Here is a 144179-nt window from a genome sequence, read left to right on the forward strand (position 1 = left end):
ATGCAGTAGATATAGGTTTGGATCTGGCCTAATCCTGTTCCCATGCTCTCTCTTTTTCTCTATGCAATAATCTCCATTTGAGCAGTCTCTTCTGTCTCAATCAATAGAAAGAGACAAAATGAAGAAAATAACTTTACAATAATATTGCCCCAAGTCTTGTTTTACCAGATGCATTTCTTCATAAATCACTGTCACTATGAGACAAAATTATGTAAATGCTTCAGGCATTAAAACTGCATGTTCAGCTATTACAAGCTGAAATGACAGTCAAATACAACCCGATCTCATGAAATGCCGGACATAATTTACAAGTATGGTATCACATGATGTTGTTCGCATAAACTCGTACGACTTCATCACGTACATATTCCGGGATGTCTAATGCGCAAGTAAGTGCAAGTTTTTCTCAAGACTTTCGCTCAGTATTAATAAGGACATACTTATTAACATTATGCCGTAATCCGAACCCTTTATCTAAACTTAACCAATCGGTAGAGTGTTTAAACATGATAGGAAGCTGTTGTGTGACAGAAGCAAGTAATTGTCACGTATTAGATGGAAATGATGTCTGGAAACATTGGCAGTAGTGTAAGCAGTAGGAATTCAAACGAGTGCAGTCACATGATATCTAAATTTGGCTAATTCATATGATAAGTCGTACGAATTCTGACAATTTCGCCATGAGATTAAGTTGGTCAGCACATGGAATTTCAAGCACATGAAATCCCACCATTGTATCCAGGCAAAGGTTTCCCTGGGTTTCTCGGAAATAGTTTATTTGTCAACACCTATTAAGTATTCAGAAAATATATGATACATCAGAGATTATCACTAGAATGTTCTTGAATGCACAAAATTACCATTTTATTTAGTTCTCTTATTTTAAACTTTATTTTCAAATGTTATACTACATTAGCCTCCCGCCTCCCAAACCACATGTCCCCAGACCATAAATCAATATTAAACGTAAAACAGGAAAATCAATGTTTATCATTTAAACAAATATCACAATAAATTTAGCTTAAAATCAGGCAAAATCAAAGTCTTCATTAGAAGTTCCTACTTCCATATTTTAGAAATTGTTTGGGATTTTTAGACAAGTTCCCTCATTTTAAGTAGATCCTGTTAGCTGCTAGCAACACACACACACACACACACACACACACACGGTTAGTGTCTTTACATTTGTGATATGTAGGGCTGGATAAAAATATTGACTCACATGCCTCCGTTTCTGAGATCGTCAATCCCCACACATCTTATCGTGTGGCTTGTTGAGCGCGTTCTCCGCGGCATCCACACAAAACTCACCACGCACCCACCGAGAGCAAGAACCACATTATAGCGACCACGAGGAGGTTGCCCTATGTGACTACCCTGCCTAGCAACCGGGCCAATTTGGTTGCTTAGGAGACCTGGCTGGATTCACTCAGCATGCCCTGGATTCGAGCTTGCGACTCCAGGGGTGGTAGTCAGTGTCTTACTTGCTGAGCTACCCAGGCCCTCAACGATATCCATTCTTAAAACTTCAAGATCAATCTTTCACTTGTACTCTGAACTTTACCACAGTTTGGTAGTGTTGATTATTTTATCTGTGAAATAAATATCAGTGGAACTACATTATTTGGGTCCTGTTGTTTATTTATCAAATTAATACAGCCTCAATTCCGAAAAAGTTGGGCCAGTATAAAAAGTACTAAAAACAAGTAATACTGTATACTGTATGCGGAGCCTCCAAAAACAGCCTACTCCTTCAAGAGCAAGGATCGTTCAAGACTTGTCAGTTTGCCAACAGATGCTTTTATTGGAAATTGGAAGGATTTGGGGCATTTCACCCTCTACAGTGCATAATATAGTTAAAAGATTCAAGGAATCTGGTCAAATCTCTGTGCATAAAGGGCAAGACGAAAACCACATCCGTATATGTGTGATCTCTGATCCCTCAGACATCACTGCCTTAATAAACCTCTCATCAACATGGGCTTGGGATTACTTTAGTAAACCTTTGTTAGTCAACACCATTCACCGACCACAGATGCAAGTTGAGACTTTAATATACAAAGGAGAAGCCCAACATCAACACTGACCAGCAGCGCTGCCAAATTCTCTGGGCTCGCTCTCATCTTAGATAGAAAGTAGAACAGTGGAACTGTGTTTTTTGGTCCTCATTTCAAAAAGTTTTTGAAAAACAGCCATCGTGTTATCTGGGCCAAAGAGAAAAAGGGCCATTCAAGTTGTTATTAGTGTCAGGTCCAAAAGCCAGTGTCTGTATGGGCCAGGGGTGTGTCAGTGCCCATGACATGGGTAACTCGCACGTACAACTTTTGGTGCAACATGTACTGCCATCCAGCACCTTCTTTTCCAGGGACCTCCCTGCATTTTCCAGCAGGACAACTTTAGACCATGCACCATTAGACCATGATTTATGTTTAGCTCAACTAGACTAAATTATCTTAAAAGAGAATATGTCAGAACTGTAGTCTACTGGTTAGTGCATATGCTTGAGACCACATTCAAACCACATACTGCCTGGATTACAAGTGCATGGCTGTGTAAGCAGAGAGTAAACTTGCTAGATTGGCCTGCCAGCAATCCTGACCTGTCTCCAATTGAGAATGTGTGGGGTATTGTGAAACACACCAACTGGCAACGAAGACCCCGTACAATTGTGCAGCTAAAGACCTTCATAATGGATGAATGGGGGAAAATTTCACTTTCGAAAGTTAATAAACTTAGGTCTTCAGTGCCAAATGCTTAATAGGTGTTATTAGAAGAAATGGTGATGTTTTACAGTGGTAAACACTCAACTGTCCCAACCTTTTAGGAGTGTGTTGTTAGCATCTGATTTGAAATGACTGTAAATTAAAAACAACAATAATGAAAGCATCATATAATGTTTAGTTGTGAATGCTTTCAATATAGCAAAGGGGGATTATAATTTCCAAATCACTACTTTTTTCTTTTTATTAGAACTTTTCATACTTTTCATTTGGAATTGGGGTTGTATTTTGAAATGTCCCAGTTAAGAAATTTCCCTGTATTATTGGTACTAGACGAGAGAACATTTATGTAAATTAATATTGATGTTAAGGATATCGAACATATCAATGGTTTGACACATTATATCAGGGCTAGTCAACTGGCGGCCCGTGGGCCAAATCAAGCCCGTCAATCATCTTTGTCTGGCCCTCCGACTGATGTTTGATTAAAAATAAATTGCCTCGCCATCTGAAATACCAGAACGCTCTCCAGTGTTGTGCACAGACCTCAGCAAGGACAGGGGCGAAAGGATAAAAAAGGCCACTGATTTTTTTATTTTATTATTATTTTTGTATTTTATTTAAAGAGTAGCACTTATACAGTACATACTTAACTTATTCTCTTTTTTTTTAGTATTTAAGCATTTTGTTTTCCATTATTTCATTTTTGACAAATATAACCTATACTGTTAGATTCCTAACAAAAAGCACCATATTTTACACTTTTATTTTTCCAGACATGGTCTGTGATAATCCCATGTTTTTGACATGTGTCATAGTAAAAACATTGTATTTTTTAAAGTATCTTGGAGTACTGTGACAGTATCATGAAATTTGAACATAATCATTCAGTACCATGGTATTACCGTGGTAACGTGGTTTTTTTTTTCTTGTCTCATCACTCTTTTCACTTCTCTCATCACTGCACGCTCACTTTATAATTTTATTTCTGCTGTTTCCATTCTGACCTCGTCACCATGATTTTGAATGGGTAGCTCACGTTTAAAAATGGTAATACCATGGCATTTTTCGGAAAGTGATTAGTGTTCTAGCAACTGGCTTTGCCTAAATCAGACATGCCCCTGACATGCTTCTTTTTGTAGACTTTGATATAGGCCTTAGTGGTCCCTAGTACTGTATCTGAAATCTGGGAAAAAACTGTTTTTTTGTGCCTAACGTTAGATGTTCTAGTACGCAGAGATCTGAAATGTCTGTAATTTTGTAAACATATCACCTACAGGAGAACGGATATCCAAATAACAAAGAAGTGTACAACACTTGCGTTACAGTGTGTGTATTCACACATATACCTGATGGTATCTACATTTACATTAGCGACAGTAACTCGGCTGTTAGCTGCATAGCTAATGTTACAGCCACATTCTACGTGTAACAAGCTAGGTAACCATAAATAGTAAAGCAACACAATTATATATAATTAGTTGACTGACTTGTCCGAGGTTTGTAGGTGAGCCAAAGAGAGTTGGTACTGATCCAAACTTCAGTTTCAGACGTTCAGCATGCCCAGCTCTGAACTGACCCATGTTGTGAAAACAGTCGTCTGTTTGGCGCAGACATACAAAAATTTGGTGTGTCGTGTCGGTGCATTCCCAGAGTAAATGAAATTTATCCATTGATCCTTCTGGGGATTGGATGAAGGAAGTAAAAAAAGACTTCTGTGATCATTTGTGCATTCAATTATTGAGCAACTTTTGTGCTTCGATCGGTCACACGCCATGATATCTCTCGAGGATAAACTAAAATTGCGCGCGTTCGTACTTCCTAGCTCGAATTCTCTGGGTGGGCAAAGCAGAGAATGGGGAGGTAACCTTTCCCCCGTATGACGTCATACAGGGGAGATTCAAGATCAGCCCGTCTGAGATCTCACTTTCTCACAGGCAGAGAAAGATAGCCAAAACTCGGTTTACACCGACTGAAATTTCTAGACACGAGGGGACCAAATACAGGCTAGGGGAACTAATATTAATGTTAAAAAACCTCAGAAAGTGAAAATTTCATGTCAGGGGACCTTTAATGGCAGTATTCTATAAGAGACATATTACATTTCTATCACTGAAAACAATACTACTGCATAAATCAATTTTCTTTAATGCCCCTGCGATTTACAAAGAAACCTCATAATAACACATTATTACTGTTATTGTGAGATTATTACATGATTTTAATTTTGTGTTATTTAACTAATTAAATTGTATTATTATAATTCCTAGACAACCAGAATGGCACCTTTTAGATTTGTGAATAAAAGGGGCAGGGACTTACACTCCTGCTGCCCGTTCTGTGCACGCTACAGGCGCGCTCTGTGCAAAACTCTGTGCATCAGCAATCGGGTGAGTTTAGCAACACTCAATGGCGCATTCAACAGCATTCAGCCGTCATCAGTTGTCCAGAACGGAGTGCACATTTAAGCTTTTCTGAATAAAGTTTAGATACACTGCTTTGCTAAATATGGCTAACACTGTTTAGGTGAGCATTTGAGCACGTCTTTTTCAATCAAATTTATTTATATAAATTGCTTAGTTGTGTGGAGTGGAGTCAAATCTACACATATACAAATATCACTGCAGTTTTGACAGCAATGTTGTCAGCACATATGCACATTAGGCAAAAAAAGCAATCGATTATGAAAACTTGAACGTTCTTCGAAAATGCGCTGAAAAGTTTGCTTGTATTAACTATTCTTGAAGTGTCAATCAGGCGTGTCTCATCTGTTCAGTGTTTGTAGGGCTTGGAAAAAATTATAATGTAAAACTGAACATGCAGATATCCTGATCTTTGATTCTGTACAGCTGTGAGTCATCCCTCTCAATCACAAACAGCGTCAACTCAGTTTGTTCTTCTTTCGCCAATGATTCTCTGCACAAAACTCCTGACTCCTGCATTGGCTACTGTGCAAATTCACAATAGCTGCAGGACAATTTTTTTCCCTCACTGACTAGAATGATGCTTTATAGAGAAAATGGAAGAATATACATTTTATCTCTTTTTTTTCAAAAAGAACATGTAATTTAAATGCTTTCAGAAGTAAACATTTCTTTATGACCATTGTTTTCATATGTGGGCTGATATTGTGAGAGGGCTTTTGTAGATCTACATGTTTCATCTGGATAATCTGATCCCCGCAAGAAAGTAGATGAAGAGCCCTGAATTAAATGAATATGCCCCTTCACTGCACGAGCAAGGATAAGGATCTGTTCACCAACTGAAGGAGAGGAGGAGGTATGTCATTCTTTTCTTCTGTAATCCCATTCAAAAAGGAGAGAGAGTGGCTGGATTAATTATGAGTAAAAGTGACTTTACAATGACACCAGGACGTAATTGAATCGCTTATCATTTTTAGGCTAATATTGTCTTAATTCATGCACAGCAATTCACAAAATGATAGCTATGCTTTGTTGTCATTTTGGGGGAAAATATTTATGATGCATAAAACCCTGCTGAATTGTTTTAGTAGATTTATAGATATGCAAAATGTAAATAAAAGTATAATTAGACTTGTTTTGGTTGTGAATGACTCGGTGCTTTATCAATGGTTTAATGACTCACTCACATAAACATAAAAAACTTTAATTTGTTGACAGCTACTCGATGCTACTGGTTAACGTTTGATCAAATCTGAATTACAGACAGAGTAACATAATATAGAGTTAATTCACTCCACTAAATAAATGTGACATTTACTGTAGAAATAGGTTTTTGTGCTGTTTGATTTAACTAAGTAAAATGATTAATGTTCTATAATTTTTGTTAATAAATGGAGAACAGAAAGGAATGATTAGGACAGATGAAATGTGCTGACAATAAATGGATAGTTACAATAATATCTGGTTTGTCTGTATTCTTCAATACATTTAGGTTATTTTTTATAACTTTATACATTTTTATTATAGAAAACTACAATATTCTGAAGGAATATTAGCTGGCTAGTTAAATTATGTAAAAGCACAGTTTAAAAAAAAAAAAAACGACATCTATGCATTACAGTGGAAAACATAAAAAATGCACATCTTATATTGTCATTGTGGGCTGAATTATAGGATAGGCAAAATCACGTATTTCGTAAAAAAAACGGAAGCAGCCGGAACAGGTGAGTACCTCTGAACATGTCGAACAGATTCATATATAATGATTTCTTGATACATAAACTTTAATTTGTAACCTGTTACAGGTAATTTACATAGAAAATTGTAAAGGTACAGCATTGAAAACCACCCGTTTAATTCCAAGGGTCAGATAGAGTGTAGAAAATTAAGCAAAAATATTTCGCAATCATTCGAAGTGAGCATGACCCAGAGCAAAGTGTTCACAGACAACAGACTGATTCCTCCTGCATCTCAAAGCCAGATGCTAGACATCAGCAGGAAAGAGAGCAAGTGAAGGAGAGAAATGTTGGCATCACAGCGTGTGGCACCATGAGTCTGTCTGGCACTGCTGCCATATGTGAGCAATGCAGAAATCCTTGAACACTTTTCACAGGTCACACACAGCATGTAGACACACACAGAGAGCAGGAGAGAGTGTCTAAATATTCTCATAATGTGTTTTATTGAAATTAACAGACCTTGATCACAGTATGCTTTCATTTACTCGAAAAGAGCAGCATAAACATTCTTCAAAATATCTTGTCTTTGGATTTGGGAAGACATGAAGGCAAGTAAATGATGGCTATTTTCATTTTCGGGTGTCTTATTCCTTTTAGAGGCTAAGTAAATGAAGAGGAACAAGCAGATGTGCATGAAAACCTAATTGACAATTAACCTTGAAGGTCTTAAGAGAAAAATCACAAATTTGTTCCATTTGAAGTTCATGGTATGCCACCACTAGTTTTTGAATGTTACTGCCAACCATCTGCCATCATACAGTACAAAGTTGAGTGATTAAAGTAAAGTTCACCAAAGACAAAAAACTGTGACAGTCTGTGCTAGAGCCACAAAGGGCTACACACACACACACACACACACACACACACACACACACACACACACACAGCTCAAAGATAGGTGCCAACACTCAGGGCCAGTGTTAAGGTCGATTGTGCAGCCAGTGCAGTAACTGCCACATCCTAAATGAAAACATACCAGTTGCCCGGCAACAGCAGTGACATCAGCAGCCCTCATCACAAAGCCCCCCACCTCTTCACGGCAGGATTTGCTTCTCAAAATAGAACACAGATTATTATCAGGTCTCAAAAGCATCAGCCTTTTATTTTCTGTGCGTTCTGAATGTGCTGCCTCAGAGTATAATGAATAACTGACGCATTTACATGCACCTGTGCATATGTGTTTGAGATATAAATATAGTCACTGAATATAGTCTTGGCTAAAGGGTGGTGTTAGGCATGATGGTCAGCGTTATTTTAAGAAAACAGATACTACATAGATATTATGTTTAAATTAGAGCTGTCGGAATTAACACATTAATCGCATGCGATTAATTAAAAAAGTTGAATACGTAAATTTTTCTTAATCGCAGCATAAACCAGCATAAAAAGTTATTGGGAGGGCAGAACCTTTATAATGTGTCTGCCTGAAGTCATTACACTGATGCACACAACAACAGCAGGCTTCGCTGACAGTGATAAAATGATGGTGCTCTTTGCAATATTTGATGTACAAAACAAGCCCAGAAGGGAATCAAGTATTTTCAGCCTATGTAAGGTGCATTTTAATTACCACTGAAGCACAGCATGTCTTAACTATAACTCCACTTTTCTTGTGGAGTTTATATCAGCCCTGTATGCTGGCATTGACACTCTGATGCAAATCATGAATGCAGCTTCACGATTGCTGAAGGAAAGCAGATAATCACAGTCTCCCGGCAGATTAATATTGTGGAGGATGAGAGTTTAAGAAATGTAATGAACATTGCATTGAATACAAAACCTATGGGGACTAAAGCCATCTTTATCCAGCAAAGGTGGCACAGAAGCTGCATCTCAAGTGGCAATTAGGTTTATTTTCACAGAGCAGGAATAAATGCATTTACACAGCAATTGCAAATCCATAAATAATGTTATGAGATTTATATTTTAAGTGTAAAATTAAATGAATGAAATTAAGAATGAATACACAACCTATTGGAGGACTAGTTATTTCAAAAAGTCAACCTCCCTATTAGACTTTGGAAAACGTTTAATGTTACTTGAATTGGTGATATTTTAGTGCATTTCAATCTTTATACTCTGGAAGGCTTTATTAGGAAAATGTTAATAAAGCATTATATTGTTACATATTGTTTTGTTTTCTTTCCTAAGATGGAAATAAATATATTTTGGCAGGAAAATAAATATATGTGGTGTCAAATTCCAGAATTTTTCTAAATCTGCGATTAATCGCAATTAACATAAATAAATATGCAATTAATCGCGATTAAAATGTTGATTGATGGACAGCACTAGTTTAAATGCCACCAATGGCATAAAGAGTGTTCCTGAATTTTTTTATTTTGAAAACAGTCATTATTTCTGCAATTTTGTTTGGTTATGCTAGTTGCATGGAAATTACCCGTTTCAACTCTGCTGAATATTGAAGTATATGGAGTAAAGCGTCAGTGTTGGGATGTCATGATTATGACATTTGGCTGATGATTAATAGTTTAATAACAAACTATGACTGTTTTAGGGCTTTCATGATTATGCAGATTGTTATTACAGTCATTCTTTTTTAGGTGTATGTGTGCTTCATACACCTTAACGTAATTTATTCATTTCAACTTGGAATCATATAGTAAAATAGGGATTTATGATTTCCATTAAACCCTTTAAGCTTGGATGGGCCCATGAGAAAAAACTATTATCAAAATATTAGTAACTGCAGTCGTGACCAACACAAAATAGGTATCAATTTAAATCTTAAAAGCTCTACTTTTCAATGAATGTGAGCATTATGACCAAAACTGAACAAGTGTTTTAAAATTGGCAAATCAAATAAAAAGTGTTCTGTTTTGATAAAAACATCAAATTGATCAAATAGCCATGTGTCCTATAACATTGGAAAGCTCTCAATTATTATAATACAACCAGCCTATTTTATTCCTCACAAACACAAATATACCCAAGTAATAGCTAAGTATATGTTTATGACATACATGTTCCATGTAAACAGGTGTTGCTTATATGCTGTGTGTTCGCTTATAACTTCAGGGGGAAAAAAATGGAACATAAATATATCACAGACCATTACTTCGAGGAGGTGATATCTTTAAAATGAGTCCAAACACACAATGTAATAGGATGCATAGATCATTGTTAATCTTTAATCCAGATCACAGGTAATCCACACGAAGCACTTTGTGCACAGTGCACATAATGTGCTATATGGCTAAAAACACGTTTTCCTGGATCAGATGACTTCATCAGAAATTATGTAGTACGTTGTCCAGCATCATGGAACGCTAAAACAATTGTATTAGGATTCAGATCGCTGCAACCAGAGGTGGAAGAGAGGATCTGAATCCAGAGAGGATCATTCACTGTATTTACATATGGACACCAAAAGATGGTGCCAAGTACATGACACAGACTCAATGATGGCTCAAATGACACAGATTGGAAATGAATAAGAACTTGTTAATCATACCTACATGCTTTGTTAGAGAGAGAGAGAGAGTATACATTTAGTATACCTTTGTTGTATTTGCATTTGTAATTATTTCTTATGTACAATTATTGTTTTATTTGTTTGAAAATGTTTTTGGACACAAGGATTTTTGTAATGTTATAACTTTCGATTACTTTGTCGTATCAACACACAATTGATACTCACGTACAGGTGACATGATTCGGAACAAAACAAAAGCTGTTTTTCAGAGCTACCTTATTTACACATTGGGATATGTAGTAAAATCAGAAAAATAAGAAAAAAAAAGTTGAAAGGAACGTTTTGTGATTTTTAACCAGTTTCTTAGACTGAGAGCCACATCATTTATCATAATCAATAATTAAAATTATACCAAGCTATCTTTTTTATCGAGATACCTTTAATTTTTGGTATGCCACTGAATCTTTAAATCTTCAAAAACATATTCAGAGCTTAAAGGATTAAGGCTTTAAAAACGTATGAATGATATGAAAAATAATATTTTAAATATTCCAAATACTTAAAAAATTTATCTTTTCCATTTTAAATTGACACAGTTATTTTTTGTGTCACGATTAATCTCAAATTTTGAAAGTGTTGAAATTTTACTCTAAATATACAGTACTTTCCCAAGGAAACTATTTTTTTAGGAAAGAAAACAAAACAATATGTAACAATGAAATGCTTTATTAACATTTTCCAAACAAAGCATTCCACAGTATAAAGATAGAAATGCACTAAAATATCACCAATTCAAGTAACATTAAACATTTCCAAAAATGTAAGCTCCTTTCCCCATCAGCTGATTGCTGACACTTTAAACTTTAATCAATAGCTTGTGTAAACACGTTCATTTTGAATATATTATATTGCATTATATTATATGCAATAGTAAAATATTTTCTGTCCTAAATTATTCCCCATCACATTTTATTTTAAGGCTTTCCAATTAAACCGTCAAGCCCTTATTTCGCATGAAGGAAGACCTTTGAGTCTGAAGAAGTTGTACTCGGAACCGTCATATCCTGCCGGAGATAGGAGGCAGGGGCTAAGTGCCTACCCCCGTGCAGGATGGAACTCAACCGGTGGTGGTGGGGTGGTGGAGGTTGCGTGTTAGCACACTGAAAGAGCAATGTGATAGATTGTAAGCAGACTTATAAAGCAATGGCTGACATGTGATTGGCTAGGATTAACCCAGATAATGGTGTGATGATGTACAGCTGCTAGTCTTCCCACTATAATTATGCTGCGCTAACGTTTCCATCATAGTTTTTGCACATTTAGATTTATCCAACTCAATCGAGCGTACACGTTTGTTTATGCGCATTTTGGAGATTTTATTTGCATCTTAGTGTTTCCATACAACAGTTTTTACGCAACATCCCAAAATGCTAGTTACACAGGTGTTTTGCAAAATAGCTGTTACTATATCATGAGTTTTAGCATGGCTTGAATCTTGTTTTGACCAATCAGCCCCCAGGACCAGAACCATTCATTTTATAATAATCATTATCTTCATCCACAAGCTGATGCATGTAAACAAAGGCATGCCACTGTTAAAGGGAAAATGTTTGTGTGTGTGTGTGTGTGTGTGTGTGTGTGTGTGTTTGTGCGTGCATGTGTGTGCAACTGCCATTACACTACAGCTCATCAACTCTTTTAATTAAATCCCACTCTGTGCCACTAATCAATTCAATCACATAACGTTTGTACGCTTGCGTGCAGACACTGGCTCTAGTGGAAATGTATCTGTCATTACAAGCTGTATAACAACTCTACGTGTCTTAGTGCCAATACATAAACATGTTTTTAATCATAATTTAAGGGCCGAAGTGAAATTATAAATGGTAGGACACACACACAGGACAGAATCATTTGTCACATAAAATACTTTCCCTCTCTGACCCTGTGCTTTGCGCGCACACACACACACAAACAGAGACAGAGAGAGAGAGCGCATCAGTTGTTGCTATTTCATCAGTACAAATCTGATTCTGGTTTTAGATTTGTATTGTCGAATGACACAAATGTATAACAGGAAAATTTATATCTTGTTTATTTCTTAGAGTTATGAATATTATTTGCTCTGTATAGAATGAAGTAACCCTGTTTATTATACATGTGATGGTTTATGCATGCACAACAAACTGCATTTTTTGGCCTTTTGACACCTATTTTTGAGGCGAGAAGTAAAAGACTGGAAATTATGAGGTAAGGAAGGGACTTGGAAAAGTTACAAGCCGGATTCGGACTTGCATCAGCTACATTAGCACAATAATGCAACCTCAATTCGTCAGAGCACATCCGCCAACTGCAACTCTGACAACATGCACATTAGTGATGGATCAATAGAAGAGGTCGGAAAATATACATTGATTTTACTGATTATTCGGTGCCGATAGTAGCTTTTTGGAACTATCAGTTATCTGCACAAATGAATGCCGATATATATATATATATATATATATATATATATACATATATATATATATATATATATATATATATAATTTATTTTTTAATTTTTTTCATTTTTTTATTCTTCCATGACAATTAAGACAAGTGATCACTGGTGATTTATTATTGATGAATGATGATCTACTAAGGATGAATTGCTGCTCATACAGCTTATTGGTTGCACAATAAACTGCAACTGGGATTTTAATAATTTTGGACTAGTAGCCTCTATGTATTTGCCCTTCACAATAAGGAGTGACGGAAATTGTTTTAGCATTCCTTGAATCCATTTAAAAAACGATCTGCCGATGAATCAGTTATCTGACTTTTCCACTAGCATATTTCTTGGTATTAGAAAATCCAATATTAGTTGACCTCCTTTTAATATATCTCCCAACATTTGTCCATTTTGAGATCATATTCATATAATGTGTCATAATATATTGCCGATAATCAACGCCTTATTGGTCGATTAACAATAGTGGTAGTTCCTATTTTATTTTATTTGTTTAAAAATCTACTAATAGCCTTGACAAATAATGAGCAATTTCAAGATTCTGTCGTGAATTTAAGGTAATAGCAAAAACTGTGTAAAGTAAGTCTTAATTTAATTTCAGCAATTTTAGTGTATCTCATCTGCTATTATTAAACTGTATAATATACACTCACCTAAAGGATTATTAGGAACACCTGTTCAATTTCTCATTAATGCAATTATCTAATCACCCAATCACATGGCAGTTGCTTCAATGCATTTAGGGGTGTGGTCCTGGTCAAGACAATCTCCTGAACTCCAAACTGAATGTCAGAATGGGCAATTTTGAGCGTGGCATGGTTGTTGGTGCCAGACGGGCCGGTCTGAGTATTTCACAATCTGCTCAGTTACTGGGATTTTCACGCACAACCATTTCTAGGGTTTACAAAGAATGGTGTGAAAAGGGAAAAACATCCAGTATGCGGCAGTCCTGTGGGCGAAAATGCCTTGTTGATGCTAGAGGTCAGAGGAGAATGGGCCGACTGATTCAAGCTGATAGAAGAACAACTTTGTCTGAAATAACCACTCGTTACAACCGAGGTATGCAGCAAAGCATTTGTGAAGCCACAACACGCACAACCTTGAGGCGGATGGGCTACAACAGCAGAAGACCCCACCGGGTACCACTCATCTCCACAACAAATAGGAAAAAGAGGCTACAATTTGCAAGAGCTCACCAAAATTGGACAGTTGAAGACTGGAAAAATGTTGCCTGGTCTGATGAGTCTCGATTTCTGTTGAGACATTCAGATGGTAGAGTCAGAATTTGGCGTAAACAGAATGAGAACATGGATCCATCCTGCCTTGTTACCACTGTGCAGGCTGGTGGTGGTGGTGTAATGGTGTGGGGGATGTTTTCTTGGCACACTTTAGGCCCCTTAGTGCCAATTGGGCATCGTTTAAATGCCACGGCCTACCTGAGCATTGTTTCTGACCATGTCCATCCCTTTATGGCCCCCATGTACCCATCCTCTGATGGCTACTTCCAGCAGGATAATGCACCATGTCACAAAGCTCGAATCATTTCAAATTGGTTTCTTGAACATGACAATGAGTTCACTGTACTAAAATGGCCCCCACCAGATCTCAACCCAATAGACCATCTTTGGGATGTGGTGGAACGGGAGCTTCGTGCCCTGGATGTGCATCCCACAAATCTCCATCAACTGCAAGATCCTATCCTATCAATTTGGGCCAGCATTTCTAAAGAATGCTTTCAGCACCTTGTTGAATCAATGCCACGTAGAATTAAGGCAGTTCTGAAGGCGAAAGGGGGTCAAACACAGTATTAGTATGGTGTTCCTAATAACCCTTTAGGTGACTGTATAACAGTAATGTATAACACTGAAAACCCCATATCGGTTGACAACTACCTCACAATATATCGCTACTACCATCATTTATATACCGCAACACTCAAATTTCAACTAAAGTATATGTTCGGACCAAATCTTTACTTGATTAATTTTCAGCTGAGATGGTCCATTGTGGCAATACCTGGTATATCAATACAGCTAATAAACAGGATCACCACTGTATTAGGGCCACCTTTGTTCAGAGAGGCAGTAAAAATCTGTTTGTTTGTTTGTTTGTTTGTTTGTTTGTTTGTTTGTTTGTTTTCTGGCATGTTTGACTCAAATCTGTTTAGGTGTTGTTAATCTATACACCAAAATAAACATACATTCAATGAGCACTTTATTAGGATCACTGTTCTAATACTGGGTAGGACCTCACTTTGCTCCAAAACATCCTCAGTTCTTCATGACATGGATTCCACAAGATTTTGGAAACATTCCTTTGAGATTCTGGTCCATTTTGACATGACTGGATCATGCAATTTCTGCACATTTGTCAGCTGCACATTCATGCTGTGGATCTCCCGTTCTACCTCATCCCAAATGTGTAATATTGGATTCAGAACCGGTGACTGGGAAGGCCACTGAAGAACAGCGAACTCCTTATTGTGTTCATAAAACCAGTTTGAGACACTTTTGCTTTATGACATGGTCCATTATCATGCTGGAAGTAGCCATTAGAAGATACATTCTAATTCTAAATTCTAATAAATTGTGGCCATGATGGGATGCACATAATCAGCAGCAATGCTCATATTGTCTGTGGCATTCAAGTGATGATTGATTGGCATTAATGGGCCAACATTGTGCCAAGAAAACTTTCCCCACACATTACACCACCATCATCAGTCTGGACTGTTGACACAAGTCAGGTTGACCCATGTATTCATGCTGTTGGCCCCAAATTCTGACCCTACCATCTGTGTGCCTCCGCAGAAATCGAGATTAATAAGCCCAGGCTATGATTTTCCAGTCTTCAAAAGTCCAGTTTTGGTGAGCCTGTGCCCACTGCTTCAGCTTTCTGATCTTGGCTGACAGAAGAGGAACCTGACGAAGTCTTCTGCTGTTGTAGCCCATCCACCTCTAAGTTCAAAGTGTTGTGCAATCTGAGAAGGATTTCTGCTCACTACAATTGTACAGAGTGGTTATCTGAGTTACCGTAGCCTTTCTGTCAGCTCAAACCATTCTCTGTTGACCTCTCTCATCAACAAGGCATTTCCGTCCACAGAACTGCAATGACTGGATGTTTTTTTTTTTTTTGCACCATTCTGAGTAAGAACTAGAGACTGTTGTGCTTGAAAATCCCAGGAGATCAGCAGTTACAGAAATACTCAAACCAGCCCATTTGGCACCAACAATCATGCCACGGTTGAAATCATAAATCATGAGATCACATTTTTCCCCCATTCTGATGGTTGAAGTGAACATTAACTGAAGCTCCTGATCCATATCTGCATGATTTATGGACTGCACTGCTGCCACACGATTGGCTGATTAGATAATCTCATGAATAAGTAGGTGTACAAGTGTTCCTAATAAAGTGCTCAGTTTGTGTAAATCTGATTTTGGGCTAAACTTCTAGTTGTTCAAACCCCTCTTTGCAGCTACCCTCAGTTTTTGTAGAAGCCGACGTGCCATACTAAGAAGCTAAACAATGACTACACTATCTGAAAAAATAAACAACAGATCTAATTTCATCAATTGCAAAAATGACTGTGGACATTCAGACGGAAACAGTGTGAAGAAAGCTTTAGAGACAAAAGGCATTATGATAATGACAGTGAATGGATCTGAGATGTTCACTCACCCGTCTGCCACCAGTGATCCAGCACTGGCACACCAAAACTCCTCTTAGCCCATTCAAGAGTCTCTATATCACAGCGTTCTCCTGCGACAAACAAACTCCTCAACCTATAGAAGAAAAACAATTCTTAGACCAGGTCTCTATAGACCAGACCTACAGTATAGCAGATTGCACAAGAAACAAACATGTGAAAATAAAGAATGCAGGTGTGAATTATATATTTACTGAACTATTTCTTGTAGTAAAGGATCTCTAAAAGAAGAGATGGTTTGATGAAACGAAATGGGAATAAAGGTGAGGACTCGTATTTCGCAAACAATGAACGTTGAAGTGCTCAGTAGCCGGTTCCATCATAATATCCTATCATCTGCTCAAGTCTACAGTGTCAACATACTGTGTTCTTGCTGGAAACTATATCTGTAAAACAGAAAGCAGGCTCACAGAGCTTCAAAGGACGGTCAAAACATATTTTCATCATTGAGGCATGTTTGAAATGCTAATATGAATACCATGAATAGTGAGTGATTCTAGCCCTGACAGGCAGAAGCACAGATCCTACAAGTACCTTTGCATTTGCATCAAATGGAATGCAAATAAATGTAAATACATGTTAATATGAATAATGTACTATCATTTATAATATGTTAAAGTATTATGATAATTACAATATTACAAAGCTTTAAACGTCATTTTTATTAATAGCAATGTTACTTTGTTGTTTGAACACATCAGGATATGAAAAAAAGAAATCATAATGCCATTTTTTATTTGTAACATCAGATTTTTTTTACATGTTTATACTAAGCCTATTTTATTTGTATTTTTTAATTTTTTTAAGTTTTATCAGTTGACTAGTTTGAAGTATTTTAAGTATTTCAGATGCTGTTGTCCTATCCCCCACCCATAAAATCCATAATTTTACATTTTAAAAACATTGATTGAATGCCAATTTAAGTGAAAGATGTAAAACAGCTCCCTGAGAGAACAGAAGCTCTTTTAATAGTCTTTTCACATTAGGTACAAACTCCAAGTCTTTTAGCATTGAAAAATAATAGGAAAGGATGTGACTTTTTAATGAATCTATAAGGTCCTTTCGCCACTGATTTATCCTGACTCTGAGCCAGTATCTATGATTAAGGACATTATTAAAGCAGAACTCTGTTCACTGAATTACTCCAGGGTCAAACAACGCACAAACCATTCATTTATTTGGAGTCAAGGTTAGTTGTGTGTGGGATCTGCATTAGAACAAGCTCAAGTGTGATGGGAATAAAATGCACAATACATAAACACACACACTTTCATGCCCCTCTTTCAAAGGCAAAATCAGGTGCTATTTAAATCTCTATAACTTTAGAATATCTATGTTTTTCATAAATGATAAATGATCATAAATGAGACACAGTGCAGCTTCCTGTGGAAACAGGCAATGTCAACACGGAAATGAGGCATTGATTCGTATAGAGAGAGCATCATATACAATGTTGTCTGAATATATGAGTGTTACAATGAGAGCTTTTGCATATTGATATGCATACAGTAAATTCACAGTCAGGTGCACTTAATCTAGTCTTGCAACCTTCTGCGTGTGTGGGTTAATATCAGCTTTATGATCTTAGCGAGAGGGCAGATCCTGATTTGATGTGGATTCTTTGAGCTGGAAAATTCTACTGAGTGAAGCCGTTCCCTCTGGCATACATTTAAACCCAGACTGAGAGCTGCAGGTAATAGCACTGACACACAAGACACACACCACAACTAAGTGCCTGTGCTTTTGTGTGGCAGTCATGCATTTCACGACACCTTTGGGTTGAGGTGAATTCTCCTATTTTATCCCTGGGACTACATTTTGTGCTTAAGTCCTTGATTGTGCCATAAACCAGGTTTAACTAAAGGAAGTGGCTTATATATTCAGGTCATTTTAATATATATATATATATATATATATATATATATATATATATATATATATATATATAGTACAATGTTCAGTGGGAGAGCATACTTTAAAATGCAGCACATTTTAAAGGAAATAATGGCTATATGTAAAATGTTCAAGTGGAAAAACCTGTTTATTGCTACCAAGATTAGTTATTTCAATGCAGCATTGATATAGATGGTATGTAAAATGTAAAAGAGTGCAAGTAAGTAAATGAAAATACCTATTATGCTCTAATTAGACCGTAATGATTTACATGATTGTTATTATTTAGCAGAGTCCAATATGCTGGTAAGATTGTATTGTGTTTTATTTTCAATTCCAAAAATGTATTAATATATTTATAAATAAAATAATTTCATTTAATTATTTTATTTTATTTAAAATTAAAACGGAATTAACTGGCCACTGTTTTTTAGAATTAAAAAAAAAAAAAAAAAAAAAATTCATTTAGATAGATACTGTCAATATAAAATATGAAAAATATTTTTGTACATATATGACAAAACCTTTGTGGTAGCCTGTATAACACTGAAAGTAGCAATAATTACATTTAAAGCTTGCATGTTTCTGAAATTCAATAAAGGTTACTAGCCAGGTTACTTCATTTGACTTGCATTTCATAAAACCTTTTATTACACGAGTCACTGGAATTCTAAATTTTTGATTGGTCATTGGCGCCATCTAGTGGTCTGATATTTCTGAGTAACAACCGCACATCTGGGGATTAAGACATATCAGACCAGTCATCCGGGTATTGCGAGCCATCTTTCCTACCTCTCAGATCACTGAGAGATCTCTACAAGCAAGCTAATAAAATAATTTCAACTCAAATCAACGTTTCACGTCCATGAATTCATTTATTTAGCAAGTACTCTGACGCAAAACCGGAGATGGAATTCAGCTGTTTGGTGATTTCTACTCACATAATTTAAATGCAAATCAATGTTTCATGTCCATTTATTTATTTAGTTGGCAAGCAGTCGGATGGTAATTATTTACAAAATAAACACCAAAAGAACTCGATTTCTTTCTTCTCAGATAACATAATTTCAATGCAAACCAATATGTTATGTCCACTTATATATTTATTATGTAGTAGCCATGTAATGAGCTGTGATGGGGAGTAACTAACTACAAGTAGCGATACAACTAAATTAAATACATTTTTCAGTAGCTTGACAGTATCGCAGCTGCTTTTGATGTATGCGACCAGAAGCTACATCATGTTCTGGTCAGATTATAACTAATAGCCTAAATTCTTTATAGCATAGAAGCCAAACTTCTACCGGCAAAATGTCTGACGAACTTGCAGCATATTCTGGCTGATGCTCAGAATCAGGCAGCATCTTTCTTCTACTTTGTAATGGCAGATCACAAACTAATATAGTGCGTTACCGTACCAATTGGAATTTCAGGTGTTTGAGTGGAACTGAAGTGGGAGTTAAGTAAATGTTGGTTGTTGCAGCGGGTTTCCTGCAAATTTTATGATTCATCTGCCTTTCTGAGCTTTAAACTTATACTTAAATATACCTCATCTGAAACAAGAGATTCAAGTCTGGTTTTCATGCAAGTGTTGCGTGAGCCATCCAAAAATCCACTCGTGTGATGCGTTCTGCTCTATCCAAGTATCTGGTGTGCGCACATTGTCTGGGTTTCCCTCGATATTGCAGTGCTTACCACAAAACTATTGCAACCCATTCAAATTCTACTCAGAACTGTCTAGTTTAAAACACTACGGAGGAAATCAAACATCTCAAATGGCTAAACAGTAGAGGTAAAGACTAGCTACACTAACCATAGTAATAAGAAGCCATCCATGGTCTTACCTGCTTATGTTATTGCACTGCAAATATAAGGGCAAGTAAATAAAGGGCTTTAAAGTCTGGACCTTCTAGATGTATGGAAAATGTATGGACAACATTTTCCTCCAGTGTAATGTTCTGTATGAATGATGTTTAATAAATAAACTGGCTTTGTTAAACTTCAAATATTCATAAAAATGAATTATACCCATGAGTATAGTCAGAAAATGATTCTAGTCACAAAACTAATCTCATAGAAATAAGGTGTTAATTACAATTTTTTGATTTCACATAGCACTAAAAAAGTATAAAAGGTGAGTAATTCTAGTCGTCATTTTACATTCATTAACTAGCCTGCTATATTTCACACAATATCAAATGTCTATTAATATTTTAATTATAACAATGTTTAATTTAACTATTATTTGTTTGATTGTAACATTGAGCCTCATTAAGTAGCTTCTACTAGCTACTTTTAGATAGTAACTTGTAGTGTAGCTAACTACTTTTTCAAAAGGGTAGCTTGACTGTAGCTTAACTACTTTAAATTATGAGTAGCTTGTAGCTTGTCAAACTACAGTTTCAAAGTAGCTTCCCCAACATTGGTAATAAGTGGCATAATGTACAGTCAGCTGGTTGTTATCACAAAATAAACCTGTTCAGGTTGAGACAAGACCCCTCCAGTTTGCAGATCCTGATACTCTGTTGGGGTTTATTTTGCGATAACAACCGGCTGACAGTATATTATCCCATACATAGCAGCTTCGCTGAGGATTCAAAGTTATGCAAACCTGTGGTTCTCCTTCCCAGGGGTAAAAGCTTTCATAACCATCTATTATCTGGATGTTGATGTAAAAGATTAATGGCCATGCAGCGGTAATGCATAAAATGGGCACTAAATTGTTATGATTTGCAGAATATTATTTGAGTGCAAGGAACAGAAGGAATTGCTGCTATTTAATGCAACAGTGATTTAGTTTAATCAAATCAATAATAGAAGCTTTATACTGCTTAATTGAATCACATTCATTACTATCACCATGGTAACTACACAATTGACTCTTGACAACTGACAATTTTTCCTTAATGCACTGTCAAACCAAACAGCAACAGGCTTTGTATTGAGGCACAGATCAGTGGCTCTGAATTGGGTTTGCTTCAAGACTCAGATTTAACACTATCATGTGTTGACCCAACACTGTGGCAAAGCCGTATACTGTTTAAAGTACCGAAAATCTCCTGAAAATCAACATGAAATGTATTAATATTACCATGAATGGCAAAAGCCCAATATTATACAAAATTCTTAACATGAAATAGGGTGAATAGGAAAACAGAGAAATTGACACTATAAAAGGCACTTTTTGGTGTGTCTTTGAACAGATCCACCAAATAACGGCACTACACCACTGCACATTTAACATTTAACATTAACTATATAAAAATAATTCTATAATTGTGACCCACCAAATGAGAGTTTTCCACTGGCCTGGAGTACTTATGCTATATTTTGCTACTGATATAAAAATTATAATATAAGTGGCAATAAGCTTAAAACACACTTTTTAAATATGCTTTACTGCACAAACGAGATGATGTCACCTGTTGTGGGCTTTAATGTGACTTGTTGCTTAATGGGTAATGGTTTGTGTACAGGTACAGATGTTTGTTTACCAGTAGAGTGGGTACCTTTTCACGTGTTCTAAACATGGAAGCCGTGCTCCGACATCACACGTAAAAATGCCCCGGGGTCCGGAGTTCCCACCGGTTTACCCTGCAGAGACAACAACTGCTTACAGCTCTCTGAATGCATAAAGAAATTCAGAACCATTGCATTAAAAAAATTCCTCTTCAATGTTCATTGTAAACGCAGAATCTCTATACCAGTTGTAACATTCCTATTATCGAACAATTCAGAAGTGTGCACAAGCTTCTCTTATTGTTGAACTGGATCAGCGTGGGCATTTACACTGGTTGAGGAGTGAATATTCAATGAAGGATGTGTTTGAAATGGAGAGTGGTTTTGGGTGGCAGCTGGGCCAAGAGTGTGGCTATGGAACAGAATAATACTTTTGCAAAAAAGATTGCACACAAGTAGCATTGCACTAAGCTGAGCTGTTGAAATATTCATGTTTCTGCCAGGCTGCTCAAAGACAATGCTCCGAAAACGAAACAAAGACTTCATATTAGCTGGGAAAAATCAAATTGATCACCCAGGAATCTCCAATCTAATTTCTAGAAGAGTGTCTTTGTGTATTCTGAAAATAATGGTTAATCAATATTAAAGTTATGAGAAATTATTAGATATTTCTTAGACAAGCTTTGATTGAAAAATGATTCAATTATTTTGACACTTGGTTGTTGTTATACTATAGTAATAGAATAGAAAGACAAAATATTGTTGACTGATCCCAATAAAAGAATGAGGGGAAAATAAAAATGTCTACTAAGGAATAATTGCGTTAATAACTATGCAGTCAAAAGAGTCTACCGCCAAGCCTGGTCTCTATTTATGGCTTTGGTCCCTTCTTCAATGTAAGTCTATGTGATTGTTCTGCCTATTTTATCATCCACTAGGCAAATTATGAGCAATATTAAATGGTTATAGCAAGCACCAGTAATTAATAGGGATGTCCCAATAATGATACTGCGCTCACATACTTGTGCTTGTGCTTGTAAAAAGGCTCTGATACCAAAAATCGATACCATTTGAGGTAGGAATGTCATTCCTTAAACATTCAGCACAGAAATTAAAATCACATTATGTCCTAGTGTGATTATTGAACCGCAAAGGCTGCAATTTAATGAGAAAAATGTATAGTCTGCATGTGCTGTGCCCTTCAAAGTGTATAGATCTTGTTTTGAGAATGTTTGAATGTAAATGTGAAGCCGGATGCTCATCCAATAGAGCTCTAAAACACCATCATGAGCACTGCACGCTGTTCGTAGCAGGTGACAGCGAGCAGAGCGCTAATTCACTATGTAGTGTGCAGCACATACAGACTACATATTTAATTAAATAACAGCCTTTTGCTGTTTAATAATCACACTGGGTCATGTAGCAACCTGCTTATCCTGAGGTGAGAAACTACCTTAAAAAACACAAAAACTTCCCGTGTGTGTGGAGCTCTAAAATAAAAGTTCCACCAAAATAAAAGCTCAATTTAAAATGGAAAAAGTACAACAGAAATATATTACAACTGTTTATACTGTAGTTGTAATATACACTTTAATACTACTTCTACTAATAATAATAGTAATAATAATAATAAAGCAATAATAATCTTTTTTTAAGCAATTTCTCACATCTGTGATTTTCTGTTGTGCAGCACTTTATTTGACAAAATAAAAATTAAAATTAATTTTGTATTGTGATATGAGGTTCTGTATAAAAGCTCTTCATTTGATACAAATAATACAGTACGTTGAAAATTAAATGTTCTATTTTCATTTGATTACAGTTTTTAGATGAAATAAATAGTGAATTCAGAAAAAAAACAAGTATCATATCGGCAAGTATCGTAAAGGAAGTATTGTACTCATTCTCCAACAAAACATCATTAGGGACATCCTTAATAATTAGTAATAAACTGATTTTGAATATTTCATCAGATTAGTTAAAATAAATAGTTATTCATAAGTTATTATAATAAGTAATTCATTACCAATGAGTAAATAATGCATTCTAATAATTCTGTATTAAATTGTATGTGAGAGCCCTATTGAGAGATTTTCAAACTTCCATCATAGCAGATTAATAAATTCAGTCAGCATCTATCTTCAATTTTCTCTCGTGGAGAGAGACAACACATCTAATCAGTAGAGGAAAATGGCAAATTCAACTTGATGGCTCAGGCTTCCCGGCCTGAGAGAATGAGGGAGGAATGTGGTAGGGTGGAGGGCGGGCCGGGTCATGATTCCACATACCCAGGCCCTAATCAGACTAATCAAGCCTCAGAGAGGGATAAAGACAGACTGGAGACTGCAGTGGGACAGAGAGAGAGATTTACGGACAGCTGTCCAACACCTGTGTGTGTGTTTGTCTTTTTGGTTGAGTTTTATATTAAATTATTATTTATATTGTCAAGCCGGTTCTCACATCCTCCTTTCCATTAATCCCTTTACACTAGTTTAAAACTTAGAGAGCTGCTCTTTAACCAGTACAAAAGCTTATGAAAAGCAACAGCAAATCGAACGCAAGACTAAAGTCAGAAAATCAGACAGAATTGATCAAATAAAGGTCCAATTGCACATTGCATCTTTTTTCCATACGATGACTGTGAATGGTGTCTGAGACTGAACATTCTGCCTAAAGCCTCCTATTGTGTTACAAAGTATTATTATTGTTACTGTGAAGAAAGTAAGTCATATGGGTTTGGTGAATAAATAACTGAATGTTCTTTTTTGGGTGAACTATCCCTTTAACGCTGCTAGAGTCTGTAAAATTCCACAATATGGACTTGGCAGACCTCAGTTCAGTCGATGCATCAGGATCCAGTAAACCAGCAGCAGATAATTAAGTGTTAGCAGGTCTGTTCCACAGGTCAACTGCTGTAACCCATTCACACTCACAGTTTTCACACACACAAACACGTGGCCAGTACCTCGTAGAGCATGGTGGTGTTGCCGTTTAGAAGAGGAGTGTAACAGATGGCCCACCACCCAGCCAAGGTCAGACACAGCCCATCAAAACTGACCATGAGAGAGAGACACATGGAGGTCAGACGGTGCCAGATATAATGAACAGGAACTTCCATTTTAGTTCATACTTGGAAGTGGACATCTCATATCTTTTGTAAGCATTTCTTTTCCCCCGTAAGTTCCACTTATAATGTGAGTCAAGATTTTTGCACCAAAAAGATATTTTAGTTTTTCGTGACCATTTTCAAAACCCTTTCTCTGAATTAAACAGGCCAGTTTGCTGCGGTGCTGAGCAGGTGGCGAGTTTAATTTCTGTGCTACTAGTTTGACCAGATGAAATTACAAAATTACTACATTTTAACCATAATGCAACCTTGATCGAGTGATTTGTAAAGCTCTTCATGGGCAGAAACTCGCAATAGAGATGCTCTACTGACACACAAATACAGGGTAACAATTATAATTTTTTTAATTACGCTGAACAATTTTTATCTATATTTCCTGTATTGAATAAAATATAAAGTTTATTTTTAATCATAATGTTCTGAAGGAAATGTGAATGGTGTTCGCCAATGCAAAACTCATCATCACCATGTTGGAATTTGCCATGAGTCATATCTATACTATTCTGGTCCCTAGCTAGGGCACTCATTTAAGTTTTGAAACATACAGTAAGTTTTCAAAGTACATTGAAGTCTTTTATTGGAAAATCCTTGCAAAAATCCTGAATCATGACCTAACTCACCAGGAACCAGCCTGTAAACATTAGACATGGTCCATTTTAACATCACTGCATATCCGCCTGAATCTCTAACTAAACCCTGAGAGGAAAGAACAGGTACATGTCACAGGAAATCACACGGTCAATTAAAATCCTCACCTGTCAATTCTTCAGACAAAGAGACAATTTGTGCAACTGTGTTATTAGTAAGACAAATGCTTTGAAACGGCATGATCGTGAGTTAATGATGACAAAATTCTCATTTTAGGGTGAACGATTCCTTAAATTTTTTGAAGGGTTTCCTGAGATTTAGCAACTAGGCATGTGCAGATCACCACGATTAAGACTGAGAGTTGACTTTTGGAGGTCTATTTTGATTTGGATGGTGGTAATTAAATCCTGCTTGTGTCAAACACACATATATACCTACATTTGACAGGCAAGTGCCTCACTAAGCAAGTGAGGCAGGACCATTAGCAACTGTTTTATACACAGTGCAGCATTGCCTTGGGCTAGTTATTTCACAGCGGGTCGGGGTCAACGGAGAGCTGTGTTTTGCTCACTCTGCCTTAAGGCATTGATACTTCCCCCTGTTTTCTGTATTCTTTACTTAAGCCTCATTTTTTTTCAGTCAGTGTGTATCTAAGTGAGTTGGATGGAACAGCACCCGAGGCATGGTAATGAAAATTTCAAAGTGCTGTTCACCTCATGGACAATGTCATATGGGCAAAATAAAAAGTTATTTAGAGGTTGACTTTGAATGAGAGGTGAGCAGAATGGCAATTAGCATTGAAAAAGGATTCTGAAAATGGGCTGGGCTTAAAAGCCAGAATGTCTCTAATTTGTCTTGTTGGAATTCCCGTATTTTTGATTTGCCTACTTGTACAAACCATTCACGACTTTGACAAACTTGCGATTATGAGTAAAGGTCAGCCGATATATCGGTTTTACCGATTACTTGGTGTCGTTGGTTGCTTTTTGGAACTATCTATCAAATTAAATGTACTCTAGAGAGGTATTATTATAATTTATTCCTCCGAATTCTACAGTTAAAAAACATATTAGATAATCAAGAGTTCTAAATTGAAGAAAAATGCGAATATATAGAAACATACCACATCAGCGCATACATCGAATCTTCAACTTCTTATCTTATTTAAACCTCATCTGGTGAAATGTATATACAAAACTTTTTATCTGGGGAATATAAAGGCTATAAAAACCTTAATTTGGTTAACTCTTAATATTAAGCATTGTAACGAGGCAAAGCCTCCGTCATTTATAAATAAGACTCCCCGTTGTGTTTCGGGTTTGTTTATAGTTAAAAGTTTTGCACTAAATCTTTAAAACCAATCTGGTTATTATTGGGCTTTTGTTTGCACAATAAACTGCATCTGGGGTTTTATTCATTTTGGACTCTTGTAGCCTCCATGCAGTGCTGGGTAGTAATAGATTATGTGTAATCTGGATTATGTAATCAGATTATGAAAATAAACTACTTGCAATTGGATTAAATTACATATTAAAATACTCGTAATTGGATTACAGTTACTTTGTTATGATTACATTTTATTAGGCTATGGAAGTAAATTGTTCATAATTTATTGAGCTCCACAATATTTCTCTTTTTTAAATCTTATAAATTGTTCACTCCAACTCAGTCTAACTATGATTTATGTTCAGTAACTCTTCAAGTGTTTTCGGAAGAGAGGGAGAGGAGGAGGGTTTTGAAACTGCACACAGTCCTGATACTCGTCATTAGCCAGGTGAAGATGGAGCGGTCTAAATCAGCATTTCACTTTAACGGGCGATGCAGGCCAAAAACATCATTGTGCCTTGAAAAGGTTAATATCCTGCCAAATGTACAGGATTTAATGTCAAATTTAAAGAAGTATTTGAAGAAATACTTCAAAATGCCCAAATACATGTCATTTCATATTAACAATGTAATCCAGTTGCATTATTTTTAATCATGTACATTTATTCAGGTTATGTTATAATTTATGAACATTCGTGTAGAGATACCAACTTATGTTACCAACACTAAATTAATAGTGAATACCATATACAAGAAGCCGGACCAAAGCCAACAATTGTACATCTACATGCTATAGCCTTGAAACTAAATGTGAGCTTGAATGCAGACAAGAGTTTCTAGAGTTTAATGGTTCATGGTGTCCAAACAGAATATGCAATAGACAAATACCCGGACAATATGGATCTATTCCACAGCACACACACCCATTTAATCCCTCAGCTTTGTTTTATCACCACGTATTGTCATAAAACAGCTTTTACCTTAGGAGTGCCAGTGGTGCCAGAGGTGTAGAGGATATACAGAGTTTGATGAGCATGGGCGGGCATACAGTCATGAGGGAGAGCAGTGGTCATTTCCTCCACCCAGTCCAGACTCCAGTTAAGATGCATTGAAAACTTTTCCTGGTGAAAGATGATGAAGTTTAGCTACAAAACAATGAGGCCTTCAGGATAATGAGAAGCCAATCAGAAAGGTGACTCAAAAAATAGATCAGCCATAAATGAGTCTCTTTATTTATCATTTACAATTGCCATTAAATAGTTCCAAATATATATAAAACGTCATGAATAACAAAATGTGCACTTTGTGTTCATACTTCTGGGGCTTGTAAATGTGAAAGCTGATTTTAACACGAATATTTTCACATTTCTGACATTTGGTTATTTTCATCTGCACAAACCATATGGGATTCCTTCTTTACCCCAATCCATTGGAAAATCAAAAAGCTATTTCCATGAGAGTTTCCATGACAACACAGAATGAAGAAAATTAAGTAATTCCCTGTGTTGAAAAACCTTCTAGAAGTAGCAACACGAATCTAGACTTCAAAGAGGTAAAATAATGTGTAATTACTTTGGCTAGAAATTCTTAAAATGCAACAGGCTGAAAGGTTGGGAAATGGAGTGGTACATTATTCCAGCTATAGGATTGCAGACAAAACTGAATTACTTTAACATAGTTGCAACATTAGCTAAGGGGGAGTGAGGTTTACACACTGCACAGATACCTACCAGCTGGCTACCGTTACACTCACCCCCCTAAACCTCACTCCCATCCGGGTCACGGCACCACTGTAACCGGTCCTGCTTGACCTGCTCCGAGCGGGATTCGAACCGGTGGCTCCAGCATGGGAGAAGTCATGCTAACGAGGAGGCTAAAGGCTACAGTGTGCATCTTGAGGCCAGGGGAGTGAGGTTTACACACTGCACAACTACCTACCAGCTGCTACCTTTACATATACATACACCGATCAGCCACAACATTAAAACCACCTGCCTAATATTGTGTAGGTCCCCCTCGTGCCGCCAAAACAGCACCAACCCACATCTCAGGATAGCATTCTGAGTCTGTCCATTCACTGTTGACCTCTCTCATCAATAAGGCATTTCCATCCTTAGACCTGCCGCTCACTGGATGTTTTTTGTTTTTGGCATCATTCGAAGTAAATTCTAGAGCCGCTGTGGATCGGACTTGTTGGCACATCCCACAGATGCTCAGCACATCCCACAGATGCTCAATCCGATTGAGACTGAGATCTTCCCATAACCATCATGAACATTTTCTGTGATTTGAGCCACAGTAGACCTTCTGTCAGTTCGGACCAGACGTGATATCCTTCATTGCCCTTGTGTACCGATGAGCCTTGGGAGACCAACACTCTGTCACCGGTTTGTGGTTTGTCCCTCCTCGGACCACTTTCAGTAGGTACTCACCACTGGTGACCGGGAGCACCCCACAAGCCTTCCCGTTTCAGAGATGCTCTGACCCAGTCGTCTGGCCACAACAATTTGGCCCTTGTCAAAGTCTCTCAGGTCTTTACCCCTGCCCATTTCTCCTGCATTCAAGATGTTGACTATGAGAACTGATTGTGTGCTTACCATCTAATGTACTCGGACCTTGACATGTGGCCTTGTTAGGAGATGATCAAAGTTATTTGCTTCACCTGTGAGTGGTCATAAAGTTTTGGCTCATCGGTGTATATATTTACAGTATATACACATTTTATTTATATAGCTAATCATATAATTTCCAGCTATTATACGAAAACAAAATGCATAAAAATATAATCAAATATATAGCTGTGCAAACTGCATAATTTCCAGCTATTATATTTGGAAAAATATATATACAATTGTAATAAAATATATACAGCTGTATAAACGTATTACTATATATTTATTTATACATATATACAAAGCAAAAAGAAGCATTTTTTTGTGGTGGTACCAGTGTAAATGTTTTCAGGGCAAGTACAAATCTGAACAACTGACCCAATCAGGGAATACTGCTGAGTCCAGCTACAGAAAGGGAACACATTTGCATTTTGGTCTCTTGCTACATTATCTAGCAGCATCTTCTCTTTTAACAGCTATTAGGCAGTCAGCCAGCTTCATAATGAGGCTGGTGTCTTGGTGCTTTGGTTTTGTGGGAGCTCACCATGCAGGGATGGCTGTAGATGAGGACTTTGTTTGGTTTGTGGCTGCTAAGTTCCAGAGCTTTGTCCACCAGGGGAATGTCCTCCACTGCCCGGCTCGATGCTAAATGATGCTGTCACCAGCAGCTTTGGCTGCAGGGAAAATTATGATTTAAGGGAGGAAGTTGTTTTCACTAACCTCAGCAGAGAGATACATCATGGAAATGCATTTAGATTCAAATAAATGTATCAATTTACTCTGCAGTCATAAAGAATTCTTATGGCACAAACATAAGATTATTAATAAACTACATTTGCATTTCAAGAAGGAAATATCAGTGGTTGCAAGGCACCAAAAGAACAGTGTTAAAGTCTGAATTGTCAGCACAGCTCAATAATGAATAAAGCAGCACGAGGGCAGGGCAGGTGCAGTTAATCGCGGACAGGTCTCAATAGCACACACTATTTTAAATGCGCGTGTGAAGCAGTATGATGCATGGCGGGGATTGCGAATCCTATTTACAGAATTGTCTGTTGCAAAACTCTTATGTCTTGGTGATGAAACTAGTTGAAAACAAACACCCTTCACATTCTAAATGCCACTGACAAAGAAGTTTTTCAATTCTCAGATCACAATACTTACAAAATGTTACCATGGATTTACTGCAATAACACTAACTGTACTGTATTACCTATGGTAGATGTAGAAGTAAAACCTACTAAATGTATTTATACTGCTGTTTTTTCATGGTATGGTGGTGAGGAGACATGTATGGTTTTACCTATGGTTCCCATGAACTATTACAAATAAAAACATTGTTAAAATGATGAATACTATGGAAGAACTATGGTGCATTTTACTAATGATGGACCAAGCTATCATGTAATCTGTACTCATGTAATGCTCTCTGATTGTAGGAAAATGTTTTGTTTGTTTGCAGAAATTCCAACAAACAAATAATATCATAATTTTCATCTGCATCCCATCCTCAAAATCAATGCTGTACTGTCAAATGTGTATTTCAATGTACATAACATGTAATATTATTTGCATGGTTGCTACCAAAGCAGGTGCTGGTGCCACATTTTCAAAAGGCCTGTGACGAGGAGGAGGGCATGACCGGGCCGTGACGATCAGCTGATCAGTGGGAAAGCAAGATAAAGGGGAGCCGGAGGAGCCAGTTTGAGAGAGAGAGAGAGAGAGAGAGAGAGAGAGAGAGAGGGAGAGAGAGAGAGGGAGAGAGAGAGAGAGACGCACGCGGCCATGTTGCATGTGTGTCTGTGTTTTATGTTGAGTTTGTTATTAAATTTGGTTTACTGTTCAGCTGGTTCCCGCCTACTCCTTGCCAGTTCTTTATCTGTTACAGTGGTGCCGAAACCTGGGAGGAAGAAGGGATGCGCTGTCGTGGAGTCCTCGCCACTGCCATCCGCCAGGGGAGCAGCTGCGGCCATCTGCCTGGGGACGGAGAGGTCACTGCTGGCCGCCAAGAGCCGGAGGAACCACTGCCTTCTACCAAAGGACTCGCTGCCATCTGCTGGGGGAGGAGCGAGCTGGCATCTGCCAAAGGGCAGAGGAGCAGTTGAAGACTGGGCAAAAGCACGTCTGGGAGCCGGCGAGCAAGTTCTTCTCTCTCTTTCCTCCCTCTCTCTCTCTCTCTCTCTCTCTGTGTGTCTCCGCTCACCCTTTCCCTCTCCCCATGCCTCCCCTCGTCTCTTCCCCAGGTTTACAGGAGGCGGCGCGGACCACCAGCAGACAGAACAGCCAGAAGGGCAGCATCTTCCCTCCAGAGATGGGGGGAAGTTCCAGACAAATGGCGCCCCAGCCTGTATTTGTCGGGGGAAAAGTGTGACAAGGAGAAGGGTGTGGCCAGGCCGTGACTATGCACATCTGATCAGCAGGAGAGATAAAGGGGAGCCGGAAGCGCCAGTTTTAGAGACGCACGCGACCACCTCCTTGTCCATCCTTTATCTGTCAAATAAACCCTAAATAAAATACATTCTCAGTCTGTACAAATATGACTGTTTAAGGAATATTCCGGGTTCAACACAAGTTAAGCTCAATCGACAGCATTTGTGGTAAAATGTTGATTGCAACAGAAAAGTATTTCAACTCAATCTTCCTTTTCTTAAAAAAAGCAAAAATCGAGGTTACAGTGAGGTACTTACAATGGAAGTGAATATGAGGGTTTAAAAGCAGAAATGTAAAGCTTGAAAAATCCTTAATGGGATAGTTCACCTAAAAATTAAAATTCTCTCTTCATTTACTCACCCTCATGCAATCCCAGATGTGTGTGCCTTTCCAACTCTATCGCATGAAAATTCGTACAAATTTGACAAGTTGGCTATTTCGTATGATTTCCTACGATTACGTCACGTGACAATTCCTGGATGTGTAATGCGGAAGTAAGCCCGAGTTCCGTGTGAGGTGTCAAGGACATGTTATTAATATTACGCCCTTACCCAAACCCCTAATCTAAACCTAACCGATCAGTAGAGTAAACATCATTGGAAGCTGTTGTGTCTCACAGAAGCAAGTAATTGTCACGTATTATATGGAAACGATGTCCAGCAACGACATTGGCTGTAGTAAAACTCATACAAGTGCAATTGTACGATATCATACGAATTAGAAACATTTAGATAAGTCGTACAAATCATGACAAATTTGCTGTGAGAGTGTGCTGGACTTACTTACTTCTGCTGAACACAAACGAAGACTTTTTGAAGAATATCTCAGCTTTGTTAGTCCATACAATGCAAGTGAATGGTGGCTCGAATTTTGTAGCTCCAAAAATCACTCCAGTGGCTAAATCTATATTTTCAGAAGCAATATGATATGTGTGAGTGAGATACCAATATTTAAGTCCTTTTGTACTATAAATTCTCCTCCCTGCCCAGTAGGTGGCAATATGCATGAAAATGTGAATTGCCAAAAGCAAAAGAAGAATGTGAAAGTGGAGATTTATAGTAAAAAAAAAAAAGTACTTAAATATTGATCTGTTTCTCACCCACACCTATCATAACGCTTTTGAAAATATGGGTTTCACCACTGAAGATTACTTTAATGCTGCCTTTATGTGCTTTTTAGAGCTTAAAAGTTCTGGCCACCATTCACTTGCACTCGATGGACCAACATAACTGAGATATTCTTCTAAAAACCTTAATTTGTGTTCAGCAGAAGAAAGTACACATCTGGGATGGCATGAGGGTGAATAAATGATGAGAGAATTTTAATTTTTGGGTGAACTTTCACTTTAAAAAAGGAAAAGGGTGTCTGAAGAGGCTTTAAACACATACAAGATAGGCTTAGATTAGTACAAATGAATTCTATTAAATGCAAGATGACAGTGACAAAAAATCCCCACATTTTATATATCTGGGGCAATTTGCCTTCAGCCCTGGTTAATTTCTGACCCTGGTATTGATGCCAATGTCAAAGAACAAATTAAATCAGACTGGCTGGAGGCAAGGTTCGAAATAATGCAATAAGGTTTCATTGAAAAAACTAAAACATTTAAAGCACAATAAAAATAGTTCATATGACTTATGTACTTTATTCTAGGTCTTCTGAAGCCACATACAATGGCTTTGTGTGAAGAACAGACCAAAACGTAAGTCTTTACCTACTGATAATCTTCCCCTCCGCTGTAGCTCTGAATTCTCATTTGCATTTTAAAATGACGCATTAAATCTGTTGGATGTTCCATAACATAACCATAACAAAACTCAACACAATGCATAAGGGGAAGAGTGTCATTGAATAACAACTTAAATTTCACACTGTTACAAAGCTGTTATTTGTTATTCAAAAGACTTATAATATAGAGCTCAAGTTGTAGCCTACTATGGACTACTTTTTGTCATGTTCACTGTTGTCTTTTGTTTTTGTGCTGTTATTTTGAAGTTTAGTTTAGTTCCTGTTTCCTGTTTGGTTTTTGTAGTCCTCTGTAGTTTCCTTTTATGATTGGTTTCCCCTGATTGGTTTTCCTTCCCTGATTGTTTCCCCAGGTGTCCCTCATTCCCTTGTTTGTTCCTTCTGTATTTACACCATGGTTCTTTGTTCAGTCTTTGTCGATTGTTGATGTTTCTGGATGCTTGTTTTGCCTGTTTCCCAATTTATGTCCTCCGTGTTTTTGTTCCTCCGTGTTTTGTTTTATTTTTCCCATTGTGGATATTTCCTTTGTTCATGTTTTTGTTGTGTTGTCATTTTTGCTTAAATAAAGACCCACTGCAGTTAGATCCTCGCCCCTCGTCTGCCTTCCTGCTCATCGTTACAGAACAATCGACCAAAAATGGATCTAGCAGTGTTCCTCAAGGAGCTAACAGTGGCGGACTTGTCTGTTCGAGAGTTCACCCACTTCTTCGCCAGCGTGGCCAGTTACACTGGCTGGGATGACAATACCCTGAAGGAGGCGTACCGGCTCGGTGTACCCAAACACCGATGGTGGGAGTTACCGGAGACCGGAGACCGGAGACTACACCTGGCAGGAGTATGTGGGACTCGTCGTGGAGGAATTCGCTGCCGGGGAACCACATCTCTTGAACCTGGCTCCCGCCTCTGGGCTTTCCTCGCCAGCCACAGTGAGTGAGCCAACCCCCACGCCTGCCGTGGTCAACGAACCAGCGCTGCCAACTTCGTCTGCCCGGAGGAGGAGGAGGAGAAGAAAGGCTTCCGCTCCCCAGCTCATGCCAGCCACGGTCAGCGAGCCAGCGCCTACGCCAGCCACGGTCAGTGAGCCAGCGCCTACGCCAGCCACGGTCAGCGAGCCAGCGCCTGGGGCCTCTACCGTCAGCGAGCCAGCGCCTGTAGCCTCGAATGTCAGCGAGCCAGCGCCTGTAGCCTCGACCGTCCCTGAGCCAGCGCCTGTAGCCTCGACCGTCCCTGAGCCAGCGCCTGTAGCCTCGACCGTCCCTGAGCCAGCGCCAGTAGCCATGACCGTCCAAGAGCCAGAGCCAGCACCAGTAGCCATGACCGTCCAAGAGCCAGCGCCAGTAGCCATGACCGTCCCAGGGCTCTGCCTCCTGAGCCTTCTAGGGTTCCGCCTCCCGAGTCTCCCAGGGCTCCGCCTCTCAAGTCTCTCAGGCCTTCCAGGGCACCTCCTCCCGAGCCTTCCAGGGCTCCGCCTCTCAAGTCTCTCGAGCCTCCCAGGGCTCCGCCTCTCGAGTCTTCCAGGGCTCCTCCTCTCAAGCCTCCCAGTCTCTCGGGCCTTCCAGGGCACCTCCTCCCGAGCCGTCCAGGGCTCCGCCTCTCAAGTCTCTCGAGCCTCCCAGGGCTCCGCCTCTCAAGTCTCTCGAGCCACCCAGGGCTCCGCCTCCCGAGCCTCCTACGGCTCCGCCTCCCGAGTCTCTTAGGGCTCCGCCTCCCGTGCATCCTGCGCCTCTAGAGCCTTCCATGTCTTTGCCTCTAGAGCCTCCTACGGCGCTACCTCCCTCAGCTCCAGCCTCCCGAGCCTTCCAGGTCTCCGCCTCCCGAGCCTCCTAGGGCTTCGCCTCCCAAGCATCCTGAGCCTCTAGAGCCTTCCAGGTCTTCGCTTCTAGAGCCTCCTACGGCGCCATCTCCCTCGGCTCCGCCTCCAGAGCCTTCCAGGTCTTCGCCTCTAGAGCCTCCTACGGCGCCACCTCCTACGGCTCCGCCTCCAGAGCCTACCAGGGCTTCAACTCAAGCCTCCTATGGCGCCACCTTCCTCGGCCCTGTCTCCTGAGCCTTCCTCGGCTCCACCTCCCGAGCCTCCCACAGCTCCGCCTCCTGAGCCACCTCCGGCTCCGCCTCTAGAGCCTTCCGCGGCTTCGCCTTCCATGGCTCCATCTCCTGAGCCTCCCAAGCCTCCCTCGGCTCCGCCTCCTGAGTCTCCAGAGCCTCCCTCAGCTCCGCCTCCTGAGCCTCCCACGACTCCAACTCCAGAGCCCCCTACGGTTCCACCTCCTGAGCCACCCATGGCTCTGCCACCCGGGTCTTCCACGGTTCCGCCCTTGCAGTTCCCCATGGCTGTCCTATGGCCACCTCCCAGGCCTCCTGAACCTGTCCCTGCCCTGTGGCCACCTCCCAGGCCTCCTGAACCTGTCCCTATTCTGCGGCCACCTCCCAGGCCCCCTGAACCTGTCCCTGCCCCTTGGACTTCCTGCCTGCTCCCTGTGGCCCCTTGGACTTCCTTCTTGCCCTCTGTGCCCCCTTGGACTTCCTTCTTGCCCTCTGTGCCCCCTTGGACTGTCTGTCTGCCCGTTGTGCCCCCGTGGTCTATCTGTCTGCCCCTTATGCCCCCTTGGACTGTCTGTTAGCCCCTGGTGCTCTCAGTTTTGTTTTTTTGTGGGTTTTTGTCATTTATTTTTGTTTTAGGATTGTCTAGAATCCGATCCTTTGAGGGGGGATTCTGTCATGTTCACTGTTGTCTTTTGTTTTTGTGCTGTTATTTTGAAGTTTAGTTTAGTTCCTGTTTGGTTTTTGTAGTCCTCTGTAGTTTCTTTTTATGATTGGTTTTCCCCTGATTGGTTCTCCTTGCCTGATTGTTTCCCCAGGTGTCCCTCATTCCCTTGTTTGTTCCTTCTGTATTTAAACCCTGGTTCTTTGTTCAGTCTTTGTCGATTGTTTTTGTTTCTGGATGCTTGTTTTGCCTGTTTCCCAGTTTATGTCCTCCGTGTTTTTGTTCCTCCGTGTTTTGTTTTATTTTTCCCATTGTGGATATTTCCTTTGTTCCTGTTTTTGTTGTGTTGTCATTTTTTCTTAAATAAAGACCCACTGCAGTTAGATCCTCGCCCCTCGTCTGCCTTCCTGCTCATCGTTACACTTATATGGTACTCATTGACTTTGCTTATATGAGTTCGCATTTACTATATAGTTTGCTGTACAAAATTGTTCATAATGTTGACAAATTATACATCTGTATAATTTGTCAACATTATTCTTTTTTTTTTTTTACTAGACTATATGGTATATGTGAACTAATTTAAACAAAGTGACATCAGTTCTGCACCAACAGGCCAATGGTGTTTTGTGGTCCTTTTTGCTCTCCTTAGTCATTGAATAGAAAGTAGCAGCATGAAGAGCTTTCAAAAATTCTACTTTTGTGAGAATATGAGGATGGGTAAATAATGTCAGAACTGTCATGACTTTAAATTTACTGCTAATTTGCTCAACAACAGTTCAATAACATGAATATTTCAGTCTTAACATTGTGGCTCACGTAATGCTTATAACCTCTTTGGCCGTTGTTGGCGCCGGTTAAGAACAGTCAAACTTTTAAAACGTGTTCTGTTTCATTTCGCATGCAAACCAGCTATTTACACAGATGTCAGGCATTTATTTTTACCTTCAGCACGTAATACAGTCCAGATACAGCTGTGCAAGGAAACTTAAGACCAAACAAGAACCCTGAACCAACCCAGGCTGTTTTGTTACTTTCCTTAACTCTACACAGTGCTATATTTCCAATGCAGATGTGTTCTAAAAGTGTGGTTTGGTAAAGGCGCATGTCTCTTGTTGCACAGCTGACTGAAATCACACCATGTTTGAAATTGAGCACCGCTTATCTAGAGTTTCTGAACTCAAAAATGGCCGTGCAATACTTCAATACTTCAGATGACAAGCAGGATCCACCCTAAGATACTGCAATCTATGAAATAACACTGTTGTATATCGATAAGGTCAGGAGTCATTTTAAGCAATGCTTTTAAGCAAATTCAAATTTTTCATAAAGTCTTTTGGAACAGTAGCTTGCAGTCAAATAAGTGACATAGTAAGGCATCTGTATTAGGATGCAGGAAATCATGTTGGGGGGGCACAGCTGTGGTGACTTGATGTAGCAGGTGTGAGCACTGGACCGTGGAGCAGAGGTGGGCCTGGACCGTGGAGCAGAGGCAGGCTTATGTGAAGATGGCATGGAGCAGACTGAGGTTCAGCTGTGACATGGCATGGAGCAGTGTGGGACTTGGCTTTGACATGGCATGGAGCAGTCTGGGGCTTGGCTTTGACATGGCATGGAGCAGACTGAGGTTCAGCTGTGACATGGCATGGAGCTGACTCTGGCGTGGCCGTGACATGGCATGGAGCTGACTCTGGCTTGGCCGTGACATGGACTGGAGCTGATTCTGGCATGGCCGTGACATGACGTGGAACTCGGGCTTGGTGGACATGACGTGGGGCCAAGTCGTGGAAGGCGGAGTTGTGGGAAGCTTGAAAATAAGTGTCCTAGATGACTGGGAAAAAACCTCAGTGGTCGTGAAAATGAGCAGTGTCTTGGGAGCGACCTCTGTGGTTGTGGGTATGGACTGAGTCTTGGGAACAACCTCTGTGGTCATGGGCATAGACAGAGACTTGGAGACGACCTCTGTGGTCATGAACATGGACAGAGACTTGGAAACGACCCACGTGGTCGTATACATGTGCAGAGACTCTGAGGCGACCTCCGTGGTCGTGAACATGGGCAGAGCCTTGGAAACGACCTCCGTGATCGTGAACATGGGCAGAGCCTTGGAAACGACCTCCGTGATCGTGAACATGGGCAGAGCCTTGGAAACAACCTCTGTGGTCGTGAACGTGGGCAGAGCCTTGGAAACGACCTCCGTGGTCGTGCACATGGGCAGAGCCTTGGAAAGGCCCTCTGTGGTCGTGAACATGGGCAGAGCCTTGGAAATGACCTCCGTGGTCGTGAACATGGGCAGAGCCTTGGAAACGACCTCCGTGGTCGTGAACATGGGCAGAGATTTGGAAACAACCTCTGTGGTCGTGTACATGGGCAGAGACTTGGAAACAACCTCCATGGTCATGTACTCGGGCAGAGACTTGGAAACGACCTCCTAGGTCATGTACATGGGCAGAGGCTTGGAAACAAAAGCCTTTCTCCTCCTCCTCCGGGAGGCCAAAGTTGGCAGCGCAGGCTCTGGGATGGACGAGGCTGGCAACGCTGGCTCTGGGATGAACGAGATGAATAATGCTGGCCCTGGGACAGATGAAGCTTTTAGCTTGTGTGCCGTGGCAGACGTGGGTGTTAACTCGTCGGCCGTGGCAGGCATGGGCATTAGCTCGTCGACCGTGGCAGATGTGGGACGCTGGCTCGTCGGCCATGACGTGGAATGCTGGCTCGTCGGCCATGACGTGGGACGCTGGCTCATCGGCCATGACGTGGAACGCTGGCTCCTCGACCATGACATGGGACGCTGGCTTGTTGGCCATGAAAATGGCAAACATGAGGGCTTAAATACACAGACATTGGATAAAACAATAACCAGAAACCCAATAAACAGACAGAACTATAAACAAGATAACAAGACTAATAACATTAAACCAATGACAAAGTAGAACTGATAAGACAATAAACCAATGAAAACAAGACACATGAACATGGAGGAAAACATGAAATCACATGACAAGGAAACCACATGACATAAAACAGGAACTAGAATTTTTAGATGGATATTTAACAGTGCTAATTCATAACTTTTTATTTTCAAATGCAAATTATATTTGCAATACATTATTAAAAAAAATAATGGCCTGTGCAGGGGCCAGTGATCAGTCTGTGGTGGCAGATACATTTTCGAGCAGTCTTGTGCTTGTAACTCCTAACAGATATACTTTAGTTTAGAACAGCATGAATGCGTAGTGATACACACACAGTGAAGTGTTAGAGTGCTGATGGTGTCACGCCATCAGTACTCATGGAACGTCTCTTGTCCAATCAGATTCGAGGACCGGAACTAACTGTGGTATGTATGTATATATATATATATATATATATATATATATATATATATATATATATATATATATATATATATATATAACACATGAAAATGTAATGGAATATCAATTAAGCTTTTCTGTGGGGCTCCCTCCAATGAGGGCCCCTGTTACTAAGGTCCATCATTACCTGCTGTCCAACACCCCTGATCATGTTGCTTGTGTAATGAGAGCCTAGTGTAATAAATGCAATAATTTTGAGGCAAGAAGGATGTAGCCACTCCAGACTGTAGCTCATCTTCACTCACATGTTTGTGTGTGTTTTGGAGCAGATAAGTATTGATCTCATGGGAAAATGCATCAATAAAGAGCCTGAACTTCTTACTTTATCTTTTAAAAGACATACTGGAGGACTTTTTTTCAAAAGAAGTACACGATTAATAAACACTTTTTTAAAGAGATAGTTCACCCAAAAAAATATTCTTTCTTCTGCTGGATACAAACAAAGATTTTAAAAGAAAATCTCAGCTCAGTTGGTCCATACAATGCAAGTGAATGGTGGCCAGAACTTTCAAGGTCCAAATAGCATTTAAAAGCAGCATAAAAGTAATCCATAAGAATCTGGTGGTTAAATCCATGTCTTCAGAAAAGATATGATAGGTGTGGGTGAGAAACAGATCCATATTTAAGTACTTTTTTACTATAAATTGTCCTCCCTGCCCAGTAGGTGGCGATATGCACAACGAATATGGAACCAAAAGAAGAAGAAAGTGAAAGTGTAGATTTATAGTAAAAAAAAGGACTTAAATATGTATCTTTTTCTCACCTACACTAATCATATCCTATCAAAACACTACTATGAATGTGCCTCGGTGTGGATCTTTCCAATTCTTTTGTTTGTCCTGTGTTTAGTCTTTTTTGTCCAATCAGTATTACCAGGGATGAACTGCTGAACATTCGGCAGCACATACCAGACAATCTTTTCCCGTTTTTTGACTATTCTGACATTTTGCTGGACATTTTAGTCAGAGGTGCAGCAGTGTTGTTTAAGTGCGCTAAGAAACGCAGGCGAGGGAAGCGAGCCGGCATTCTGGTCAAGCTCCGTCAGTGCGGCTTTCGAACAGCGCTGCCGAATATTCATCTAGGGAATCTCAGATCTCTTCCTCCTCAAAACGAATGAACTACATCTCCTCACCCTGAGAGGTGGTGGAATGTGTTTTTACATCAATGAAAGTTGGTGTACAGATGTTACAACGTTAAAGAAGATGCTGTTATGAGGGTGAGACTTTTTTTTTTTTTTTGTGAACTACAGTATCCTTTTAAGGCACATAACTTGAGATATAAATCAGTTAACTAGGTTAATTGACACCAATGCTCTCTGTGTCCTGTCTGACTTGCACTTTTTTATTATTATTATAATTATTTTTAATTTCTCCCCTTTTCTCCCCAATTTGAAAGGCCCAATTCCCAATGCGCTTCCCTTTCATATTGGCAACAGACATTACATTTTCATTACGTCACTGAAAGCATAACACACTACAGTTACTGAGCTTTTCTTCAGCTAGCTTTCTATAGTCAATAACTGTGCTGACTGTAGTCCCATCTTAACTATGCATCCTGGAGACTGTGATTGAGTCATTCATCAAGCTGGGTGACAGTTAAGGGATGGCGTGATTTACAAATCACTTGTGCAATGTTTGCTTTTAAGGTTGCAGAGGCGATTAATGCTAATGGGTCCTATTCCTATGTGATCTTTACTCTGATCAGGATGTGAATTGCTCAGGATTTAATAGAGCGGAATAAGATAAATATATTTTGCTGTAGGGCTGTGTTCAAAATGTCAATATGATGATACATCATCATGTTCTCCTTGTTGATGCATGTATCGATGCAGCTGTGCCTTTCTCGATATTATGCAGCACTTTGGAAGATCGAGTGTAGCCTATCACATCTATCACACAACTCTAGTGTGTGGCGCCCCTATGATTGCATAAATTGCATATATTTTTTTTTGTTTGTTGTTTTTTTTGTTTTGCACCTTTGTATACATGTAAAAGTAGGCAGTAATATGTTGAGAAAGTTCAGAACAAGACTTTTTTGCAGTTTAGTTTGAACTGAGAATGAAGTTTTGAATTGTGAAAGTTACAGTATGTATATTTATAATATATAATATATAATACATCAAGCTCTTTTTTACTCTAGTGATCAAGGCAAACTTGATTCCCCAAGCAGTCTTTTGCTGAATGATCAAAATTACTTCATGAATTACTCTATTTTGCCATCTGGCATCTGCCTCAATGCCCTAATCTCCATTTGCATGCATTTGTTTTAGGTTTTGCATTCTCAGTATTCTCGCAGCATGTCTTCGCCTCTGATCTGCATTCAGCTTATCACACAAACTGCAGTACATCTTCAATTAGTTTCCTCCTTTTGTTGCAGAATTCAAGACAAGAATCAGGCCTTGGAACTGAATGCCCATCAACTTGCTACAAGCACCAATTTGTCAGACATGAGGACTTTCTGAAACCGTATAGCCATAACTCTCTTTCGCTGGCTGTAATAGCACAGCTATTGCTTGACTGGAAATATTTCATTTTTATTTTTTCTGGCTTGTTAGGTTGTCTGATATGGACATGTCTCTGCTCAGAGTGCATAAAATAAGAGCCTTTCTCGCTCACTTTCTTCTACTTAACGTCTAATTTGATGAGTGGCAATTTAATTAGTGGAACTGAAGCTGATGGTCTACCACTTAAACTTCATTCTTGAGCTTTTGGTCTGAGTCAGACAAGATGAATGTAAAATGCTTATGAGATGACTGTACTATATAAGCATTGACGGCAAATACAGACATGATTCTGATCAATTTATAACCCAGCGGTGCATCAAATCATATAGTCAGATAAGTAGTGTGTTTGGTTATTTTAATATGACCATAGGTCATTGTTAGGACAGCCTCTGTTATCAGTTATTTACTGATAACAAACATGATTACTTTTGTCTGCACTGCTATAGACTTCAAGTTGAATAGCGACTGCCATTTTACAACCTCGGTCATTAAAAAATGAAGGAAATTTAAAAGTTTCATGCCAATGCGAAAGTAGCAAACATGATGACATGCCGGGCCTACTAACCAGATGATTTTTGGCCATTTTGACATTATCGGTAACTTTTCCAAACTGGCCAATTAACAGAAATGGTCGATCCACACAGAGTCAGCTCCAAAATGTACCAACTTTGACAATGGATAATTTACATTTTGTGTGATTTTGGAGTAAGATTTATAAATAAACAAGTATAATTATTATATTATCATTAAATTGTATTATCCATACAGCCTGAATACTTATTCATGCAGATTCAGGTTAGTTAATGTTCACATCAACCATCAGAAAAAATGTGATCACAGTGATTATGACCGTGGCATGATTGTTGGTGCCAGAGGGGCTGGATTGAGTATTTCTGTAACTGCTAATATCCTGGGACTTTCACACACAACAGTCGCTAGTGCTTACTCTGAATTATACCAAAAACAAAAACATCCAGTGAGTGGCAGTCTGCGGATGGAAATGCCTTGTTGATGAGAGAGGTCCACAGAGAATGGCCAGACTGATTCGGGTTGACAGAAAGGCTATAGTAACTCCGATAACCACTCTGTGCAATTGTAGTGAGCAGAATAGTATCTCAGAATAAACAACACATCGAAATTTGAGATGGATGGGCTACAACAGCAGAAGACTACGTTAGGTTCCACTTCTGTCAGCCAAGAACAGAAAGTGGAAGCAGCAGTGGGCACAGGCTCACTAAAACTGGACTTTTGAAGACTGGAAAATGTATCCTGGTCTGATGAATCTCGATTTCAGCTGAGGCACACAGATGGTAGAGTCAGAATTTGGCACCAACAGCATGAATCCATGGACCCAGCCTGCCTTGTGGTCCATGGTGGTGGTGGGGAATGTTTTCTTGGCACACTTTGGGCCCCGTTAATGCATCAATCATTGCTTGAATGCCACACCAAATTTGAATATTGTTGCTGACCATGTGCATCCCTACATGGCCACAATTCTTTTAATGCTACCTCTATGCACCATGTCATTAAGCAAAATTATCTCAGACTGGTTTCATGAATATGACAATGAGTTAATTGTTCTTCAGTGGCCTTCCCAGTCATCGGTTCTGAATCCAATATTACACATTTGGGATGTGGTAGAGCAGAAGATTCACAGCATGAATGTGCAGCTGACAAATCTGCAGAAATTGCATGATCCAGTCATGTCAACATGGACCAGAATCTCAAAGGAATGTTTACAACATCTTGTGGAATCCATGTCATTAAGATCTGAGGCTGTTTTGAGAGCAAAGTGAGGTCCTACCCAGTATTAGTGGAGTGTTCCTAATTTAGTCATCAGCAACCCCCTTGATGACTTCTGGTTTTGGTGTCTAGTGTGTTGCAAAGCCGTTGCTAGGGTGTTGTTGGTGGTTGCTTACTGGCCCAAGTCAAAAGAGCCAACCCCCAAGTCTCAATGATACTCTGGAAGATTTTCAGGTCCCTCCATCATTGTAAGTCTATGGGGTTTTTTCAACCTGTTTTTTTGTCCAACTGCTTAGAAAATGTATAGCACACCATTCCTCAACAATGGGTTTGTTCAAACACCTTACCTTAAGTGTGAGCAAAAGTAACAGTGATTGTTTGAAGAAGACAGGCCATACTTGACAAATCACATGATGTTTGATTTGTTTTGTGAGAGATGTGTCAAAGTACGGTCCCATTCAACTCACCGTTTCATGAATCAGACAACAGCCTCTGCTGTCTTGGAGGAAAAAAACTAAATGATCTGTCACTCTCACTCGCAAATGTGAGATAACAGCAGCCGTCTCGTCTCTGCTCCACTAACACCACTTCCATCAAATGAAACGCTGTCCGCACACCTAAAAGATCTCTATTTTGTTTGATACCATACAGGGTTGTGTGTCATGTTTCACAACTTTCTGACAGCCAAATGACAAGGTGCTGTTTTCTTGTGGAGAATGCAGACACAAATGCAGACCAAAGTGCGATATTATTCTACACTGAGCAATAAAGCAGCTCTTCCTTTCAATTTTCTTCTCAAAGCAGGCTTAAATCAGGCACGAACAGAATAGTCTAGATCTTTGCTAAAGCCCTTGCATTATAGAGCAAAACACTAGGAATCCAGAAGTTTAAAATCCCATTAATTTTCTCCACAAAGAACATTTTAGAGAGATTGTATACATAATGTCTAAGGGTTGCATGACTGCTGAATTTTAATAGTCAACTAGTCATGCCCATTAGTTGAGTCGAATTTGACTAGTCGTGACATCTTAGACGTGATGTCTAACCCTAACAAATCAGAGCTTACTTAATTAATATGAATGAGGCTTCCCTTGTCATCCTATGTTTCAGAAATCATCTACTGGCTTTATTTGTTACAGACACGTTTTGTAAATAACGTGGAAAGCGATTAGTGGACTTCAGGCTGACAGTGTTGACTACATTTGTTGTAGTTGACTAGTCTATGTAACCCCTTGTATACACAGGACAGAACTACAGTACTATTTAAAATTAATTTAAATGTAATCTTTTAATTAAAATAGATTTTAAATAGATAAAAAATGTAAAATTAAATATGAGCTTTGAGGTTAGGCAATTCAACATTCTCATCACAACTCATAATAGTTTGTACAAGATGGCGAAATTGTAAGATATCATACAAGGCTGGTTTTCCCGATAACGTTGCAATTTAAGCTTTAACGATCATCTTGACTAACGTTGCTCTTTATTTTATGATGGAGTAACGCCTGTTTCGCAAACCAGCACGTAGGTCGCTTGGTATAAAGTAGAACTTAAGAGCTTTGTTACGGGAGCTGTTCAGTCCAAAGTTGATGATCACTTTGGCCAGTACGTGGAAGTTGTTTGTAACCTTGTCAAGGAGCCAAAATGTATTGCCTAGCTATTACAGAATTGAATTAAATAAATAATTAAGGCTTTTGTAAGACAAAGTTTCAGATGTATTTATGCTAAATCATAGAGATGAATGAAAGTGACACAATAAATGCATATAACGTGAATGTACAGTATACAATGTAAATCATAATGGGCTCTAAAATAGCCTAAAGTTTTGTTGCTTTGGTTGGAAACTGAACAAATGCATACAGAACAGGATTAAAATGACGGGCATCAGTGTTGAAATACTCATAGACCTGTCTAAATATTAATAGGTCATCTGGTTAGTTGAAGGTACTGTGTACTTTTACCCTTACTGTCATTATGCATCATGCAATTTGTTACTGCCTTGTAAAAAGATTATAGGTGAGCCGATTTGAACCAGCCATTGGAGGAAGTAAGAAGAGGAGGAGGATAAAGGAAGAGAGAGAGTCATTGCACACTCTCGCTCTAATCTCCTCTGTTAACCATATTTTAATTATTTATTAAGGCATATTTAAGTTTTAAACTGCATGGTCACATTACTCACATGTCTTCTTACTCTGTTTAATAAGAACATGTCGTCTATCCACTGTCATTACAATTATGCTTATCAAAGAAGGTTAATATAATGTTATACTGTATTACGTGTCTTCTACATTTAGACCTATCACGTCGCATTCACAGACTGCGGAGACTGCCAGCTCATTTCAATGCAATTTTTTCAACAGTTTTTTTTATCCTCGGAAATAGTTTACAATGGCTTTCCAATGATCAAAATATATTAATACAATCTATTAAATGTCCCATTGTCTTTGATAAACTATGAAAGATGCCAGAAAGATGCATTTACGTTGCACTTAATGGACTTAAGAGTGGTTCAAAGCTCTCGTTAATTTACAAATGTTTTTACAAACAACTTAGATAATGATGCTTTTGGGAAACACACCTTTTTTTAAGATGAAGTACTTAAGTGCTGCTAACGTTCCACTTAGTGCTTTGGGAAACCCAGCCCAAATAGTTTTTTACAAAAAGGTACTTTCCCATAGAGACCCACCAATCAACAAACAGAATTTCAAATCTTTGAAATAAAAGGCATCACATTTTTATTTTAAGAAAGGCAACATCTGTGAACAAGATGGTTTATTGAATGTCAAAAACATGTAATATGCTTCCATTGTCTCGTTAAAACCCAGTGTTGTCTTTCTTCCTAGGTTGAAAAAAGTTATTTAAAATAATGGTTAGGTTTAGGTTTGGGTTAAGGGTTAAACTTCGTATAAAATTGTAATAACATCGTTCGTTGATTAGTTTATTTTTCTCTATGAGAGTAAAAGTTGCACGTTTTGTATGATTTCCTCAGATTTCTTCATCTTGTACTATTATTACAACTTGTGATGAGACCAGGTTAGGCAATATAGTATAGTTAATATTAATATAGTCATTCTCTACATCTCTCTTCTTCAACTTTCCTTCGTAAACGCCCCTTTCTGTTTGCTCTCATAGCTGTGCATCCATTTAGAAATCAATTAATTCTCAGCGCACTCTTTTAATCCCACATTTTTCAGCAGAACTGTTTTCCAGAGTCTGCATTACTATATGACCATGAAAGCATAATCTCCCTGTGCCCTCTTTCTCTTTGGCTTTAAGCTCTCCATCCATCCCATTAGTTACTACCACCGCACATCTGTCCGCATTTGGAAGACTGATAGTAATGCATCAGTGTTGCTATTTCCAAAGCCAGATGAATTTCTTTAACAGAGAATTAATTAATTTTGAAACGGTAACAATACTGCAAAACTACATCTCTACATATTCTGCAGAAAATATGAGCGGTGCTTGACTTGAAAAACCTGATATGAAAATGAAAAATATCACAGCATGTAGCCTGTTGGCCATTAATCATGAGTAAAGTTCATTCTATCAATTAATTTATGATCCCAAAGATTGAGTTCCAAATAATTTTCTAATCCTTTTTATTATAGCAGGTACAACTGTCTAGCCACACTTACATGTGCCACACTGTCTAGCTAACTGCTGCTGTCAGTTCAATGCAAAGTTCAAAGAGTCCAAAACAACAATCGAACAAAACAAAAATGATCTTATGAGTTATTTATAAAACTAGGCCTAACTGCAGGAATAATCATGAAAACCTCATGCAGGGACCAGGGAGATACTCGCCATCTGCACAGACGATTAAATTAACAGTCAGTTTAGTTATTCCATATGCAATTTATTTGTTTACAAGAGGATGAAAGAGCAGGCTTCTCGAGAGAATAAACACAGTTATCAGTAAACTCAAGGCGCTTTACTTTAGACATCACATTGTGATGCCACTTTGTTCTTAATGATTATCCCGGGATGTGTGTGAATGCGAGCATAGATTATGGGAAATTTGATTATCGTAACGATAGAATTGCAGCATTGTGTATCAGTTTGGTTGCTATGAGACCCTAAAAATCACAACGTAATCAATCTCAAAATTAAAAATAAGCTCCCTCTTTGACACGCTTGTGTTTAGTTGTCAGGTAACTGCTATTGAATTTCAAATTACAGTAAGTGAAAAGTCACATCAAGCATGATCACCATCGATCGTTTTCATGATTGATCATTGCTGCCCAAGTACATTGCATGCCCATCCCTAATGTACACTGAGAAAAATTACATTTTAAATTAAATTTTCATTTAAAGGTCCACTCAGTAAGTTTTTTTTAGTTGTCTTGGACTTACACTGAAACCTTGGGGCTTGGATGCAGCATCATTCAGACTCAATAGTTTTCAGTTACAGATGCCATTATAGAAATTCACTAATCACTGCCAACCAGGGTTAATTAAATTCCTGAGTGAAAGTGCCTGGACAGTGGGTCTCTGCCCGCTTGTTGGTGAACACCAAGGTTTGGATGGCAGCATTCACACTTGTTCAAATGAACCGCACTAACAGAGCAATCACACCAGAGTTTGTTTTAATTGAACCAAACCTGCCAAGTGTGAACACACCCTAAAACAGCTTTTATAAGGTTACTGATATGATAAATGCTGATACTGATGGATAAAAGCATCTGCCAAATGCATAAATGACTGAAGTCTTCATCTCATGTGAGTGGTCATGATTTTAGACATTGGTTTCAAAATTACAATTCATGTTTTATGAAGTAAAACTTTTTAAATGAGAAAAACATTTATAAGTGCATCTTTAAACCCCTCCGTCTGATTTATTCTGCACTCTGTGAGCATTAGAAGTTTTCATTTTAAACATTTGATTTATTCCACGTAGATTCGATGAGCATGGAAATTAAATTTGAAATGTAGGATTATCCCACGTTTGAAAGCGTTAGATAATTTTAGACTTGGGAAAAAGACACGCACGAACACAGAGACTTATTAGAGTAAATAAGATTCAAATTTAAAATCGCTCCATTTGATATTACATTTTTTATCTACATTTTTGAATTTCAAACGTTATTCCACATTCGATTTAAATGCAGTACACACTAGGAATCTAAAATCCTATCCTAACGCTTGTCTACTACTACACAAACGGATGGTACTGTACATAACCTTAGTGATGGGTCGTTCATGAACGATTCGTTCATTTTTAACTCAGAAGAACGAGTAGTCTCAGAGAGTGATACGTTCATTTTGTGTTGGCCGCACATGTGCATTGCACAATCTCCATTTGTTTGTTACGTGAAAACCGGAAGTGCTGTACAGGAAACAGAAATGGTTAGTTAAATTTTCAACTCTTCTGGTCCGAGTCGTTCATTCTTTTGTCACATGACAGCTGTAAACGCTATGCATTGCTCACACCGGAAACAGAAATGATTAGTTCACCTCTCGGGTCTTCTTGTCCGAGTCGTTCGTTCTTTTGTCACGTGACAGCCGTATACCCTATGCATTGCTCATACAGGAAACAGAAATGATTAGTTCACCTCTCGAGTCTTCTTGTCTGAGTCGTTCGTTCTTTATCACGTGACAGCTGTAAACGCTATGAATTGCTCACACAGGAAACAGAAATGATTAGTTCACCTCTCGAGTCTTCTTGTCCAAGTTGTTCGTTCTTTTGTCACGTGACAGCCGTATACCCTATGCATTGCTCATACAGGAAATAGTAAATAATTATAACTAATAATAGAAATAGTTCTGGTCAGAGTCGTTTGCTCTTTGTCCGTTCTTTGTAACTCTTTTGAACGAGTCGTTCAAAAGAATGAACGACTCGGACAAGAAGATTCTAGAGGTGAACTAATCATTTCTGTTTCTCATAATTTGTCCTTGGCTGCATTATACGTTTTTCCTTATTGGGACTATAATCAAAGTTTGCTTAAGTAGATGTGTTGGGATTTGGCTATTGAAATTTTAACATTTTAATTTAATTCTGCTCAGATGAACGAAATGACGAATAAAGAAAGATTCGTTCATTTTGCTGAACGAGACTCAAAGATTCAAGTCAGTAAAATTATCTGATCTTCCCATCACAACATAATCCCGTTCCCCTCCCAGCCACTCCCATGATCCACACGATTCTCCAATCAGCTCTCACTTACTCTCACTCCCTCTCCAGTGTGTGCGCTGATGCTGCAGCTCCAGTGGACGCACTCTCTCCCTCTCTCTCTCTCTCCCTCTCTCTGATAATAACACTCAGCACAGTCATGGCGACAATGACAGTCCAACCGCTCACCCTGGAGCGAGGTGAGTACTGACAAACGCACACCCCTTCATTTCTCGCAGGAGGAGAGATGGTGGAAGTAACTTTAGGCTTTTTTAATAATTGGACTTGGAAGAAGGGAATATGGTCATTGGGCTGTAGATGTTTTGGTGGATGTTACCTTCTCGTTTCGGCTTGTGTCCGTTTTATGACGATGATAAGAATAGTATCTGCTATTCTCTTTTATTAATCCACATACTTTTGTTTGGACACTATGTACGCAGTTTATCTAATACAACACTTTATAGGCACTAATTCCTTCATGCACTTTGCTGCGACTCAATTCAATGGTTTATTATCCTTAGGCTATACTCCACTTGACAGAAAATTATACAACTTCTGGCATGCAAAACGGGCATTAATATTCAGTTTTAATATACTACATTAAAATAAAATCAAAGCTTTTGTTAATCAACCACAGATGTTATAGCGTACACATGCTGGAATAAAGGAAACATGTCAACGTGACTGAAGTCATGTGGACAGAAGCTTGCCTTTTTTATCGTGTTGCTGATGTTATCATGGCAGCAACCTTGCCGTTGCTTAATTTAACTACACTAGTCAGTGACAGTGCCGAAGGGTCTGAACTGTGAAGACTAGAGAAAAGCGACAGTGAGTGCAACCATATGTGACGGCTGATAGGTCGCTGTTGTACTTTTACATTTAAGCGATTACCCGCGAAAGCAACTAGGAACGGTTATTTAGCGCGCAAAATGACTGCTTGGCTTTGGCAAGTTTCAACCGTCACTCAAGCAAGGTGATGGAGATATTTATAGAGTAATAAGATACCTCTGGCATGTGCACATGGCGCTTGTGTAAACCATTTCGCTGTGTTATAGATTAAAATGAGTGACTGTCCCGAACTGCGTCACATCTACATTACACACATTTTTTTAATGACCGTACGTGACAACAATAGTAAAACAATAAAAAGAAAAATTAACTTGACTCTTTCAGACCTCAATTACCTTCCAGGGACACAAATAAATGGCCATGCTTCATTTCTATTCTAAATGCAGCCATAAATCAATCAATCAAACAATTCAGTTTGTGCCTATGTTTTAATGAATTCCTATGTCCAATACAATTCAAATAATTATACATATGGATTTGTTGTTAGTTATTTCAACAAAACATCAAATAAATTGCAATTGCAAGTTAATGATGAATCATTGTAGATTCTGGCTCTTTTTAAGAAATTAAATTACTTAAAAAAAAAATTGTATAAGAATGTATATTTCCTATTGACACACTAAAGCTGAACATATAAATAACCATATATATATACACACACACACACACAAACAGTACTGTCCAGTACTTAAGATGGTTATTTATATCTTCAGCTTTAGTGTTTCTTTAGAAAATATAAATGTTAGACTCCCAAACATTTATTTTGCAAATAGATTAGAATAGAAGAACAGTAGACGGTGGGCCGAGGGGAGTTCTCTTACGAGAGGTTCTCTCGTATTGCGTAAGCTAGCTTACGCTACGGGAAAGATTCATCTTTTATGAGATATTGAAGCCAAAAAATTATCCTTAATTTTGTATCCATTGTCAACGCAGTGCAGCAACTGCATACCTTGAGCGGGCTAGCTAGTGAGCTCATAGGTTGCTCTGCGGCAACTGCTGCAGCCTATAGACGAACTTGAGTGAACTTGCGTCCAATGACAGGTGCCCGCGCCGTCACTGTATCAAAGCCCGCCAAAATGGGCGTGGCTAGAGTGCATATAAGTGTAAGTTCGTAGGCTGGAACCCTGATTTTCATCTATTCAGCGAAGCTCTTCGCATCTCTGAACTGCAGAAGCCGCGTCGCCGTTCGAGGGGCATCTAGCAAGCTTGGACAGCGCTCGAAGAAGCCGGCCGTCTTCGCCACCTTCAGCCGTCCTGTGAGCTACGCCATCCGGCGACGTATCCTTTTTAGAGCAAGCTAGTTCCTCAGCGAACTTCACAAAAAGAGCAACGAGCGTCTTTTTAAAGATGCCTCACACCACCTGCGCCTCATGCTGCGCCCCTCTCAGCGCGGGAGACCGCCACCTCATATGCGCTCTCTGCCTGGGACTGGAACATGCAGAGCTCGCCCTCGCTGACGGCGGATGCGATCTCTGCGAGGAGCTTCCGATGTCGACCCTGCGGGCTCGACTCGAAGCACTCAAAACCGAAGCCGCCGCGCCGCCTTCGTTCGCCAGCGCAGAAAGAAGCGCCGCTCCCAAAGGCTGCCGGAACCGGTGTTAGAAGCGGCTACCTCGCCGGAGCCTCTCCCTCGAGCCTCGCTTTCACCCTCCCCGCCCCCCCGGGACGCGCAGTTGCCGCCGAGCGGCCGCACTGCTGCCATCTCGGATGACGAGGCGGAGGAAAAGGGCTGCTGTTCCATCATGGCTTCGGACAGCGAGGAGTGGTCAGGCTCCCAAGCCTCCTCCTCGGCCCAGGAATCCAGCAGGACCCGCGCCGGAGTCGAGGAAGAACTAACGCGCCTCCTCACACAGGTCGTCGACCGCCTCGGGCTCGAGTGGTCACCGCCCTCTGAGCAAGCTCCCAACAGACTCGACGGCTGCTTTCTTCAGAGAGGGGCCGAGAGGGGCTACTCTTCCATCCCCCCGGTCGAGGATTCGTTAGCAGCACACCTTTGCCCGCCCTCCACGAGATGGCGGTCTAAGCCAGTGCTCCCGTCTAAGGCCTGCAGAACTACTTCCGCCTGTGTTGGCCGCGCCTATGCCGCCGCCGGCCAAGCCGCATCTGCTCTGCATTCCATGGCCGTTTTACAGATCCTCCAAGCGGACCTTCTTCGAGAGTGGGATGAGAAAGGCAGGCACCCAGAGGCTGTTTCAGATCTAAGGAGCGCGATGGATCTCGCCCTTCGCACCACCAAAGCTGCAGCTCAAGCCCTAGGAAAGTGCATGGCCACGCATTCTGTTCAGCTCGCTGTGTGCGGCAATCAGGGCGACTTGGCCATTCACCCTCTAGCGTTACGCTTCAAAGCGTGGAAAGCTATCCCAGGGATATCCAAATGGGTGTTAAGCACAATAAAACAGGGCTATTTGCTACAGTTCGATCGCCGCCCTCCCGCTTCAGAGCTGGCTCGAAACTACTGTGAACACGGAAGCAGCCTGCATGCTTCGTTCAGAAATAGCAAACCTTCTGTGCAAAAGGGCCATAGAGAGAGTGCCACCTTCTCTGAGCGAGTCGGGGTTTTACAGCCGTTATTTTCTTGTCCCCAAGAAAGACGGCGGCCTCAGACCAATATTAGATCTCAGGGTTTTGAACAAGGTGCTCGCAAAAAGACAGTTCAAAATGCTTACAATCAGGAAACTCCTCGTGCATGTGCACCAGGGGGACTGGTTTATTTCTCTCGATCTGGAAGATGCCTACTTTCAGATTCAGATAAATCCCCGTAACAGGCCATTCTTGAGATTCAGCCTGACGGCCAGGTTTATCAATACACCGTCCTTCTGTTCGGCCTGTCTTTAGCACCCCGTACTTTCACGAAGTGCATGGATGCGGCGCTCGCACCCCTGCGGAGTCAGGGCTTGCGAATTCTGAACTATTTGGACGATTGGCTGATTTTGGCACAGTCACATACGGAGCTTCTGTCTCACATGACAGTTCTCCTCAGTCATCTGAACAGTTTGGGTCTTGCAGTCAATTGGACCAAGAGCTCACTACAGCCCAGTCAGGCAATTTCCTTCCTTGGAATAGAACTAGACTCCATGGCGATGACGGCTCACTTATCTACACAGCGCGCGCACCGTGTTCAGCGACTAGCCGCGTCCTTTCAGATGAACAGCCTCACGCCTCTGAAAAAATTTCAGAGAATGCTAGGTTACATGGCCTCAGCCGCAGCAGTACTTCAGCTGGGTTTACTGTGCATGCGCCCGCTTCAGCATAGGCTGAACACCCGCGCGTCTCGACGGGCTTGGGCCACGGGCCGCCAGCCGATCAGAGTGACTCAGACCTGTATCTCAGCTCTGCAGCCCTGGGCAGTGGCCGAATGGTATCAGCGGGGAGTGACGATGGGAGCTGTATCTCGCCGACAAGTCATCTCGACAGACGCGTCCAACACGGGTTGGGGCGCGGTCTGCGAGGGCTCTCTGGTTTTTGGCCTATGGTCAGTTCAGGAAAAGCTCCTTCACATAAATTGTCTGGAAATGATAGCGGTCGAGTACGCGCTCGTGCGCTTCCTCCCGGTCATTCAGGGTCACCACGTCCTGGTCCGTTCGGACAACAGATCTGTGGTATCCTATCTACACCGTCAGGGCGGTGTCAGATCCAGGAACCTCTTCCATCTGACAAAACGCATACTGAGTTGGTCCCAGGGCCACCTGCGCTCGCTGAGGGCAACGCACGTGCCAGGCCACCTGAACGATGGCCCAGACAGATTGTCCAGAGACAATATTTCCCCAGGGGAATGGTCCCTGCACGCTCAAACAGTCCAGAAGTTATGGAGCATATTCGGCAGAGCAGAGATAGACCTCTTTGCGTCAGAAGAGAACTCTCACTGCCCAGTATTTTTCTCGAAAAGTGAGGACGCGCTGGCCCAGGACTGGCCCAACCGCCCGCTTTACGCCTTCCCTCCCGTCTCGCTATTGCCACAGGTAATGCAGAGGATCAGGGAAATGCGTCACTCGGTGCTCCTCATAGCCCCGCGCTGGGAGAATCAGACATGGTTCCCGGAGCTTACGCAGCTGTCACTGACAGCCCCGTGGCCCATTCCAGTGAGAGCAGATCTCCTCTCTCAAGCTCGCGGCACGATCTGGCATCCCCACCCAGAGCGATCAATGACTACGCGTCGCTTTGCCAGAAGGAGTAATAAACACTATCGTACACGCTAGAGCCCCTTCCACGAGAAGACTCTATGCGTCCAAATGGTCTGTGTTTTCAAAATGGTGCACCGACAGAGACCTGGACCCACGGACATGTGGGGTGTCGTCGCTGCTCGTGTTTTTACAAGAGCTGCTGGATAAGGGCAGATCCCCATCCACGCTCAAAGTGTACGTGGCGGCCATTGCGGCGTTCGCTGAACCCCTGCACGGCCAGTCACTGGGAAAAAAACGAGCTGGTCATCCGCTTCCTCAGGGGAGCTAGAAGGATGAACCCCCCGCACCCCCCATCGGTTCCTATCTGGGATCTTTCCGTAGTTCTCGAAGCTATGAAAGCCCCCCCTTTCGAACCGCTTCAATCCGTGGATTTGAAATACCTTTCACTCAAAACCGTTTTTCTGACTGCCCTGTCATCAGTTAAACGTGTGGGAGACCTTCACGCGCTGTCTGTCAGCGCTGCGTGTCTTGAGTTTGGACCAAGTGACTCCAAGGTCATTTTAAAGCCTAGACACGGCTATGTCCCCAAGGTGATCGGTACTCCTTTCAGAGGACAAATCATTTCCCTATCGGCGCTGCCAGCATCCGAAAGCGAATGCGACGCCAATCTCCTTTGCCCAGTCAGAGCACTGAGATTGTATACTGCGCGCTCCGCCTCTTTCAGACGCTCTGAGCAGCTTCGGCGGTTTCGCCGCCTCGAAACAGACACTGTCTAGATGGATAGTGGACGCTATTGCTGCCGCGTACGCGTCAAAAGACCTACCATGCCCGTTAGGCATTAGGGCTCACTCCACTAGAGGCATGGCCTCCTCGTGGGCATGGTCCAGCGGGATTTCCATTCACGACATATGTGTGGCAGCGGGCTGGGCTTCCCCCTCCACCTTTGTCAGATTTTACAATCTGGAAGTGCCCGCCCTGCAGGCAAAACTACTAGCGGTTTAATACGCTACAGCTCCCCTGGTGAGCTGCACTGTTGGGACACATTCCACACAGACCGGCATCGCCGCTCTGTCTTTTCCTTCCCACTATGTGCTTATGTATTACACACACACTGGCCCGCACTCTTGCCGGCCAAATATTATTCCCCCACTCACAAGGGCTCCCCCGGGTCCCCCCATCCCCGGGGCTCATGCAGTGGATGCTTGGCGCGCACGGCGTTGACAATGGGTTCCCGTAGCGTAAGCTAGCTTACGCAATACGAGAGAACCTCTCGTAAGAGAACGAATCGGTTACCTTACGTAACCTCGGTTCTCTCTAGAAGAGGGAACGAGTATTCCGTAGCCGTCCGTTCTCGCGCCACGAGCGATTTTCGCTTCATTCAATGAAAACCAGGGTTCCAGCCTACAAACTTACGCTTATATGCACTCTAGCCACGCCCATTTTGGCGGGCTTTGATACAGTGACGGCGCGGGCGCCTGTCATTGGACGCAAGTTCACTCAAGTTCGTCTATAGGCTGCAGCAGTTGCCGCAGAGCAACCTATGAGCTCGCTAGCTAGCCCGCTCAAGGTATGCAGATGCTGCACTGCGTTGACAATGGATACAAAATTAAGGATAATTTTTTGGCTTCAATATCTCAGAAAAGATGAATCTTTCCCGTAGCGTAAGCTAGCTTACGCAATACTCGTTCCCTCTTCTAGAGAGAACCGAGGTTACGTAAGGTAACCGATTCGATTTCGTGTTTTCAGACGATCTCTGGGGATGGATTACCCAGTTTTTTATATATAACCACTACAATTCTCAACAAAGCAAATAAAAATGGTTGCCACTCACATACTTTGCACATTACTATAATATTGGTAACTTTCTCCAGGTTATTTTCCCGGCGAATAGAGCAGGCGGCTATGTGTGGGGTCCGACATGCATGACGTATTTGTTGCCTTCATCCAATAGCGTGCGTGGGAAAGTGTCGGTGTTGGTGACGCGTTTGTCAACACACTGCCCGCTGATATGAAGTTGCTGTCTGTGCACATCTTTTCGAGAAGTGCTTTTAGCTCAGGAAAGATTGAACTTGTTAACTCATTTTGCCCACTTATGCTACATATTCAGTTTGACACAAAATGTGAATGTAGAGGTAACGTTATGCATTTTCACCGTTTTTATTTTATGTAACCATCTTTTGTCATACGATGTCCTGTCATTTCGTTGTAATCTTTAATAAATATACCGTTCTGATTTCACACATTTGATCCATGGTATTGCTTGGAAACACAACATTATAAAAACCATAGGATACAACGTTAAAATAGCCTAAATATAAAGTTATGAAACTTCACTTTGCCCTCAGCCAAAACGATTTGCCAAGGAACAAATTATAGATTGAGACCAAAGATCCGTTAGATATACACAAGACGAATTATATCTCATGTTTAACCACTAGACATCAGATGCAGCGGCAAACGTCAGAAGCACTAGCCGAGGTAAGGCTGTTCCAGGTGGGGTACATGAGCGCTGAGCTCCTGGATCTCTCACTCCGAAAACGTCAGATCAAAATTTTAAATAGGCTCTATCTTTATGAATAAACCATAGATTTGAGCTTTAGACAACTACATTGTCGACTGAAAAACTATTAAAACTACATTTCATGACACAATAACAGTAGTATTTTGAAATTTCGAATTATTTACTAATTATCTAATGGCCAAATACAACCAGAAACAAATGTTCAGTCTTGCTTGTGAAAGGTAATTCCTCGAGACCCGTTTTCAATTGTGTGGCGATTTGTACAGCCCCAAGCAGCAAACGAAACACATTTTTCTCAATTCCCGCTATGAAAGTTATGGGAAAGTTGCCCTCCGCTATGTGGCGGCACCTTTGACGTACGCTCCAGCGGGCAATTGGGCATCTATGTATTTATTAGGTCTATGATAAAAACGAGCCAGACAATACTCTTTTTTTTTTCCGCACATTTTTACTGTGGAAGAAATAGCAAAAACATGAAGTGCTGCATGCATATATGTGAGGGAAAAGGACCCACCATTCCCTTCACAGACATAAGTTGGGAGAAATTTATTAAATCGGTGTTTCTGTGGAAAGACCTTGAATGCAGAGAAAGTATTATAGCAGAAGAGGCAGTACAGGCATACAAGTTACAAAGCCAGGAACCTACAAACCAGTTAGTCAAACCAGCTAACATTGGCTACCACAGGGAGTGCTACAGCCATTTCACAAATATCACGAAGATAGAACAAGCACAAAAGAGAAGAGAGAAGGCAGTATTAGTTGAAGAAACTGCAAATGAAGGTTGGTATTATATTGTATAGACAGGAGGTGCAGTTTAAGACATTCGGTACAGTGTAGACAGTAGTATACATTTAAGAAAGTACTATGTTTTACAGTAATATAAATTACATAAATGTGCATAATAGAAATGGATATGCAGTATGAAAAAACACATACAGTTACTGCTACTACACTGCACATAACAGTATAATAGTACAAATAATACAGTTATATACAGTGTATTAACCGTAATATAATAAAAACATCCTGCAAAAATGTACCCTTCCAATTATGTCATTATTAACATCAACAAGGCCAGACACCTGAACACTGTGAAACTGGTTTATTAACCATGTTAAGGGAACAGATGAAACCAATATATGGAGCATGAGTTTTCCCCTGCTGAAAGTTACAAACAATTTTTCTTTAATCAGTGATGTGGGGAAGGGTGCAGAACCTCAATCTATTGTTTTGCACTTTTTTTAGTGGTAGAGGCAGAGGATGGTGAGGCAACTCCAGTAAAAACACGGGCTCTGAGGTCTAATGCCCGTGATCTCTTCACGTCCAAGCAGGCCCCACACCTGCTTCCAGTACAATGCATTATTTGCAAACATGAGAAGTACAAGGTTCAGACACACAGCAGGAAAAGGTTAAAAGAAAAAGTAACAGTGTGAATGTTATGTCAGATGTAACTGATAATTAAATATGTCTTAACCATCAAGAGGTTCATGTTTACCTTGAGTTTTTGGAGAACGTTTGCAAAACAGTCGGAGGTAATTATCCGTGGACATACAGTGGAGCTGTAGCCTATGTGAGATGGACGAAGTGTTACCGTTAGAATTAAGTATTTAAACTTTACACCAAATCAAATATGTAATCGCATGATGCTAACTACTGCTATTTAGCCAGCTGAAACTACCCTACATAAAACGACACTAACGAGACGCTTACATACGTTTGAACAACACAGTGTACAAAACAAACATTTTTTATAGATATCATATTCTAATTAAATGAATACTTACAATCACAAAAACAATGTCCTTGGCGATAGTCAATGTGCTGCCGCCGCAGATGCTGCTCGTATCTGACAGCTGAATTTTCCGTGTAACAGCTGTTCTAAATAAGCTACATCTGATTGGTTAATAATAATCATATGTCAGTATCTTGCCACGCTATTGGCTCGACTGATATAGTAGGCAACCGTGTTTGCCTGCATATTTACGGTCGTGCATTATGATTTCGGGGGAAAATGTGCAATAAATGGGAGTGGCAACACTTTTCATATCGTTGAGAATAAAACAACCGTCCCAACTTTACAAATTCACGTTCTCCCTCCATGGGGATCATCCATTTCGAAAAGTAAAGCAGATACAGGCCCTCTGCCCACCGTCTACAGGGAGCCCTGCAACAGATGGCATGGCCCCCACAGAGCCCTCCACTGAACATTATGTAAGTCTGAGATTACATAAAGAGACAGAATCAACTGAGACAACCTAAATAGATAGAAGAAATGTGGTGAACTCTCCAAGACCTTTGGAACATCCAATCTGCCAACAGCTAAGAAAAACTGTGTCCAGGTGCCCCTAGAATTGGTGCTGTTTTGAAGGCAAAGGTGGCCAAACCAAATATTGATTTAGCTTTTTTATGGTTTACTGGGCTTTGTATGATGTTATTTGATAAATGAAAACTATTCATGGCATTATTTTTGAAGACATCCACACTATGCAACCTAAAAGTGCCTAAAACTTTTGCACAGTACTATATATATATATATATATATATATATATATATATATATATATATATATATATATATATATACACTCACCTAAAGGATTATTAGGAACACCTGTTCAATTTCTCATTAATGCAATTATCTAATCAACCAATCACATGGCAGTTGCTTCAATGCATTTAGGGGTGTGGTCCTGGTCAAGACAATCTCCTGAACTCCAAACTGAATGTCAGAATGGGAAAGAAAGGTGATTTAAGCAATTTTGAGCGTGGCATGGTTGTTGGTGCCAGACGGGCCGGTCTGAGTATTTCACAATCTGCTCAGTTACTGGGATTTTCACGCACAACCATTTCTAGGGTTTACAAAGAATGGTGTGAAAAGGAAAAACATCCAGTATGCGGCAGTCCTGTGGGCTGAAAATGCCTTGTTGATGCTAGAGGTCAGAGGAGAATGGGACGACTGATTCAAGCTGATAGAAGAGCAACTTTGCCTGAAATAACCACTCGTTACAACCGAGGTATGCAGCAAAGCATTTGTGAAGCCACAACACGCACAACCTTGAGGCGGATGGGCTACAACAGCAGAAGACCCCACCGGGTACCACTCATCTCCACTACAAATAGGAAAAAGAGGCTACAATTTGCAAGAGCTCACCAAAATTGGACAGTTGAAGACTGGAAAAATGTTGCCTGGTCTGATGAGTCTCGATTTCTGTTGAGACATTCAGATGGTAGAGTCAGAATTTGGTGTAAACAGAATGAGAACATGGCTCCATCATGCCTTGTTACCACTGTGCAGGCTGGTGGTGGTGGTGTAATGGTGTGGGGGATGTTTTCTTGGCACACTTTAGGCCCCTTAGTGCTAATTGGGCATCGTTTAAATGCCACGGCCTACCTGAGCATTGTTTCTGACCATGTCCATCCCTTTATGGCCACCATGTACCCATCCTCTGATGGCTACTTCCAGCAGGAAAAGCTTGAATCATTTCAAATTGGTTTCTTGAACATGACAATGAGTTCACTGTACTAAAATGGCCCCCACAGTCACCAGATCTCAACCCAATAGAGCATCTTTGGGATGTGGTGGAACGGGAGCTTCGTGCCCTGGATGTGCATCCCACAAATCTCCATCAACTGCAAGATGCTATCCTATCAATATGGGCCAACATTTCTAAAGAATGCTTTCATCACCTTGTTGAATCAAGGCCACGTAGAATTAAGGCAGTTCTGAAGGCAAAAGGGGGTCAAACACAGTATTAGTATGGTGTTCCTAATAATCCTTTAGGTGAGTGTATATATATATATATTTAAATTATGAATATATTAAAATAATACTTTGACATTTGTGTTTATATATGTTTATAAATGTGTTTATTTATATAATACTATGAGTACTATGAGTTTATATATATATATAAACAGTATTCATGCTACTTTCACATAAATCCAAATACATTTGAAAATGGCCTTTTCGTTTTCAAAACACTTTCCAACCACACTGGTGTTTTCAAGCATTTTCCAAAAGTTGCTTGTTCACACTAAAACGTATGAAAACGTTTAAATCCCCTTACTGCGCATTCGAAAAATCGCTGTTCCATGTACGGGCTGATACGCAATTGTCCTCGTGTTTCGTCGCCGGACAGCAATTCCGAGTAAACTTTGCGTCACCTATGAAGGAATGCGTTGTGAAGGTTGTACAAAGTAACATTTATCTTTATTAACGCTCTCATGAATAACAGGCACGATAATGCTGCTACAATATGGGCCGCCATCTTGATTATTTTGGGTTGAGATCCATTCAACACAAAATAACATGACTGCAACACATGATAACAAATACATCATTGTTTTCAGATATCTCCGTCTTCCCTGTCCTCGCTACAACGTGAAGAGGGCACTTTCAAATTCGTCCACTTGAGAGAGCATTTTCGAAAAACTCAAAGCCGTCTCAGTGTGTATGGAAGGCCAAAAACGTAAAACAATAGATGCGTTTTCAAACAAAAACTTACAAGTGTGGACGTGGCCTAAGTTATCATTATATATCAATTATACTAAGGAGAAAATGAATGGGATTTTTACTTCCCGAACCCGACTGTTTTTCTATTATAATCAATGAGGCTTTCAAATTTGTGCATATAGATATATTTGTTTATTATAATTGGAGCGTCTCTCAAGTGAGTGGGTCAAAATTGTTTGATTAATTTCAAGAAAGTGTTGGCTCAACTTACAGCTTGCAAGTCAAAAGTGGCAGCTCTATTCAAATGAACAAAGGACAATGCGATTTATCATGCATAAAGGATAAGATACAGTTAATCTGGCTATCAAATGGGTTAACATGACCAATTTTAATTATACTATTATTAACATGCAATGAAAACCTTGGATGAAAATATCATCACCACAAACATTTTAGACTTGGTTTGCAAAGCATACATGAGAAATTGCAAAGGGCCCTAGTAGTTGCTATCCATTTATGTTATTTACACAGGATAGCAGGATAGTTATTTAGACCTGTTAACAATTACATGTAGCAGAAACCGATTTATTTGGGTGAAATGAACACTGCCAGAAAGCAAAAGGAATGTTTTTTCTTAATGAAAGCACATTTAAAGATACAGCTTTGTGATATAAGAAAGCCACAGGCCACAAATTACATATAACTTATATTTAATATTTACTCTGAATTGCTATCCACCAACGTAGCACGAGGACAATTGCAGTTCAGAACATACAGGGAAATGACACAGGGTGTCAGAGCATTTAAAAAACGAAAACGCCATTTTCAAATTTATCTGGATTACTGTGGATGTTGCTTTACTCTCTTGAATAATAATACTTTACAATTATACTTTGATAACAGAGAAAACAACCTGCTTTCACCTTCTTTTGGGTGCAGCTGGTTATGTGGAAGTTATGATTTTCCTGCTATTGTGTGTAAAAACAGATGTTCAAATAGCTTGCTGTGTGGGTATTCAGCATGTAATCCATTATGTATGAAGACTGATAATGGTCACTGGTGTAGTATGAAACTGCTCATGTAATCATTTAACAATTAGCCATTTTAAATCCCATACTGATCAACAGCTTTTCTTAATATCTGTCTATGTTGGTTGCGGGCGGGCCTGTTGAACTTTTGAGATGGATTATTGACCTGACTTACATAATTCTACTTCAATTTGAAGTATGTCATATTGATTTTGTTGTAAAGAATTCTTGTATTCAAAATTAAAAGATTTGCCTCAGAATACTTTGCTATATTATACATGAAGTGTTCCGCCTTTCTTTGACATGCAATCTGATTAAATTTCTTTGGGTACATTCCCAGATGCAATTGCCAGTCACACTCATAGGATAGTTATACAACAGTTATATTAAATAAAACAGCAGTGATGATGTCTGTCCTGTAGGCAAAAGTTTACAAAATGCAAACATTCTCTGTCCACTTAAGTATGTCCGTGTAAAGATGTAAGACCAGTGACTAGCCTCAAGGAGCCATATCGAAGACATTTATTTTCTGACAGGAACTGTCTGTGTTGCCAGTAAGTGCATAAACAACAAAAGACAGGCTTCACAAGGAAAGACAGTATCAATCAAATATCAAGGTACAAAAGATCTGAGAGGTTTGTCCGTACAGCACTTGCATAATTCTCCGTCATTAGACTGTGGGGTGTTTATGTGCCCTCTGCTGTTTCAGGAATATCACAGTTGGGCCAATTACTGCTAATTCATGTGGTTTGATAAAGTGGATATGGCTTTGTGTCTGTGCAAACACCTGCTGTTTTGGAAAGCCTGCTATCTGGAGACGGGAATTTTATTCAGGCTTGTCTGACCCTTAAAGGATGAATTTGGAGAGAGAAGCGGATGGCTAGCACTCTCTCAGGCTATTCATTTTGGCATGTAAAATGTAGAAGACTGTGCACTCCTCAGTAAAATTGTTCAATTACAAATGTGTGAAACGTTCTCCATAATAAGTGTCTTGGCTAAGTTGTCATTCTTTAGAACATGGAGCTTTTTATTCTGTTTATTTACTAAGGTTGTTCATATATAACAGAACACCCTAAAATTTTAATTTAATGATAATGGAAAAAGCATAAAGTTGAGGTGTGTAATTTCTGTGTCGGTAGCTTTACCATGCAGAATTGCAAAAATTATCACTATTTTCTAAATTTCAAACGAACAAACAGCCCTTGACCTAAACTCACACCATTGGTTGATGCTCAGACAAACAGCGATTTTTGATAGGGCCACAGAACCACAGTGTTTACACTTTTGGGGAAATAATAGTTGACACTAAAAATTGGCCCAATTTTTTTATATTTATTAAAACTTTCTCTGCTTCAGAAACAACTGTCCTTTTCATCTGCATTACGGAAGTAAAATGGGTTGTGAAAACCATGTTGAGTGGCTGGTTGGCTTTAAATCAGCCTTCAGGCTATATTCACATTAATCCAGGTACATTTGAAAATGGCGTATTCATTTTCAAAACACTCTTCGTCAACACTGCCATTTTCAAACGTTTTCCAATATTTTCTCATCTACACTGAAACCTATGAAAAGTATTAAGTCTTCTTACTGCGCATATGAAAAATCGCTGTTCCATTTATGGTCTGAAACGCAATTGTCCTTGTGTTCAGTCACCGTACAGTAATTCCGAGTAAACTTCCCGTCACCTTCGATGGAATACAATGTAAAGGTTGTACAAAGTAACATTTATCTTTAACTATCAAATTGGACAGCAGGCACAACAATGCCACTACAACATGGGCCACCATCTTGATTGTTTTGGGTTGAATGTATCAAATGACCGCATTACATGACACAAAATGCATAATTGTTTTCAGATATCTCCATTTTCCCTGTCCACACTGCAATGCGAAAATGGCATTTTCTTGTATAGAAAATGGCATATTTGTAGGATATTCTTTCTTCAAATCTCAGAATTCCAAGCATTAAAGGTGTTATTGCCCAATGCTTGAAATATTAGCAATGATTATTAAATAATGGAGAAATGTTGACTCATTTAATGGATTTCATTTACTTTTCCAAGTAGGAAGTTATAAATTCAGACTTTCCAAGTTGAATGAACACAGCATTGTCCCTACCTTAGAATTGACCAATTAGGGACTCGACTCGCAGTTTTGTATGCAAATTGTATCACACCACATATTGAGCCAATCGTATAAAAGCAGGGACATAACTAATTTGCAAGAAAATACAGTAGCGTAATTTATGGAATTTAATTGTGGTCTTTTCCACAATCTTGTCACAAAGATTGATGTCCTTGTTATTAAATCCTGTCTAATGAAGGGAAACTCTAGAGATCTTGTCACTGCTGTAGACATGCTGACAAAATAGCATTTTTAGAGCACATTGGAATTTCACTGTATTTTAACTTTTGCAAAGAGTTGTTCCTACAACTTTTTGGAATTACACTGAGCATTTCACTGTTACCAGGGTTAATTTTTAGGCCCTGTTTCCACCTGGTATTAAGGGTGTGTTCACACTTGGCAGGTTTGTTTCGATTGAAACGAACTCTGGTGCGATTGCTCTGTTAGTGCGGTTCATTTGAACAAGTGTGAACGCTGTAACACGAACCTTGGTGTGCATCAAATAAACCCGAGACCGCCTGAAAAGTGGGTCTCGGTCCAATTCCAAACGATCTCTGGTGTGGTTCGATTGATATATAAACGCAACATGGACCAAAGACACCTAAACAGACCAAAAACAGGAAGTAATTTGCCTAATACTGACCTCAAGCATACCTGGTTCTCATCATAGGAGCTATATTTCCCATTATAGTTTGTTATGCCGTCCGCCATCCTTGCAGCATATCTTTGTTTGTGTGTGCAATGGAGGAATTCCTGGTGCTGTTTTGACTCCCTTTACACATTTTATTAGCTCTTCGTTTGTTCTCAGCTGGTAAAAAGACCACCATATATAAATATAACTAGTGCATTTCGCCCAGCTGCCAGCATTGGATGATTGGCAAGTTCCGTCAAAAAAGATACGTCATAAAAGCTGTCCAATCAGGTTGTGACTTTTCCCTGATGCCTTTGGTTTTGTATCGTTAGGTTCGGTGTTAAAAATGCCAGTGTGAACGCTAAGCAAACCAGGACTAAATGTATAATTTTCTTTTTTGCTCCGGACCAAGAGGACCAAGAGAACCGAACTACAAGTGTGAACACACCCTAAGATGGAAATGCACCCTTAGGCAAGCATCACTGTATATTTTCATAGGAAAGGAATTTCCAAAAAAAACTTGTAAGCATTAAGTTACATTTTGGTGTGGAACTTATCCTGTACTGTTTGTGCTACAGATGTGAATGAAATCAGTGAGGAGAGATTAACTTTTCTAAAGTGACTGGCCTTTTGATTTTTGCCTGAGAGACAATAAAACAGGTGAAAAAAATCCCCTAGATTTACTTGAAAGAGGGACACGAGCCATATCTAGAAAATGTCAAGTCAAGTTGGAAAAAACTACCTCTCTTTATTTGAATTAAGAGGCTTAATTGAATTTATTTGATTGCTATAATAACCATTCCCAAATTGCATTTTGGTAAGCATTGGCAATGTAGCTCACCTCAATTGTAATGACGCATCTTGAGAACAAAGTTTTTAAAACGGACAGGGTGGAGGGTGTGTTGGCCCCACCCTCCACCCTGTCACAATATATGAATAGCATTGAATAGGATTATAAAACGGAATTGCATTTGGTACATTTACTGGAAAAGGTAAGCTGGTCATTTTACTGAGATTTAACAGGTTTTGTGTGAAAGTGGGTAGTAGTACCATCACTCTTCACTCAAAAGAGAGAAAATTCCCTCTCAAAAATATTTTGAGAACTAGCAGACAGCACACACATTTTGAAGTACTTTGTTGGCAGATGGCCATAGCAAACTTGGTATCAAACTAAATTTCACGAGTTCACTGGTTCAAATAGACTTGGGGCACGAACACAAGACTGGGCTTGAGCTATCAGGCTATATAGCAGTAGCATCTATGGCATCTTGTCAATTACTCTTTGTCCCTTACATATTCTTGCTAAAATTTACAATGTATGTGCATTGCTGTCAACAAATAGTTTTTTTCTACAAACCGAGGAACAATATGAAGACCCCATTTACACATGGTATTAAGATGTGTTTTGGGATATCCAATCACATGTGGTCAGCCCTAAATACAGGTCTAAACGGGTTCTAAAACATGTTGCGATCAAATCTCAAAAACCACATGCAATGTGGTCAAAACACGCATGTCCATATCACATTTGAGGTGTAAATGCTAATCTGTCCAGTATGCATCACGGCAGCAGTGAAGCGCCAACCCTCACCTGCTAATCAACCGCTGCGCTAAAACAATAGTTAAAACATTGCCAGTTACGAGCGGCTTTAAAAGGAAATAACCATCCGATCTGCATTTTTTTAAAAGTGGAGACATACACAGACATGAGAACTTCATGGATCTTCTTTAGTGTGTCTGATATCAACACAGATGACAAGCATGAACACCTGAAGCTTTTTTAATACAGGTAATCCACTAAAATAATGGATAATTCTGCTAGACATGTTGCATTTCTGCTTAGATGAAATTTCAACCACATCTGGGAGAAACAGTGTAAAGTTTTTTTGAGATTTCTTTGTCTTGTCTGACTTTGTTGCACTTTATTATCGTGCAGTAACACACTAACATTTTTATTGATGTATGTCATCATTAAACAGACCCTCCCCTGCGAATCCAATTGGTCACAGGAGACACAAGTGGTCACAGGAGACACATTTAAGTGACCTGGTGTTAACAGCGATGTGTCTCACCTGACCACATGTGATCGGATGAACTGAGACGCATCTTAATACCAGGTGTAAATGGGCTCGTAATGATGTGTTATGTTTTTAAAGGTTATAGAAAGCCCTTCATGTAAGTACATGCTCTAAATACTAGGGTTAGTGGTGGTCCAAATATACAGTGTGCTTGTGGAAAAAAGAGGGTCATGTTGGTCCCTGCACTTTTAGCAATGATGCTCCAGTGATTTTAATGGAGAGCCAGGCCACATACACTGAATGTAGAGCGCTAGTTTGTAAGGCAATTCCACATGGATTATACATTTAATTATGCAATCACTCTGGCTTTATTTTTTGTTTGTAAGACTACACATTACAATAACAGATAGATATTAGTGTTCAACTCTTCAAGTCCATTGTCAATGCATTTGCAACCCCCTCCGCTGCCCTTAACAGTCTCCATGGTAATGTGGTTAAATGTACCAATCAGAGACCTGGAGTGTGTACAATGAGCCCTTTAAACATCCTCATTTTGTGAGTCCACACAAGTAGATGTGATGTAAATCTTAGGCTAGATCCACACACTGCTTTTAGCTGTCACTATGCAAATCCGTATCCAATGGGTTTAGCGCTTGAAATAACATTGTGTGCTAGGGATGGGCATTTTACTCATTACTCAAGAATTTGACAGATACATAAAACAAGTATTGGCTAACTAGCTGCGATCCATGCACATTAATATAAATATCTTTATTATTAGCATCACCACTATTTTCGCCACAAATGCCAAGACCTTATATTTTCAAACTATGACTGGCTTGCCCAGAATTGCCATAAATGTTGTGTTTTTAGTTTTAAGTTGAGTTAAATGGTGCTAGTTATATAGTAATACGTTTTTCATGAACATGTCTAAAAACACTCTGCTATTCCATTCTAGTCCATTCAAATATGATAATCCACATTACATCAAAAAGCTTTTAAGCCATTTTTCTCCATTTCAGTGTTGGCATAGTTACTGCATTTTGGATTTTTAATGGCAGTATAGTTCAGGGGTGATGCAACCATTTTAAAAGTGCCCCACACAGCTTACAAATAGCTTTACATATTTAACACATCTAGTAGTCTGCTTGTGGGAACACGGTTACCCCCATCTTCACTTTTATTAATGTTTCACTTCTTATCCCGTAGAGGTTGAACAAACACCCTCCTTCTCTTACTGACAAAGATGTGACTGCCTGACTTTCCTACACCAACATAGCAGATATAAACCACTGTAAAAAAGTGGTAACCTGCAATTGTCTCAAATGTTTGAAATGATCTTACATAATCATGACTATCATGATTGTTCTCCCCTCAAAGTGCCCTTCGAATAGATCATTTCTTCCATTTGGAACGCAGGGAAAATGACCAGAGCTGCATTGATTACCCTGTCTGACAGAGAGTATGTACAAGGGTTATTTTGGCTCATAAATCACACCTGAGTTCTCATGCTGTGAACAACAATGTGCCTCTTTCTTTTCTGAATGATGGTGTGCATCACACAGATGTGTGAGAAATGGCTTTATATGGGATGAGACCTGTTCTAATGAACTGAATCCAGGTCGGCTATTCTGCTCGTGCGGTGTTCACTGAAAGCCAGAAAAAACCTGAGGCGCCACTGAGAATGAATTCTATCTGTAATAGCTATGCCTGATGCAAGAGCTTAAAATGCTTTTAGAAGATTTTTTCATCATATAACTTTGTTAATGGGTGAATTTATCTTCAGAATGTTGTTTCATGCTTTTTCGAAGACTTAACCAGTCCATTTATATTTCCATAAATAAATTTACCCACTAAACTGCATTATAGTAATTGAGCTTTAGACAGTTAATAAGGCATTAGACATATTTTCCTTCCCAGAGGTTATAGAGTTTCAGCTCAATGTAGTTAAGTAAGCGATTGAAAGATGACTAACCTCTGATCTAATCTTGCATAGCCGCTAGCCAGTCTGTTTCACATTGCAGGTTATTTGGCCTGTTAAGAACCGGCCACATAGAAAGGAAGAAACCATCTGACCGAAATTTTAAGTGGTAAACCGCAGTATTTTTTACAAATAGTTTAGGGGCTGATGGATGATACAACTGTACAATAATAGACTGGGATGCAAGAAATATAATTCAAAATATGGCGTGATAGTCTCCTCAATAAATTGCACAGAAAACACCAACGAAATGAGCCTAAAATTGCATTATATTAAAATTATAGCTTACATGAATGTTAAGCATTCAAATGTGAATTTTTGCTGTAATCGTTTTGAAATTCGAATTGTAGTTTGAACTCCCACTTTACTCAGGACATTTGATAATGTTAATGCAGATGCTATTTGCACTGTGTAAATAGCAACCAAAAGCATCTTCTTTTTACTAAGTGCAAATAGTGTTAGATGCTATTCACACCCCAAATTAAATAATAACATACAGTATAGGGGCGTCACTGCAGTTTGTTTATTGTTTATTTAGAGTCCTAGAGATACCCTACACCAACACCTAAACCTAACACTAACCTTCCCTTACAATAGTTAATTGCATTAAAACATGGTTACTAGACTTACTACAATATTACTATAGTGAAACTATGGCCAATTTTACCTTTCTCTCAACCTCTGACGTTCAACATGACCAAATCACTGCAAGGAAATAAACCTTTTATAGTTATTTTTTATTATTATTGTAATTAGTATTAAAGGAAATATGGTCACACTTTATATTAGGTGGCCTTAACTACTATAACTTTAATGCACTAACATTAAATATATACAAGGTGTTGTTCTGCAAAATTCCCACATTTGCTGCTACTGATGTTGAGGGGCGGTTAGGTTTAGGAGTAATAGTGTGTTAGTGTTAGGCTTGGGGGTTAGAATTAGGTTTTGTGGTAAGGGTTGGTTTACTGTTAGGGGTAAAGTTCACAGTGTAACTACAAATGTAATGAAATGCAAGTACTTTAAATGTAGATACAATACAAAAACATGTATGTACATAATAAGTACATTGCATCAATTGGTTAAGTACATTGGGGCCTGGGTTTGAGTTGTGGGTTTGAATCCAGGCTGTGCTGAGTGACTCCAGCCAGGTCTCCTAAGCAACCACATTGGCCCAGTTGCTAGGGAGGGTAGAGTCACATGAGGTAACCTCCTCATGGTCACTATTATGTGCTTCACTCTCGGTGGGGCACATGGTGAGTTGTGCATGGATGCTCAACTCGCTCAACAAGCCACGTGATAAGATGCGTGGGTTGATAGTCTCAGACGTGGAGGCAACTGAGATTCGTCCTCTGCCACCCAGATTGAGTCACTACCCCATCACAAGAGAAAGACAGAGCAAAATTACCAAAAAAGTGAGAGAAACATCAAAATTAAGAAACCCTATACAGTCAGAAAATGAGACTGGAAGCAAGAAGGAATGAAAGCTCGTCAGTGATCCTCCTCTGACCTCTTGATAATGAGATATAAATGTTCACACATTTTTCTGTGCTAGCTGAAATGAAACCAGCACATTAAAGACAGCTCATTACCCCACACACACACCACTCCAGATCCCCCGCTCTGGATTAATGAAGAGTCGGTTGTCATGCTTTGTTGAGTGGCCTGTACAGTTATGTGTGGATCTGGAACAATCACTAATCTGATGTCATGCACTCTGTTGTTGGGAAAACAGAATGGATGGGGTAATAGTTCATGGAACATGTATTTTGAGCTTCATATCATTGGGTGGACATCTTTTCTGTGCATACTCGCTAATTTCATTATTAGTACTGTGAATTGTAACCATTTCCTGAGTCTATAGTCTTTGCACATTTTACAAGGGCCTGGTGTACAAGTGAACAATTGAGTAATTGAGCCAAGCAGAGGAATCGGCCCATATTGCCCATTTTGAGATTATTGGCATCATTGTTGTTTTGGTCAATTAATGTAAATAATCATTACACCATGCAACAGTCTTGTTAATGGTTGCATGATTTCTGTTTTCACATATTTTTATTGAATATATAGTTTGTAAAATACATTTGCTGTCATGAAATTCAAGTTTTAGGGCGATAAGGGTCATTTTGGTATTTGTAAGATTTACATGGCTAGAATTTGGAGTGTAACTACTGTTGGAACTACTATTAAAACTTTTCACACAACTAATTTGATTACCTGCTTAAAAGTCGACATACGTGTGACAAGTTTGTTATGCAGATATTGTTCTAAATAATTGGATACCGGTATCGGCATTACATTTTTTTATTAACTATGCATCCCTAAAAATAAGCATGGAATTTTGTGTACATGTTATTTGCTACCATAAAAATTTATATCACCATTTTTTATCGGAAATAAGCTAACCTGCTCTCTAGATATTGGTATCGGCATCAGCCATTAAACAAACTCATATCTGTCAACCACTATTTACTTTAAGATATTGTCAGTCATGTTTTATGAATTCTACCAAATCAAACTGCCCTGCGTATGCAACTATCTGCACAGACCACTGGATAGCCCGGAGTGACACTGGCTGACCCACTATTGATCTGTACATAATCGATCTGTTTATTCATGAGTGGATAGTGCTGCACAAAAGTTTGCCATGACCCATTTGCATTCAAAGTGTTATGCAACTTGATGAATTTGAGCAAATCATATTTTAGTTAGGACAAAGTTTATTTGTTTTATTTTTCTTGAGCTCAACTGGTGGAGTGAGGTGTCAAGCAATGCCAAGCATTCGATTCCCACGGAACACACATATAGATTTATAAAGTATGTACCTCGGATGTAATGCAAGTATAAAAGCATTGTCCAACTGAATAATGTGCTGTAAATGTAGAGTATACTGTAAATATTTCTATTGCTATGATTATTTGGTGGACCAGTGGCACCTTGGCCCTCATGTGCTTCAATCCTGCTTGAGATCTTGCAGTCCTAAGATCTAGAAAGCAGCTTGGTGACAGTTTATGCCATCGCCTGTTTGAATTTTTTTCACCAAAATGCATCAGTCGTCAATTTGAAGTGGCGCATGGTGGCAATAGAGTGATTAATGTCATGCAAACATTCCTCTGACAGCTCTGTGCCAAAGCCAAGTGGGAAATGCCAGGGCACCACGCAGTTATGGATCTTGCTGTCAGCTTTTTAATAGAATGAAATCTGCATTAATAACAGAAGAGCTTCAATTTAAACACGTTTCAGTGAAAAAGAGCAGAAATTCAATGTGATGTGACAAAATAAGGAAAAATGTCCCAAACCCGCCCATTTGGCGTTCTAAGATTACAGAAGGTTGCAACCTCCTCTCAAAGTGATGAAATTACATCAAACTGCAGGAGATTTTGCTAAGATGTTCTGTTCTCACATCTGTTTTTTTTCCCCTGAGCCCAGAGGCTGTAAGAGCTTTTGTGCCTGCTCCCCTAGTCACGCTAGGTTGGGTTTTATTGGTTCCTGTCAGGGTTTGGCCCACTTTGCTTTGCTATCAATGTACAAAAAAAGGTAAGGCCTCGTGTAGGCTAGTTTGCGTCTATTTGTGAGACAGTGTTTAGGAAAATCTTCCTAATTATTCTCCCTGTGCGGTGTTGTATATTACATGAAATAGGTGCAATTTTTCACGCCCCAAAGGATGTACAAGTACAATTAGCCATATGCTTGCCTTCCCAGAAAAACCACAAACTGCTAAATGTTGTCAGAGGCTCAGATATTAATAGCATTTGCACCTTTAGTAGGAGTACATATTTTCCACATCAACTGGTGGGTTGTCTGAACGATAAGTCAACTAGTCTTTGTTAAGGAAGCCTTGGTTAGGATGGTCTAGAGTCATGTCTGCTGTCCTTCAATAGGAAAGCAGATATTGAACAATTAATGACACTTATTGACAACAACTGACATACACACACTAAGCACTTTACTAGGAACACTACAGTCCTAATAAAGTGCCTGATGGGTTCTTCTGCTGTTGTAGCCCATCGGCCTAAAGGGTCAATGTGTTGTGCATTCTGAGATGCTATTAAAATTGTACAGAGTGGTTATCTGAGTTACCGTAGCCTTTCTGTCAGCTCAAACAAGTCTGGATATTCTCCATTGACTTCTCTCATCAACAAGGCTTTTCCATCTGCGGAGCAGCCTTTCTCTGAATGTTTTTGGCACCATTCTGAGTAAACTCTAGAGACTGTTGTGTGTGGAAAATCCCAGGAGATCTGTACTTACAGAAATACTCAAACCAGCCCGCCTGGCACCAAAAATCATGCCACGGTCCGAATCACTGAGATCACATTTTTCCCCATTTTGATGGTTGATGTGAACATTAACTGAAGCTCCTGACCCATATCTGCATCATTTTATGCATTGCACTGCTGCCACATGATTGGCTGATTTAGATAATCGCATGAATAAGTAGATGTACAGGTGTTCCTAATAAAGTGCTCTGGGAGTGTATATTAATAATAATAATAATAATAAACTTGATTTGTATAGCACCTTTCATGCATCGAGTGCTCCTCAAAGTGCTTCAAATATCAGAAATGATAAGTCAAAGAAAGTGATTAAAAAAACTCATTATAAAAAATTATATTAAAATATATTTTAAATAAAAACTATAATAAAGCAACAATAATAAAAAGTAAAATATAAAGAAAAGGTAATAAACCAAAATTAAAAGTAAGCATTCACACCTACATATCAATGAAATGCTTTTTAAAAATATGGATGCTTGGAGCCCGTCTGATGCTAATTGGTAGAATGTTCCAGATCTTTGGGGGATAGTGACTAAAGTGACAGCAATATTTTAAAAAGGTCAGCATTTGAAGACAAAAAAAGGAACATATTTTGATAGACTGTTACATTTTATGCAGTGAAGTACAGTATAAAACGCCACACTTAACTCCAAAAGAAGTAATACTGACGCTTTTCCATTATCTGTATTTTATCTTAGATCATTCACTACCTTTAGCAAAGTCATTTCAGTGCTATGACATGATCCAAAACCATACTGATATTTTTTAAAATTTTTATTTTCAGCTAAAAACTGATTACGCTGGTTAAACACAGCTTTTTCTAAGATCTTACTCAAAAACGGTAAATTGAAAATTGGTCTAAAATTATTGAGTAGCAAAGGATCCAAGTATTGGTTTCACAACAGCACATTTGAGGACATTTAAGAAGATTCCAGTCTCCATTTTCAACAATAAATATAGGCTAAATAAATACAAGCTATCCTTTATTGCATAAAACTACCAGAGCACCCACAAATAAAAAGATTGTACATATTAACTGGAACATTGCTCACGGCAGACAAATTGAAGTTCGACAATAACTGAATTTGTAACAAAAGATGACTGTTGCCGTGGAATTTCAAGATGCAACTTCTTGCCTAAAGCACAGCATCCTGTCAGCACACTAAAACTGTGGAAGAAGTTGATAACTAAATCCCCTTTAAAGCACCACAGGCAATACTATTAATGGTTAAGTGTGTAATTTATACAGAACTAGCACTACCCAAGATGTCAAGGTTTGGCTGGGTAGCTTTGGCATTAACCCCTGCTGGTAGGGGATGCAAAATAGTTTGGGGTGGGACTACCTATCTGTGTTTATGAGTGCAAGAACGTGTCCTTGTCTTGTGCCATATGCTGTCAGTAAGTGTGGTTTGTTGTCTGTACTGCTGGAGTTCGATCGCTGGTTATAATACTGTCAAATGTTGAGAGCATATGCACGTAATGCTCAAATATGCACTGCTCTCTTGTGAACTCTCCCTTCTCGCAAATCTCTTCAAGCACTTCCTCTCAGATTGCCTTCTCTTGGCACTTCAAGTCAAGTCAAGTGGTTTTTATTGTCGTTTCAACCATATACAGGTAGTACAGTACACATCAAAACGAGACAACGTTCCTCCAGGACCATGGTGCTACATAAAAACAACAAAGGACCAACATAGGACCACATGAGACTACACAATAGCCGAAAATAAAATACCTGTATAAACTACCTATATATACCTATATAAAGTGCACGTGCAAACATGTGCAAAAAGTACAGGACAGTACAACAAATTACTGACAATGAACAGGACAATAGACAGTGCAGCGCCGACCAGTACTCAGTAGTGCAAAAAGATGACAGTTTCTAAAAATGTAAACATAACATACTATGAGATAATTTTCTATGCACATAGCAGTTATTGAGGTAGCAGACAGTTATAAAGTGACAGTAATTAAAGTGCAACTCAGGACACGTGTGTGTCAAACCAGTCTCTGAGTATTGAGGAGTCTGATGGCTTGGGGAAGAAGCTGTTACACAGTCTGGCCGTGAGGGCCCGAATGCTTCGGTACCTCTTGCCAGACGGGAGGAGGGTAAAGAGTTTGTGTGAGGGGTGTGTGGGGTCGACCACAATGCTGGTTGCTTTGCGGATACAGTGTTTTTTGTAAATGTCTTTGATGGAGGGAAGAGAGACCCCAATGATCTTCTCAGCTGTCCTCACTATCCTCTGCAGGGCTTTGCGGTCCGAAACGGTGCAAGTCCCAAACCAGGCAGTGATGCAGCTGCTCAGGATGCTCTCAATAGTCCCTCTATAGAATGTAGTGAGGATGGGGGTTGGGAGATGTGCTTTCCTCAGCCTTCGAAGAAAGTAGAGACGCTGCTGGGCTTTCTTGGTGATAGAGCTGGTGTTGAGGGACCAGGTGAGGTTCTCCGCCAAGTGAACACCAAGGAATTTGGTGCTTTTGACGATCTCCACAGAGGAGCCGTTGATGTTCAGCGGAGTGTGTTCACCTTGTGCTCTCCTAAAGTCAACAACAATCTCTTTTGTTTTGTCGACATTCAGGGACAGGTTGTTGGCTCTACACCAGTTCGTCAGCCGCTGCACCTCCTCTCTGTATGCTGACTCGTTGTTCTTGCTGATGAGACCCACCACGGTCGTATCATCGGCGAACTTGATGATGTGAGTCAGCAGAGTGAACAGCAGTGGACTGAGCACACAGCCCTGGGGGGCCCCAGTGCTCAGTGTGGTAGTGGTGGAGATGCTGTTCCCGATCCGGACTGACTGAGGTCTCCCAGTCAGGAAGTCCAGGATCCAGTTGCAGAGGGAGGTGTCCAGGCCCAGCAGGTTCAGCTTTCCAATCAGGTGCTGGGGAATGATTGTGTTGAATGCTGAGCTGAAATCTATGAACAGCATTCGAACGTATGAGTCCTTATTGTCTAGGTGGGTGAGGGCCAGATGGAGGGTTGTGGTGATGGCATCGTCCGTTGAACGGTTTGAACGATACGCAAACTGCAGTGGGTCTAGTGAGGGGGCAGCTGGGTCTTAATCTGCCTCATGACGAGCCTCTCGAAGCACTTCATGATGATGGGTGTAAGTGCGACTGGACGGTAGTCGTTGAGGCAGGACACTGAAGACTTCTTTGGCATGGGGATGATGGTGGTGGCCTTGAAGCACGTTGGAACAACGGCGCTGCTCAGAGAGATGTTGAAGATGTCGGTAAGAACATCTGCTAGCTGGTCTGCACATCCTCTGAGCACTCTGCCAGGAATGTTGTCTGGTCCAGCAGCCTTCCGTGGGTTGACTCTACGTAGAGTTTTCCTCACATCTGCCGTGGTAAGACAGAGCACCTGGTCGTTGGGAGGAGGGGTGGACTTCCTCGCCATCACGCCGTTCTGCACTTCAAACCGAGCGTAGAAGTCGTTCAGTGCATCTGGAAGGGAGGCATCTTTGTCACAGGCAACTGATGTTGTCCTGTAGTTGGCGATGGCCTGGATGCCCTGCCACATGCGCCGCGTGTCACCGCTGTCCTGGAAGTGACTGTGGATTCTCTGGGCGTAGCGCGCTTTGCCTGTCTGATTGCCCGTGACAGTTTGGCTCTAGCTGTTCTTAGGGCTGCCTTATCGCCTGCTCTGAAGGCGGAGTCTCGGACCTCAGCAGCGTGCGCACCTCCGCAGTCATCCACGGCTTCTGGTTGGAGCGTGTGGTGATGGTCTTGGAGAAAGTGACATCATCAATGCACTTGCTGATGTAGCTGGTCACTGATGCTGTGTATTCCTCCAAGTTGGTAGAATCGCCATATGTTGCAGTCTCCCTGAACATGTGCCAGTCAGTACACTCAAAACAGTCCTGAAGAGCAGAGATGGCTCCTGCTGGCCAGGTTTTCACCTGCTTCTGAAGCGGTTTTGTGCGTCTGACGAGCGGTCTGTATGCTGGAATTAACATAACAGAGATGTGGTCTGAGTAGCCGAGGTGGGGGCGGGCTCCACCGTGCAGCGCCTGGGATGTTTGTGTAAACAAGATCAAGCTCGTTCGCCCCTCTCGTTGCAAAGTCCACATACTGATGGAATTTAGGGAGCACTGTCTTGAGATTTGCATGGTTGATAACTTGTCATAAGTTATCTCTAGGACTGACCAATAAAAATGCTACCTCAATATGGAGTTATATTTGTGCCACAAATCAATGTGCACAATAAAATATGCGATGATATTTGATATTTGAAGATGATATTTTGATTGCACAAAAATTTTGTTTTTTTTGTAATTATACCTAGCAGTCCACTGGATAGGCTATGTATTGGGAAATTATTTTAACATACCATCCAAATACCGTATTTAAAAATTAATATGACATTAGATACCTGAGATTGTTGATTATATGGCTCCATCATCTGGACACTGAGAGATAAATCCAGGTTCCCTTTTCAGGTTTTCCCTCAGCCAATAAGAATGCTTATCTGAAGTAGCATTTTCATTAGTAAGTCCTGGAGCCTATTCTGATTGGTTGATAACTTTTGACTACTTTAAATCCAAGACCCAAGAAAAGGCAATCTGTGAGCAAATGCCCAGAGAGAATCGTGAGTGCACAGGACACATTTGAGCACCCACACGCACGCTCTGAGCACTAGCAGAGAGATTCTGAGAGCGTAGAGAGATTTGCAAGAGCACAGAACATATTTTGAGTGTTCACACTCACTCTCCGAGTACAAGCATGGAGATTTCACAATAGAATAGCATATTTTTGAGAGCTTGTGTTTGTGCAAGAGTTTAGAAAATACCAGTGCAAGCGGAGAGATTCACACTTGCACATTATGTGTATGCGCTCTCAACATTTGACAGAAATATAACTCCATATACACCCTGCTGACTGAGACTGGCAAAAACAAGAAGATTGTACAGTACTTCACTTCGAATTGCTCCAATGGTAGGAACATTTCTTATTAAGGTCCAGGTGCATGATTAATGTCGTTCATTATTTAATCACATTATTTTTTAAATAATTAGTTGCACTGAAAATGCGGAAATGCGTCATCGGTCCATTCTGTTTGGTGCTGTAGAAATTACACATTTCACCAAGAAATAAATCATTAAGTTGTAGGTAAGTTGACATCTCAAATCTATTAGTTGGTTATTGGATGACTAATTAACCATCCTGACCCATTCCTATTCAATGTCTTACTTACGGACTGAATCATAAAGACCCCAATGGTGAAGGCCGGCAAACCTTCATTTTTCCTCCATTCCATAACTATTTTGTGAAACCAGGCCATGACTGACTCCAGAGAATGTGTCTATCCTGTATGTCTGCTGAGGTGCATGGAAGGGGTATGGCAAGAGCATTGATTGCTTTCACTGGCCCTGAGCAAGTCTATTTCCATTATCCCACCAATCGATTCGCTACAGCTCCACCATCTCTCCCTGCCCTTTGCTGCTAATGTAACATCACACCTCAACCTGTCTCTCCTTTACTCTTAACACATTTGTGCTTTCTTTCTCTTTTAGATGTTGCCAGGGCAATTGAGCTGCTGGAGAAATTACAGGAGTCAGGTGACGTCCCAGGTCACAAGCTGCAGTCCCTGAAGAAGGTTCTAGAGAGCGAGTTCTGCACGGCCATTAGAGAAGTGAGTCACATGAACCTTTAATAAGCCTTGCTGACACCTTTCTAGGAGAACCCAGAGTTGGAGTGTATTTGAAGGGTGACAAAGTATATACACACACAATTATCATCATAATTGTTTTAAAGAAGTTCATTCCAAAATGAAAATAATTTTCTGAGCCTCATGTGTCTCACGACCCATATGACTTTCTCCTGTGAAACACAAAAAGAGATTTTTTTCTCTCCAGAATTTGCAGGCTCTTTTCTAGTTAAGACATTCAAGCTCTAAAAATGTAAAAAATGCACCATTAAAGTAGTCTATACCACCCATTTAAATTTTAAGTACATCCATAATAGCAAAAGAATTAGCATAGAGCCAGATCTTCAGTTGTTACATGAATTAACCCGGAGAGCTACAAGATGACGATTTTCAGAGAATAAAATGATCATCATCAATTTTGGGTTGGAATATCAGCTTCATCTGAGCGTGTTGTTAGTGACAGGCTTCCGTTATGTGTCTATCTCGCAGAGATAGTGGTGACGAATGCCTGTTCCTCTCTGCTCTTCCCTTCTGTTTACATGCACTACGTAACTTTGTGCTCTCTAGCGACATCTGTGGTTGAAATGTGAAATTGCAAGCAATTTGTGGAAAAATACATTACGCCCGTCGTGTTTCAGCACTGCTCTTCTGGCGGATGAATCTCCCAATTTGAGACATCAACTGTGTGTGATCATGACTGGAGCCAGAGTCATAATGTGCTATTTTTATGTTGATATTATGTTATACATTTGAAACAGAAATATTACTTGCATTGATGAAGATAAACAACACTCTTATTTACATATCTGAATGAATTTGACACTTAAATCACTTTTCTGACACTACACCCAAAGCACTTTTAAAAAGAGAACTGGTGACTCTCCTCAACCACCAGTAGATCTTAATATTTATATACTATTAATGTTTGAATCGTACTACAATTATCAATTTAAGAGGTTCAACTCGCGATATGACTGAAACGAGTTCAATAAAGGACTTTATTATTTTTATACTATATTGTCTAGCATCAGTTACTACAATAGCATGTCTACGCAATGCTCACTCACAATAACACTGTTAACTAAAATCATAAAATGAGGATTCAATATTGATTGGGATACAGTATAAAGTATGTTAGACATAAAAATAATATGCTTAAATATGCAATATAACAATTACAATAAGTCAATTTCAGAAGTCATACATATTAAACATGTCACAGTAACTTAAATGGACAACATATATACATTGCTATCGGTTAACACACAAGTAATGATTGGTTTGTAAAAGCATCAACAAACCTACCAGAAAACATGTCCAAGCATTATCTATAAGCAACTTTGCCAAATGGATAACAGAGAAACATCTATCTAGACTGTAACGATGCTGTTCTGAACTGTGTGAGTGTGACAGGGACTGATTACTGACCAGGCCAATGGTGCCATTGACTACCATGGGGCTCTTGACTGCCCGGGGGTGTCCTGGGCTTTAAGGCTATGTGACCTAGTTTGGTGACACCCCCATCCCCCAATTGAAAACCCTTTTGGGCATGAACAACAAACCCCCATTCTCTACAACTTTTGGCCATGAACAACAACTTTTGGGTGGAAGGGGCCCTTTGAGATAATTGGCCCCAGGACCTTTGCAAGTCATAATCCGTCCCTGGAGTGTGACTAAACTGAGCTGAACAGCACGATGACGTGATAATGCAAGGATGAACGTCAAAAAACGAATCAAACCCGACAGCTCAAAAGACAAATAATTGTTATAGGCTTACAGTAGTGAATCGGGGTAATGTAAGGGCATTGTTTTGAACACTGATTATTGGCAATTTGTTCATTTTTAGCCAAAACATCTTACATAGTGAATCTTTAAGAAACGTATTATTCAGAGAATGACGTTTAGTAGATAGTGACCTTGGCCACTGTGGTTTTACATAAAATCGCAGGACAACATCCTTGCCATCGCCCATTGCCATGCTCAAATAGCAGGGTGAGAAAAGAAACAGATGATGTTAATATGTATGTTTATTTATCTCATTATTACAAGGATGATTATATGCTGCCCTTAGGTTTGACACCACAGCTGTGCTCTTTTGTTAATAGTGGGCGTGTATAGCCGTGTGGTTGTTCACTGTGAAACAATGCGGAAGATTAACTGATCACCAAAATATTAGTTTTTTGAGGAAGTATATGTAAATGCGCCTATAATATCATATCGCAAGATTTTGACACTAATGTGGTCCACTTTGGAGCTTATACTAGCCAAGAACTGCCAACCTAGACAGGACCGTAAAATGGACATATAAACTGACCAACCACAGTTAGATTATGGGCTGGGTAAAAAAATAAATACATTGATTTTCTGATTAATCGAATCTTCACTTTCACTATCACATTTTTCTTCTTTTGTTTTTGGTTATTCTCATTCTTCGTGCATATTGCCACCTACTGGGCAGGGAGGGGAATTTATAGTAAAAAAGGACGTAAATATTGATCTGTTCCTCACCCACACCTATCACATTGCTTCTGATGATATGAATTTGACCACTGGAGTCGTATGGATTAATTTTATTCTGCCTTAATGTACTTTGTGGAGCTTCAAATTTCTGGCCACCATTTACTTGCATTTAATGGACCTACAAGGCAGAGATATTCTTCTAACAATCTTCTTTTGTGTTGGATTACTTTAGTAGCTTCAAAAAGTTTTATAATATATTGTAATCATACAGTTAAGACCACTAATTTAAGTGGTTTGTTGTTGGGACATATGAATTGTTAAAAAGATTTGATGCCATTAACCTCAGTCTAAAGCTTCCAAAATCCAGCTACCTGATCTACTGCTGAAATGTGCGGGCTGGAATCCTGTGAACATGACTTTAGGAGCTTTTCCACCATTGGGCCGAAGGTTCACGGCACTAAAAATGGTTCAAGGAATGAAAATGAACAAAACATTTTTGCTGAACGTAACAAAAAAAACTAAACGAAGGGAAAGGGTTTACATCAAGAAATTACTCTCCGTCCTGTTGCCCCCCCCCCCAAATATGACTTCTCCCTTTTTAGTAGACCATGCACTCTCTTTGAGTACTCCTAGATTTAAAAAATACAACTTATTTGCCCTGCATAAGATGAAGTTTAGTCAAAATGCACCAACGCAGTGTGTGCGTGCAGAAGAGAGAAATCTATTTATTTATTTTATGTGGCCAGTTGTTCATTTGAAATACTTCAATTCCTTTTGGAGATATATTTCATATTAAGGATACATTTATTGAAAAGACATTATATCATATAGGTTACTGTTAAAAAAGCTACTATGCTTTTTATGTTGATAATTTCCCCATATGGGAAAAAATTGTATCGCTAATTTTGAGTGAGGCAAGTCCCTTATTTTGAGCTTGTTTTCCAGACCTTGGGCCGTATGTGTAAAGAGTAAAATTGTGGTCTTAAGTGTGTCAAAATTCTAAGGATTTTACTCTTATTCCTAGACTTAAGAATAAGTGTGATTCATAAAGGTTCATAAGTGATCAGACTTGTTCTCTGCTATTAAATTGTTTAATAGAGCTGGAGAGGTATCCTAAAACTAGAATTTTTTAGGACACAATGACTGTGACAAAAAAGAAAGAATGTTTTGGACTTATGACAGTTGAAGAGTGTGTTGTATCTGCAGAACATTACTGTATTACTGCATTACTGTAATAAAACTTCCAATAGGACATCAATTCACTCTCCCAGCATGCATCAGGCTCTAGTTTCTCCGAGCCGTGCACTGATGCTATATCAGCTAATTTCATGACCTGGCAATTGTGAGTGGGATCATATGGCGCAATCTGTCTCGTACATTCCCATAATGAGGGTGTGAGAGGACATTCGCCAGTCATAACATTGATTCACTTTGCAGTACCATCAGTAGAGCTCTGCATGGCAGGAACAATGTCAGTATGACAAACTGTGCAATGCAACGTCCTCCAAAAAGGAAGGAGTAGAAAAAGAAGATTGTGACCATCAGTATCTATGCTACTTAATGAAAAGAGGCATCGCTCTGACACATTCGAATGAGTCAACAAGCTCACTTAGCCATGTGAAATGACAGTGACTGGCCAAATAAAGATGACAAAAGACTAACCCACTGCAAAACATCGTCTTTCCAACCAAACCAATTGTATATTTACCTATACAAGACCACAGTCTGTCCTGGATTACAGCTATACTCATCTAGTCTTCAACTACTGCTCGAACCTCAACAGAGAAAACAATCTTTTTTTCCTGCTTTCTAGTAGCATCTGCTAATTTTTTGCTAATGTACTGTAGGTATGTTTGATAGTCATGAAAACAACTGGACTGACCAAAATTGATGTCTTCCAGGAATGAGCTTTCAGATGGAATGCTTTTATGTTGGCGAGAATCATTTCCCAAAACCTCACAGTCTGAGAGAGAGATTATCAACACTGCAAACATGTGTATGATTTCCAGCACAAATCCCAAAGGAATACGACAACAGGGTCATTATCAACTGAAAGCTTAATCAATAAATGCCGATACCCTTTCTTCAGGGTCACGGATATCACACTCTTTATGAATTGTGTATGTGGAATAGCCTTTTTGTGCCATGTTTGTTGAGAAGATGAATCTTTTGACTTGAGACTTAAAGGGTCGTGGTATTTAATTCTTTTTTTTTTTAATCATTATTATCTTAACCGAGGAACTTACTTAATTATGACTGCTCAAACAGTCATAATTTTGTAATATATGATCATTTTCCAACCTGTCTCTGACTCGCCATCTGAAACGCTCAGTTTGGGCCTAAGCACCTCCTTTAAACTTCAATGTAAATGGCCACTGTTATGATTCTCTAACATAATGCAGTCCCTCGCATACACAGTCTTGCTCTTTGTCACAAATCCTATGCAGCCTTTGAAATTGTCCAAAAGTTATGTTTTGTAACAATTTAGGAGGATAGAAACTCTTAGCATGAAGAACCGTATTTCTATCAGTAGGTTTCCTAAATATTGATATGTGTAAAAAGCCATCTTTATCTTTACTGATTTCAAGGTCCAGAAAATGTATCTTTTCTTTATTGTACTCCTAAGGATAGTTTAACATTTGAGTTGGTACTGGTTGATATTGGTGAAATGATATTAGTATATAGGATTACGCCATCAATGCAATATCCGCACCAGATGATGTTATCTAGAAAGTGATTTTTTTTAGGATTCAATACATAATCATGTTTCCATTTACCAACCAGCTAGTAAACCAGCGTAGGAAGGACTGTACTGTAAGTCCTACAGTACAGTCTGAGAGAGAGATTGGTCAATGGTAACAAGCACCCATAGCACATCCTTTTACTTGTTTAAAGAGCTTTTCTTGGAAAACAAAGATATTATCTTTGGGCGGCTGTGGCTCAGGTGGTAGAGCGGGTTGCTGCCAATCGCAGGGTTGGTGGTTTGATTCCCGGCCCACACGACTCCACAAGTGGGCAAGACACTGAACCCCAAGTTGCTCCCAATGGCAGGCTAGCGCCTTGCATGGCAGCTAGCCTGCCATTCAGCTGCATGGCATCATGTTCAGTGTTAGTATATAAATACTCTACATCCAGAATGACTAGTTAAAAACACCAATGTTGTTTTATGAGTTTTTTTCAATACATCTGTAGTGATCTGTAGGATTAAAGTAAGCCATTGATAGGATTCTGTATTCTCCCAATTGTCTATTAGATTGTTCTATGTAATTATCTTTACCCCAAATAACGATTACACATCCTTTGTCAGCTCTTTTTATTACAATTCTATAATTGCTCATCAAACTTGTAAGAGCCTCGTTTTCCTTTTTAGATAAATTAATCTTGTGAAATGTCTTGTTCTCATTAAAAAGCTGCTTCACATAAAAAATTAACCTTCTTTACAAAAATATTCAAAGTAGCATTTTGAACCAAAGGACAAAAAGTGGATTTAGGCTTAAATATGCTGCCAGGTATCATAGTAACATACTTAGATGTACTTGTATTTTGACTTTGACAATGATTTGATTTATACCAAACTTTCAAATGCAAGTTTCTATAGAAACGGAAAAGGTCTAATTTTGTATCAAATCCATTAGGAGTAGATGTTGGGGCAAATTGCAGCCGCTTAGATAAAACTTTTATACTGTTCTCTGAAAGATGTTCATCTGAGATATTACAGTTTCAGTCTGTTCCTGCCCCATGTAGATGGACGATCAAGGCTTCTTTCTCCCTCTCCCAGCAGGTCACTTGCTCCTCTTCTCTCTTTTGCTCCAGTCTCTGTGTGTTTCCCTTCTGGGTGTTAAAAAAGTACTGGAAGAGGCTTCATTGTTTCTAGAGTGTTCCTCATCCTCACTACTAGTAATGCTGAAGGAAACTCTCCTAGAGTTTTTTTGAGACGAATTAGGATTTGTAGTTGAGCAATTTTGCAAGTGCCATCCATAGATCTTGCCTTCTTTATAGTCTTTTGCATCTCTTTTGACTTTTTTCAGTTTGACTTGTTTTAAATTCCCCAAGAATGTATCCATTTCTGCTTTAATATTTACTTCCAGTTCTTTCATCTTTGCATCATCACTGCCTGTCTTGATAGATCTTGTAACTTCATCAATTTAAGCTTGAACAGTCTGAATGTCTTTTTTCAATTCTTCTATTAAAAGCAGCATCAGGTCAAATTAATATTTGTTCAGAATTGCTTCCCACTTATCTTTAAAATCGGTTCGATCTTGTCCACTATATGCTGGGAACTTTTTGATTTCCTGTTGGTGTCCAGTTCTTTTCGGGTGATTCATGAAAAAGGTCCGGTTTAAAAGAGTCATTTGGTCATGACTCTCTTGCGCTGGGTTTGTTGTTGCGTGCAGTGCAGCAAGCTTGCACAACAGAACGAGTGAAACGCGGCTTGAGACATACTGGCGCTCTATAGATGTATTCAATAACTCATAACAAGATAATATCTGCCGAAACCGTATATGAGCACACACAACCCGACTGTCGCCAAAGGCAACTAGAATTTAAATGATTGTTGCAATCAATATTTTTGGTGGCATTTGCGACAATTTGGTAGCATTCCTATGGCACTATTCATATGGCATTAAACAAAGAAAAGTTGGGTTCGGGATATTGTATGGAATATACTCGCTGCAAAAAGAAAAGTGCAAATATAAGGACACGTCAAAAGCGCCCTTTACTCATCACACACAAAAAAACATTCTGTATTGCTCAATATGCACCAAATACATGGAATAAACATAAAGAAACATCAATGCAAAACTAGGTAAATAAATGACATAACAGCGTAAAATTGATCTCATGCATTGACAGCTGAATTCTGAAAGGTCCCTGCAGTAAACCAGAAAATACATGTTTGTAGAACAGCGCGTCTACGGTTAAGGGATGAAATTGTTTTTAATTTTATTTGTTTCACTCTCGGAACCCTTTGTCGGCCATTCTCAAATTATTTTTGGATTTAGTGTAAATAGGTTTTAACCGTTACATCCCTAGTGTAAACGTTCATTCAAATTCTCAAAATTGCCCTTCGTGATGCTATCTGTAGTTCTTTTTTGTTTTGTGGAATTCAAAGCACAACATGACTTTGGCACTGAACGGTGCATTGAAGCCATGATACACATCATGAGAAAGACTGCCACGGAAAAAAGCTCTTCATTCAAAATATGGTGCACCAAAATGGTTTTACAGAAAACTTGAAATGTGTGTAGATGTATGATAAGAATTTCTCTTGATTATTTCATCTAACTAACATCCAACTAAGTGGAATATTACTACTCATGAATATCTAGTGAGTATCTAGCTTACATTAGAGCAATTGAAGGACTCTATTCTCGCTCTACCTCTGCTTCTCTTCACCGACATCACAGAATATATTTTTCTCTTTATAGACAGGCCACCATGGTTACATGAAGCACGTCACTCTGGCCTGTGGGCGTTTTTTTTTCCACTTTCACAGAGAATAGTGAGGAGTCAGGGGCAATACACCTGTATGTGTGTGCTATTCCCACTGAGATAAAACAGACCTGGGTTAATGAAAGACGACCGAACACCCAGTGAGCTGAGAGGAAACAGAGTGCTCCATCGAGATGTGGCTGAGAGGAAGACTGAGAAACAACAACTGAGCTGAGACAGGATTGTAGAGAGGAGAACTGGAAGAGAGAAATTTCCATTTCACTCTTAAACGTTCCAAAAAGTTGCATCTCTCAATTCATCCCTTTAAAAGCACCACAGCTAAAATGAACAAACTCTCTAGGTTGTTGTTGGACAACTAGTGGTAACTTGTCTTTAGGTAACTTGGTAACTTGTGTTTACATTTTTGTTTTATAGTTTTAATTTAATTGCTTATAAGAGAATACAAAACCACAACATAAATCTTGTTTGCACTTCAACCATTAGCTGTTTTTTATTGCCAGTTTATAAAATGACAGCCTGAAACAGTTTGAACTTTATTGATATTCATGCATCTCCAAGACGTAATTACAAGACACAGAATATTCCACCTGCAGAGACGCACACACAGAAGTATTGCTCTGGTGGTCTTACTTAGACAGTAGATTTTTGATGGATCAATACATCCAGACAAAACAAATCAATAAGACCAACCGCGGTTCAGTCTTTTGCTAATAAAAGGTACATTATTTGCGTATTCTTTGTTAATGGCATTGAACTAACCATAAAAAGGAGCTAAAAAGGGAAGTGCAGCGACTATAATAGGTGATGATGAGAAATATAGCACACAAGTTGTCTGGATAACTTTTATAGTGCATTTTTGTCCTTTCTGGAGCTTGATAGCTGATCACTATATGATCTTGTTTGTTTACATTGCACCTGGCCCAAAAGTTGGGTGGATGGGTTGGGGTCTTATCTTATTTTAGCTTATCGCTGCCCATTCAGCCCATTTTGCAGCCGACCGCTCGGTTCTCCCGATAGCCAGTCCACCCCTGATCAGCCCAAAGGTGCGTCGGCCCACAGGGAAAATGTATGTCAGATTACCAGTCCAGCCCTGCCCTCATGTTATTGCAATGTATGATAGCTGAGTTTTTATTTTTAAATGAACTATTCCTTTGAGGACGACTTTGTTGCACCTGCTGTAAAGCCTCAAAGGACTTCTCAAGCATGCTGAATTTATAAAGTGATGACAAGCCAGACACATCAAATAACAACTGCAGTAAATAAATAATGTGCACAACGTGCTGTAGAAGATGCTGTGCTAAAATCATTTAGATAGCGCTTTCAGACTTAAGAATATTTCACATGCAGGTTGTCACCTCTTCTTGGCACCCAACTCGATTTTGTTTAGGCGTTGACACTAAGGAGATGCTATCACTTCTTATAAAGCAGTTTTTAAATGCCACTCAACAGGTCCTGCCATCTTAGAAGGTTTACATTGAGTGGTTTAAAGTTGGCAGAGCAACATGCATAAAAGACTTTTAAAACGTCTCTTTCTATCACACTAGAGTCTTAGTAGGAAGATAGGAAACATGCTAAACATTCTAGGGTGCTGGAAGAGAGATTGAAAGACAGAGGGGGGAATCCACTAAGTAGTGCTGTTTATTTGCAAAGCTGTCTCTGTTGTTTTAGCTCCCAATTTACTTAAGGAATTATGCAAATCAGGTAGCAGCGCAAACATCCCCATCTTGCAGTTCACTACTGAGTGATTTTGGAGAATGCAGCTGACTACCACAATTCAGCATACTACGTAAACACAACTGCAATCCTGGCACCTGAGTTAGGTCTTTAAAATGCTAAAACTGCATCGTCATTTGATGAACTGCTGCTGCCGTGATCAATAGAAAATTTAATGGACTCACTGGCGGGTCCAAAGTGGTGTGCTAGATCACAAACTAAGTTTATGGCTGTAACTTTAAAGTCCCAAGATATATAAGTCAGGCATATGCGGCATTATTTGAAAACTTAGAATCTGAACTTTTCACAGAACACCATCACTTTTAGCATGTTACAATACATAAAATATCTAAATAAGTGCTGAAAACATCTGCATCACAAATAAGTGCCACTTAGAGGTAATGTGTAGAAATAATATGAATATTTAAGTCTTTCACATAGCACCTAAATGGACAAATCATATATAAAATGAAATCTCTTATTCTCAGGAATTTCCCCTAATACCACAGTTAGACCGATTCTCAAAAGAATCACAAAGTGAAATTTGATTTGTGTAAGACATAGAATACAAACGTCTCATTTATGTGCCAAGCATTGCTGCTATAAAACCCAAATAGCAAAAAAACTTTAAATCCACTTTTACCTTAGGCAGTTTTCTAAAAAATATTGCCAGTTTTTACTTGTCTGTGAGCTTGCTTGGCTGAATAATCCAATGTTATATCTTAGATGTCCAGAACAAAATATGCAGTCCAGCAGGACAAGCATGCTAAACAAATCATCAGTTTTAATCGACTACTAATTCTGTTTTACTGCTATACTTACGACTACTAGTCCACTCACAGGCAGAGATATTCGATGTAAAATTGGGAGTGGTTCATGAACTGAAAATCAGACTGAATCTATATGAACAAGCACATCTGTGAGAGCTGAAATGCATTAGAACGCCACATACATTTCAGATTGGCAGTTTGTGATGGAAGGTGATTGTACTTGGTGCCATCTAGTGGAAAGATAATACTTTTTGCTGGGAGATAAAGCAAATAGAGCCAGAATTAGATGCTTACAAAGTTAGGACAACAACAACAAGAAAAAAGATTGTAAACATATACAATAAAGATACCATTTTTTTCTAATTAGTCAGCAGTATGTGTGAATGGTGAGCTTTTAAATTGAAGTGTGAAAAATTGAAGGCAGCTGCCCATAAATTACTTAGAAAGAAGGGTGATTTTGTGCTTTAAAAAAAATGAAAATAACTTTGTGTAATAATTGTGGTTCTGTGCTATGTCAGCACTAGTAGTGTACTATTAGTACTGTAAATAAGACGAAGATTTTTACACTAAGGTGACGCAACTGTTTGGTGAATTCACCCCAGACTTGTTATTTGGTTGAGACAGATTTCTTGTAGCCCCAGCTGCATTTCAGAAACACCGGTTAATGAGATAAACATAGTTTCTCCAAATGAACAAAGGACTTGAAGCTAACAGTCATATTCCTGGGTGCTGTGAGTGTAGATGTAGCCTCTGTACATTCACCTGTTTGTGTAAATAAAACTGGTGATGAAAGACGCTTCAAGCTGTGTGCTTTACAAATGACTTTGAAGTCTATATTTTGAACATGATCAAGCACAATTGAGAAATTTTGACTATTTTTTATTTATTTATTATCCCCTTTCTCCCAATTTGGAATGCCCAATTCCCACTACTTAGTAGGTCCTCGTGGTGGCGCAGTTACTCACCTCAATCCAGGTAGCGGAGGACAAGTCTCAGTTGCCTCCACTTCTGAGACGTCAATCCGTGCATCTTATCACGTGGCTCGTTGTGCATGACACCACTGAGACTCACAGCATGTGGAGGCTCATGCTACTCTCCGTGATCCACGCACAACTTACCACGCACTCCATTGAGTGCGAGAACCACTAATCATGACCACGAGGAGGTTACCCCATGTGACTCTACCCTCCCTAGCAACCAGGCCAATTTAGTGCTTAGGAGACCTGGCTGGAGTCATTCAGCACACCCTGGATTGGAACTCGCAACTCCAGGGGTGGTAGTCAGTGTCAATACTTGCTGAGCTACCCAGGCCCCCAGAAATTCCAATGGCCAAACATTTTACGGTCAGGTAGACCTATGTTTCTTTAGTGTATTGAAAATGTTCTTACCATAATATCTGAAATAGGACATAGTCATATATTGATATACCACGATACTTCGCAATATTGCATCGATATTTAGATCACTCTATGTATTGTGTATTCATTTAATGTCTGACATTTAAATAATGAAAAAATAGGTTGTCTAAAGCTGAATACGCATTATTCACGATATATCTTGTGCATTTGGCGACATTTCAGTCGCAATCTAATATGATTGTTTTGTTTCTCGATATATATTGAATCGTGACATACATAAGGAGTCAAATGTGTTACATAAATATGTAAAGTGGTTGGAGATACCCAGCCTTAATCTGAACACCATAGTGTAGTCAGAGATTCTTCATTCAACTAAAGACTTCTGACAGGAACATAATTGCTACCAATAAACATGCCAACAGTTTAACGAAACTCAATTTCCAGTAGTTGACCTGAAAGAGAAAACTGACTATAGAAGAAGACTGTTTACTCTAATGCCTACTAGAGCACCCATTAAGGCAGTACTAGGAATGCTGTTCTGACATTTCGTAATGCAACAATGGATAAAATCAAGCTTGTGCTGCTAAAATATTTGCATTCATATACTTTCTTAGAGTATGTTTAAGATCTTGGATGGGTACATAATTGTTGCATCATTAAGAATTCCATGTGCACATTTCGGAATGCAATAATGCATGAAATCGATCTTGAGTAGCTAGAAGCATTTGTGTTCATGCTCTTGCATAGAGTATTTCTAGGCCTTTATCTTGGAGGAAGGTAAAATGTAATGGGCACATAAATGCATAAATATTGACACATTTCAGAACACAACAACACATGAAATCAAGCTTGCATGGCTAGAAGAATTGCATTCACATACTTGCTTAGAGAATGTTTTAAACCTTTATCTTGAAGGAAGGTAATGTATAATAGGATCCCATCTGATGCAACATTGAAAAAGCAACATACTTGCATTGTGTTATGATTTGCATAATGCGTACTGACACATTACAGAATTAAACAATGCATGAAATCGAGTTTGCTTATCTACAACCCCAATCCCAAAAAAGTCGGGACAGTATGAAAAATGATAATAAATACAAAAAGAAGTGATTTGTAAATTATGCTCACCCTTTGCTATATTGAAAGCACCACTACACATAATATGATGTTTTTTCTTGTGAATTTCATAGTTTTAAATGTACAGTCATTTCAAATAAGATGATTGCAACACACTCCAAAAAAGTTGAGATGGGCAATTTAAGACTTATAACAATTTGGTGAGTTGAAATAACAAGGTAATGTGCAACAGAAGATGTTAAACTGGAGAGGCAGTTGTGTCATAATACTGTATACTGTATAAACAGCCTCAAAATACAGCCTAGTCCTTCGAGAGCAAGGATCGTTCAAGACTTGTTAGTTTGCCAACACATGCTTCAATTGGAAATTGGAAGGATTTTGGGCATTTCATCCTCTACAGTGCATATAATATAGTTAAAAGATTCAAGGAATCTGGTCAAATCTCGGTGCGTAAAGGGCAAGAAGAAAACCACATCTGTATGTGTAGACATCACTGCCTTAATAAACTTCTCATAAACATGGGCTTGGGATTACTTTAGTAAACCTTTGTTAGTCAACACCACTTTAATATACAAAGGAGAAGCCCAACATCAACACTGACCAGCAGCACTGCCAAATTCTCTGGGCTCGCTCTCATCTTAGATGGAAAGTAGAACAGTGGAACTGTGTTTTTTTGGTCCACAGTTCAAAAAGTTTTTGAAAAATGCAGCTATCATGTTATCGCCAAAGTTATCGCTATCATGTTAGCGCCAAAGAGGAAAAGGGCCATCCAAGCTGTTATTAGTGTCAGGTCCAAAAGTCAGTGTCTGTAAGGGCCAGGGGTGTGTCAGTGCCCATGACCTGGGTAACTCGCACATCTGTGAGAACACCATGACTGCAAAAATATATGTACAACTTTTGGTGCAACATATACTGCCATTCAGCACCATCTTTTTTAGGGACCTCCCTGCAATTTCCAGTAGGACAACTGCCTGGATTACAAGTGCATGGCTGTGTAAGCACATTAAGCATACCATGTACAATTGTGCAGCTAAAGACCTACATAATGGATGAATGGGGAAAATTCCACTTTCTAAACTTAACAAACTTGTGTCTTCAGTGCCTAAATGCTTAATAAGTGTTATTAGAAGAAATGGTGATGTTTCACAGTGGTAAACACTGGAGTGTGTTGCAATCATCTGATTTGAAATTACTGTACATTTAAAAAAAGAAACAATTAAATTCACAAGGTGTAAAACATCATATAATGTGTAGTTGTAGAGCTTTATATATAGCAAATTTATAATTTTCAGATTTATAATTTTCAAATCACTAATTTTTCATATTGTCCAAACTGGGAATTGGGGTTATAGAAGCGTTCGTGTTTATGCACTTGCATGGAGTATGTTTCGAACCTTTATCTTGGAGAATGGTACATTTTCATAGGCACATAATTGTGGCAATGTTGAGAATGCAATGAACTTGTGTGGCATTATGAAATGCATATTGACACATTTCGGAACGCAATGATGCATAAAAGCGAGTGTGCGTAGCTGGAAGCGTTTGTGTTCACGTACTCTCCCTTTAAATCTTGGAGCAAGGTTGAGTATCATATTTCCATAATGATTTTCATCATCTTAATAATTGAAGAGCTGTTTAATAAATACAACTGAAATGTCTTTCTCTCTTTGTCTCTCTCCCTCTCTACATTTTAAAAGGTCTATCAATATATGCATGAAACAATAACAGTGAATGGCTGTCCGGAGTATCAAGCACGTGCAACAGCTAAGGTAGGTCCAACTTTATTGTTTCCACATCACCTGCCCTCTTTGTTCAAATCCCTGTTTCTGTACAACACATGAAATTATGTATCTACTAGACTAATAATCATATGTCTTTTAAGCCCTTTTCAGTAGTCTAATTAGCAGTAAGCTAAAATCATTATCTTAGAACATTTCCAACTGAGAACATTTTTAAAAGTGCTTTCCTCAAACCATCAAGGGACCAAGAACAGATTTGCATGCAGATACTTGCCAATTCCTCTTCAGTCACCGCACCAGTGTTCATTCAAATTCATACTCTGTGTGAAAAATGCACTCTTGCAAGAAAGACAGGAGAGTTAAAAAAAGAGGTAAAGAGTTACTGGATGAGCTGATTCGCCGTGAGGAAAGGTCTTGCTGAATTTACATTGCAAAGCCTAAGGCACAGAACCACTATTATCTCCCATTTGTTTGCATTCTCTTAAGATACAACCGACTGTGTTTACTTCGATACCTTGCAAGACAGTGCAGTACTGTGCTGCTCAAATTGATCTGTGCTGCGTTATCAGTGGATCGCACATTTAAAAGTATACACTCTGGGCTGTCCAGTGGGTTTGTGTTGATATTGGTGGGCGCTGTACGGTTCAGTTTAGTAGTAACGCAGATTAGTCTATTGGAGTGTTTTTCTTGCCATACAGCGCATAACTAAATTTAACAGGCTGCATGTATTTGATGGTTACTGTAAAAGGTCATTTCCCACATTTAAAAAATACATCTGGAGACCCCTGCATTCTCTTCCATTCTTTTGTGATTTGTCTTGCTGTTTTGAACATTTCCTAATGTAAACACCCCCTCCAGTAAACCCAAAGCCAGCCTAATTATTGAGGGCTTTTCTTAAGACTGATTATTTGACAATTTGTTCAGAGCTGCATTTCCCAAAAGCATCGCAAGTTTAAGTTGATCGTAGGGACCATTGGCACTAATGGTTTCTACAGTCTACTTAGGCTTACTATGCTTTTGGGAAATGCAGCCCAGGCTAGGGACGGGTCACGATCGGGTTTTGAAATGAACACCCACAAACCCGCCAAATGCGGGTAAAAATCGGCAGTGGCGGGTAACTCTGTCAGTCTTACTAGCCACTTTGGCTGTTGGCAGAGTTTTTCATGTTTTGAAATACTGTGAATATCGGGTGATTCGGAGCCGCTCCAAAAGCAAATTCAATGTCATGTTCAGCACTTTATAAGCACTAAATATGCCTCTCAAAACGTACTTGTGCATCCGTGCGGGCCGAAGGAAGCGTGCTTTCACGTGAATTGCTGAAGCGCACATCACAAGCTCCAGAAATAAGTTCATCAGAGCTTTGGGACAGCGCAGAGCAAAACATGCGTGATTCATTCGGGCTTCACGCGATATCATGGTCTTACCTGTGTTTATTGCCCTATCATTACAAATTACACCGTTAAGCAATGGTAGACCAACATGTAAACTTTTATATAGGCAAGTACAATTTGGAATGAAACTTCAATGAATTATGGACAAATTATTGAAAAATGTTCCTCCTGTTCTAACTGGCCATATTTGCCTTCAAATATTCTAAAGATGACTTTAATCATTAGGCTTGTGTCCTGCTTAACTAGTATAATTCTCGTTTGAATAAAATGTTGCAGTTAAAGTCTCTATTTACCTTTATGACTTTTTGCATGCAGGGGATTTTGGCTAGTGACCTTGGAAAACTACTAGCCACAGTGGCCGGTGAGCCAAACAGTTAATTTCCAACCCTGGTCACGACGATCAACTAGTTGACAAGTCATCCAAAAGCAGATTTTTTGGTTATACTTTATTTTAATGTGTCCTTGTTACAGTGAAATTACACAAGTAATTACTGATTATTGGTATATGGTTTTAGGATTAGGGTAAGGGTTTGGTTCAGGAATAATTGCTTATATCTACACATAATTTACTGTTATTACTATTAATTTACTGACAGCATGCTGTGCTTTTGCTTAACCAGTAGACAGTAAAAACATCATGGAGAAGTTGTGTCTTTAAATTCATCCTGTTTAAAGCACCAATCCTTCAGCCACACACATTCAGACAGATGTCTTCAGCTGTTGTGTCAAATCTTGCACTGTTCTTTGAGCGTCATGCCAAGAGTGTTGCAATTTGAAGACAGTCTGTCAAGTTAAAGTAGTCTTTTAAATTTTCAGGAAAAGCCTGTCTCGAGACCCCTGTGTTCTGTTCTATTCCAATCGGTGTCATCTAGATGTGTTTTAATGCTAGAACACATCTTCTGTATATGACAACACTTGTAAAAATAACATTTCTTTTAAATGAACTACTCTAAATAAACTACCCTAAATAAAATTAGGGATGCACCGTTATGGAATTTCTGGGCCATTACCGATAACCGATATTTCACCGCTCATTGTGGCCGATACTGATAACCGATATTTCACCGCTCATTGTGGCTGATACTGATAACCGATATTTCACCGCTCATTGTGGCCGATACTGATAACCGATATTTCACCGCTCATTGTGGCTGATACTGATAACCGATATTTCACCGCTCATTGTGGCCTATACTGATAACCGATATTTCACCGCTCATTGTGGCCGATACTGATAACCGATATTTCACCGCTCATTGTGGCCGATACTGATAACCCATATTTCACCGCTCATTGTGGCTGATACTGATAACCGATATTTCACCGCTCATTGTGGCCGATACTGCTAACCGATATTTCACCGATCATTGTGACCGATATTTCACCGCTCATTGTGGGCGATACTGATAACCGATATTTCACCGCTCATTGTGGCCGATACTGATAACCCATATTTCACCGCTCTGTGTGGCCTATACTGATAACCGCTATTTCCCCGCTCAGTGTGGCCGATACTTATAACTGATATTTCACCGCTCAGTGTGGCCGATACTGATAACCGATATTTCACCGCTCATTGTGGCCGATACTTATAACCCATATTTCACCGCTCATTGTGGCCGATACTGATAACCGATATTTCACCGCTCAGTGTGGCCGATACTGATAACCGATATCTCACCGCTCATTGTGGCCGATACTGATAACCGATATTAAAATGGATTAAAATAGCACAAATGAAAATGAAAAGTAACATGAACCAAAAGTGTGCCTATATTACAGATGAATGCTGATTTGAATGAGAAATAAATGACAATACACTTACATAAATTGTATGGTGCCCATTTATATGAGTGTTTACGTTAATCCTAGCTAGCTCAATGAGAGATTAATGAACTTCAAACAGCTGTAATAATGCATTAAACCAAAATGAGATAAATTAACAGCATGTAACGAACATTAAACAGACAATACAAACTATAATCTCTGTATACTTAGTGTAATATTTATGCTAGCATCCAGACTGTGCAGTGGTGGTTTGTGTGATTATGTGCGTGTTTGCGCGTGCATCTCATTCACAGATTGTTGTTACAGCGCTCATCTGTGACAGTTCCTCTGTATAACTTATGAAATGTGAACACAACCATCAGAATAGGAATAGGTAACATTATACAGATCTAATAGTCATGAGTCGCAATGTTAGAAAAGTCTCAATTTGTAAAATACAACAAGCACATTCGTTTCACTAACAAACTAATGTTTTTAGCCATCTAGAGTCTCACTGTGCAAATTATTTCTGTGTTAGATTGTATTTGGGCTTATTTTAATCGCAATGTTGTTCTGTAAGTATCAATGTGCTATTTCCCACATTTTGTTTATGTTTTTTAAGTAATAAGCAGAAATGACTGCCCCCAAGTAATATACATGCATGCTTTTGTCACTTTTTTGTTTATTGCCTCATGAAACAAACAGAATATTGTAAATGGCAAGTCATTAAAACCAAAACCAGCCCCAAAACGCTGTGACAAGGTGCAGAGATGTTGAAATAATCCTCACAAAGCGACATGAGCTTGGCTTTCACTCACACAGACACTGTTGTTGAGTCCCTGCCTGAAGGAAGATGCCAAATCTGATGCCAAAAAATCTAATCACATAAAGTGTTTTTGCAGTTTACACACATGCAACAAGATCTCATTTGTTTCATTTCTGTTAAAAAATAGAATTGGCTATAAATGCAGCCTTAGTGGCTGAATTTCAATACGGCACTTTGAGCCATGCCACAACATTGCACTGGTCTCTGTCCATCACAAAGAGGCACAAAAGTCAATCAACCAAACACTTGCCCTTCCAGATAAAGGCCACACTAGGGAGGCCAACCCACAATCCCTCCTGTTCAAACCAGCAGCACTTGTGCCAAGAGACAGCACCAGACACAGAGAAAAGAGGTGAATGAACAGGGAGAGAATCAATGTAAACTTGGATGCTAATAAGAATTCTGAGCAGTACCCAGTGATACCTAGATTGAAAATCTCAATAGGCCACTCTCGTGGGTGTAGTTGTAACTGTGTTGTTGAACCCTATTAGGCTCAAACTGAGGGTAATAGTCTATTAACTATGCAAAGCAGGGTAAAAACAGAGGACTTGCACATTTATCAAGGTCATTCTTGGCATGGCCACCTCGGAAATGTCAGCATGTTTTCTGACATTCAGTAATGAATGAGTTTTGAAGGGATCATATCATGAAAAATCGAATTTTTCTTGATCTCTTGACATGTTTGATGTTCAGAAATTTTAGCATGACCACCCACATTTGAATGCCAACGACACCTGGTGTTGGCAACTTGCCCAGTCGCACTGAAGCAGAAGGAGGATGTTGGATAGATATTATTCCTTAACACCAGAAGAAGTAGAAACTGTTATTCCATTTTGGCATATAACTACCATTGAGGTTCGCCAAATGTTGGGCTGTTCCTGGCTGTGGGGTAACATCATTGCAAAACAGCCAAAAAAAACTGTTGTTGAATTCTAAGGGTCAGACAAAAGCTGGAAAATTGTCATATAAGTTTTTGTTGCAAGACACCAAGACTATGATTATAAGTGGGCATCAGGGAACAAAATTGCATCTACATTTTATCAAGCTATTATTTTGATAAATGCAAAGGACAAAAGTTGAAGAGGTGAGATATATTATGATATTATGGTTTCTTGATCTACGATGAATTTCCTCTTTGTAATCTCTTGATTGTATGGTAATTCATGTGCAGTGTATGCTTTCAGAATTTTATTATATCTATGTCCTTGTCATTGATGCAGTGTTATGATGAATTTTTAATGGGACTTGCTGCTATTTTAACTTTGTAGCAGTTTTGCCAATGACATCTGGGCTTTCAATTTTAGCACAATAAAGACAAGGCAATAACTTTTTGATTTGTATTCCTCGTTTGAGCATACCTCTTGCTGATTATACGAACCTACAGTATAGCAATGCCCCTTATACCTTGTTTAATTAGTATGCTACATTAGCAAGTCTCCCAAGGTGAGTAGAATTAACATATCAATTACAGTTCTAATATAGATGTAAATGACAAAAGCCTTAGAGTGCTTCAAAGCACTCTGCTTGGTCACTTTGACAAGTTGCTACAGGTTTGAAAGCATATGGAATGCAAAACACCAGCAATAGGGGCAATTACCATGGCATGAGCGGCTTGTGTGAGTGCCATAGGGAGAGTTTTCAATCAATAGCACATAAATAGGATGGAGAACAGCTCTAAAAGCCCCAGTCATCCTATGGGATAATTTGCAGCAATTGCCATGGAGCTTCTGGAGCCTGAGAGACATTTCACTATCCATTCGCCAAGTGCATACCAAATGCATCTCTGATGTAAATGTTAAAAGCCAATTCTTTTGAAAGTGTATGGAATGTTTTAATAGCTAATGTGTAGGACAAGTAATGTAGAATTCTAATGTAGAAAAAGAAGAGTTTGAATAGGCCATACATAAAGAGCCTCAAGAGTAGCTCTGAATAATGCAGATACTACCTGGCATATGTTGTATTTTGGATGCTGTTCCCATATAAACTATAAGCAAGTTCCCAAGAAACATAAGAAACAGGAAAGCAAAGGGCTTGCCTGAAAACACGTACCCGAAACAAGCAAAGACCAATGATTCTGCACGCCGTATGTTGACTTAGGTAAACACTGACTCGTGGACTAGTAAAAATTAGTAGTCGTGTAAGTCCTAGTACAGGCTGGGACAGGAGACATTTAGTGGAACCATCAACAAATCTCAGCCAAGCAAATGAAAATGTTGTGACTTAAAAAATTCTTGCAATATGTTTCCTTGTCTTCTATCCCTAAAATGGATGTAGGAAGTGAGGAGAGACTGACTTACATGTAGAGAATTTTCAAACAGCATTTTTTGGGATTTACAGAATACTCAGATAGAGAAGATTATATTATTTCAGTTCCAGAGATCAGAAAACTGCTTTATTTGCCATTTGGGAATATGCTGCCTACAAAGACTCTGAAAAATCCTCTTGTTGTTTTCCTGTGTGTAATGAGGGGTGTCCCACGGTGCTGCACCTGTAGATTCAGTCTGGATCAGCAGGAAGTGTTTTTGTCTTTCTTCCCTGTGTCTGTCTGCTGTTGATTGCCTTGGATAACAGGCTTTGTAATCATAGGAATTCAGACAGAAAAGCAGGTAGTGGAGCTAGATATCAGTTGCAATTTCTCTTTTCGCAGCAAACAAATCTCTCTTTTTTTCTCACCACGAACATGCCTATGAACATATTTTGACAGGCTGCTAAAAACATCCAGAATCACAGAAAGATTTTATTGCTTTTGCTAGTTATAGACATTTTTATTCATAGATAATTATTCAAGTATTTCCACTTTTCTGTAGGTGTAGAGTATAATCACTAGGACTGTTAACACAATATTCAGGCCCATTGGAAAGCTAGACTTTGACTAGGCCATACTTTCAATGAGTCAAGTTAGAAATAAAGCCTTTGTAAGTCAGTAGATCCTTAATTTGGCTCTTATGATCAAGAATGTCATGTTAGAGTTTGGGGGTTTGGGTAGCTCTGCGAGTATTAATGCTGACTACCACCCCAGGAGTCACGAGTTCAAATCCAGGGTGTGCTGAGTGACTCCAGCCAGGTCTCCTAAGCAACCAAATTGGCCCAGTTGCTAGGTAGGGTAGAGTCACATGGGATAACCTCCTCGTGGTCGTGATTGGTGGTTCTCGCTCTCAATGGGGTGTGTGGTAAGTTGTGCATGGATCACTGAGAGTAGCATGAGTCTCCACGGTGTCATGCACTATGAGTCACGTGATAAGATGCATGGATTGATTGTCTCAGAAGTGGAGGCAACTGAGACTTGTCCTGTGCCACCCGGATTGTGGTGAGTAACTGTGCCACCATGAGGACCTACTAAGTAGTGGGAATTGGGCATTCCAAATTGGGAGAAAAGGGGAGAAAAAAAAATAATTTCATGTTAGAGCAGGGGTGTCAAACTCAACTTCAGCATTATATATGCCCTCAAAGCGCCGGTTGAAAATCGGATTTGGTAGCAACCATGCAATATCCAATAATATTGCATATTTTGTGCATTTAAAATGCACATTTGTCAATAAAGCATTGAATTTGAAATTGGGATGTATATGTAAATTATTATATTTACAGTAACATCTGTGTGAAAATGAATGCCTAATCTGTATAGGCTAAATTCAAATATTTTGACAGAGCAACTAAAATGAGTCTCCTCTATAGACTTTCATCAGGCTCCTACTTATTAAAGCACTGTCATCTCAAACAAACCCAGTTACATTTTCCTACAATCTTACAGCATTATTATAGAGACCAGATTTTACACAGAAGTTTTTTCTGTCGTTGCTGTTTATAATGGCTGGGCTGTTTAACATGGTTTTAAAGTAGATTAATCAATGATATATTTGAAGTTTTGTGGTTCGTTATCCTTACCACACTTGATACAAGCGCTGTTATTAATGGTCTGCACGGCATGTTGCAGTGCGGGAAAAATGCATCTGCTCTGTGCTCACGCCGCTTGACCAGAGCTGATAGTTGTTCTGGGTAGTGCTGGTTTTGTTTTTCGCTTTTGGAGAGAGTAAAATGCGCTTCAGGGGAAGGCTCATTAATATTGATGGGGAAATAGCTTACTGATTGGTCAGTGAGACGTTCCATTTACCTTCCATCGTACATTATAGAAATCAGCTCGCAGGCCACATGAAATAAGGTGGTGGGCCGGTTTTGGACACCTGTGGGTTCGAGGATTGATGTGTATGGCTTTAGAGGCTGACAGTCCTTGAATATCAATCCACTTAAAGGTTATTCAAGTAAAAGGGGCTCATTCCTGTCAGTTAATTGGATCTTTTACAAAAAACATATACCACATGAATTCCTGTCTTGAATGAATAGGAGATTATTTCTCATTTGCTCAACCAATTTGGGTTTGCAATGGTGCCAAGGTCATTTAAAGTGGATTTATGAAGTCAATGAAGTCTGTATATAATACAACTTAATGATGCAAATTAGATGCATTCAAAATGGTTTATTCTAACGTAGATTTTGTAACTATTCCGATTATCTGAAATGGCCAAATATCGTCATATTAATGGGCCTGGTCATCATATCAGTCCATCGCTATTTCTTAGTGTCACGCCCTCGTGTCTCACAATCACGCTCACTGATACATTCAACTCTTTGGTTCCTGCCAGGCCACAGTGGCGGCGTTTGCAGCCAGCGAGGGTCATTCTCACCCGAGAGTGGTGGAGCTGCCCAAAACGGAGGAGGGGCTGGGTTTCAATGTGATGGGCGGTAAAGAGCAGAACTCTCCAATCTACATCTCCCGCATCATCCCTGGGGGCATGGCCGAGAGGCACGGTGGACTAAAGAGAGGTGATCAGCTACTGTCTGTCAACGGAGTGGTAAGTAGACATTGTTTAACTCATAGTGCATAGTGCTAAATGCAAGAAAGTGCAGTAAGTTTTCTTTCATATTTTGATGTATTTGTTAATGAAACAGGAAGTTGAAAATACTGTAGAGCTCACCCTTTTTTTAAATAGCCAGTAGTCTTTAGTTTACACAGCCACGAACCATGATTTATACTTGGTATTGCTAGCCAGAAAAAGGTGGTATTAATTAGGGGGATTGACGTTCCTATTCTAGAGTAGATTTTATTGGGCAAATATCTGTATGCACCCTTGCAAACAAGATGAGTAATCAATATTTTTAGTAGGCCTCAAAGCTAATAGACATGGACTAAAAATCAAAGTGCCCATCCACATTTCAGTTTTCTTGAACTTGTTTTTGAAGTGTTTTTCAGATAATTTTTTTCCATAGGGATTTCATAAAAGGATTCCAAGCCATGAACCAAGCCAACCAGCAATATTACAAGCTTTGATTTGAAGCAAAAAGGTTTTTAGAAAATTGGACTAAAAGACTGTGTACTTAATGTCTTTAATAAGGGAATTAACTACAAACTCATGAAGAATTCTGGATGGCGTAATCAAATAAAAAGATTGAAAAATATAAAACTATCGATTTGAAGCTGTTGATTATAATTATAGAAACAGTTACGAGTCTAGGGAGTCAGACTAGATTCACTGCAGAGCTTGTTTGCTGCGACTATCTGATTAATGGATCTTTTCTCTTTAAGATTCTTGGGTAGCGTAGTCCCTCTATTTAACTCTGTTTCTAAAAGTGGAGATACATTCGCTGAAGTTTATCAATACTGCCATTACATAAAATGCCTCTTCATGCTGTAGCACCCACTGACATTGAATCGAAACGCATCAGTCTGGGGTGAAGTGATTTCAGATGATTATGATTGAAGGATTTTTCCATTGATCTCAGTGAACAAAGATTTCCAACTTTTTCTTTAGGTAAAGTTTGACATGAAAGTACTGAAAGTTGTTGAATAAGATCTAAAGATGAGAGTCTGTATTTAAAAGTTAAAAGAGCTGATGTCAATTGAGTGTATCTACAGTAAATGTTTCAAATGTCAAAGTCTTTCACTGAATCTGAACAAATCGTTCGGTGAAAACGAAGTTTGCTCTCATAAAGTGCTGGGGGAACCTTTTAAAGCCTTTTTCTTTGCTGTTGTCTGCCAACATTTCAGTATGTGACGAATTTATTGAAACGTATGTCAACTTCTTTCTTGATCAAAGAGACGGATGACTTCAGAAAGGTTTTATTTGATTGCATTTGCATCAAGATTGTAATAAGAATGCGTGATGTGATGGAGCATTTGAGAAGCAAATTCTCATTAAACCAACATGTTATGCTTACTGAGCTGATGGGAAATTAATGGCTCTTTTGTGTCTAATTTTAATGGTTCACCTTTACTCACCAAAGATGTGTGCCCCTATGCTGTTGACGAAAAATTGATATGCATCAAGAATCGTTTTCGAATCAGATTGTGACTCTCAGAATCTAATTTTAAATCAAATCATGAGGTGCCTAAAGATATCTACCCCCACCACAATATGATGATAAACAAAATCAACTATGGGTTTATGATGTGATAGCAAGTTGTGAGATGTTTACGTTTCAGGTGCTGTCAATGTCACACCTTATGGACGAATATTTATGAGATCATGTTGGAAATGACATGTCTTCATTATTTTCCACAGAGTGTGGAGGGCGAACACCACGAGAAGGCTGTGGAGCTGCTAAAAGCAGCTAAGGACAGCGTCAAATTGGTGGTTCGCTATACCCCTAAAGTCCTGGAGGAGATGGAGGCGCGGTTCGAGAAGCTCCGCACCGCCCGTAGACGCCAACAACAGCAGCTCCTCATACAACAACAGCAGCAGCAGAACCTGGCCTCTCAGCAGAACCACATGTCGTAGGTGAGGCTTTTCATTGCTTTAAGTGTTACAGGACCTCAAGGGGGCAGCACATGGACAAGTAAGCTGCCCCAGATCCCTCATGAGGCCTGTTGGAGATCAGAGGACTGGCATGGCCTGTCACCAGTCGAACAGACAGCTACTGTGTCTGATACTAATATGTTATGTCATAATGAATCAATTGAAGCAGTTGGCATGAAGTGCAGATGACATCACTGAGAGCAGTTGAGCTGAATAAGAGAGATTCACTTATCAGGCAGTTTGCCAGACATTGAGGAATTACACTTAAGGGACTTTTAAGGGAAAATTAATTCTTAGAGAAGAACGATTTAGATTGGGGAATCAATATTGTTTTATTGCAGTACTGAATAGGCCTCTTAAGTCTATTAATCTCACTGTATTTTGAGAATGATGGAACTAGTCATAGACATTGGGTTTTTATAATGCATAATGCTTTATAATGTGTTTTAAATGCCTTGTAACACACTCTATAATACACCTAACACACAATATATGCCTCAGGGTTCCCACTCTTTTCAAGGCACAGTTTTCAGGACATTTCCTGGACTTTTAATGTGCCCAACCAGTGTAATAATATTTAAGCAAAAAAATACGAAAGGTCATGGTGTGTATTGTGGTTATCGGATGGTTATTTTTTCTGTATTTGACAGCTTACTCCAATTTTATCATCATAATTATATAATACATTTTAATAATACATTTTTACAAAATCCACAACAAAATTTGAAACACTGGAGATATTTGTTAAATGAAGTGCTGCACACAGAACATGATGTGAGATATTTATTTAATACATTGTTATTATTATTTAATTACTGTAAACATAACATTACTATACAGTAGTAAAATACATTTCACACGTCAATTTAAATTGAGCTTTTATTTTGGCTTTTGTGTGTTTTTGATGGCAGTTTCTCACCTCCCCAGTGTGATTATTACAAATTTGAAATGTAATTAATGAAATATTATCTGTATGTGCTGCACACTTCAGAGCACTCTGCTCTCTGTCATCTACTACACAACACATCAGTTTCAACACACGAGGGAAACGGGTTTTGGACCATTGCTTCTCTCCCTTCCGGGATGGCTGCAAATCCCTCCCCCACCCACCATTTGGCAAATCGGACCACTCTTCCTTTCTGCTTTTGCCCGCTTACAGGCAGAAACTGAAACAGGAAGCACCCAACCTCAAAATGATCCAGTGCTGGTCGGACCAATCAGATTGTGTGCTACAAGACTTTGATCACGCGGGCTGAGAGATGTTCCGGTCCACCTCTGATGACGACATCTCTCCTTCACGGAATATGTGTAAAGCCGCGGGTCCAGACGGCATTCCAGGCCACGTCATCAGAGTGTGGGCGAACCAATTGGCTGGTGTTTTTATGGATATTTTCAACCTTTCCCTCTCCTTGTCTGTAGTCCCCACATGCTTCAAAACGTCCACCATTGTGCCTGTACCAAAGCAATCAAAAATCACTTGCTTAAATGACTGGCATCCTGTTTCTCTGACCCCCATCATCAGCAAATGGTTTGAGAGACTAATCAGAGATTACATCTGCTTTGTGCTGCCCACCTCACTAGACTCACTGCAGTTTATATACCGCAACAACCTCACCACTGATGATGCCATTGCATCTACAATACCCACTGCTCTCTCGCATCTGGAAAAAAGGAACATATATGTGAGAATACTGTTTGTAGACTACAGCTCAGCATTCAACACCATAGTGCCCTCCAATATTGATGTGAAACTCCGGGCTCTGGGCTTAAACAGCTCACTGTGCACTATGGATCCTGGACTTCCTGTCAAGCAGACACCAGGTGGTTAGAATTGGCAGCAACATCTCCTCATCACTGCTCACAACTTCTAAAGCCACTTTTTGTATTGTTTAAATGCTTGTCTGTTGCCACAATATTTGTATATGGTGTAATATATTTTATAATCTGAATTGTAATATTTGTTACCTATTATACATTATATTATATTTATAAATAATTGTAATTATATACTAAATTATCTTAATTTGGGGGCCTTTCTTTGTAAATATTGACGTGTGATTTTGATGAACCCTTTAAGCTTTTTCCCTTTAAGCTTTTTCCTGTTTCAGTGACAAACCCAAAATTAAAGGCTTATAACTCAACAAAAAATATAAATAAACAAAAAACAATGTGGGTCAAGTGTTTGGAATCATTTTTAAGAAAACTTTTCAAAGAAATATTTTTCAGCCTAAGAAAGTGCTGGAAAAATCACAAAAAAATAAGCCAAATATTTACCTTTTTTCATATTTTTCTTATTTTACATTATATACATCAGTTTACAAACTGCTTTTGTTTTGTTCGTAATCATGTCACTTGTAACTGTGTAAACTGTGTTGATACGACAAAGCAATCAAAAAGTTATTGCATTACATGAAAAATGTACATGATTTTAGGAATGACATTTCACAGAATGAGTTTCATTCTGTGCCATTTGGGTCATTATTGAGAATGTGTCATGTACTTGGCATCATCTCCTGGTTGCCATATGTAATTAGAGTGATTGATCACATGACTCTCTGCCCAAATATTGAGGTTTATCACACCACTGGTTGGAGCAATCTATACCCAATCCGATTGGTTTTGCGTTTCATGACGCCATAGCTTTCCTGTCATCTGATCCAGGAAAGCTAACGTGTTTGTAGTCATATTGCAAGATACCAGATAGCCAGATGCTGTGTGCACATGTGTGATATCTAATGATCCGATTACTTTGTGTGTGGGCTCGTTTTAAAGATAACCGCCTTCTCTAAGTAATGGTATGTTTTATGTTCTGTTTATTTTTCATTAAGTTATAACAAAAACGCTGCATATGAGCAACACCTGTTCACATGAAACATGCACTGAAGTCATTTCTTAGGTTTTACTCAATATATTTTTCTTTGTCAGTAAAACAAAGTACTTGAATTCTACTCATTGAGATCTTTCCAACAACAGGTCAAATGGCTATTTGATGAGTTTGATGTTTTTACGGATTACAGTAATGTATACAGTGCAATATATTTAATTATCAAAACGGAAAACACTTCTGATTTGTCTGAAAATTTCAAAGCACTAGTTCAGTTTTGGTTATAATGCCTACATGCATTGTAAAGTACATCTTCTAGGCTTTAAAATTATACATATTTTGTGTTGGTCAAGACTGTAGTTATTAATATTTTGATTATTATATTTTTTTTTCTCATGGGCCCATCTGAGCTTAATGGGTTAATTAATTGGCACTTCGTATAATTTATTTGAATTAAAAATTTAATTGATTGGCAGCTCAAATATATATACAGGTGCATCTAAAAATAAAATTATATTGTGGAAAAGTTTAAATTTAATTCAAAAATTGGAACTTTCATATATTCTAGATTCATTACACATAAAGTGAAATATTTTGAGCCTTTTTTTGTTGTAATCTTGATGATTACGGCTTAAAGCTCACGGAAATCAAAAATCCAGTGTCTCAAAATGTAACAATAAAGACTTTATAATACAGAAATGTCGACCTTCTGAAAAGTATGTTAATTTATGCACTAAATACTTGGGCTTCTTACATTTACCTTTGTTTCTACAAAGTATTATTTATGACATTCTCAGAATCATTTGTAAGGAACCTCACTTATCAACTTCAAAAAATAGTGCCTCCACTTCTGTTTTAAAATGAAAAAGAACGCAGCTCTTTGCGAGTCCATTATTACTGTTCACTGAAATAACAGCACTCTCATTTTCCAAGATGTCCTTCCTCATTGCAAATGCAATAGAATAGCAGAGAATTCTATTAGTCACAGTGTTTTCCGGTCAGACCGAAGAATTCTTCTCATAGAATGAATGATACTCTCGCCCATTTCTCACCTCATTGGCTGCTCACTCTGCAGTTAGCTCTGTGCAGCAAGATAGCTGGCATTGATGTAACCTCACCGTAGAAACCAGCCATGATTAAAATGAAACTATAAGCAGTACCCACTCTAAAGCATGTCTACTCGTAAATGCATTACAAATAACTTAGATCTTATCACCTGAGGGACACAGGGATTCTGCACTAGTCTCTTGATTGAGGCTAGATCCTTGGCTATAAAATCATATGTGCTTGTGAGCTACTGAGTTGAGTATTTTGAGGACATTATGTCTGGGCAAGAGGATCACTAGGAGAGAGTGAAGCTCAGATCATCCCCTATCAAAACTGGCAGCTTGATAGCTCTGCCAACACTAAACCACACACACACACAAGAATACACATGTGAGTAGACACTCACTCATACACATACATATCTGAAATACAAGATCAATGTAGTCACCACTTCAAAGTAAGATCATATCCAAAAGAAACTAGGGATCGACACTTCTATCGGAATCAGGTCCAATACCAAACTCATGTACTCATTCTAATCACGTTATGTCCTAATGATATTATTTAACAGCAAAAGCTGCAGTTTAATGAGATAAATATGTAGTTTTCTGTGCATGTGCAGCACGCTTCAAATGTGAGCAGAGCACTAGTGAATGTATGGAGACAGTCTTGTGCCAACGCCGGCTGCACCGAACATACATTTTAAAGCTCCTCCTTGGCTCATACAGGGAAAACACCGCCATGAGCAGAGCGCTTTTGTTTGTTACATATACTTTGTAGGGTGAGGCTCATACGGAGTACATACTTATTTAATTAAATAGCAGGCTTTTGGAGTTTAATAATCACTTTGAGTCACTTTTTCAGACTGAAAAGCTGCCGTCATCTCACAGAAACACTTCAAAATAAAAGCCCCGTCAAAATAAAAGCTTGATTTAAATGAAAAAAGTGTATTTTTATTGTAAAATAAAAGTTATGGAATATTCACTGAATTACTGTCACTAATAATAATAATAATAATAAATCAATAGTAATTGTATTATATTTAAGCAATATCTCACATCTGTGATAATGTTATGCAGCACTTTATTTGATAAAATATAACTCTAATGCTGTATTTTGGATTGTGCTGTGAGGTTCTGTATAAAAGCACTTCATTTGACAAAAAATAATACAATTTTATGTTGAAAATGAATTGTTATATTTTTATATGATTAAAGTTTTAATTTATTTATTTATTTAAACACCATTTATTTGAAATAATCTGTTGATATGGAGTTCAGGAAAAACAAACAACAGGTATCGATACTCGTACTCGTTCTCAAAAAAATGGAATCGCATCATCCCTAATAGAAACCTAATAGAATACTGAAGGTAATCCTTATACAGCCTGCCAACAAACAAAGATTGAATTTTACTATATAATAACCATAAAATAAATGATACAACAAGATAAAATGGGTCATTTTAAATATGATATTAAAAAATATATATATATATTTGCATCTCTGCCCATTAAGATGAGTGGAAGAACAAGTTCATATCCTTCGCATCTATTTTCAAGTAAAAAAAAGATTTATATGCATTTATTTCCATGGTAAATAAATACTAAAATCACCCGTAATAATGAAGTCAGTATCAGACGTATTGATACTTTATGATCGATATACCTATGACATGGGAATATTCTGGGTTCAAAACAAGTTACAATTATTCGACAGCAATTGTGGCATAATGTTGATTACCACAGAAGTTAATTTCCACTCGTCCCTCCATTTCTTTAAAAAAAGCAAAACTCTGGGTGACAGTGAGGCACTTACAATGGACGTAAATGGTGCCAATCTGTAAACTTTAAAATACTCACTGTGTTAAAAACTTTATAGCCACAAGATGTAAACAATATGTGTAATAAAGTGATTTTAGTGTGATAAAAACACTTTCTCAATTTTCTGTGTGAAGTTAGATCCATTTTTATTTTATATAGATTTTACAACTTCGTTTCCTCTGACGTAATGCTACAAACCCTAAAACGACTGTAAAAACAATGATTTACAGCTCAAATAATACACAAGTGTTAACAGAAGAATTAATGCAAGTGTTTTTATAAAACAATAAGCTTCGATTTCTGCCTTTGAACCCTCCAAAAACTCTCCACTTCCATTGTAATTGCCTCACTGTAATCTCGATTTTTGCGTCTTCTTTTTTAAAGAAAAGGAGTCAAAATCATTATTGTTGTGGTAATCCATATTTTTCCACAAATGCTGTCGATTGAGCGTAACTTGTATTGAATTCAGAATATTCCTTTAACTCCACTCCAAAATCTAGTGAGCTCCACACCACTGAAGTAGCCGTTCAGACCAAAGGAGACGCAGCGCAACTAATCTAATAAAGTCAAACATATCAGTTAAAAAGCCCAGACATACAAGCAAACATTTTGACGGTCCCATTAATCTTGTTTCTCAGCTTCTGTCCTTTTGGTTTTTCACAGATTGTTCCAAAAGAAGAAGAAGTAGAGGACACTGAGTGGGAGCTGCTCAAAATCACAATCTCAGTGATGTAGGAGATCCAAGAGATCGGAAGAGGACAAGTGAACACTCCTCTTTCAGTGTACTACTCCATGATCGGTGTCCCAAATTGGTGCTTGGAAATTGTACATGATGGCATAGAGGACGTCGTGCACGGAGAACATGGTTTTACAGTTATTGTTCCTATTTCAGTTGTCTGAAACCAGACACAAGTTGAGTCCCTCTTGTAGTTTTGTGAAAACGTGTTTACTCGACATTTAATTCTAATGCATTTGATTTTGTTTTTATTTTTGTTATATTTTCATTTCCACCGCTTTGTACAGTAACCGTTCAAAGGATTCTTTTGGTGCTCGTGTCTATGAATAGAAAGCGCTTTTATGTCCTTGACTGGATAACTCTGAGGTATTTTATACCATATTGTAGCAAGGAATATTTTGTAATGAAAGTAGATTTAGCAATAACACACTTGTTTTGTCATTCTATTGTCACATTATGGGTAAAAAAAAAAAAAATCTGCTTAAATTCTAGAAGAAGAATTTTATGATGGAAAATGCATCTTATGCACCATGTGACGTAAGTCGGACTTCATTATGAATATCATTTGCACAGAAAGTTCTTGTGAGATCACTGTATAGACAGTGCCATGGAAATAATTTTGTACATTTGGCAGGTATATTTAAAAGATCATTCATCGATGACTGGATCAATGCAGTTTTACGGTTGTGATGTCACTATTGAATTTAAAATCGAATTCAGAAATGTTCTATTTAAGTCGATATTATAAGATACTTTTCTATATACGAGGACAAACAGAATGTCAAACACTGATTCATGATCAACAAATGAAGGTAAATCATAACTTAGTATTTTATTATTTTAACGTTCTATTTTCAAGTTTATTTTAAAGGTTAAATGATTATTAAATGTGCTGTGTTATACTTTACGGCATTATATTTAACTTAACCGACCACCTCATTCACTGGAAACTTTATTGTTACATTGTCCTGTTTTGACAATCAATTTATGACGCAAGCATTACTCTACTGCATTATACTATTTATTTCATAAAAATTAAATTTTAATTGTATTTCAGCCTCATTCCCTCAAAATAAACGCACAAACACACGTAAAATGTCTATCCATTACAGTGCTGTAGTTGTACTGTTTAGAAGCAAACTGTAAATCGGCAATTAGTTGACCACCAGTAATCAACGGTAATATCTAATCTATGTTATTGTAATTTCAGTTGATGGTTTTTCCTACATTGGACTTTGGTAGATACGTCATTTAGTTCCTATGTTGGTTGGTTTTTTTGTAATCTCAGACTGTGGGTAACCTTTAAACGAGTCATCCTAGTAGACAAAACCACGCAAAGCTGTGAAAGTGATTTGTTCCTTGATTCTCAATGGATTCTTTTCCCTTTTATATGTTCACTTAAAGACTTTCGTATTAATGCACCATTTGCATTAATACAAGCTTATCTTATTATACAGTGGGGAAATAACTACCAAGTAATATGCAATTGTTATACATATTATATTTGTATAAATAAATAAATGTGCGTGTGTGCAGTGATTTGATTCTTCTTAGATTCTTCACCTTCTAAACTGGATCTGTCCATGCCTGACCTTTGCTAAAATGTAATTAAGATTATTGATTTAATCATATACTTTGGGCTAATGGACCACCCTGTACTCATGCATTTAAATGTTGCATTGTTAGTGGTGCTTACAAGACTATTGCTTCCTAAGTAGCATACTGTCACTCATGTTTAAAAAAAGAAGGGGAAATAAACCCTAACCCGAAGTATTAAACTTGGGAGTGTAACTAGTCCTGTACCGCTTGTGCTACGGACTCACACCTCCAATCATGCGATGCGTGGTGTTACATTTCTGAGCAATCAGACTTAAATCGATGAGCCAAAACATTATGACAACTCACAGGTGACAAGGTCTAGGTAGATTAGATGGTAAGCGAACAATCAGTTCTCATAGTCAACATGTTGAATGCAGGAGTAAAGACCTGAGCGACTTTGACAAGGGCCAAATTGTTGTGGCCAGACGACTGGGTCAGAGCATCTCTGAAACGGGAAGGCTTGTGGTGTCTTCCCGGTCAGCAGTGGTGAGTACCTACCAACAGTGGTCTGAAGAAATACAAACCACAAACCGGCGACAGAGTGTTGAGCGCCCAAGGCTCATCGATGTGCAAGGGCAATGAATCAACAGAAGGTCTAAAATTCAATGATGTTTACAGGAGGAATGTGTCACAACACAGTGCATCGCACCCTGCTGTGTGTAAGGCTGCGTAGTTGCAGACCAGTCAGATTGCCAATGATGACCCCTGTCCAATGTCGAAAGAGTCTACAATGGGCATCAGAACTGGACCTTGGAGCAGTGGAAGAAGGTCGTCTGGTCTGATGAGTTCCATTTTCTTTTACATAACATGGACGGTGTACGTGTGCACTATTTACCCGGGGAAGTGATGGCACCAGGATGCACTGTGGGAAAACAACAAGCCGGTGGCTGGAGTGTGATGTTCTGCTCTGGAAAACCCTGGGTCCAGCCATTCATGTGGACATTAATTTGACACGTGCCACCTACCTAAACATCGTAGCAGACCAGGTACACCCCATCATGGCAAGGATAATGCTCCCTGCCACACTGCATGCATTGTTTGTGAATGGTTTGCGGAAAACAACTATGAGTTCAAGATGTTGCCCTAGCCTCCAAGTTCCCCAGATCTCAATCCGATTGAGACTTTAAGTCCCTGTGAGTAATGTTCCCGGATTTGTGAAGTGTTGTGGAGAGATTAAAGTCCTTCTTCGATTCTGTGTGACACTGCTTAAATAAATAGTTGAAGTAAAAAAGGTTTAAACTGCTTGATGTCATGACCTAGATATGTACACTCAATATTATCTCGTGGTTTTGCGCTTTTGAATGTTTAGCAAGGATCACATTGAATCACTTTGAAGCGCATCATTCTGCATTCAGGATGTGCATAAGCACGTTTGTGCCGCTCTGTATTGGAGCCTTTCTTATTTCTTACTTTGATCATTTTGTGCAATAAGAATGTATAATTATTAAGCCTATTTATTTGTTAAAAATCTGTTACTCAACATGTTGAAGTGCTGCGCTTAGCATCTGTATATCACCCTATAAGGCGTCTGATCTGGGTCACATGAACATAACGGAGTCTATATTATACATTATTATCCTTAACACTGGCTTGTCGCTCAAACAACCGACCGACTAGTAGATTATGAAAATTATAGTTTTGTACACCCCTAATTTAAATGCAGACCCTTAAATATACAGGATTATACGATTTCATATTAGAAAACAGGTTTAAATGTGAGGTTTCATAGTCATCCCCTTTTGGTTGATTTTTACATGATTACATAATGTTTTTCAACACTTGCAGAGGAAGTTTGTCTTCATATGAAAATGACAGGAACAAACCTTACAATATTAGGCAAGGCCTACAAATAGAGGTCGACCGATAACTAAGAATCCCAGATTCAGTTTACTGTGGACGGAGACTTGGCACCATTATTTTAACCAAATTAAGCTTTTCATACCCTATACAGTATATTCACCAGAGTTTGTATATATATTTCAACAGATGAAGTTTAATAAGGGATATGTTTTTCACAATATTTTAAGTCGTAGACACTATGTACGTATTTGCTGATAGGGCTCGTTTCCGCATAGTCAAATTTTTCTTTGCATTCCCTTGTTTTAAATAAGATTACTTGATTATCAAATCAAAATACCACCAGCCACAGAGAAACTTGGAGGAACAAATATATATATATATATATATATAGTGCCTTGCAAAAGTATTCAGACCCCTGACCCACCAATTCTCTTATTACAAATGGTACACTGATATTTCATTCTGATTGATAATTTATTTTAAAACACTGAAACTCAAAATCAGTTATTGTAAGGTGATATTGTTTTTATGTTGGGAAATATTTTTTATGAATATAAAAAACTGAAATATTTTGCTTGCTAATGTATTCAACCCCTACACATTAATATTTGTTCAAGCCACCTTTCGCTGCAATAACTGCTTTAAGTCTTTTGGGGTACATATGTACCAGCTTTGCACACAGTGACGAAGTGATTTTGGCACATTCTTCCCAGCAGATTTGCTCCAGGTTGTTCAGGTTGGTTGGGTGATGCTTGTGGACTGCAATTTTCAAATAGTGCCACATATTCTCAATAGGATTAAGATCAGGACTTTGACTGGGCCACTGTAGGACATTTATCTTTTTGTTCTTAAGCCACCCCAATGTTGCTTTGGCATTGTGCTTGGGATTATTGTCATGCTGAAAGGTGAATTTCCTCCCAAGCTTCAGTTTCTTAGTGGACTGAAACAGGCTCTCTAGCAGTATTCCCTATATTTTGCTCCTTAACATTCTTCTTTCATTTCTAACAAGATGCCCAGACCCTGCTGATGAGAAGCATCCCCACAGCATGATGCTGCCACCACCATACTTCACTGTAGGGATGGTGTGTCTTGAGGCATAGGAAGTGGTCAGGTTTGCACCACACATAGCACTTTGAGTTTTGGCCAAAAGCCTCTATCTTGGTCTCATCTGACCACAAAACCTTCTCCCACATCACAGCTGGGTCACTCACTTGCTTTCTGGCAAACTCCAGATGTGCTTTCAGATGGTACTTTTTGAGTAACGGCTTCTTTCCTGCCACCCTCCCATACAGTTATGCAGTGCTTTTGATATGGTTGACTGGTGCACCATTGCTCCACTCCCAGCCACTGAACTCTGTAGCTCCTTCAAAGTGATCGTTGGCCTCTCTGTGGCCTCTCTCAAAAGTCTCTTTCTTGTTAGAGTGCTGAGTTTTGAGGGACGGCCTTTTCTTGGCAGTGACTAGGTGGTGTAATGCAGCTTCCACTTCCTGATTATTGATCCAACTGTGCTCACTGGGATATCCAGGCATTTGGATATTATTTTGTACCTTTCTGTAATTGATGCATTTTTATTACTTTATATATAACCTCTATATGCTCTGTTGGTCTTAACTTTCCTTCAGATTCACAGCCAGACCAATGATCCTTCAACAATGGGTTTTGTTATCCAGAAAATGAGATTGCAACTTTAATGATTCACAGGTGAATGCCTATGGTAAAGTAATTGTGTCCTCAGGACAATTTCTTTCATCTGTGTAATCTGGTAGCTTCTACAGCACAGAGGTTGAATACTTATGCAAGCGAAACGTCTTGCTTGCATAAGGATTCAACGTCTGTGCTGTAGAAGCTACCAGATTACATAGATGAAAGAAGTTGACAACAAGTTTCATGCAAATCGGACCTACGGCCTAGGAGGAGTTCGAAAAAGTATGTTTTCAATTAAATTCAAAATGGCAGACATGATGTATGGCCGGCTATGGCAAATTTGGTATCAGTGTATTCGGCATGACTGAAGGAATCTAAAGAGAGCAGTGACAGGATAAAAGGCCAAAACAATCAAACTATATTAGTATTTTTATACATTTTGTTATAACTTTTGACCACAAGGTGGTCAAAACTTTAGAGATACCCTCAGGGCATAGTGCTGATGATGCATTGCAAGTTTTGTAATGGTATGCCTATGTGTTTGTGAAATACAGCATTTGATCCAGTTGTTAAAAATGTTTTTAGATTTCTCAAAATCCAAAATAAAGGGGTTAGTAAACTTTGTACTGCCGATAAATACTATTGATGTGATGAAAATCCTGTGGCTGAGCAAAATCCTGACTATAACATAATACATTCATTGGAAAATCCTCTAGCAAAGGCGTTTTTGATTTAGTTATATTTTATTTATAACTGGGGCAGGGAAAAAGAGGCCCACAGCAGCACATTGATTTACCTAAATCAAAGTGGATTTCTACTTGGAACTGTAGGTCTGTTGAATTTTAAATGAGGGCTATACATCGTCCACTTGTGCAACATTACTCCCAAAAATACAGGACACTTTTGTATTGTATCTCATCACTGTGTTGAACTAGATAAAACATGCCTACTTAAAACATACCAGCTACACAAAACTTAGATATTTGGACTGCACTCTAGACAGATCATTTAAGGGCACAAATACCTGACACGTACAAAAAAATGAAATAAAAGAAAAACACCCTTATTGTCAATGGTGAGTCTAAGCAGGACATGCTTCTCGGAAAAATTTGTTTTGTGCAAAACATTCAAAGCATTCAGTTCTTGTGGGAATAGGAGCAGCAATTAATATATTATTAAGCATATTGTGAAAAATCTAAATTAGCTTTCAAAAAATGATTACTGTGGCAGAACCACAGTACAGTGATGATGGCATCAGATGCTAATATCAAGGTACTTTGACATTTACCATTGTATTAAACGATTACCATATTCATTTACCAGTACTCCAACATACATAAAAACGTGGTTATGTAATGGTACTTTTTTTTTTTTTACTTCAACTGTACTGCACTCAAGTAGTGTTTAATACTCTTTTAAATGGAGTCATTCAAAAGCTGCACTTGCTGGTGTTGAACTAAATAAAGATTTTCTTATTGCTTATTGCAACAGGATGCACATGGGAAGTTTTGTTTCAACTGACTCTGATGTACAACTACTTCCCATGCAATTTTTGTCCACTGTCTTCTCAAGTATCCCGGTACTGTTTCAAAACAATTCAATTCACAGCATCATGCATGATTGGGGTCAGCTGTCCAAATGATATGGACTGATTTGCTAACCAATTTGTTGAAAAGAACCTGTTGCTAGAACTGATTCGAACAGCCAACAGGCGACATAAGAAGATTGGCATTGTGAAATATTTCAGGGAAAATGATTCTCACATTGGTATACGGTAATATCCCTTCTTCATTCATCAGATAAATACAATTGAGGCACAGCAGAAATGTATGCTACGTCGACGCTCCTGACCGGTAGGCTATCTATGTGACTGGTATCTATACCCTGATAGCAAAAGTAAACCCAGACAATTCACAATGTGCTCTATGTCCTTGTGGTGGGGTAGTGACTCACCTCAATCTGGGTGGCGGGTTACGAATCTTAGTTGCCTCTGCGTCTGAGACTTTCAATCTGTGCATCTTATCACATGGATTGTTGAGCACGTTACCACAGAAACATGCTATTACTCTATTCTCCGCTGTATACACGCACAACTCACCACACGCCCCACCAAGAGTGAACCACATTATGGTGACCCCAAGATTACCCCATGTGACTCTATCCTCCCTAGCAACCGGGCCAATTTGGTTGCTTAGGAGACCTGGATGGAGTCACTCATCCCCCCCCTGGATTCAAACTCATGATTCCAGGGGTTGTAGTCAGCGTCTTTACTCGCTAAGCTACCCAAGCCACATGGAAGACATATTGTTAACGCTGCTTGCTCATCAGCAATACGTCTATAAGACGTTAAGTATGTATTTAGTGTCTATAAGACATTGAGCAGATGTCTTTGAGACATGATTTAGAATGTTTATAAATATGATCCTTTTAAGATGTTTAGCAGATGTAAACTAGATTGTGATGCTTTCCAGATGAAAAGATCTAAAACAGACATCTCGGAGATGTACGTGTGCTATCAGGGAGTACATCTGGAAGATGTATTTTTCACATTGTTTGCTCACCTGCAGTACATCTCAAAGACGTATGTCAATAAATATGTCTCGGATGTCAATAAGACATTCATCAGATGTCTTTGAGATGTTTATGATTTAGAATGTTTGTAAATGTGATCTTTTCAAGATGGTTAGCAGATGTTAATTAGATTGTGATACTTCCCAGATGAAACAATCTAAAACAGACATCTCAGAGATGTACATCTGGGGCAATTTTACGTAAATGAAGAAAAGTTTAATGGTGTATTTTTCCATGCTGCATTTATTGTAATTACCTTAGTAACCCTTTGACTGCAGCCAAATCACTTACTACTGTGAAGTACGGTATTTATTCAGCATATTATTATCTCTACCAGGAAAATGTGTGGAGATTCTAGCCACAGCATGCTAAAGAATCTGTCTGAAGTGAACAGGTGAAGACTTGCAAAGTCAGGTAACCTTTTATTCTTAATAAATCGTGGTCAGGAAGTCTTACTTGTTAATGTTTTAAAATGTTACCTAATCACTGCTTTTAATTCAGTTAATGGTATATTGATGTGATAGAAGATGTTGGGAGGTGATAGCGTTTACAAGGCCTTTGGTTTTCTTAGTCATCACAAGTTGATGTGCGTATAGATTTGAGAAAAGACTGCACTCTGGTGGCCAAATGTTATTAGTCCTTGAGCTAAGACTGAGTCAAAAGAGACCACTTATGGTTGAAATTGATCCTTTAAAGGGTTAATAACAAATCCAATATAGGGCCCATATAATGGATCATAGTATAGTTTTAGGAATGGACATTTCCTCCATTGCATTTGGAGTTATAGACAAGTGGGCGGCTGGATTGCTTAGTGAAACTGAATCCAAGGTGGATTGCTGTAATTACACCATGTGAAGGACTCTCACATGTCCTCTATGCATTACATAAATCTTTCACAAGAGTAAAATGATAAATGCCTCAGAGTTAGTAACCCTAACCAAAGGTTACTATGGTAAGGTAAAAGTGGGGTGTTTTCAGATATTTTATAACCAAAATGTTACAATAATTTAGGCCTATAACTAATACTCATTGGTATCGTTTTAAAATATGACGTCACATGACATTGTCTCTCTCACGATACCATTTGAAGTAACTAAAGATCCTCTACATAAGATGAACTAGAAAGAAATATTAAAAACAAAATCAAATACCTACGCTTAAGCCTCCCACTGTATGTATACTCACACTACTTTGTACTTAAGTTTGATTGTTTATTTGATTCACTAATTAAAAAAAAGCACCTTTATTGGACATCTGCCAAATGAATAAATGTAAATTAGCATCTGATACATCACTGCACCAATGTACTTCAACTGTACTTTTTTATGTAGGGTTTATTCCTTAAAGACCACTTTAAAATGGCACGCAATGCATTTGTTTACATTATGATCATGTAACGAAACTTAACTAAAGCAACATATTTTAGAGAATGTCCTTTTATGCAAAGACGCACACACACAACAGCACCTTGAAGTGTCAGCATGTGGCCATTTGTTCCTGACAATAGTATTAAGAAGGTGTGAATGATGTGTAACATTTGTTTCATTAAACAAACAGTCACACAGAGCTCATTTCCTCTCTCGTTCTCTTTTTTAAGCATCCAACTCTTCACACTATCAACACCCACCCACTCTCCATTATTTTCTGGCAGCTGACAAATGGTGTATGATGGAGTCCTGCAAGCTGCTGTCAGGGAAGCTAATATTTACTGAGAGACGTCAAATACATTTGAAAAAGCATTTTATTCCTCATTTAAAGTACAAAAAGTGACCCTAACCCTAACCCTTTGGGGATTTATTATTTAATATATAAAAATGTTCATTAAATATGATACAAATGACATTATGTGAATACAGTAACAGTAATTTAACATTCATTATGTACAGTCTTATTTACAACACAGAGTTGGACACCATTAAGTAGGTCAATATGGAAAAAATAATTAACATTAACTTATAATAATCAGCAAGAAACTACTGCCAATGTACTCATGTTACTGTCAGCCAACATGGTGGAAAAGGAAGATCCACTTTCTGTTATTTAATATTATTGGATTTATGGATACTTTGACGTGTTAATTGAAAGTCCAGTTGCAAGAACCAAGTTACAACCAAGACCAGACAGAATCTGAATTCTGCAGAATGGACCAAAATATGGTAAAATATGTTCAACAGAGCTGCGAGTACTACACTCCTATTGGTAGCTAAAATCATATTCAAATTAGCTATAACACTTAAAGGGATAGATCACCCAAAAATGAAAATTCTCTCATCATTCCAGTTGTGTATGGCTTTCTTTCTTCTGCTGAACACAAAGAACATTTTAGAAGAATATCTCAGCTCTGTAGGTTCATACAACAATACAAGTGAATGGTGACCAGAACTTTGAAGGTAAATCACATAAAGGCAGCATAAAAGTCATCTAGATGACTCCAGTGGTTAAATCCATGTCTTCAGAAGCGATATGGAACAGATAAATATTTCAGTCCTTTTTTACTTAAAATGTTCCTCCCTGACAGTAGGTGGAGATATGCACAAAGACTTGGAAAAAACCAAAAGAAGACAAAGGTGAAGGTGAAAGTGAAAGTGGATATTTGTAGTAAAATGACTTAAATATTGACCTGTTTCTCCACCACACCTATCATATCACTTCTAAATACATGGATTTAACCACTGGAGTCATACAGATTACTTTTATGCTGTCTGTATATGCTTTTTGGACCTTCAGATTTCTGGTCACCATTAACTTGCATTGTATGGACTTGTGTTTATGAGATAAATGGATTTTTCAAAAAATCTCCATTTGTGTTCAGCAGAAGAAAGAAAGTTATATATCTGGGATAGCATGAGGGTGAGTAAATGATTAGAGAATTTTCATTTTTGGGTGAAGTATCCCTTTAATGAACCAACACACAACTGAAAGGATGTGTAGAACGTTGTGAATGATGGATGTTTGGAGAATTTGGAGGCACAAATTCTGTGTTGGCCTGGACATAATCAGGTTGGAGTGTCTCAGTCCCTCTCACAGGACGTGGTAGACTGGTCTGTTGCTGGGACTGTCTGGAGAAGTGGACTGGGAGTCACTTCCAGTTGGTGAAAGAGCAATCATGTTCCTCAATCCCACAGCAACTCCTGTGTCTACTGATGACAGCCTGTCCACAATACTGGACAAACACTGCAAACTAGATGTTCCGGGAGTTCTGTCCACTACACTAGCTGGATTGGAGTAGAAAGAGGAAATGGCATGGCTAGAGAAACATGGCAAACAATCTATGACACAAAGAACTTAATTCATAGAAAATAATTATTATGTGAAAATGATGTTTTGAGGAGTTTATAGGTACCAAAATGTACCTAAAATACATTGAGGTACCTCAAATATTACATTTAGTGGTTGACCAATTTGAGTTTCAATATTTGATTGATTTTCTGATTATCACATTTGTTCCCCCTAATACTGAATATGTGGCCTCATCCATTTTTCTTACCATTTTGTGCATCAAAGTTGTAGTTATTCCCAAAGTTTGGATTAATCTGAGGCCAAACAGGACTGTTGCAGTCAACCTAAGCCAAGAAAACAAAAAGCTCTTATTTAAACATATTCAACAGTATAGACAAATTTGAAGCAATGATAATATTGTCGGTGATTGATTTATTTTTATTTTTTCTTGTGCATCACATGATACACAATGATATGTGTGGATTGTGTTCTTCACTGCTTTCTTTCACAGCCGGGTTACTTTGCGAGGAACTCTCACGCTACACTGTGCTCCATGCGTGGCGAATTGATTGAGTCAGTGGAAGCGACACCAGTTTGTGCAAGATGACACTTTCTCTGAGTAAATCTGCAGAAAATCCTGGCAGAGCCAGAGCTCATGCATTCAGTCAAGAATGCGGCACGGCTGCCTCTTTCCTGCCAGCCTCTGTTGGCTGGATTTACTGAGGCTTTATTAGGCTATAAAGAGTCCAGTGGGAAAGCCATTACTGTATCCTCCATTTTTAAGCCCTGTATTGAGATTTTGTTGTAAATATCTTGTGAACCAACAACTCAGAACAACTGAGTCTAGTTGACTGTCCTAAACCAATCTAAAATAACAAATCTACATTGTAAAAAGTGGCAACTTGTTACCTTTAAGGAGCTATTGCTACCTGATCAAACCCTAACTAGCTTTGTAGATGTCGCCTAATGTAATCAGTATGATTCAGACATGATAAATAATATTTTAGATTTGAATCAAGTCGGTTTAGATTGCAATTTAGATTGTATAGAAGTGAGAATGTGCAGTTGTTAAGGAGTTTAAGGAACTATTTCTACCTGACATGTCACTTAAAAATAAAGATTGTTGGTGTAAGCTACTGTAATTCAGTCAGGTTGATTTAGTCATAGCCTTCAACAATATTTTACTATTTTGACCAGTTAATTTATAAGTTACCAGATTAAGCACATCTGTTAAGTTAACAATTTGTTCGATGTACACTTTTAAAAAAAGAAAATGTGCAGACGTTACCTTAAGGAATACTCCGGGTTCAATACACGTTAAGCTTCATCGACAGCATTTGTGGGATTATGTTGATTACCACAAAAGTGAGGCACTTACAATAGAAGTGAATGGGCTCATTTGTGGAGGGTTTAAAGGCAAAATTGTGAAGCTTATAATTTTATAAAAGCACTTACATTGATTCTTCTGTTAAAACGCATGTATTATTTGAGCTGTTGCTTAAATCCTCATTTTTACAGTCATTTTAGGGTTTGTTGACCACATCGTCATGGCACGAAAGTTGTAATATTGGATATAACTTTACACATAATAGTTTAGTAAGCAATTTTATCACACTAAAATCATGTTAACAGACATATTGTTTACATCTTATGGCTATACTTTTGAAATAGTGAGTATTTTAAAGTTTCCGGATTGGCCCCATTCACTTCCATTGTAAGTGCCTAGCTGTAACGATGATTTTGGCTTTTTTATGAAGAAAAGAATGGGCAATTCAAAATTAGTTTTTGTGGAAATCAACATTATGTCACAAATGCTGTCGATTGAGCTTGAACTTGTATTAAACTCGGAATATTCCTTTAAGAAGCTAATTCTACCTTACATGACCCTTAGAAAATAATGTTTGTTGGTGTAACCTAATGTAGTGAGGTTGATTTAGTCATCTTAAACAACATTTTGGACAATATTTGACTATTTTGACCAGTTCATTTAGATGTTACCACATGAAGCACATTCAAACGTAATCATTATCAACACTAGCAAAATCGATCTCCTTTATTTTGTTTATTAGCTAACACTCATTGAGGTGCAAACCTATAAAATAACAGTGACAATTTGGGCATCATCCACGTATAGATTTCCTAAGTACCCTGACATATAGTAGTAAGCTAATATCTTAGCATATAAAAGGAGACAGATGTGGACAGCAATATATTTTTGTCGTGCTAGTAGTGAGATGGCCCTGACTCCAACTGAGCGATAGAATCCCCTGTGTGCCACTGAGATATGAACACGAACGTGAAAAAAGTGGAGACAAGGGCAAAGGGTAGGACGTCAGACCTTGCTCAGATACACAAAAAAGCATGGAGAAACCCAAACATCTACATTCAAAAGACTCTTTTTGCAATGGAAAAAAAGTGATAAAGAGCTATGGCGCTCTTTCTACTTGATCTAACCATTAAAGTTAGTTTTTTTGGTGTCAGACCAAGTAATTTAGATTAATCATTTCTTTCCAGTGTGTGCGTTTTACCATCAGACCTACTGGAATTGCAGATGTTACTTTTAAATGTTAGTAGAACATAATGGTTGTCAACCCAAACCTCCAAAATCCACCAAGACATGAGCATAAGATCCTTACCATGCTTTCACAACAGCTAGAAGATGGACTGGCGGGCTCTGAGCTACTCTCTGTAGGCAGGTTGTAGTAGTTTTCCACCTGTTCGCGGAGAAGCTCTTGAAGGCTCTCGATATACTGGATGGCGTTCCTCAGGATCTCCACCTTGGGAAGACGCTGGCTGGGATTGGCGGACGTGCAGCGACGTAGAGCCTCAAAAGCATGGTTCACCTTCTTCAGCCTGCGCCGTTCCCTCATGGTGGCGGCTCTTCGGCGGTCCACCGTGCTGGATTTTCGCTTGCAAGCTTTGCAGGCCCATTGCAGGCAGTGACCCGGCTGGTGCGGGGCCCCAGGGACCCGAATGTGCTCGTCATCCTCAGATCCAGCAAGTTCCCCTCCGGTTCCAAACTCCAAAGTTTCAGGGGATGAGGCGCAAGTGCTGTCGTAGAAGACCTGGGATGTGGAGAATACATCCATGGTTGGAATCGTGTTGAGTAGGGTTTGTATGAGCACTGTGGTGAGTGATGTTATTTCTCTGGTGCCAAATGGCCTCTCTTATAGGGCCCTGTGTGGAGGCATTGGTCAGCCCTATTGACAGTGCCCCATTGGCCAAAGCTGTTAGGGCTCAATGACCCTCCTCCCTGTCCACCCTGCTCCCCACCCAAATCCAACGCCCTACTGAGATTCCCACATCTGTGTGGAGGGGTGGTTTCTCACTCAGCTCGACAGCTTTGCTCATGGTGGTCATTACAAGACGTTTCAACCTTATCTCATTAGAATGGGACAAAGTGGCAAATTCATATCAGTTTGGATGAGTTCATTCGTACAAAATTGTACGAGTTATACACTCACCAATGGAAGATGCTTCCCATGTGTTCTTGTAGTTCCAGATGTGCCGTGTTTTTTGTTTTAATCCAAAACCGTGTTTTCATAACTTTTACATCTAACCTTAACCTCATAGAGTGTAACACACTACCTAACCCAGAGCATAAACATAACCATGATATTAATATTAATAGACATGATGTGTAAGAAAGTGACACTTTACAGTGTTTGTAAAGTGTATGTGATTGGTTGATGTTCATACGAATGAAAGCATTCGAATTGGTACGAATTTGCCACCTTGTGGTATTGTGATGAATTCTCAAGTGACTTTGTTGAGCATTTATGTGTAGCCACTCTTTATGTTGTTTTCACTCTGAGACCTGAATTGAATTGTACCTGTAGCCACTCTCATGTTGTCCTCCACTGTATCCAAGACACCTTGGATTTGTATGTATTGATTAATAAGAATCTTTAGAAGTATTGATGACTGATAGTGGCTTTTCTCCACTGATATATGCATGCTGCATAGGGGACCTTAAAAATGAATAATCTACCCAAAAATGAAAATTCTGTTCTCATTTACTCAATTCATGTTGTTCCAAACGTGTATTACCTCTGTCTTCCATATAATGAAAACGAGTGGATACTGAAGCTATCATTATGCCTAACATCTCCTTTTGTGTTTCACAGAAGAAAGAAAGTCATATGGGCTTGAAAAGAAAAAATCATGAGGGTGAATAAGAATCACTTTTAATCAATTTTTAATTGTTTAATAACAGTGTATCCTACATAAAGGAACATATATAATTAAACCAATCAAGTTATTTAAAAAAACGGGAAATAGTCAATAATGGCTCCATGTTTAAAAGTTTGCTGCCTGATTTTACACTTGAGGAAAGAGGAGCGTTACAGATGCAGCCCAGCTGTAGGAGCTGGTGTAGCACCCCCCCCACCCCCCCCCCCCCATACACACACAAACGCGCACACACACACACACACATGCTGGTGCGGCTATCCTAATTAGGACATTCCATAGACATAATGATTTTTAGACTGTACAAACTATAGATTGTAACCCTACCCCTAAACCTAACCCTCACAAAAAACTTTCTGTATTTTTACATTTTCAAAAAAACATAATTTAGTATGATTTTTAATAGATTTGAATTATGGGGACACTAGAAATGTCCTCATAAACTACATTTATAGCATAATACTCTTGTGATTACCAGATTGTAACCTAAAAAACAATTCTCATGAACCACACACACACACGCACGCACGCACACACACACACACACACACACACACACACACACACATACTTAACTGAAGATCTGGATTGTGGATGAAGGTGTCAACAGCAGTTAAAACTCATTACATTTCTAAGTAGGTCATTAGCGACTGTGTGGCGAGATGATCTCTGCTCCTTTTGGTTTCCAGGTGAAATGGGCAAATCTGTAACATTTATCTCAATATCTAATATACTAGTTTAAAACTGGTTTATTATACATAATGGGAGCCTTGAGGTGGAGTTGTTAGATTGTACAAGAGTAATTGACAAATATGGTTATCCGACATTATAAAAATGAGAAATCTTTCAAAAATCTAGTTTAAAACATTTAAAACACATGTTTTGAGTTGGCAGAAATGGGGTGTACAACAGGTCTAAATGCCACCATGGGGTAAAAGGCACTTTTGATTTTATTTTCTTCCAAAACACTAAACAACAACAAAAACTACCACATTATTTTCCTTACAGTAACACCTGTTTGTCACGATGCACTGCAAAATGTTCCTGATTCATGAGGTCACCACGTGCAATGTCTAAAGTTTGATTTTAAGGTAAATTAATCCATAGGCGTTGCTAGACCCTTTTTAGGAGGGCTTTAGCCAGCATTGGATTGTGGGATGTGAAGGCGCGTATCATTGGTTTGACCTACTGAACAAATAAGCTCCATTCCCCCATTTGATTCGTGAACATGCGAGGATCAGCGTCTATTGACCGACTGAAAGAGAGGAGCATGTAGTTTTTTTAGTTAGGTAAGAGAGAAAGGGGCTGGATGAATTAAAAGTAAACATGACTAATGACATTACAATGACATCAGGACATAACTAAAACTTGTAATTATTTTAAAGTTTTTTTAAGTTGCGAGATTATTGATTCATGTTCTACAATTGTTGTTAATAATTCTGAATGAATATTAACTTGTTATATTGAATGCTGTAAACACTGTTAAAAAACAAACAAACCAAAAAAAATATATATCTATGTATCAGAGTATAATATATTAAATGTGCACATCTTATGGTTTCACTGGGGGCTGAGCCCCCCTAAAATTGAAATCCTAGAATTGCCGCTGATTTAATCTAATATTATTATATTTTTTTAAATGTTGCACATTTGTATAGCGAATGAGAATCCCTGAAATTATCACATTTCTTTTTGGGTAAAATACTTATTTATCATTTTCAGTTTTGTTTAAGCCAATTTTACAACTTCGTTACCATGACGATGTAATGTCAACAAATGCTAAAACTAAAATGACTGTAAAAATTATGATTTAAACAACTTCACAGCTCAAATAATACATGAGTTTTAACAGTAGAATTAATGTTAGTGCTTTTATAAAATTATAAGCTTCACATTCCTGCCTTTAAACCCTCAAAAAAATTGGTCCCATTCACTTCCATTGTAAGTGACTCAAAGTAACCTCCATTTTTAATTAATTTTTTTAAAGGAAAGGACAGACAAGTCAAAATAACTTTTTGTAGTAATCAACAATATGCCACAAATGCTGTCAACTGAGATCAACTATTGAACCCGGAATATTCCTTTAAGTGGGTCGAATAGATTTGTTAGGAAAAATGTTGAAAGTTGGCTCATATTAACAGATTCAATTGTAATGCAGATGCATGTGTTTATAGAATACTTAAGATGTTATGAAATGCCAAATATGATTGAAATTAACAGAAAATTGTTAACCCTTTTCTGGAGTGATCATCTTGAGTAAGTATTATTGCCCACAATTTGAAAAGCTTTTATAGCATTTTCTACAAAAATGATTTAATGACTTGGTGTAAAGTGGTGTAACCATTAAGTAATAAATTGGCTATTAAAATACTTTCACCTTGCAGTTTTGACAAGGTGCTGTACTTCATCTAAAACTAGCTTAGCCTTTAATATCTTTTCGAATTCTTGCATGATAAATATACAGTATATGCAGTTTTCATGACTTCATATTAATTGAGATATTACATGGAATATTTGTACATTCCTATAGCCTACATATAGCCCCAGTAATATACATTTTTATCTTGTATTTTTAGATCAAATTCAGTGAACAATAAGCTTACAAACGGTGCATTAGGCAGTTGCTCAATGACGTCAAACATCGACTAGCTTCAAATCAAGTGTCTTTATAGAGGTCATTACTCGAGTCATCAGTGTTGACAGCTAATAAAGACACAATACGGATATTTCTCACAACATGCTAAAACGTTTGGCCTCTCCAGTGTCTGGGAACCATGCGCATCTAAGAAAACACGGGTTCCCCAATGTAGTTTGTATTGCGCACAGCTGAAAAAGACATTGGCCAGGGATAATCCTGCTTAGCTGTCGTTCAGATCAAAGACAATTCACTGTTAACAACATGGACAACGAGAAAACCTGACAGCAGTCGATAACTGTGTCCAACACAGATTGCGTAAGCATCTGGTGACACCGCATCGGCCCCGGAGGAGGCTGTGATGAGTGAACTCGAAAACCTGCTCTGAGATTCTGGAAGATTGGGTTGTCTCAAGGGAACTTCAGGGGGTTTTCTGAGGGTTGTTGTAAGGGGTCAGGGACTGTGTTAAGTGTAGGGCAGAGGGCGAGCTTTAATGTTCCTTTCCCTAAGTTTAACTGACATGGAGGTGCTCGTTTCAAATAAATATGCTATTCAAAAATTCTTCCATACTTGCTTTTATTCCAGGACACTTTTTGAAAAATCTATCTAGGTTGAATCCTTAGAAATAATTCATATTTGAATAAATGATTATAGGGGAGACGTGGGTAAGGGAAAATGTGTGCTTGTTTTCTCTAGCAGGTTTTTTTAAATAATTTTAGTGAATTCTTTCCTTCAAAACAAAATTCCAATATCAACATATTTTTATAAAAGATCTTGGAGAAGACAATAAATCCACACTGGTATATATTAAGGTCAAGGTCAATTTGATAATAAAGGTTGATTTGCACTGGAATTATGAGCTGTGTTTTTAGGACAAGGGTATTTTTCATAAATGTGTGTATTATGTTGTAATTTTACATTTTTGTTGGCAAAAACAATGCCTACTTTTGCTGTGTCATTCATTACTTTTTATGTTTCATAGTTGTTTAACTGATTAAATTGACATTTAACAGCAGTTTCAAATTGACACAACTTACCCCCATACAGAGTTATTGGGGCATTTTGTCACAAAAGGTCAATGTGTGTTAAATTAACTGCATTTTATTCTGGGCAGTAGTGGCGGAAACATTAAATAGCTTTTTAGGACTTTAAGGTATGAGCCTAAACCGAATTTACAACCTAAAATAAACCTGACCTAAGTAATATTGACAGTACTAAAAAGTGTGACAATTCGCCCCAGTCTCTCCTGTTAATTATACTGTGTAATGATTGTATAAATGAAAGCAAATCTTTAAGAAAATGTTGAAAAGACAAGCTTTTTGTCCACCCTCTTGTTTTTCTGCATCCTTTTGCCAAAGCCAGACATTGGCTGGAGTTTTTCCATCAGCAATAACAGTATCATATTTGATCACATGATCAGATTGTGTGATTGGCAACAGCATTTGTCTGGCAGCTAGAGGGGGTGCTCCATCAGCTCCAGTGATGTGGGACATCAGAATGGCTTTGTTGCTGGAGATTCAAAGGAACGTCAGTAAATCTTTTTCTCTTTTAACAAAAATCTTTTATCAGCCAATTGACTATGTATCTTAACAGGTAATTTGAAACAACGAACAGCCTATTTTAAACGGCCATCATGGTGAGTTCAAAACCAAAGTAAAACAAATCAGAAGCCACTAATCTATAGAAGAAGAAGAAAATCCCAAATGAGATCTCTTTAATATATCAATTGTTTTACCTAGAAAGCAACGGAGACCAAAGGGTGACCTTTACTTTAGTCTCCTGTTCTTGGATTTTTCTCCTAAAAAATAATACCCCAGTCATCCCACTTGTCTTTCAGAAGAGACCTCAACAATTTTCTAATGTAACTAATGTTACAGCCCAATACTCTTACGGTATATAAATCATTTAGATTTCTCCTGAGCATTGGGTAGAATTTGGGGGGATTGCTGTGAAGGGGGTGATTGGTTCCCCCAGTCCTGCATCTGTACTTGTTTATATATTTTTTTAACAACGCTGAAAATGATTTATTATGAGATACCTAAAAATTGCGTGACTATGAGTCTGTCATAATCAGACAGAAAACTGAAGTCCCCCCTCCATTGCACGAGTTGGTATCGCCCAACTACTATCGCCCAATCCCCCTCTATTGGGCCGATCGCAGTCATTTATTATTACTGGATGAGGATTTTTACAAATGCTTCTATAGATAGGGGCCTGGGTAGCTCAGTTAGTATTGATGCTGACTACCACCCCTGGAGTTGCAAGTTCGAATTCAGGGTGTGCTAAGTGACTCCTGCCAGGTTTCCTAAGCAACCAAATTGGTCCGGTTGCTAGGGAGAGTAGAGTCACATGCGGTAACCTCCTTGTGGTCGCCATTAGAGGTTCTCGCTCTCAATAGGGCGCGTGGTAAGTTGTGCATGTATCGCGGAGAGTAGCATGAGCCTCCACATGCTGTGAGTCTCTGCGGTGTCATGCACAGCGAGCAACGTGATAAGATGCGCAGATTGACGGTCTCAGAAGCAGAGGCTACTGAGACTTGTCCTCTACCACCCGGACTGAGGTGAGTAACCGCGCCACCACGAGGACCAACTAAGTAGTGGGAATTGGGAATTCCAAAATTGGGAGAAAAAGGGGATAAAAAAAATTCACAGGTATGAATCCTCGCATTTATGAGTTTTTATTCAAAATAACTATCCAGCGTAAAATGCCTCCAAAGGGATTTAAAACATTCTGAGATTTATAAGTGGATGCATTGAGGATTCAGTTTTCAGAGCATAAAGCGCCCCCTGCAGGAATAAAACTTTGTGTCTCACAAGACACAGTCAGTGGCTAACAACATGTGGAATATATTAAATTTAGAAAACATGAAATATATCACATGATTCATTTGTGGAGTCAGTGAAGATGTTACAGGCATCCATAGAAAGCAGATGAGCAGGTAAGGAATTTTACTTTCTGAAATGCTTTTATGAATTTTTGATATAATACAGTGTATAAATATTTAGGAATATGCAATGAATATAATTTTCTATTTATCTGTGCATTAACTTGAACTGTTCTTATGCACTGTGTAATGAGCTGTAATGAAACAAATGAAGATTTTTTAATTTCTCTCAACAACTGTTTATTAATTGTCCTCAGTAACATTTTTTTGTTTGGTCAGTGTGAATTTGTTCACTGAGTGCAAAAATTCCTGTTGAGAGAACTACTACTACTTCTTGATCAGCCAATTATCAGTACGAAACCTTTATTTTGTCACCATAACTGCAGTCTGTGTCTCTGAAGAGAGGTATGTCACAAGGCAATATATAGAACTGTTTGACATAAACACACAATAGACAGTGGCAACAAAATACAATAATGAATAATGTCAATATACAGCCAAAAATAAGCCTATAACACTAACCTTATATTTTTTTCATTTTGCAATGCATGCTGGGAAATGTGCAGATCAGCAAAGTTGTTTAACATGACATTGCTCCTTCGGACAACTCTGGTAGGCTAGTTGGGATTACATTTGGGGGAATATGATTGGTCTAACATGTGTTTTTATGTAGAGAATGAAATTCACATTTCGAAGTATCGGTGACTCAATAACAACCAGATAAAATGCGATTACATTTTTTACAGTAATATATGAACTATACATATGTGACCTCCATTCTCCAGAGCCATAAAAACACTTTCAACCCACTAAAATTTTTTAACTTTTAAGACAGATTAATTGCTGCCCTGCATTTTTTTGTCAAATCAAAGTAGTGCCAAACTTGCAACCTGCAGCGATGACTTTATTGTGCATTTTTTGATCATGTTGAATTTAATAATTGATGAAGAAAACCAAGTTCACTCTAAAAAAAAAAAAAAAACTCTAAAAAGCTCCTAAAATCAAGTTGAAATGACAAAAGTGTATGTGTATATATATTTTATTTTTTTGGGATGACTCCCAGATGGTATGATGCTGTGATCCCATACATTGTGCCTTCTTTTGATGGTTTATGATAATGGCAATATTGGGCTCATTCAATATTCAGAGTCTGTTCATGCAGATCAAGAAATTCAATTTGTCAAGATATTTCAAATGTAATATTTCTCACTGAAAATGTGCCAGGCATTGCGACTGAGAACAAAAAAAAAAACCCTCATAAAATCACTCCCTCTCTACATCTGAGATCCTATTAAAGCAATACTAAAGACAGAGTTATCTGGTTTCAGTCTGGTTCTCTGCTTTGAAATATCCAACTTGTTAGACAATCAGCCGAAATGTGCAGTTGCCAAAGCAACAGATTTAGCCTTGTTTATATGGGATATTAAGTGTTTTAAACACTTGAATAAAAAGTATTAATTACTTTATTTTTTTATTTTAATTTTTTTTTAGGTAAGGTACTTGTGACTAGGTCGACAGGCCGACAGGTGCTTCTATTTTGCTTTTTAATTTATTTTCATTTTTTTTCTTCATTACAAATGATATCATCAACATAGAATAATAAATGAAAAGTTTAAGAATTAATTGAAAAAATGAAAATGAATTTCAGAATTTCTCAGTATTTGTCATTTGATTAGCGACCTTGATTTTCAAAACGGTGCAGAATCTTAAATATTTCCTTTTTTTAATAACATAACATTTATTTGTTTATATACAGTATTTAGATTTTATTTATTTATTTATAATCCTAAAACTTATCTATAAATGTATTAAATAAATTAAAATATAAATGTATTCAATAAATTATATATATATATATATATATATATATATATATATATAATATATATATACATATATATATATATATAATGTATGTATATCAATGTAGTATATATATAAAAACATATCATATACATTTATTAACTTATTTAAAACATATTTATTTCCTGGTTTAAATGGGAAAAAATTTAGATTTTCAATGTGATCTCAGACTTTTGGACCCTAATGTACGTTCTTATAATTGATAAAGTGTTTGTGCTTTAAATCTAACCACAGTTTGCTTAATAAAAATACATATTTTGTAATAAAGTTTGTGTATGGAGCCTTTCTATAGCCTTGTTTCCGAGAAGTGTATTGTGTTAGTCACTGTCCATTTGAAGTAACTTGAGTGTTTGAGTACATACGTTTACTTGTGTTTGTGATGAGGTCAAAGGTGGTAATGTGTTAAATGGAAAGATCAGAGAGCCATTCCTGACAGATAGCACGCTGTGCAAGATGAAATACTTTAGTGCAACTGTGGAACACCAACAACCTACTGATGAATAATTGCCAAGCAGTAGCTGCAATGTCACAAACACACAAACACAGACATGAACACTTGCAAATTCATCACGATGTCAAATCAGCGCACTTAAAGCAATGCAATCCAATGCTTCATTCAAGGGGAAAACCCTGGCAGCCTGTAACCATACGATAGCTGTCATGCTGCTTGTGGCTTTGCAATATTTTCCCCTGACCAACCTTGTACATCTGATCATGAGACAAAATAGATACTCCGAGTTTCGGGGGGTCTAAATTCATTGAAGCCAACCCCGAGTTCTGCCCTGCCAGCTGGAAATAACAGGCAAGGCCAGGGCTATTTCAGGGCCAGTCATACTTCGCACTCCGCTAATACTCTTAAATCTGGGAGAGTTGCTGGTCTGGTCAAGGCTGGTATGGCATACGGAGGGCTCTTAATTCAGTGGGTTTAATGAGGACAGCCATTATTGTAAGCTATACATGCATGTTAACTTCAACTCGGGACCTTTAAGAATGTTAAAGGAAAATTCTAATACAAGTTAAGCTCAATTGACAGCAATGAAGTCATTTCAACTGGTCCATCCTTTTTATTAAATAGCAAAAAGCAAGGTTACAGTGAGGCACTTACAATGGAAGTGAATGGGGCCAATTTTTCAAGTGTTTAGAAATGCAGAAATGTATAGCTCACAATTTTGTAAAAGCACTTAAATACATTTTTCTGTTAATATTTGTATTTTATTTGAGCTATAAAGCTTTTACAATCATAATTTACTGCAATTACAGGGTTTACAGCATTATGTCGTCATGGCAATGAAGTTGTAAAATTTGGCAGATTGGCAGAAAAGTGTAAAAGTCCCATTCACTTATATTGTAAGTGCCTTGCATAAACACAATTTTTGCTTCTTTTTTATTTTCAAGAAAAGTAATAAAAAGAAAGAAAGAAAAGAAATCAACATTCTGTTGATTTTGATTAACTTGTATTGAACCCCAAATAAATAACTTAAAAAAATTGAACAAAATCATTTTTACATGGCTGCAAATTCATATATATTTGATGAATATTTGACTTAAAGAATACATATTTCATTAGACTGAAGCAGGAACATGATTTGGTGACATTGGGATCTCCAACAGACCACAGTAAAACATTTAATAAAAGAATACAACATAAATACAGAGAACTGTTTTTTAATTTTATGTACAGTTTACTGTTTAATGTTGGAAAGATACCTGGCAGTGCTCTTAAAATTAGTTTTTTTTTTCTCTCTCTTTAATTTATACAAGAATTTAAGTAATAGCAATATATTACAAAATATGTACATTTTTAGGAAGACCATATAAATGGACAGGAATCATTCTGCCTGTGATGATGACCCTGAAAATAACCTGGAATCACGTACAGCAACTGAATGGTCAAAATTATGAAAGAATACAGAATATTACATTGTAACACTTCATAATAGCTTTCATTAATAACATTTAAAAACCTCATTCTTAAAGTTAAAAAGGTGATTCTTACTAAACCTGTTAAGAAAATGTCCTGGTCCTATTTTACTCCAAAATCAAACACCAAGAAACAAAAAAGAAATGACATTTAGCCTATTTGTTTGTGGCAATTGAGATTTTTACAGTGCGACATTATTTTCTGACAGCTTCACACATTTTACCCCATTGCCCAGTTCTCATTACTGCAATGTGAAAAAAAGAGAAATGTTTACATTGTAAAGTATTGATAGGCCTATTTCATCTGTAGTGCTTTTCAATTTCGCAGATTTTAATCAAGAAATTATTGTAATAAAAAAAAAACATGACCATGTTATGGTAATGAGAATAATCTTGGAAAACAATGGGAATGGTGATAAATAAAATGTCCAGATGTGTTACGGTAATGAGCTTTAATGTCCTGAAAATAATGTTACAATGGAAAAAAATCTTAAAGGGATAGTACACCCAAAAATGTAAATTCTCTCATCATTTACTCACCCTCATCCCATCCCAGATGTGGATGACTTTCTTTCTTCTGCTGAACACAAATGAAGATTTTTAGTAAAATATTTCAGCTCTGTAGGTCCATTCAATGCAAGTGAATGGGTACCAACATTTTGAAGCTCCAAAAGCACATAAATGCAGGATAAAAGTAATCCATACGACTCCAGTGGTCAAATCCATGTCTTCAGAAGCGATATGATAGGTGTGAGTGAGAAACAGATCAATATTTAAGTCCTTTTTTTTTTTATAACTATAAATCTCCACTTTCACTTTCACATTCTTCTTCTTTTGTTTTTGCCGATTTGCATTCTTCATGGACTTAAATATTGATCTGTTTTTCACCCACACCTATCACATCGCTTCTGAAGACATGGATTTAACCACTGGAGTAATATGGATTACTTTAATGCTGCCTTTATGTACTTTTTTGACCTACAGTGTTCTGGTCACCATTCACTTGCATTGTATGGACTTACAGAGCTGAAATATTCTTCTAAAAATCAATGTGTGTGTGTTCTGTTTAATGGTGCTAAATGAAGGTTTTATTTTCTAAATGTAAAATATAATTTATTTCTTTTTATTAGATTTGGGGTTAAATATGACCAGGATATTTTCTTGACAGGTTTCGTGAGAATCACATTAATGTACATTCAAATGGTTAGAAATGTTTTGAAACTTTAATTTAAAGCTATATACTGTATTTGTATTTCAATGTACATTAACTATTGATCTGTTGTTATATATTATATGATAACAAATCAATTATAATTATATTATAGTATTATATAATTAATGCTTATTCATGAATAATTAATGTTGTAAAAATGTGACCTACTACATTTAAAACATTCACACTAGCTCATGGAAATAAATAAATAAAAAGTCGGAAATGTGAGATGGATACTTGAGCTTCACTTTTCTAAGATGTGGTCGGGACAGCGTGCTTTCGTCTCTTCACTGGAAATACTGTCAACAATCGAGGAGAGGCGACGAAGGCTGCAGGACGCCGAAGTCTCTACTGCGACTCCTGGAACAGAGATTTACGCAAAGAGAATTGCGCGCAGGGTCAACGTACTAAACGTCAATAGCTAGACGCACAGACTTTCATTAAATGCTAATATGACACGTTTAAACCTCGAAATTGAATGCATCTCTGTTTTGTACCAACCTTCTCTGTTACTAGCCATCTGGGGGCTGGAATGATCTAGATTCCCTTGCCAGCTTTGGCAGGTCTTTTTCCAGTGATTCTCACTCGTAGCCACCTGAACAGTCAAACGTGATGGAAAACGTTACATTTCACCCTCGTAGTTCAATGTTAGAGCATTTTTAGATTATAACACATTCAAAAAAATCTATAATTAGCGATTAGTTTTGGCAAACATAGTTATGGAACCACGTGTATCCAGTTGTCAGAGCACATGGATGTCTTGTGTGGGCTTGCTTGTGTTCTTACATGGTTGTCTTTGGTGTTATAAGTGTAAGGGTCACTGTCAGAGCTCTGATCTTGCTCATCCAGCGTATGCAACAAGTCCTGTAGTTTCTCTATGTAGTTGATCGCGCTGCGTAAAATCTCCACTTTGGGTAGCCTTTGGTTTGGATTGGGCACGGTCTTCTTCTTTAACGCGTCAAACGCCTCGTTGATCTTTTTGAGCCGCCTTCTCTCTCTCAGAGTGGCAGCTTTTCGCCTGTCAGTCGGTGCCGACTTTCTTTTGCAGATTTTGCAAGCCCAGATGAGACACTGGCCCTCGCAGTGAGGCTGAAGCCCCGGCGGCGCAAAGACATGTTCCTCCCCGCTGCTCTCGCACCCTGTTTCGGACGGGACTGCATCCTGTCCCGGGGAAAGAGGGCTTTCAGTCCCCTCATAGAGCGGGGACACTCCTGGCATATCCAAGGTCCCATGGTCCCCTTCAAGATAACGCAAATCGTTGAAAAAATAAGTGTTGGTCTCAAAGAGGTCCATCATGTTGTTGCAAGCTGTGTTTTGACAGTAGGACTGTTGGCATTTAAATAGCCCTGTGACACAAGTCAGAGGACTTAAATATAGAATGTGAAATTCAATCCATCGCTTAGCTGTCTCTGGGCTTTAGGCTTATTCCAATTGGCCTTTCAGTACATCAAGAGTTTTGTGTGAGAAACAAATGAGAACACTATACATTATAGTGTCCATATTGCATGTTACTTTAACTACTGGTTGCAGTTACAAGAAGCTACACAAAATGATTATATTTTGAAACCTATTAAGTATTGTTCACTATAATTCAGAGTGTTTGTTGAACCAGGCTAGTTGCAACACTTTTTACTTCTGGGAATATATCTCAGAGTATGTTTATTTCTGAAAGACAATTTCTGCTTAGACAACTAAACTAAAGTCAAAAGCTTTCCAAAAATGTCCACCATTACTGCCCAGGATACAAGATACAGTTCATTGAACACACATTGACTTTTTCAATGATAGATTTTAAACTTATAGCTTTGATTACCACCAGTCTTGAACATTTGTTTACATCCTTGCTTGCAACTTCCCCATGTGACAACTGGCCTACTCTACTATATCAGTACTGTAAAAAATGTGATTTAAATGGGAGGGAAAAAGTCAAACTAACTTTACAGTAAAAAAAAAAACTGTTAATTAGTTAACTGATAGTTTCACTGAACAACAACAACAACAACAAAAAGATTTTGTGGTGAAGTAAATATAGCAGAAAATATTCAGTACTTTCTACATTGAATAAGTTAAAGCATAAACTTGAAAATATTAAGTAAATTCTACATTTGACTCAATCATCAATCATGTAAAAAATACAATTAGATTTATGATTGTGTTATCTTTACCACGTGTCGTCGTGTATCAGTCCTAAAGTAGAAAACCTTGTCATATTTATTCGCTAATTTGAGTAAATTTCACTGGTAAATGAAATAAGTCGATTTTACTTAACTTTTCGAAGTTGGTGTTCCCAGCAGGCTTGAATCATTTGCAAGTTTATTTACATTGTTTTTATTGTTGATTTTGTTTTTTATGTTTGGTAACTTCTTGTTTAGTGAAGTCTAAAGTTTTCTATTTAAATGAACCATTCATGATTAAAACTGTCATTTTTACTGTCATCGTGTTTTGTGTTGAGGTCTGCGTGCGCAGCTCTGTATCTTATTTCTACTGCTAGTGATCCAGAGCGATGTTGACTAATTGACTACATCTAATTGACTACATCTAATTGACTACATCTAATGTCTAATCATAGCATGCAATAAGATCAAAAAGATAATATTCATAAAGATGTTATGTTAAAGACATTTAAGTACCATATACACTACTGGTCAAATGTTTTGAAACACACTCATTTTATATTATAATTAGTTTTTTCACATTTGATATTAATAGTAAAGTCATCATAACTATGGAATAACATAAAAGGAAATATGGGAATTGTGTTGTGACTAAACAAAATCCAAAATAAATCAAAACTGTGTTATATTTTAGCATCTTCAAAGTAGGCACCATTTGCCAAGAATTTGCTGACATGTGCTCGACATTTTCTCAAGCAACTTCTTGAGGAATCACCTGGGATGATTTCTAAACAGTATTGAAGGAGTTCCCATCTATGCTGTCAATTATTGGATGCTTTTCTTTATTATTTGGTCCAATTCATCAATTAAAAAAAAAATATATATATATATATATATATATAACATTTTTGTTTTATAATTAAATAAATTCATATATTGGGACAATTATATTTTTGTCTACAAAACACATTTTAAACATTTAAGCATATGACTTCAGATCAAATGATTTTTAAGATCATGAGAAACTTTTCAGTCAAGTGTTTGAAAACTTATGACCGGTAGTGTATATTAAATTTTTAAGTACAATTTACTGTATTAACCGAAATGTTTACAGTAAATTTACTCACTTCAGTATTATGTCATGAAATAAAGCAGAACTTACCATAAAAATTTACTTGTAAAACTGTGCAAATGAAATAGAATTAAGTAAATCTTATTAGCCTTTTTTTTTTTTCAGTGAATGTAAAAAATACATTTTTAAAAGTAAAAAGTATGATTGATTTACCTTATAGCTAACAGCGAAACTGTATATTATGTTTAAGACAATACATGTCCTTTTAATAGGGAAATAAATTAATTGGGTTTCCAGAAGTTCCTACATCACCCATCACATTTGATAATATTTTACTCTAATATTTAGATTTTTGTTTTTTTTTGTACATTGCGATTTTTGATGTTACATTTTATGTTGTTTATTTAAAGTGATGTTTCACCAAAACATTCTCTCATCAATTACTCACCCTCATGCCATCCCAGATTTGTATGACTTCTTATTCTTTTTTTTCTTCTGCTGAACACAATGAAGATTTTTATAAGAATATCTCAGCTCTGTTGGTCCATACAATGCAAGTAAATGGTGGCCAGAACCTTGAACACCCAAAAAGCACATAAAGGAAGCATAAAAGAAATCCATGTCTCTAGAAGTGATTTGATAGGTTTGGTGAGAAACATCAGAATTGATCTAACTGGACCTAAAGAGCAGAGATATTCTTCTAAATCTCTTTGTTTGAGTTCAGCAGAATTCAGATGGCATGAAGGTGAGTAAATGATGAGTGAAATCATTTTCTTCGGCTATTGCTCCAAGAGTGGCCACTCTTGATGAACTTTAAGTCATAATAAGTCCTTCTGCACTACCACCAGTGTACTATAGTGGTTAACAGTAACATTTATATTTGTAGTTCCAGTAGGTTGGTATATTAACATTGCATCATTTAATGATTTTAAATAATTTGATGACATTATATGGTAGTGAAGTGTACAAAAATGGAATCCGATAATGCACGAAACATGGCCGTTGTATTTTTAGTATTTAGTAACCACAGCAACTTTTTTACTTAAATTTAACAGGATTTTTTAAGGTGCGCAAGCAGCTCCAAAAAACTATTATATTTTAAACACAATGTTAATTATCACTGTACAGTATAATTTTCTATTTCTCAGTGCTTATTGCCACTCAGTGAACATTTGAGAGCATGACTGGTCCTCAGATATCTATGATATGATCAAATGGTGACATTCTCTGTGATTAACTGTAATTTCAAATAAATTATTAAGAATAATAAGTCATAGGACATTATTAGCAAGCATTGTTTTCTTACACACTGACTGCATGAAACAGTGTAAATATCTGACACAAACACATGCAAATAAATTCTGAATAGTGGAAAGTGTGTGTTGTTTCATGCCTTATAAAAATAGACTGGAATGTGCTCGGTGTAAATAAAAAGCTCACACATGTAAGGTAAAAATAGCTATAAGGGCCATTTATCTTAAAATCCATAAAACACATGAAAGGCCTTTCCAAAGTGTTATGTGTCCTCTGACATGAGACGTTTTATTGAAGTTGTTGATGGCTTGTGTTGCTCTCAGGGTAGATCATGTGACATATAAATGTACTGTATACCGTTTTTAATGTATTCAAATGAACTCTTAGCAAGAGAAGGCAGAAAATCAAACACTTTGTATGCTTTATACTTGTTATGCATGGATCAAGTGTATCATGGATACGCTTCAAATAATGGAGCAATAGATTACTGAGTTTATAAGAACATGATTCAGAACAGATGAGCAAGATAGAGACGCATGTATACAGTATGTATATCTATTAATACAAGTGTAAATGCTGGATTTGATGCTAAGCAAGAGCTGAAAATGGCTACACATCACCCTGTTTCTTGTTCACGTGTAACACAAAGGTTAAATAGTTTAGGTGACGTCTCATGTTGTGGACACGTCTCACATTACCTTGTTGTAAAAGGTTATGGTCTGTAGGTTGAATACTGTGACGTAAATCTTAGAGTCTGTGACAGAGGTGATGATTGTGTCACTGATGTTGATTCTCTATATGTGTACTTTCCGGATTATGATATGCCAACACTGATGGTGGAAACAGTGGCGCAAAACCTAGGTACTAATATATACACTAGCCATTGTGACAACTTCCCCATGTGACAACTAGCCCTGATTTCTCCCATATCGATACCTTTCCACAGTTCCACTGCTGTTTTCTATAAAGCTTTACAGACCATAGCTAATCAGCACAGCTTCACTGACAATGGCCTAAACTCCATCGGCTGGGCATTCACCATTCAGAGAGAGGACATAGTTTCATTTATTAGGTTTTTCATAAGGAAGAGCAGCCCACGCACGTTCATTTGGTTTCAAGGGATTAGCCATATACCATGTGCCTAGTGCTGAATGTGTTTTATTGCTTTTCCACTCCTCTGGGTATTTTTTCAATCTGTTGAACAAACAGGTCAAAATATACCAGTAAGAAAGTCAATCTGAAGAAAGCTAGAAATGTTGTAAACAGGTAAATGCTTCATGTTGGCATTTTAGTGGCATTTTGTCCGAGTGTCTTGGTTCATTTCTGACCCTTCATTGGTGTAACCTAATGTACTAATTCAGTCAAATATATTCCTGTTACAACATTCTGTTGCCATTAAAAGCAAGTCACACAAATAGTATTGCAGTACACATATCTTGCATTCTGTGAATTCCTCCTTGTAGTATGATATGGGCTGATTCTTTTGTTTATTGCTGATAGCATATATGGATATATTAGGGTTGTATTAGTTTCCTGACATTGGATAAAGTTAAGTTTTGACCTTGGTTTTAACAGTTTTAGGCTTTATACTCGCTGACTTGTAAAGTCATTCATTTAATGAATTTACCATGCAGGGGCCTTGTTTAGCACAAAAACAAAAACTAAATAATTCTGTTACATTTACGGTAAAATACCTGCAGCAGTGGATGCCAGAAATGTACCATACAAAATACATTGACCATGTTTCAGGCTTTATTAGTTGAAATTTTAAAGCCTGTATATTGAATGTAATTTTGCATTTCTAAATTAGCTCATTTAAATATGAAATGTTCTATTCCTGTGCCAGCAGCAGCAGCACCAAACAATATTGCAATAATGATTGTTTCCAAACAGGTGTCCCAGTCATTCCTCCCACAATCTTTCTCCCTTGACAAAACACTCTCATGACGAAACATTTTGCAAGCCCCAGCAAAACGTTGCCCTTGGTCCATATTTTATTTGTCCCTCTGATGCCATATCCAACTCATTTTGGGTTATTTCTTTACTATACCCAAGACAAAATCTTAAAATGAAATGATTTGAAAATGTAGTTATTGTTTACTCATTGCATTATCATTTAATTTGTATTGTCATTGGACACAAACACAAGTTTTCCAAATGTCTGAAAAGCACCATTAAAATGATCAAGAGCAATCCACTATTCGTGCACCATATTCCAGGTCTTCTGATGTTGTTTGACGGCTTTGTGTGAGGAACAGATTTAATATGAATGCTCCCATTCACCCTAAGAGTCAGATACCAACCAGATCCCCACTCATTTAACACACACAAAGAAGTGAAGTATTACGACAGCTTTGATGTCAGTGAATATCTATATTATAGTGTAATGTACATAACTAAATGTACCTGTCTGTAGTTTATATTGTTGATAATTGGTTAGAGTGACAGGGCGGAGGGCGGGCCGGTCGTGATTCTACACACTCGGTCCCTTATCAGGCTAATTAAGCCTCCAAGAGGGATAAAGTCCAATTGCGGATGGAGGTGCGGGAGAGAGAGATTGTTTATGGACATGTCCGTCATGTGTGCGTGTTTGTCATTTGTTTAAGATAATCATTAA

The 144179-nt window shown here is 38.6% G+C and overlaps 3 protein-coding genes across 3 annotated transcripts; 1 reads left to right on the forward strand and 2 right to left on the reverse strand.

Moving 5' to 3' along the window:
- Window positions 1-50241: 50241 nt before the first annotated feature.
- On the forward strand, window positions 50242-113115 carry LOC127637688 (protein lin-7 homolog A-like). Its single transcript, XM_052118897.1, has 6 exons — window positions 50242-50359; window positions 79672-79790; window positions 94338-94409; window positions 103004-103213; window positions 104921-105136; window positions 111511-113115. The coding sequence occupies exons 1-5, from the start codon at window positions 50320-50322 to the stop codon at window positions 105134-105136; spliced, it is 657 nt and encodes a 218-aa protein (XP_051974857.1). The 5' UTR covers window positions 50242-50319; the 3' UTR covers window positions 111511-113115.
- An 8827-nt stretch (window positions 113116-121942) lies between these two features.
- LOC127637685 (myogenic factor 5-like) lies at window positions 121943-125512 on the reverse strand. The gene is made up of 3 exons (XM_052118895.1): window positions 125053-125512; window positions 122685-122760; window positions 121943-122412 (listed from the first exon to the last, which is right to left on the reverse strand). The coding sequence occupies exons 1-3, from the start codon at window positions 125503-125505 to the stop codon at window positions 122219-122221; spliced, it is 723 nt and encodes a 240-aa protein (XP_051974855.1). The 5' UTR covers window positions 125506-125512; the 3' UTR covers window positions 121943-122218.
- Window positions 125513-135638: 10126 nt separating this feature from the next.
- LOC127637687 (myogenic factor 6-like) lies at window positions 135639-138434 on the reverse strand. Its single transcript, XM_052118896.1, has 3 exons — window positions 137909-138434; window positions 137624-137717; window positions 135639-137482 (listed from the first exon to the last, which is right to left on the reverse strand). Exons 1-3 carry the CDS (start codon window positions 138416-138418, stop codon window positions 137367-137369), a joined length of 720 nt encoding a protein of 239 aa, XP_051974856.1. The 5' UTR covers window positions 138419-138434; the 3' UTR covers window positions 135639-137366.
- Window positions 138435-144179: the final 5745 nt, after the last annotated feature.

The sequence above is a fragment of the Xyrauchen texanus genome, chromosome 45 (assembly GCF_025860055.1).
Source record: "Xyrauchen texanus isolate HMW12.3.18 chromosome 45, RBS_HiC_50CHRs, whole genome shotgun sequence".
Taxonomy (NCBI): Eukaryota; Metazoa; Chordata; class Actinopteri; order Cypriniformes; family Catostomidae; genus Xyrauchen; species Xyrauchen texanus.

What these genes read in the sequence shown, in the direction of transcription:
- LOC127637688 (XM_052118897.1), top strand. Translation starts at nt 50,320, where the DNA reads ATGGCGACAATGACAGTCCAACCGCTCACCCTGGAGCGAG. An exon ending in ACCGCTCACCCTGGAGCGAG is followed by an intron (nt 50,360 to 79,671) that starts GTGAGTACTGAC and finishes TTTCTCTTTTAG; the next exon opens with ATGTTGCCAGGGCAATTGAG. An exon ending in AAGCACGTGCAACAGCTAAG is followed by an intron (nt 94,410 to 103,003) that starts GTAGGTCCAACT and finishes GGTTCCTGCCAG; the next exon opens with GCCACAGTGGCGGCGTTTGC.
- LOC127637685 (XM_052118895.1), bottom strand. Translation starts at nt 125,505, where the DNA reads ATGGATGTATTCTCCACATCCCAGGTCTTCTACGACAGCACTTGCGCC. An exon ending in CTAGCTGTTGTGAAAGCATG is followed by an intron (nt 122,761 to 125,052) that starts GTAAGGATCTTA and finishes TTCTTGGCTTAG; the next exon opens with GTTGACTGCAACAGTCCTGT. An exon ending in CAACTTTGATGCACAAAATG is followed by an intron (nt 122,413 to 122,684) that starts GTAAGAAAAATG and finishes ACTCCAATCCAG; the next exon opens with CTAGTGTAGTGGACAGAACT.
- LOC127637687 (XM_052118896.1), bottom strand. Translation starts at nt 138,418, where the DNA reads ATGATGGACCTCTTTGAGACCAACACTTATTTTTTCAACGATTTGCGT. An exon ending in ATAACACCAAAGACAACCAT is followed by an intron (nt 137,718 to 137,908) that starts GTAAGAACACAA and finishes TTGACTGTTCAG; the next exon opens with GTGGCTACGAGTGAGAATCA. An exon ending in GATGGCTAGTAACAGAGAAG is followed by an intron (nt 137,483 to 137,623) that starts GTTGGTACAAAA and finishes TCTCTGTTCCAG; the next exon opens with GAGTCGCAGTAGAGACTTCG.